Source organism: Lycium ferocissimum, chromosome 7 (assembly GCF_029784015.1).
Source record: "Lycium ferocissimum isolate CSIRO_LF1 chromosome 7, AGI_CSIRO_Lferr_CH_V1, whole genome shotgun sequence".
NCBI classification, from domain to species: Eukaryota; Viridiplantae; Streptophyta; class Magnoliopsida; order Solanales; family Solanaceae; genus Lycium; species Lycium ferocissimum.
The window spans coordinates 3,586,249-3,687,478 of record NC_081348.1 but is presented as its reverse complement, the minus strand read 5'-3'; the positions used below and the strand labels follow the sequence as shown (position 1 = coordinate 3,687,478).

At 34.4% G+C, this 101,230-nt stretch overlaps 4 protein-coding genes across 7 annotated transcripts; 2 read left to right on the top strand and 2 right to left on the bottom strand.

The window, feature by feature from the left end:
* Nucleotides 1–12,198: 12,198 nt before the first annotated feature.
* On the top strand, nt 12,199–13,221 carry LOC132063127 (zinc finger A20 and AN1 domain-containing stress-associated protein 5). Its single transcript, XM_059455564.1, has one exon. It carries the CDS (start codon nt 12,359–12,361, stop codon nt 12,866–12,868), a length of 510 nt encoding a protein of 169 aa, XP_059311547.1. The 5' UTR covers nt 12,199–12,358; the 3' UTR covers nt 12,869–13,221.
* Nucleotides 13,222–27,831: 14,610 nt separating this feature from the next.
* Nucleotides 27,832–68,835, bottom strand: LOC132063126 (uncharacterized protein At5g08430). 3 transcript variants are annotated; one of them, XM_059455562.1, is made up of 11 exons: nt 68,670–68,835; nt 58,995–59,136; nt 56,839–57,464; nt 49,998–50,110; nt 44,101–44,160; nt 42,713–42,763; nt 36,453–36,523; nt 34,007–34,218; nt 32,186–32,251; nt 31,590–31,655; nt 27,832–28,498 (listed from the first exon to the last, which is right to left on the bottom strand). In XM_059455562.1, the coding sequence occupies exons 3-11, from the start codon at nt 57,461–57,463 to the stop codon at nt 28,092–28,094; spliced, it is 1,671 nt and encodes a 556-aa protein (XP_059311545.1). In that variant the 5' UTR covers nt 57,464; nt 58,995–59,136; nt 68,670–68,835; the 3' UTR covers nt 27,832–28,091. The 3 variants fall into 3 exon arrangements, with proteins under 3 accessions (XP_059311545.1, XP_059311543.1, XP_059311546.1); XM_059455560.1 differs by having other exon boundaries at nt 56,839–57,498; nt 68,670–68,834; XM_059455563.1 differs by lacking the exon at nt 44,101–44,160 and having other exon boundaries at nt 56,839–57,498.
* Nucleotides 68,836–81,161: 12,326 nt separating this feature from the next.
* On the top strand, nt 81,162–85,473 carry LOC132063125 (protein gamma response 1). Of its 2 annotated transcripts, XM_059455559.1 has the most exons (4): nt 81,162–81,310; nt 82,590–82,653; nt 82,784–83,996; nt 84,309–85,473. In XM_059455559.1, the coding sequence occupies exons 3-4, from the start codon at nt 82,856–82,858 to the stop codon at nt 85,010–85,012; spliced, it is 1,845 nt and encodes a 614-aa protein (XP_059311542.1). In that variant the 5' UTR covers nt 81,162–81,310; nt 82,590–82,653; nt 82,784–82,855; the 3' UTR covers nt 85,013–85,473. The 2 variants fall into 2 exon arrangements, with proteins under 2 accessions (XP_059311542.1, XP_059311541.1); XM_059455558.1 differs by having other exon boundaries at nt 82,590–83,996.
* A 9,314-nt stretch (nt 85,474–94,787) lies between these two features.
* Nucleotides 94,788–96,180, bottom strand: LOC132063124 (DNA damage-repair/toleration protein DRT100-like). The gene has a single exon (XM_059455557.1). The coding sequence runs from the start codon at nt 96,169–96,171 to the stop codon at nt 95,014–95,016; it is 1,158 nt and encodes a 385-aa protein (XP_059311540.1). The 5' UTR covers nt 96,172–96,180; the 3' UTR covers nt 94,788–95,013.
* Between the last annotated feature and the right edge of the window lie 5,050 nt (nt 96,181–101,230).

The following is a 101,230-nucleotide window of genomic DNA, read 5'->3' as shown; positions in this document are numbered from 1 at the left end:
ATTAAGATTAAAACGTCAGAATCCGAATGCAAATCTAATATTAAGATATGCATTAAGAATTATATGTCTAAATCTAAATACGCATATGAATATTAAGATGTAGTATTAAGGTTTGAATACTACATTATTAAGAGTTAAGACTGTTTGCTTTCCGACATCTGAATGTGTAAAATATTCTTTATTTTAAAAAGATTAGTATGAAATTTAATACAATACAAAATTAATCTAATATGTTAACGAAAAAATATATTATATGAAGGTTGGTGGTGGCATGACTAGCAGTGGTGTTGTTGGTGTCAATTAAAGATGGTGTCGACTAATGGTGGTATTGTGGGTAGTAGCTAGTGGTAATTAATACTGGTAGTAGAAGTTGATGGTAGTGATGGGTAGTGGCGATTGATAGTGATAGCTAATAGTGTTATTAAATGATGACGGTAATTAACGATATATAGTGGTGAATGATGATGGTGATTGACGATATATAGTGGTGACTGATGGTGGTGATTGCAAGTAGTCATAAACGATGGTTGTTGTAGAAATGGTGGTTGGTGTTTATGATTATAAATAGTGACCAGTGGCAATGTACGTTGAATGTAGTAATTGACAATGGCGGTGGTTGTGAGTAGTGATAGTTAATAATGGTGGGCAGTGACAATAATTGATAATGACGGGGAATGCCGTAGCGGTAGCAATGATTAAATGGAGGAAGGGGTGAGCTGCCATCTTTATAGAAATTTTTTAATCGACATGTTAACGATACTAAGACTTTGTTACAAATCTTTAAAAAATCATTCAGACTCATTAAGTGGTTGTAACATAATAGGATATCACAAATACAATTCCACTTACTGTAATTATTGACGTATAGGCTAATCAATCAATAATATCTCTTAAAGATACCACTAATGCACTGCTACTTAATGTAATTATCAATTTATAAGCTAATCAATCAGTAATATTACTTAAGAAGACCACTAATATACTTCTACTTACTGTAATTATTATGTATAGACTTATCAATAACTAACATTACTTAACAATACCTCTAATACAACACATGACTTTAACCATTGTCAATTTATAAGCTAATTAATCAACTTTTATTAAGGATGCCACTAAAAACACTTCTATTTATACTATCACTTTTTAAACATTTCTTGACCCGAGCAGGGGCGGAGCCAGCCCTTCGGGTGTGGGTTCGGCCGAACCCATTAGCTTTTGTCCGAACCATGTATTTGTATTAAATTTTTGTCAAATATGTACAGATTATTAATTAAGAACCCAGTAACTTTAAAGAATTAGAACCCCGAACCCACAAGCTTCGAATCCTGGCTCCGCCTCTGGAGCCGAGGGTCTATCGGAAACAGCCTCTCTATATCCTAAGGTAAAGATGCGTCTGCGTACACTCTATCCTCCCCAGACCCCACTTGTGAAAATGTAATGGGTATGTTGTTGTTATATCACTTTTTAAACTTATCACTTATAACATTCTTTAGAGTGCTATCACAAATACACTTTTACTTAAGAATTTTTCACTTTTTTCCGGAAAACGTTTTCACTTTATTTGGGAATCAACGTTTGGCCATGAAAATTCCAAATACAACTTGAAGTTGTATTTGGAATTTGAAAAACACCTAAAAACTAGTTTTCATTTTTTTCACTTTCAATACATTCAAACAACCAAATATTCTTTGCAAAAACTATAACCAAACACAACTCCAACTTCAAAATTCCAAATAAAGTGAATATTTGGTTTTCATGACCAAACGCCTACTTAGTACAATAAATAAGTGGTACTACTTAATTTTCTTACGATAAGTCAAAAAAGGTAATGTTACTGAAAAAAGGAAAAAAATAACCTTTAAACAATTACTGACGGACTTACCAATTGACACCATTGCTATTATTTGTTTAAAAAATATAAAATAATTATTTATTAAATACTCAATTTTACATATTTACTGAGAGATGTCCCTCGGTACTTTAAAAAAGAAAACTCAAAATGATTATATCTACTTTATTGAGAGACTCCCTCGGTACATTTTATTTAATTTTCATTTACTTTTTATTAATATCTTGATGGTGTCCCCAAAGACAGAAAAAAGAAATTCAGAATGTTTATATTTATATTACCGAGGGTCTCTCTCAAAAATTTTAAATTGTTTTTTATTATGGACCGAGAGAGTCCCTCGGTATAGTCAAATAAATGTTGACTGTAAAAAATTCGCATAATTTACCGAGGGTAGTCCCTCTGTATCTTTAAAAAATAATTAAAAATTAAAATATTTGACTTTTCCGAGGTACGCCGTGGCAAAGTCCCTCGGAATAGCTACATGAAATTTGTCCCTCAGTAAGCCCACATAGGTAAATAGCTGATTTTTAGTAGTGGCGCGACCTTGTTATTTTATTTTAAATCTAATTAATATAGACTAATTGTTTTAATATTCTTTAACTATTACATTATACTAACTTACAATAACGGCTAACTGTTTTATAACAATTTTAATTTAGTAATTGGTAATCTAAAAGAGTGCAACAAAAAATATGATACAACTGGATAAATTACACACTACTGGAAAAAAATGTTTTTCCCACCGACATTCAGTGGAAAATTTGTGCTATAAAATATGATTTTTCACCTCATTCCCACCGAACCAGCTCATTGGGAGAATGCATGGTGGGAAACAGGTTCCCACTGAAACGCTGGAAATTCCAACTTTTTCCGTGTGAAAACACTACTATTTAAGTTTTTTCCACCGACATTCAGTGGGAAATAGCCACTAAACATTTTTCAGTGGGAAAAGTAGATATTTTTTAGTAGTGACATTAATATTGTAATTTTCTTACATTCAATGTGTATAATAAATTAAATCGTTTATTTTATTTTATTTTGTTGTCAAAGAGTACGAATATATCTATAGTTTCACAAGAAATTGATGTAATCTGATATACACTTGTAAGTAGAATTCAACATTATTTTATTGAGGAATATATATAATTTGAGGTAAACAATTCAACAAAGTGGTGCAATATGAAATATTCAAGCCGTTGATTAATTAATTTTTTATTTTGATCCAATTGTTGTTGGTATATTGGGCTAACACCTCAGGTCGCCATATGGAGTCAAGCTCCTTAGATCTCTAGCATCAAGCTCTTCATAAATGATTCATAGTGGCGTACCATACATTGCATAAGTAGTGTCTCTGTATTGTTATAATTTGACTTGTGCATTTGAATTTAGGATTGTATTACTTTGAGGCTTTACTTTCAGTTTGACATTTATATTTACTACTACATATATTTTCAAATTTCAAGTATTGGCATATTATGACAAATTGAACTTCTATTGTACATTTTCTAAAGTTGTATAAGTTACATGTATATACATCAAGTAACATATAGCTACTATTATCATGCAAAAACAAAGTCCGCACGTGAGAAAGGTAGAGTAAAAAATATCATGGTTACATGCAAGTATACTTGAGATTCTATAAGACCAAATTCCACTACAGCTAATGATAAATGAGTAGATACATCATTTTTGAAAAATAACACCGACAATACTTTGCAGTTATAACTACAGGAAGAAGTATACATGCACGCAAAGTAAAACTGTTAAAAAGGAAGTGAAGAAAGGGAAAAGTGAAAACACAGGGTATAACACATAAAGGGGTCGTTTGGTTGCTAATAGAGTTATACAATATTAGTAATACAAACATTATATAGGAATTAGTTATGTAAGTTATAATTATGAAGGATTTAATTATTCATGTATTGTATTAGTTATTTCATCTCTTACCCTGCATTAAATGATATATAAATTGACTCATAAAACTTATACAGATTTTAGTTATATGAGATTGTAAAATGATATCTAAACACGGTACTTGATAAGCTGAAAAAAGAGTACAAAACAACTAAAAATCTACCAAACATAATACTATTAACTATGTTGTTTTAATATGTGGATAGTTATCTTTCTAACCAGCAAACCATACGACTCCTAATAACTTTTTGAAAACAAAAAGTTTTCGTGTTCATTTTTCTTCAGCTGTCTGTTTATGGACTTTACAGATTTGACCATTAGAAAAATCAGAAAAGTCTATGCTGATAAGCTTAGTGAAATAAACCCAGACATTTAAACGTGCAATTTGAGTTCTTATGTTCTTATACTTTTTTTCCTATGCCAATGTAAGGAAGTGAATGAAAAAGGAAAACAGAGGAGAAAGAGATAAAATGAGAAAGCAAGTTCGTGTCAGAAAATAAGTGAAAGAAAGGGAATGTACACAAATGATAATACTGGATTACTGGTCAATGGAGAATAATTTTGCGGGCTCAATAGAAAAGCAGTACTATCCCTCTTTTCTCTCCTCATTAGTCATTTCTAAGCAAAGTAATGAAATTATTTCCGAGTTGTCTTTATATCGCTTCAGCAAGAAATTGAAATCAAGAATTAAGGTGTCGTTTGGTCATAAATACCAATAACTTTTTCACTTTTTTTGGAATTTTTGAAGTTGGAGTTGGAGTTGGAGTTTTGTTTGGCCATAGTTTTAAAATTGTAGTTTTTGGTGAAATGTAGTGTAAAAAAGTGAAAAATTTTTGAAAAACAAGTTTTTTTGTTTTTGATATTAGAATACAACTCCTAAAAAAGTGAATAATTTTTACCACAAACGCTAAAAAAAAAAAAAAAAAAAAAATTTCTGGAAAAAAGTAAATAAATTTTCTGGAAAAAAGTAAATAAATTTTATGGCCAAACGCCCACTTAAAAAATAATTTGTCTCATTCAATTTCCATCTAATTATATTTATGCACCCAAAACAAAATAACTTTGCAGTTTTCCTTTCCTGCGCTCTCTTTTATAAAACAAAACAAAAACAAAAGAGAAGAATCCGATAAAACTTCATTTCCTTGGTTCTTGTCAAAAGGTATTGTGGTGGGTTCCATAATGTGGCCGTAGAATCTTTCAAGGAAGCGCATATATATATGGGACGCGGAGGCTGTGGAGGCAAATTGGACCACGCCTCAAAGAATACACGTCGCAGGGTTCAATGTGCCACGTGGATGTCATAATATATTCATTCGCGTTACATCAACAAAAATAAATAGATACTGTGTATTTTCCATTATTTTATCAGTAAATTAACACATTTTAATACAAATATCAGCATAAATTTTCTATTCACAAGAGCGACACCAAGGGAAAAAAAGAGGATGGTCAGAGTGGGCGGCTGCAAAGCTGGAGCTGAGACATTTGCCTTTTCTGCTTTCCTTTTTCCCTTATCTAGGGGTGGGCGTTCGGTTTTTCGGTTCGGTTTTTTCAAAGTTCGGTTCAGTTTCTCGGTTTCGGTTTTTTGAAAGTGGACATCGAACACCGCACCGAATTATTCGGGTCGGTTCAGTTTTTTGAAGTTCGGTTCGGTTCGATTTCGTTTTTTTAGCAATTACACATCTCTTCATTTATTTCCATTTTTCCTTCTTGATTGCTTCGAGTTATGGAGGTTTTACGCTAAATGTTTGAAGGTTTGATATATATATATATATATATAGTGATCATCCACACATACAAGATAATATCTTCTATATACAAAATATAATGTATTATATAACGTATAATAAAATCATACGACGTATATAAAATTTTATATAGTGTATAATCAAATTATGTGAGTTATATCTAATTTATTATAATAGGTGAAATAAATTATATGAATATTATTCTATGTATAACATTTTTATTATACTATATATAATAAAAATCAACACTAAAATTATTAGTATACTTGTATTCAATATCTGTAGTGTTAAATGAAAACCGAGATTTTATTTTTTATGGAACAATGAAAGAAGTTGAGAATAAGGAGGAAGTAGAAAAGGTAAGAAAAAAACGCTGGAAAAAAATCTTTGAGAATAAGGAGGAAGTATTAAATTGTATAGGTTATACTACGAACAACAAATAGTATTGGAGTTATTCACGTCTGAAGGGTTTTTATACATAGCAATTTGATTTACTATAAAACATTTAACTTGTCATGTAATGTTTAATAACATTTAGTCGCTAAGAGTATGTAAATATTATAATATTATCGTCTACTTATGTTTTTTCCCAAAAAAAAATTGTATTAATGTAGTAAATTTTCAAAAAAAAAAAAAAAAAAAAAAATTAAATTAAATTCGGTTTAACCGAAAAACCGGTGAACCGGAACCGAACACCAAACCGAACACCGAAATTTTTATTAAAAAAAACCGAAAACCGAACCGAAATACCGAAAAACCGAATTAATTGTCGGTTTTCGGTTTTCGCCCACCCCTACCCTTATCAACTCAAAGCCGCTCAACTTGTGGGGTACGAGGTTTGCGTGAAATTCCAAATTTAACCTCTGGTTGCATGTACGACCTCTAGGACAAAAGATAAGTTTTTTTTTTTTTTTTCAATTAAACAAACTTGCCGTCTTTAGGCAAATCAAGTCAAGTGGTGGGGAAACAAAGAGGAAACCAAGTTGTATCGCAATTTGTTATGGAAGTTTGAGATTTTTTTTTAATTTAGTACTATTATTTCACATGCTTATATGACCAAACTAATCAATTTGGTAAGTCGAGAGGAAAGACCCATTTGCAATGTAATAAATGTGAAGCTAAACGTTTGACATTTTATTACTAGAAAAATTGGCCAGTGGATCAACTTGTGTCTTTACTGTTACTACCTTGTTCATTTTTTTGTGTTTTGATATTTGCTTAGTGGTTCTTTGAGCCAGTGCTTTAAACGGTAGGGGGCGCGAGGCTAAATGATTTATGCAATTTGTATAAAATTTCAATTTCAACTTTATATCACGATTTCAAAATTTTTAAAATGTAAAATCGACCCATAAGTTTTTATTTTGTAAAAAAAAAAGCTCATGCTCGATGTGAAATAATTGTCCATACCACGTGGAAGGATTATTATAAAGAATGGCTAGTTACTACTATTGATATTTTTTGGACCAATGAATCTTTGTCGAACTACGTGTATTTGAAAGTTTGTAATAATATGTAATTGCAATATTTATTTCTAAAAGGAAGACGAAGATATGCGATTAATTAATGTGGTGCCTTCGGATATTTCAATACGTTGTTTATGAACTATGATTTGCTCATACAGTAAGATTGTATAAGAGTTGAAGAAGTATTGATAGTTTTCACAAATTCTGGGATTTTCATGTTTATGAGAAAAAATACAGCAAAAGAAATCAAAATTGCATGTCTAAATAAAATTTCAACTTCAAATCACTAATTCAAATCATATCCAAACGGGCCTTATGCATCACAAGAAGTCACTAAACTATTCTTGTAACAAAAGAGTCATTCCACTTTGTCTAAGTATGATTGAAGAGTCCATTACTCACATGGTCACTCAAATCATGTTTTGTAATAGAATAGTCACTTAACTGTGCATATATCACTCAGAAGGTCATACCACCGATCAAATACCTATTTTGCCCTCTAAATTATCAACCGTTTTGCTTTTACTTTTTTTAAATTGTAATATTTTTTCCTTTTTAGTCTATATTATAAATTTCCTTATAGAGCAACTAAATTTTATTTAAGACTTGGGTAGAGAGGCTGTTGACAATTATAATTTAGATAAAATAGCTATTGACAGGCTGAGTGACTTTTTAAGTGCTATAGCCTATAGGCATAGTTAAATGATTTTTGATTTTTCTATTAAAAACAAAAAGAAACATGAGTTATAGTTGATTGACCATTTAGGTAATGAACTTCAAAAGACTTTATTTTTTTAAGAAAAGCCCAAATTTATCAAAAATACTCTATTTTTCTTAAATAAAAAACCTAAAATTTTAAGAAATTCATTTGTTCAATTAAGTATACGACCCGAGATATTTATTTTTTTAAACTCTCCTTAGGAGCTTCATCTTTTTTTTTTTTTGTTGGTGATTCGAATCCACAATCTTAAGGTTAGAGGTGGAGGGTGCTTACCACCTGAACAAACCCCACTTGTTCCCTAGATATTTGTTCAGGATATGAAACTAGGCTTTCTTTATTAGTTTAATTTTCAGCGTTTTCATCAAGGGGCAATACATAGAAACAAAATGAAGATTAAGGGGATAATGGAAACACCTAATTAATCTTCTAAGTATGCAAGTTACAAAGGCTATCAAATTTGGGGTGATTAAACTCTAAAGAAAATGTTAGGTGACTTAAATTGACACGTGTATGACACACAAAATACACATTAATTCAATTCCGAAGAGTGGCTTGTGGATTGGATAGGGTGAACATATATAAGAAATTACTATTGGTCTTGGAAGTTTGATTTTTTGTTTCTTTTAATTGAGTCTGATAAGAGCTAATTACGTCATTTCTGACGGAAAAAAACACGTGGAATGGTTTCATGAGGAGAGGGGTGCTATAAAGAAGATAATAATGTGGATAAATTTCTCTAACGTGGATATGATGTGTTATCCAGGTCAGAGCAAGTCATGAATATCGCAACAACATCGAATATATTTTGACCTAAATGAAGTATCTAGATGAAATTTTATGGTGCATGCTAGAGAGGTCATGAATGCATTTCCGTATAAGTACATGGATCTATTTGGCTATATGCTCTTTTAAAAATGACATTCTCACACGAGAACTTAGATCTAAAGTTGTGAAACATAGTATATAAATCAAACTCTTTTAATACATTCTACGTATCTGAAATTTACTTTGCATTGTTGGTTTATGGGGCCATGTTGACATGTTTCTACTTAACTAATCTGCAACATTGGAAATCAAGTATTTAAGGAAGTTGACGCTTGAGATACGGAACATCGAGCTCGAGCTACCCAGATCGGGGAAGAAAAAACTTGCAAAATATCACAAGGATAAAACATGATGTTGACACCTTTTTTCAAATGAACCTCGCTCGACAAGGATTTTATTTCCTCCCTTATGCCATAATAAAGTATCATTAAAGAAAGCTAGAAAGAAAAACAACTTAGAGCCCGTTTGGATTGGCTTATAAGTTGAGTGTTTTACCGAAATAATTTTTAAAGTCATATTTTTCACTTAAAATAAGGTCAAAAAATAATTAAGCCCATTTCGCTACTTTATAGGGTTTATTCATTTTTTTGCGCGGATTGCCCTTCTTTTGGGGTGGTCTTTAAATTTTGCCTCTTATATTTGTGGTCTTTAAATTATACCCCTCATATTGCTGGTCTTTAATTTTTGCCCTTCGCGTTGCCACCTGAGCGTTCACGCAAAAATCATGTGATTCTGGGTTCGAACCCCCGCTCAAGCATAAATTAAAAAAAAAATTGCAAGGCAAGGTTTGGGTCGCGTGTATGCCGGACCCGACATACACTTGTTAAGGAATTACCAAAGTTATGCCGGACCCAGCATACTCATGCCTTTTGGGCAGACTTGGCCTAAGTATGTCAGGTCCGACATAACTTTGGTAATTCCTTAACAAGTTTATAAGTATGCCGGGTCCGGCATAACTTTAGTAATTCCTTAACAAGTTTATGCCGGGTCCGGCATACTTATGGGCAACTTTTAATGGGCAAACTTTTAGTTAAACCCTCACTAAAAGTCTTTTCCTAATTATCTTGCCTTATGCGTACTACTTAGTTAACGCACAACTAAAAGTATGCCTAAGGCTGAACTTTTCTTTAAGGCATTATTAAAATTTGCCTTATAAGACAAAGTCTATGTCTTAAGGAATAGTTTATGTTTTTATGTATACTTTTTAGTTATCTTAACAAAACCATTTACATAGCATAACTAGGAAAAGACTTTTAGTTAGGCTTAACTAAAAGTTTTTACAAGATATCTTGGGCAAGATAAACTTGTGAATAATTCACAAAGTTATGCTGCCTAGCATACTTATGCCGCATTTACAAGGCATAAGTATGCCGGGGTCCGCATAACTTTGGTAATTTTTAACAAGTGTATGCTAGTGGAGGCATAGCAAAATTTAAGCTCTGCCTTGCGATTTTTTTTTAAAATTTTATGAGTGGGGGGTTCGAACTCGAACCTACGAGTTTTAGGGAAGGCAAAATTTAAAGATTTCAACTATGAGGGGCAAAATTTAAAGACCACCCCAAAAGAAGGGCAATTTTTTTTTAGCTTATAAGCAGTTTTCAACTTATAAGCTGTTTTTTTTTAAGCTCATCCAAACAGGCTCTTAGTTGGCATGTTAGAATTACTGTGTCACAAGAAATGCTTCTCTATATAAGTTTTGAAAAAGATTTGTAAACAAATTTTTGATAGGCGAACGATTTAAATAACCACGGGAAAATCGTTGCACCTTAATACACTCATCATCCTTTCAACGATACTCCCTCTGATCCATTTTAAGTGTTTTTTCGTCTTTTAAATTGATCCATAATAAGTGTCATTTTAACAAATTAAGAAAATATATATTTTTTCCAAATAAATCTGTATTCTAATAAACGACCAGACAAATTTCTAAAAAAAAATCATACTTGTGGAGAGATAAAGAATAATTTAGTCAAATAACACAGTCAAATAACCCCTTATAATTAATGCTACTAATAATTTTTTTCGATGAGCGCATCAAAAACTTAAAAGACACTTAAAATGGATCGAAAGGAATAGTTACGATTAACTCATGCTTTCATGGAAATAATGAACTCAAAAACTATTATCTGATATTTTATTTCTTAGGTGCGAAGTAGAAAAGAAATGTTCCATTAAAATGATCAATTAATCTCATTTACTAAACCATTAACTTTTTTCAACTAAAAAAAGTTGAAGATTCCAATAACAAAATCACTTAAAATAATAACTATGTATAAAATAGAGAGATAAGGGTCAAAAAAACACTCTAACTATCACTTTTTATTGAGTTTCATACCTAAACTATCATAAGGTTGAAAAAACTACATAAACTATTACTATCTAGTTTGCAAAACACACCCGAACTAAATGTGTGAACCCACTCTCCAAAAGGCAAGTGAAGCTGAAATTTTCTCGAAAAAAACTGTCCACATGGCATAAGTAATGCTATGATGACACTTACATGGAAATTAAAAAATAATCTTTTTTTTTATTAAAAAAATTGCATTATTTTTTTTAAAAAAAAATCAGCATTTTAAAAATAAAAAAAAATCTGGATTTTTTTGAAAAATGTGAAAAAAATATTTTTTGTAAAAAAATATCAAAAAATTTAGAAAATCAGAAAAAAATGATTTATAAAATGGAAAAGTTGATTTTTTTTAAAAATGTGAAAACTAAATAATCCGTTTTCTTATTCTTTTTAAAAAAATAACTTTTCCATTTTTTAAAATATTTTTTTGTTTATTTTCTATAATTTTTCAGTTTTTTTTTTTTTAAATTTCCATGTAGGAGCCATTGTGACATTATTTATCCACGTGAATAACACTTGGCAACATTTTTATATAAAATGGAGAGTGTAGATCACATGTCATTCAAGAATAGTTTGAGGTGTGTTTTGCAAACTAGATAGTGATAGTTTAGGTAGTTTTCTCAACCTTCTGATAGTTTAGATATGAAACTAAAAAAAAAAGATAGCTTGAATGTGTTTTTGACCCTTATCTCTAAAATAAATTGTTTACATGTTGCATCTGCTTAAATCGTTCGAGATGGAAGCAGTGGCGGATTCAGAATTTTCACTCAGGGTATTCGGAAAAATAATTGAACCTAAATATACACTATAATATATATTCAGGGTGTTCAAAAGTTAATATATATACATAAACACATAAAATTTATCCTAAATATACACTGTAATATTTTATCCAGGATATTCGGGTGAACACCCTGAGCTCTTGGTACATCCGCCCCTGGATGGAAGGGATGGGCAGCCAGGAGTCGAAGCTTGAAAATTGCGTGACAAAAACATAAATAAACATGTATAAGCTGTCCTCTAAGAAAAAGTCTCATTTTCCATACCTCATCCAGCCTGTTTAAAATATCCCCTATTTTTTAAGAGGTCACCGAAACACAAAAAGAAAATAAAAAAAGAAACTATTGTTAGGATACTTCATTTTAAAAAAATCCTCAAAGGTGACGATGGAGTAAATAACACGTCAGACCTAATCTAGAACCACCAAATTTCCCCATAATTACCCAAAAAAATTCATAGGGGTATTATCGTCAATCTAATCAGCCCACCCCACAATTTGCCTGATACGCGTATCCAATGAGGCCATTATTCCATCTGCCATTACCGACCTCTCTCCTCCTTAAAACCTCCATTTCCCCTCACCCTTCTCTCCCAATTTTTCTTCCTAACCAAACCACAAACAACAAATCACTCTCTCTCTCTACAAATTTCATATTTTCTCTTTCTATATTGAAATAGGCAATCGATTTAATTTTTGCACCAAAAAAAATGGCTCAGAGAACGGAGAAAGAAGAGACGGAGTTCAAGGCGGTACCTGAAACCATAACGCTTTGCATCAACAATTGTGGAGTCACAGGAAATCCCCTCACAAACAATATGTGTCAAAAATGCTTCAACTCCACCACCTCTGCTACCTCAACTTCCACCAGCAGCTCGCCGATTACTCACAAACTGGCTAGATCTGAAAAATTGGCTAGATCTGAAAAATCGGCTAGATTCAGCTTGTTGAGGTCATCACCTGACAGGAAATCCGATGACAGGACGGTGAATGAGGTGAAGGAAAGCTTACCGGCGGCTAAAAGAGAGGTGAATCGTTGCTCCGGTTGCCGGAGGAAGGTAGGATTGACCGGATTCCGGTGCCGGTGCGGCGATTTGTTCTGCGGTGAACACCGTTACTCCGATCGTCATGATTGTAGCTACGACTACAAAACTGCTGGTCGAGAAGCGATCGCGAGAGAGAATCCGGTCGTTAAAGCAGCCAAAATCATCAAAGTTTGAAACAAACGCATCGTTTTTATTTTAATCGCTCAAATTTCAAATGATGAAAAATTGGAGAGAGATCGAATTCCGATCTCTATAACTGCTGTTGTTATGGAGGGTGGAGAGACGCACAACGAACGCAAAAAGAAAAAATCAAAGTTGAAGGAAATTCGAAAATATATATTTTTATTATATTTATATAATTCGAAGTGAATTTGTTTGTGTGGAAAATTTATCTATCTCCCTGATCTCCGAATTGTTATTTGAAGAATTAAATCCTTTTTAATTTTTTTTTTTTTAAATATATCAGTGTTCGTTTTCTGATTCATTATTTAAAAGATAGTAGCAAGAGAAAGATTGTGGCATTGCAATTTGTTTGTTCTTCGTTTAGTCCTTGTTTGGTTATTGAGTAAAAATGGAAAATGGAATGGAACTTTTGATAACCTTCGGAGAACGGCAAAGTAATCATTTTATCTGAAAAGCAAACGCGGTGGATATGATTTCTGTTATGGTGAGTTGGCAATTGGCATACCGTCGTAAATTGATGAAAAGTGTGGGGGTAATATGTTGTTAGTATTTCTTAAAGTAAAAGATAAGAGATTAAATAGTATTGACGCATAGAAAAGGTGAGGCCCACTAGGCGGCTAAGTTGTTGCTGGTATCGTGATAAAGTGGGAATGAATCAAGGAAACGTGAAAATGAGGAAACAGGGAACTGTTTGGTTTTAGTTTTGAGTTGTGGCTATATTTTTGTCGAGGTTTTAATAGTTTCTTCATCCCCCTTGGGAGAGAAAAAGTCCTTAAAATCTTCAATATTTTGTGAGATAATATTGGGTGATCTGCAAATTGTTGGATTAACGTACCCAACAACAACAAAATCCCAGTTAGAGAGGCTGTTTCCGATATTTATCCCTACCTTTTGACAGGTAAACAGGTTCTTTCTGATATACCCCCAATTATATTAACGTACCCGAGAGATGATAAAGAAACGCCAGCAAGCAAAATCAAAATTGATAAACTGTATCATGACAAATCAGTAAAATTTTGTGTATATTTGATTTTAGATGTTATGTCGAATTTTACTTATATATATCATGTTAGATTATCATGAAGCTTCAAGCAAAGAAGATGGAAAAAAAATGTTAAAAAAATGTTTTTAAAGAAAAAGATATGCAAAGTCATGACATATCAATTTTTGTGCTATATTGAAACAATTATCCAAAAATCGTGTTGGATCTTTCCTGATTCCAATTATAAGCAACGAAGGCAAAAGATTATACTAAAAATCATGCAAAACAAGTCATGCAAGACGATATGACGTCATACTATATTTGATCTTTTTGTCATATTTGATTACTCTCAAATAATGACGGATTATCATGATTTTAAAATTATAAACAAAAAAGGATTATCATGATTTTAAAATTATAAACAAAAAAGGAGGAAGAAAAATTACACTACAAAATAGTGGCATGAAAGTTATGATGTCTCACTACAATTTCATGTTACATTCAGCCTCGTTGTCCAGTTGAATTACTCACAACCTATATTTATCGTTATAATTTCATAAATACAAACAAAGAAGAGGAAAGTTTAAGAGGTGTGACATGCAACATACAAATTGATGTGATTTTCATGCTATACTCAACCTAGTCGTCATATTATATTACTCACAAATCACGCCAGATTATCATGATTTTAAAATTACAAACAAGAAAAAAAAACATTTTAGAAATGTAACATGCAAGTCATAACAAATGTGTGTGAATTCATATTATATTCAACCTGGTAGATTTGTTGGATTATACACACTGAATCATCCTAATCTCAAGTTATTCTATTTTATTTGATTTCTTTAAGTTCTAATCGAACAAATAAATAAAAATCAAGGAGAAGAAAATAATGAAAGTTCTTTTAATCAAAACATTATTCTCAAACATAGTTTCAGGTAAATAATAAGCTAAGAACGATTATCCTCTTCCATTTTCATTTGTAGATTAACATTTTGTTATCATCTTTTTTCAATGTCTCGTTTGATGATTGCAATTATTTGAGACAATACCCATTATTCAAATAACTTATAAGAATTGTGGCATCTATTACATCAATTAAATTCATCTTAAAAATTCTTATAGGATAAGTTAGGTTAAGAGAAACAAAATATTAATGCTAGTTCTAAGCATTTACACGAAAAAAATAAGAGGTGGTGAAATAGATGAGCTAGAGAAGAAGCAACAAAGTGAAAAGATAACAAGTTATGCCATTTGGATGGAAAGAAATCAAAGAGTCGTTGCACACAAGAGCAGAAACACTGAAGTTATTGCCAGAAATATAACTTATTTACTGTGCAAGCCCCTCCAAGAACACAACTGCTGGTGTACTCTTGGCACATGTGATTTTGAGCTTGTAGTGACTTAACAGTAGAATACTTGGTCTTGTGGTGGTGTGAGACTGACAGCTACCCTCTTTAGGAGGTGTGCTAATCAGATTCACTAAGGTTAAGTGTCTTCTTTGTTTCTGGTTTGGGAGTACCTCACTGTGTTAGTGTAGCTACAACTTTGTAATGTTCCAATTGGTAATTAATAAAATTGTTAGTTATCAAAAAAAAAAAAAAGTTATTTTTCTTGCCTATAAAAAAAGAAAACTTATTTTTTGTAAAATATTATAAAATGGGGACAAATATTAAACACTGATTCAGCACATGAATACTTCTTAAAAATATGTAGCTTTGTTACTTTTTGGTGTTTAGTAAGTAAGCAAAGCAATATTATCTCAATATCGCATTTACATAGAAAAATGTATGGCTGTGAGGTGTGGGGTGAGGAGGAGACAATGAGCTTGAAATGTGACTTATGAAATTTATTTTTCCTACAATCGATAAGGAAGTTATTTTCTTGAGTTTTAAGAAATTTATTTTTTAAAGAAATTATATTTCAAAATATTTTGATCAATCAAACATAGAAAAATTGAAAATCATTTTCTAGAAAGTATTTTCCTCCATACCAAACCCATTCTTTGTTTTCCTCTATTCCTTCATGTCAAACCAAACAAAATTCTTCTGCCGTAAGGACTCGCATCTGATATATAAAAAAGTACAAATATATATTATTATATAATTAATCATAGTCAAATAGTAAAAATATATATACATCTATTAATTAAATATAAACACCGAATACGAGTGAATTTTTTATTTATCCTTCTACATATAAGATGTTTGCCAACTTAACACTGAAGACAGTGGAACGAATCCTTTTGGCATGAAAGAAATTCCATTAGTAAGAAACATGTTCTGGTATCTAGCCTAACCATTTCTAATTTGGAATCTACAATATTTTTCTACTAATCTCTGTTTAAAATCATTGGTTGGAGTTCTTATATGATTAAGTAAAGTAGTAAATATAATATATTTATTGAATTCAAAATAATTGATCAATGTCATTACGACAGAACAAATCATCGGTGGAATTAAGGACAGTGTCTAAAGTGTCAGGGACCATCTACTTTTTTTTTTTTTTTTTTAAATTTTTATTTTTTAGCATTAACAATGCAGAGCGGCTTAACAAACAATGGAATCTAACGTGCTCTCTTGTTTTTTTTTTCTTTTTCTTTTTGTGATTGGGTAAAATATCTTCTTATTTGGGTATCAAAACGCTGATATTTTTTAGGAAGTTACACGCTTGGCCATTCAGTCAAAAGTATTTATATGTGTTAGCCAATTGTTTATAATATATTATTTCCTTTGTTTCGATTTATGCGTACCTATTTACTTATTAATCTGTGCAAAAAAAAAATGATCTCTTTTATATTTGGAATAATTTACCTTTATTTAATGATTTATAATTACACAAAATATATGTAACTCACTTAACACCATAAGTTTAAGAAATTTCTCTTTTTTCTTAAACTCAGTGCCCAATTAAATAAGTTCATATAAATTGAAATTGAGAGAATATATATTTACCGTATATCTTTTTTTTTTATTTTTTATTTTTACATAGGTAGCTGTTTATGTTAATTTCTCATATTTTGTCCTAAGTGAAGGCCCTCCCTTTTAATTAAAACAAGAAGAAATTAATCATTCCAGATACAAAATTCACAGAGCCCGACTAATTCATATGCGGGTTAGATTCACTATGGGGAGTAAAGGGTTTTCTTCAAGAAGTTCTCGATTCTCAAAGCTCAAACTCGAAACCTCTTGCTACACAACACTAATGTATATTACAACCACTGAGAACACAAATTACAACTAACAAAGGGAAATGATAAGCAATTAACAAGTAACAGTCGTAAATGGAAAACTGAGAAGAGAAAACTAGAAGGGGATAAGGAAGTCAACCGAAATGGATCAAGCTTCAAACCCAGAACCGATTAAACGGAAAGCGTAACCGTGATTTTTTACCGGTTCGGTTTTCAATTTTTGGGACCGGTAAACAGGAACCGGCCGGTTAACCGATCAATTTTTTTTATTTTTTTTTTAAATATGGCCGTTGGCTGACTGGGCTAGACCGTTGGGCAACAATCCATTTTGCGAAAATAGCCGTTACCAACGGCTCCAAACGCCGCTTTTGGCCCCCCAACCCCCCCAAACTTCTTTTTTTTTACACTTACTCATCCCCCACCCTTATATAAACCCCTCTCCATTTTCAATTTTAATCCACACCAATTCACTCTTCTCTTTCTCTCAATTTCTCTCAATTATAACTACTTTGCAACAATTAGCCACTTTAAATTTCTCTCAATTAAATATTATAAAGTTTTATTCTGGTTTCCATTATTAATTTTGCAATTATAAAAAAACTATTGGTGGAGTTGGTGATTTTGAAATAATCCGAAGTAGCTCCAAAACTTTGGTGGATTTGCAATTCTAGCCGCCTTCACTTTGGTGGAAATTAGTCCGGCAATTTGGTACATTCGTTCCAACTCTATCTTTATTTTCCGCTATTTAATTTACGCAATTTAATTTGTTGCAATTTATTTTCTTGTGATTTATTTGGGTGTGGTTTAAATTAATTCTATTTAATAATGTCGAAGAGATTCAGACGTGGTGCCGGTAGTAGTGGTAATGTTAGGGGTGGATTTAATGAGGAAACATTTGTGAACGAAACACCTAATTTAGGTATTGATATTTGTGGAAATAATCCACTTTTAGATCAAGAGGTAATGCAATAACACTATACCGACACTTTTAATGAAATTGATGATGAAACACAAGCCCCGAAAATCCCATAGGAGATACGGTCCTGCACAATCACATACACAAGATAAACCGCCAAGAATTCGTAAGTCAACCGCTAAAATTTGGAAATTTATGACTAAGGATAAGAAAAAACAGACAACTACATGTAATTTATGTAGACAAGAATTTGTTTTTAGGCTACAAACTAGTAAGGATGGCGGAATGGGTTCACTAACGGGTCATATGAGCGGTAAACATAAGGAAATTTTGGGGAGAGAAAACGGGTTCAAATGTAGGGGGTATTCAAATGACAATAGATTCACGAACCGGTAAATATTTTAGCTATGACAAGAAAAAAGAGCGTGTAGAAATAGCTAAAATGGTTGCTTTTGATGCTCTACCATTTTCGTTTCCTTCGGGTTTGGGGTTTGTTACTTATATTCAACGTTGTTATAATTCATTATTTGAGGGTATTCCTAGAAGTATTTGTAGAGCGGATATTATAGATTTGTATAAAAAATATAGATTTTATTTGCGCCATGTATTTAATTCTTTAAATTGTAGTGTTTCTCTTACCGCCGATTTGGGTCTTAGTCTTAACAAGTTAGATTTTTTCGCTATTACATGTCATTGGGTGATGCAAAAAAGAATTATAACTTTTTTATATGATGAAGGGAAATGTCGTCATGATGGAAATTTTTTAGCGGATTCAATGTCAACTATTATGAAATTTTTTAACATTTATAGAAAAACACTTTGTATTACTTTAAATAATGCTTCTAATAATAAAAAGGCGGTTGGTCTTTTAAAAAGGGAATTAAACCCTCCGCTAAAAAATATTTTTCATGTGAGATTTAGTTGTCACATTTTAAACTTGATTGTTAGAGATGGTCTTGACTATTTTGAAGATTCTATTCAAAAAGTTAGAAATGCGGTTGCTTTTCTTTTTTTGTAATGCTAATAGGCAAAAAATGAGAGATTTTAAGAATTCTTGTGTGGTAAATGGCCTTAGACCTATGAAAATTCAAGTAGAAGTTGACACTAGGTTGAAATACACTTACATTATGTTACAACAAGCATATGATTATAGGATTCCCATACAATAAGTGCACAACCATTTTAATACGGATAGTGATGATTGGTTAAATATTACCGATTGGGAAGATGTTAAGGAGTGTATTGAGCTTTTACAAAAATTTTATAATGCAACTCTTGCTTTTTCTAGACAATTTTATCCCACTGTAGCTGAAATTTTAGCCTATTTAGCGGAAACAGCTAGAGTTTTACATGAGTATAAAGATAAATCCGGTTATCAAGCCGCTATTTTTAAGATGACAATAAAATTTAAGAAGTATTTTTTTCCTATCCCAACTTTATTTATATTGAGTTCTCTTTTAAATCCTTGTTTTAAAATGTCTTATACTAGAGCATTGGTTGCTCAAATTTATAACTATTTAGAAATTGACGAGGAAGTTGAACCATCTTTAAATGAAGCCGAGCTCGTGATTGATGCCGAGTTTAGAAAAGTTTTTGGTCATTATTCTAATTTGGACGTACATTAGGGCGATCAAGGACATGTATGATGGGGCCAAGACCAGGGTAAGGATTATGGGAGGAGACTCAGAGCACTTTCCAGTTATGATGGAGTTGCACCAAGGATCAGCTCTTAGCCCATTTTTATTTTCCTTGGTGATGGATGGATTGACGCGGTAAATTCAAGGTGAGGTGCCATGGTGTATGTTATTCGCGGATGACATAGTCCTGATTGACGAGACTCGCAGCGGAGTTAATGCTAAGTTGGAGGTTTGGAGACAAACTCTAGAGTCTAAAGGGTTCAAGTTGAGTAGGATTTTATAAGACAGTACTTAGAGTGCAAGTTCAGCGATATAGTGCATGAGGCTGATGTGGAAATGAAGCTTGGCACCCAGGTCATACAGAAGATAGATAGTTTCAAGTATCTTGGGTCTATTATACAAGGAAATGGGGAGATTGATGATGACGTCACACGCTGTATTGGTGCAGGGTGGATGAAATGAAGGCTTGCCTTCGGAGTGTTATGCGACAAGAAGGTGCCACCAAAACTCAAAGGCAAGTTCTACAAAGTAGTGGTTAGGCCGACTATGTTGTATGGGGCGGAGTGTTGGCCAGTCAAGAAGTCTCACGTTCAAAAGATGAAAGTGGCGGAAATGAGAATGCTGTGATGGATGTGTGGGAACACTAGGAGCGATAGGATTAGGAATGAATTTATCCGAGACAAGGTAGGAGTAGCCTCGGTGGAGGACAAGATGCAGGAAGCGAGATTGAGATGGTTTGGGCATGTGATGCCGAGAGACACAAATGCCCCAGTGCGGAGGTGCGAGAGGTTGGCTATGGACGGTTTTAGAAGAGGTGGAGGTAGGCCGAAGAAGTATTGGGGAGAAGTGATTAGACAAGACATGGCGCATCTTCAGCTTACCGAGGACATGACCTTAGATAGGAGGGTATAGAGGACTCAGATCAGGGTAGAAGGCTAGTAGGTAGTCGCGTTTACCCTTTCTTGCAAGTAGTTGCATTGATCTTTAGTTTCTTGTCCCTTGATTTTGCGATGTTGTTTGCACGAATGGTTTATCATGGCTTATTCACTTTCGTTGTTTTCATTTTCATAATTGTTTTGAATTGTTTACCCGTATCTAACCTTTCCTATGATTTTTCTTCGAGCCGAGGGTCTTCTCGGAAATGTCCCTCCCTACCTAAGGTAGGGGTAAGGTCTCGCGTACAATCTACCCTCTCCGGACCCACTGTTGTGGGACTCACTGGGTATGTTGTTGTATTCTAATCTGGAAGAAAGTCCTACACCTCTTGCTCCACGCCCTAATACTTCTCAAAATAGCAAAAAGGGCTTGTCGGGTTTGTCGAATTTAAAAGTTTTACATTCACATCCAACTCCTACTCATAATGCAAACTTTGATGAATATCACCTTTATTTGATGCAGCCAAATGTGGATATCAACCAACTAGCTGATTTGGACGTCTTAGGATGGTGGAGGAGATACAAGGCGAGTCATCCGGTACTTTCAAGAATGACTCGAGATAACCTTACGGTTCAAATATCAACCGTGGCTTCGGAGAGTGCATTTAGCCAAGGAAGACAATAAATTGGAGACCATAGACACTCATTATTCGGATTTAACTTGCAAGTACTAGTTTGCATTCGCGATTGGATTAGATCGGAGCGACGCAACCAAAACTTAGAAGCGGTGAAAGGCAAAGAGGAAGAGATTGAAGATTTGATAGCAAGTGGAATAGACCAAATGGAAGACTGTGAAGATATCTCAATGACCGAATATAATATGGCGGATATTAGCCAAATGATTGATACTTTTTATTTTATTTTTCTACTACTTTTTTGCAACTCATGTATTATTTGCAAGTTAAAAAAAAATTACAACTTGCAAATAAATGTTATCCATGAATGAATAAAATATATGGCTGATTGAGCTTTTTTCTATTTACTTGTGTTCATAATTTTACTTATATTAAGTTAGGAATATACCTAAAATATACTAAGAATATACTTATAATATACATCTACTTAAATTAAAAAATGGAAATTTATATACTTGAAAAATAACTAAAATATACTAAGAATATACTTATAATATAAATATACTTAAGTTATAAAATAGAAATTTATAAACTTAGAAAAAACTTAAGTTATAATACATATAACTTAAACATATATAAGTATATCTAGTATACATGTAACTTAAACATATATATATAAGAACTAAAATATACTTATAATATACATCTACTTAAATTAAAAAATAGAAATTTACATACTTGAAAAATAACTAAAATATACTAAGAATATACTTATAATATAAATATGCTTAAGTTATAAAATAGGAATTTATAAACTTAGAAAAAACTTAAGTTATAATACATATAACTTAAACATATATAAGTATATATAGTATACATATAACTTAAACATATATATTTATTTAAGTTATAATACATATAAGTTAAGTTTTTTCTGTTAGTTAAGTTATTTATAAGTTAAGTTTTTTCTAAGTTTGTAAATTTCTATTTTATAACTTAAGTATATTGATATTATAAGTATATTCTTAGTATATTTTAGGTATATGTAGTATAACTTAAGCATATAACTTTATATATATATATATATACATATATGTTGTTAGTTAGTAAATATATAAAGTTTACTTATAAACTTATATAACATATACTCCCTCCGTTTCAATTTATGTGAACCCATTTGACTAGGCACGGAGTTTAAGAAAGAAGAGAAGACTTTTAAACTTATGGTCCTAAATGAGTCACATATATTTTGTGTGGCTATAAATCATTGCATAAAGGTAAAGTGCTTCCAAATATAGAAAGAGATCATTCTTTTTGGCACGGACTAATAAAGAAATAGGTTCACCTAAATTGAAACAGAGAGAGTATAAATATACCTACACTATACTAAGAAATATTATAATATACATATACTATACAAAAAACAAAAACAAAAAAGGTTTTTTTGCAGTTTGAACCGGCCGGTTTTGGTTTCCAAGATTGGAACCGGTTAACCGGCAACGGTGGCCGATTCCGATTTTTTGACCAGAAACCGACCGGTTTTATAACCGGTTGTCGGTTCGGGCCGTTCCCAACAGGTTAACAGGCTTAGAAGGGGATGAGAAACTTAGAGAAAGGAGACAGACGGTTTTCTTCAGAATACGCATACTCCCTTGTTTGTAGCACCTAGTCCTTTTTAACCAATTGCTAATTGGGCCTGGATTCCAAATCAACCTCTGTAAAGGCCTTCTGGTCCTATTGCTTCTTCTCGGCCCAATAGGCTAATTAGCACCTCTTATTAAGGATAGAAGTTTCTCAACCATCCCATCACATATCCTTTACCATGGTAATACATTTTTTTGTGCGGATTGCCCTTCAAAAGCACTGGTCTTTAATTTTTGCCCCTCAAATTGGTGGTCTTTAATTTTTGCCCTTCGCCTAATACCTCGAGGTTCTGGGTTCGAATCCCAGCTCAGTTAAAAAAAAAAAAAAAAAAGAATTTTCGCAAGGCAGAAGTTTGGATTTGCAAGGCAGAATTTTGAAGGCCCAAAACTCTGCCTTAAGGTAGAGTTTCGTAGAGTTTGAAACTCTACCTTAAAGTAGGGTTTTGGGCAAAAGTACACCTTTAATATCACCATTTGCACAGTATGCACCAATAAGTATATGTAAACTTATCAGGTTGCAGACCTACTCTCAACATCTCTTGGAAAAGTTCACAAGCTTCAGTCAGCTTTTGTTGCTCACAAAGAACTTGAATTAGCGATGAATAAGTAATAACATCAGGTAAAACCCCTTTTTCAACCATCTGCTTCTTAACACAGAATGCTCTTTCTAACTTACGGTTTCTACAAAATCCAGCTATTATTGTACTACAAGTTACAACATCTGGGATCACCTTTAAAATTCTGCCTTAAGGCTGAGTTTTGCCCAAAACTCTACTTTAAGGTAGAGTTTGAAACTCTGCCTGAAGCAGGCAAAATTCTGCTTGCAGGCCTAACTTTGGCCCGAATATGCCTAACTTTGCTAAAAAACTCTGCCTTGCGATATATATATATATATATATATATATATATATATATATATATATATATATATATTTTTACTGAGTCAGGATTCGAACCCCAAACCTCATGGTTTTAGGCGAAGGGCAAAAATTAAAGACCACTAATTTGAGGGGTAAAAATTAAGACCACCCCAAAATAAGGGCATTCCTGCTAATTGCCCATGGTAATACCTTAACTATCCCACTACGAATTCTACCTAAATTAAACTAAAGTTTCACTTACAAAATGGTTTTAAAAGGGTAAAGTTCGATTTCATCAATGCTTTTCCTTTTCTTTCTCTTAATTGGACTTGCATATCCACAAACAAAACCTCATGAAGTTTGAAAGGTATAGGACAACGGAAAAGAGAAGGCAAGGCCATGCTAATATAAGTTCTTAATCAACCGTTAAGTCTTTAAGAGTAACGTTAGGACCCTTTTTTTTAGTTAAACCTTGTGTATCTTTTTTTACCTTCTTTCGATTTTATTTACAAGATTCTTTATTTAGTGCAAAATCGGATACTGTAAAACGAGATACGTAAACTAGAGCTATTGGCATTCTTATAATTAATAGGATAAAAAGCTAAACTAGTGTTTTGGAACCGATGGATCCATTTTTTCAAGTAAAATTTACTTGGCATAGCTTACATTATTACCTATTTATACAACATAACTAAACTTTACAATAATTATATTTAGTAGCTAAAATATAATATATTTACTTCCTATAGCTACCACTTTTTTACCACTCATCTGATAACTTCCCACACCCCTAAATTTAAGCAAAAAAAAAGGTCCTTCTCTCCTATCCCCCTAAATACACGCCATTATGCCAAATATCCCTTAATTTCCTCCAATTTCAAATCAGTTTTACAATAGTTCAACTTCCTCGTTTATCTCTAACTAACTACTCATTAATTTCACTCATAATTCAAATCTCATTTCCAAAAAAAGGTAAGATTCTATACTGATTTTTACATTTCACCGTGTATTTAACTTATATTTATATTTTCGTTTTTTTTTTTTCGTTTGAATCAGCAATGCAACTCTAAATAATTAGTTATCACTGTTTGTTCTTGGTTGTTTTTTGTTAGATTCAAGTGAAATGGCTAAGAAAGCTTCTAATCCGATGAGGACTAGAAGTATAGAACCCAAATTTTCAATTCCCAATGTTTTGGATTGATATTTTAATAGTTGTTTTTCATATATATTTTGGCTATATTTTTAATTGTATTTGATTATTATGCTCAATATTACTTATTCTGGTTTCTGTTGACTATATTTCAGATATATTTTGACTATATTTAGAAAAAATTCAAAAAAAAAAAAAGGAAAAAAGTTGCAGTCAAAACATTGTTACCTCAATTATGAACTCAATTATGACTATATTTTGGCTATATTTTAATTGTATTTTTGATTATTATGTTCAATATTACTTATTCGATTTCGTGACTATATTTCAGATATATTTTTCATATATTTTTCAAAATTTCAGAAAAATCAAAAAATAAAAAAGTTGCAGTGAAAACGTTGTTACCTCAATTATGAACTCAACTTGAATTCGATATTTCAACAGATGAATTCAAATATATATTCGTCGTTTAAAACGAGCTGCGTTTCCTTTGGTTTGATATTGTTATTTTTCAAAGTTTTTTGATGAACTAGTTTTTGAACTTTTTTTTTTTTGTTAAAAATATGAATGTACTTTTTGAATTCAAATTTTTTTGAATTTGTTAGTTGTTTGAATGAGATATGAGATCAGATATGGAATGGGAGGATATTTGGGTGAATCGGGGAACATTAAAAAGCGATTTTAATTTAAATTGGAATAGATTTAGTTTCCATAAATATAGCACTTTCAGTTTTCTCAGCGTGTGTATTTCCGTTATATTTATCCTATATTTAAGTCGACGCATCTACTAGCTAAATATAGGTCCTCTAGCTACGAATTGTAAATGTAGAACATGTAGTTATAGGTTGTTAGAAGGAGCTAAAAGGTAGCTGTTTGTGAAAAATTTACTTTTTTCAAACCTTATATAATAATATCTAAAGGGACAATAACATCTTAATATGATCCACACATATGTCATTCCTTTCTTAGATACTCAAGCAGAAAACATTCATTATTTAGGTTTTATTGGTTCAATTTTAAAAAATTTAGAATTGAATTTATTATATTATTAAAATAATGGGATCATATTTACTAATTACAGTATTGTAATTTAATCAATTTTTACACGTAAATTTATATTTTTGTGTCAAAAGTATGTGAGTAGATTTTGTCCTTCAATTTCCCCCATGAGTAAATTTTGTCCTTCAACTTCCCCCCACACCTTAGAAAATTAGACATACAAAATGTCACATGAAACCCACTAAGTAATATTGGTTCTTTATTATTGTCACAAAGCAAAACAGAAAAAACAAAAAAAATGGATATTTTATTTCATTATTGTCGATTAAAATTTTTAAGTTTGTTGAGTGTCATAATTTGAGCGTGACATAGATAGGATTGAAAGTGATTTGTTATCTAAAATACCCAATTCCATGAAACCAAGAAAGATTCTTTTTGAGAAGACTCTTGTTGGCTCCTTTTCAAGCACTTATTTAATTAAGATAAATAAAAACAACCCCACTTATATAATAAAATGTATTAAGTCCCACAAAAGACTTTTTAAGCATTCCGAAAAGATGCAACTTTTTTGCTTAGTCAATCATTTTGCCCTGTCTTATTTCATTAAGATGCTCAATGTTCTAGACAGTGGGATTATGTGGAAGGTTTAATGTCAATGACTTTTTAGAGTGGCCAATGAAATGCAAAAATTAGCTACCCCTCACAAAAGTATATTTTAATTAAGATTTAAACCTATTTATATTTTAATTAAGATTTACACCTATTTCAAGTTATAAGGTGGAGACCCTGATGAAAGGCATTAAATTCTGTTCGCACTATAAAGGGTTAAGTCTTTAGCAACATGCTGCTCTACTTTATTTTTCTTAATTACAATTGTACTCCCTTTGTCCCAATTTACATGACACCTTTTCTTCTAAGTATATTCAGAAAAAAAGTCACATTTATATATTTAAAAATAGTTTTTAAATTTATAAAATAATTTACAGCCACACAAGTATGTAATACTTATTTTGAACTACAAATTTAAAAAAAAATCCTTTCTTAAACTGAATGCCTAGTCAAGTAGTGCCACATAAATTGGGACGCAGGATTAGTAGGTATGTTCTAATAAAATATTATTGATTTCCACCCACACTTCTTGATGTTTAAGTTTGTTTTTCATCTTTTAAAAGATATTCATAACCTACTCACATGTTTTTCTTTTCAAACTATTTAGGTTCTGGAAAACATCGCTCGTCTTCTAAAAGCATATAGTATTCACTAATTTTTACTGCTAAAAAGAAAAGGAGCACCAGAAGTTACTTGATAAATAAATTACTACCTTAGCAAGCAAGTTCTTTTTCATTTATGCAGCACTTTAAAAAGATTGCTAACACTTTTGGTCCAAACAGTAAAATGAAAAAAAATGCAAACACGCAAACCTTTGCATTTGGACGAGAATAGAGTGATATTTCAAAAAAAAAAAAAAAAAAAAAAAAAAGTTTTAAGTTAAAAAAAAATATTTGAAACTGAAAGTTGAAATTATGTTTGGACATACATTTCACTTGGAAAATTGATGAAGTTTTGTAGGAATATTTTTTCACTTGAAAAAACTTTTCTCAAGTTTGGAGTGAAAAAATCAAACAAAATATAACCAAACAGGTTACAACTACTTTTTTTTTTTTTTAATGTAAAATACAAATCCCCTCAATGAAAAACTTTCAACGACTTTTTGAGAGTGAAGTTTTAGAATAAATTTATAAGAGAATAACAAATTTCTAAATCCCAGTTATATCCTAAAATGAGTTCCAAAAAGAGTTCAGGATTTTCAGTCAAGCAGTAGAAAAAAACAATTTCCACCCAAAACTAGTTATTGATTAATGAAATGCAGCATCGCTGCAACACTTGGCAACAAAAGTTAATTAGAACTAAAAATGATTGGTAACGAAATTTATAATACTTCTGAAAGAGCATTTTGTGTGATAACTGCTAAAAAAGCCACATTATTGACTGGCAACAGAGTTCTTTTTGTTCATCACTTCACCTTACACAGCATCTTGTTGTGCTAACTCTAAAGGGCCACCTCAATGAGAAGTAAAAATGACTAGTAATAATACTACAACAAACATGAAATGCAGCAATGGCTGCAAGGATTGATGCCATTTTCACGAGAAAGATGTATCTTAGTGTACGATGGATCAGTGATCATAAATACAGACATTTAAGAAGCAAAAGAACCTTTTTTTTTTGTTTTGTTTTAACTCAGCAACCAATATTGACAACTTTGAAACAGCTTTTTACGGAAGTTCAGAGGTTGCCAACCTAGTACTGATGTTAGAACACAACCTTCATTTGATGTGGAAAAATTGGTGAAGCACATCGATCAACAAGATAGCTTCTTCTGGGCTTTGCCAATTCTTCCACACTCTAAAGTTTGGCCCGAAGTAGCCATTATCAACCCAGAATTTCATAATTGTCAAAGAAAAAGGACCCTGTATGTTTCCTTGAGGATCCCGATAGCACCACATTTCGATTTCAGGGTTCATATCAGAAGACTGTTTTCCATATTTTTGGTCCTCAACATCTGAATCATCATCACTCAATTCAATTACCTCGGGTTGAACAGCCACCTGGACCTGAACTTGTTGAGTGACGCCGTCTTCTCCAGAGGGAACAACTGGCTTTGCTCCACTTCTTTCAGCTGTTACAGAGATGGTGGTATCTTTTTTTTCTTGAGTCATATCTGTATGTTGATCTGCATTGAATCAGACAGAATATTTCAAAAACCAATAAGAAGACTGTGTAACACTACTTGTTTATTAAGTTGCTAGTCTCAGGGCAGGGGCAAATACCAGATCAATTTAGTACACAATTTAACCATTCACATAGATATTATTAAATAATATGTTTTGAGTTATAAGATAAAACTAAAGGAGAAAATGATGAATGCTGATCTTGTAAAGAAATGGATCTTAGGCCTAACTCAAACCCAAAAGCTAGCTCGCAGGGTGAGGAATGTCCAAGTCCATATAAGGAGACTAATTACCCATTCCATATCCAATGGGGGACTCTTAACACTCCCCCGCACGCCCAAACCTAGTTAACTGGAGCGTGGACAATATAATATGGGGGCCAAACATCAGTGAACAAAGAAATCTTCGGCCTAACTCAACTCCAAAAGCTAGCTCAGCATTGTCCAAGTCCATATAAGGAGACCAATTACCCATCCCATATCTGATGTGGGACTCTTAACAGATCTTATTTGAGTTGAATATGTTTTAATTCCTGCTATATGATTGTTTTCTTAATTTATTTGCGCCTTTCAATTTTTCTATTCACACAAACATGACGCCTTTCAAGTTGTCTCCCGCATAGTCCCTTTGCTAGATGCTCCTTCTGAAGCCCACCGTCAGTGCACGTCGCCTGCGCGGCTGACACTCACTTGGCCTGCTCGAGGCACGCAGGGTTATGGGCACCAAGGCACAATGAAGGCAGCCCATAACATTTGTCACAGGCTGACTCCTCCTAAGTGGCAGCGGCACACAAATAAGACGTCTGAATCTGAATGCGCATATGAATGTGCACGAGTTATCTATATTTAAATATAATAATTATAGAATTCAAATAAAAAAATTGATCAAATTTCATATCAATTAAACAATTGTTGTAAACATATGTAATTATAAAAAAACTCAACATAAATTAAACCTTTAATTAAAATTATCCAATCTGCATTTTCTATACAAAATTTGCTTAATGACAAGAATTCAAGCGTATTAATTTAGTGCAGCTATTGAATCTGCCATCTACTACAACTGTCCGAAAACATACTTAGGAATAGTCCCATCAGAAATATTTTTCAGAAGGTAAAAGTACAAATTTCGTTACATTACTTTGACGTGTAAAGATTTCACCACTTCTCATCAGTTGAAAAAACTTAATTGTCCTGATAAGAGAGGTGATAAAACAAGAAAAGGGAATGAGTCAAGGCTAAAATTTCTCGATTTTGTTTTTCTTAATGATATTGAAGGATGTGCAGCACCTTGTTCATTGTTCCACTAAAATTTATCCGTCCCATCCAAACCCGCCATTTTTATCGATGCATCCTTCTAGCCACTAAAGGGCAGCCCGGTGCACTAGGCTCCCGCTATGCTCGGGGTTCGGGGAAGGGCCGGACCACAAGGGTCTATTGTACGCAGCCTTACCTTGCATTTCTGCAAGAGGCTGGTTAAATTATATTTGAAATGGGTCTTTTTAAACCCTTAATTTCAAAACTAAAAGTTACCATTGAAAAAGTGGAATCACGATATATAATTCAAAATGGAAATTTTGGAATCTTACCAAGTAAATATGGTTGACTGGTGGATAGTTGGAGAAAGATATGCAGGAAGTGGCGAAATTGCTTTTGCCGTAAGAGACTAGGTGATACAAAGAGAAAAAAAGACGAGTCTCTTTTTTAGGTCTAAATGGTGCTGAGACTTGGTTACAGATCTGAATCAATAAGACCCATTAAGATGTTTTTAAAAAAAAAAAAAAAAAAAAAAAAAAAAAAAACCAAACGCACTTAATGGGCTGAGATCTGAATGGTTCAGATTCTGACGCCCAATAAGTGCAAACAACTAAGTAGGATAATCAGTAATAGAGTCACGATAAAATAAGACAATGCGGAATATAGTGATTTTTGTTATTTTATCATTATTTATTTAGTTTCCATCTAAGAATGGTATAGAGAACTCTACTTCTTAAGGTTTCATTGTTGTTACAGAAGTCTATCTGATTATTAAGGAAACAAAACAAAAATAGCATTATTTCATACAAAAGAAAATAAAAGAGAGTATTTCTTAATGAAAACTTGCATAAATTCAATATACAGTTTGATGAATACTCACATAAAGTAACAAAGAAGAAAATAAACCTAATTATCTATTAAAACTGTAACTTTAGTGCTATTCTTCTACTGCTTTTTCAGGGAAATCCTTATATATCATTTACCGTTAATTTCTTTACTGACTTCGAATCTCAAATGTGAGAAAAGGTGAATCTAGAAGGAAGTGAGCTTTTGTACTGGTAATTCTTATAGCTAGTGTTGATGTAAATTCACTAATATAGGCTGATTATTGATCGCAATCTAATTAGCTAACTAATGGGCTTCTGCAATAGATGAAAATAATTGTTATGTTTTCATTCTTTGGAATGTAAAAAGATATGCAGACTTCATGAAGTGATAATGAATTTAATGGTCTAATCATTACATTTATTTGATATGATGACAAGTCTGACTTAGTAATAAGTTCTTCTACTCTTGAGCTTTTACACACCTTTGTGAGAAAACCAAAAGCCACATTTTCTTTCTTCTGGCTTACCTTTTTTTTGGGGGGGGGGGGGGGGGGGGTTATTTTTATTAAACTTTTTTCTTTTGTTATCCTTATTGAAGGGTAAAACAGTCTTCCAACTTTTTAAGGTTATTTTGGCCTTCAACTTTTCACTTTGAGGCTTCCTACTTATATAATAGAATGATGATGATGATGATGAATTGATGATATGGTATGATGATTAGTATTAGATTATTGGGCTCCATAATTGGTCTTCACGGTACTGAAGGTTTTTTTTTTTTGTGGACGTGCTCCATTGACAAGCAAATAAGAGTTTCCAGATATACTTCCTTTTCATACCCTTGAAGATGTATCACACCATAATATTTATCACCTTTTGATCGTTATATATAAATGTGACGAACCTCGGCACGCTTAAGGCTTTCAAACCCAAATTACTCCAGTCTCAATCAACAAAATTTGAAACAAAACTAAAGGCAGTTAATTTCAAAAACTAGGGGAAGAAGGAATTACCATTACCATCAGCAATGGATGCATCTCCACCTGCGAAAATCCTATTGGATGGTATCACAGTATCTCCTGAAAATAAATTACAGTCACCCTTGGGGAAAGTATAAGAAATCAATATTGACTGAGCAAATCATATCTCCTACTATTCCATGCTCTACCCCTCTCGGCATTGCTTTCGTTCCTATCTCATTTGAAGCGGCTCCTGGCAAGGAGTCTTCTCCAAGCTGTCCAAGTAAAGCAGTGCTAGATACAGACGAAATAGTTTTTTCTCTTTTTTTAGAGAGGCCGACTCCTTATTCAATCCTCCTCCGAGGGGTTTCATAAGCAAACATTATTGTGGAAATCAAGGGAAAACGGCGTTTTAGAGAAGCAATAGTTTCCGATTCCCCCGAGGGTCAATTGCAGGGGATAACCGGTTGATCAACTGATCAAAGACCCTTATGAATCGGCCGTTCGGGTCAGTCAACTTAAGACTTCGTGAAAAAGTCTACAGGATGTTAAGCTCGGTGAGGTGAGTTCGAAAGATCGAGAGTTGATGAGGAGGCTTTTCTAAGAAAAAGGCACTTGATTTTAAAAAAAAATGGGGAAGAAAAAATTACCATTTCCGACAGCAAGGAATGCATCTCCATTTACAAAAATCCTATTAGATGGGATCACGGTATCTCCTGAAAATAAAATACAGTCACACTAGGGGGAAGGATAACAAATCATATGTCAGATATTGACTGAGCAAAGTATTGTGATCCTTAATCGAATTACAGGCAACAATAAAACTAAAGAATAATAGAATGTAGAATAGCTACTTACAATTACAAAAAAGATTTAACACTACCCTCACATTAAGCAAAACATAGTATACAAGTGAAAAAGGACTAACAAATTTGATGTAACAAAAGATGTCTAAAATAAGCATAACATCCAGCTTGCAAACCTTTCATACTTAAACTAAATACTAAACTTACCCATCAAGATCAGGGTTCAATGATTTGAACTGACTTGCACAAAAAACAAATTGATGCAGGAAGAAAATTAAATTCAAGAAACTATTGAATTGTGTGACCACCTCATCTAAAGAGAGCACACTTTTAATTTAATTAATGTCTTCATGTTCAGCCTCACTCTTTTTCTTGGGCCAAGCACATGCATATTCTTTTTAATAACGATAGAGGGTGATTACTTGAACCCACGAACTTCATCTAAAACTTAAAACTATTTCAACAAAAGCCAACATTAGTGAAGAATAAAGGCATCACCAAGCGCTAGGGAAGGCAGATAATTCCCCCAACACAAACTGGCATGGCCTTGCTTGTCTAAGTCCCCCATTGAGGGAGGGAAAAAAAGAACCAGCAGAGGTCTTCTGGCGATGGGTTGGGGACCTGGACTGGCTTTAAAGAAGTAATCGAATATTAGAGTAAGAAGAGTCTTTGGGAAACCTACTGGTCATCATCTTTTACATAAAGCAACAAAAGGGAAATTCATCCCAGCAATTTGGGCAGGTTCATCACTAATTGACGACAGGGACCGAATAACTACGTAGCAGTTTGGTACTTTGGTATATAACCAAAAGAAACAGTGAATTTGTCTGCTGTGATTTTTTCTCATATATGTACTGCAAAGATATACAATACATTGCAGCATAAAATCTAATTAATTCTGCTGGCAACTGACAGCTCCAATATTTGTTCTCATTGACGCTGCTCACTCAGTAGAAATCATTGATCTGATATGCCAGCCTTTCTTATCATATGCACAAAATGAAATTAGAGGTGGGAAAGATAATAGACGAGGAACACAAAAGGAAGAAGAACATAAAGAATCGTTCTCGCCTCCACAATTTTCCCTAACACAGTACAGCCACCTTTACTTTCTCTAACTTGTCTCGCCAAATCTAAAATATCCGGAAGGCAACCGAAAATACTTTAGATGATAGAGGTATCTGCTCACATTAAACTGGTGCCTCAAAGAAAATTAGACATCTTCATAGGTGTCTTGTATATCTACCGCAACTAAAGATCATTTATTTTCCAATTACAATAGTCAAAAAGACAATCTGTCTCAACCATCAGGACAGTTGGAACTTTTTGAACTCCAGGGGAAAAGGTTGTAGTATAGCATTTCAAGATTCCAAACAATAACTGATTCCTGAGGGGAGAGAGAAGTCACCACTAACTTCATCCCATATGAAAATTGTCTGCCAGCTCGACAGTCAATTAATTTGGCTTTTCCATTTTCTACTCAAGCCATTTTAACTCTTATTCCCTTCCCTTCCCCTAAAACGATATCCATTTACCGCCCCCAGCCCCAACCATGGTCAAAACAAGTGAAAACAGCTCTCTGGAACTCTGTTCAGATTAAAAACTCTTGTTTCAGGTATCAAAAATAACTTATTTGAGTTCTATTGGAGAAATGTTAGAACTCACCTGCACCAGAATTGTCAGTAGCTCCATTAGGAGTTGACTTTGGTGAACAGCCATTTTCACTTTCATGTTCCACTTCACTTTCTTTTTGGGCATCAACAGTTTTAACTTCAGGCTCTAATTCCTCAGCTACAACTTTTGGCATCATGGAAAAGAGTCTATCCTGTTCTTTTTTTGTTTGTAGCAGCTGCTTCTTCTCCATACACTTAAACACTGTAACTCTAAAGTAGGTCAAGGAGACGGTTAGGTTCATCAGCAGGATCAGCAAGTATAACAGGCTTTTAGCATTTACGCTGAAGCCCCAACAAGAGAGCCATAATTTTGTAAGATTTACCTGAAACTAGCATGCAGAAGCAAATTGAAGCAATTCGGCACAAATAGGAACCAAAGGAAACTTGTATAACCTTCTCAATGAATGCATACTAATAGGGATTTTCCATTAAACATGACGATATTGTCATTAATACTCTATACATGCAATAATAACTATATCCAGAGTTTTAGAAACACGCAAACACATGATCTTGAAAGAAATTCCCCATGTGAAGAATAATTGAAGGAGTTACTGTAAAGTAAGAACCAGAAACAGACGTGTCGAGCAAATTGACTCAATCACTTCAAGCGTAATAGGACTCAAATTGTTAAGACCCCACGGCGGTTGAGTGTATATATAATCTCCTCATATAGTTTTGGACAATCTTCATAACTTGAACTAGCTTTTGTGGTTGAGTTAGGCCCAACATCCATTTTCTCAACATGGTATCAAAGTTAGACGGATCCTTGATGTTGAACTACCCAATGTTGGGCCACCTATATTATACTATTCCATGCTCTAGATATTCAGTCTTGTGTGCACAGGGAAGGGAAGTTAGAATCCACATGGGGCTAAGTATATGGGTTGTATCCTCCTTGAAAGGTCTTGGACAATTCTCATTACTTGAGCTAAATTTTGAAGTGAGCTAGACCCAGTGTCAGGTTTCTCAACTAATTTATTCCAAAACATTTAACCTACTACGTCTTCGGTCTAGAAATATTTTGACTTATTTCGCTACATGAATTTTTTTACCTCCAACTACAAAAACTAAAAACTAATCCAGAATAATTAAAAGTATTATAAACTAATACCGACTATATAAACTAATTTTTCAAAACAATCTATAAATTAATACTTTTTTAATAACCGAGAAATCCCCGAGGGCCAGTGGTGCACGGTTCAGAAATCAGTGAATAATGGGCCCCCCTCTACCCTTCTTCACTTAAATACCATGCTTTTGTCTATAGCAAGGTTGAACCAGCGACGTGCACCTATCCCACACATCATGTGATGCGCTCTTACCACTAGACCAAAGCTCTGGGGCTAAATTTAATATAGTACTAATTTATACTATTTCAAACTTGACATAACACTGTTTCATCTAACTACTTCACCTTTTCACATTTTAAACTATTGCTTTCTCCGTTCAGATTACATTAGAACTAATTTACCCGAGGTTATTAAAAGTAATAAAATATGAAGAAGTATAATGTTGGGTTGGTTGAAAAGTGTAAGACAATAGCTTGAAATGTGAAAAAGCGGAACGGGCAGCTAGTACGATGTCAAAGAAAGCTTGAAAGAATATAACATGCAATTAGTTTATAGGAAATTGAATTGTTGTATACAAAAATTTTTTGCAGCTAAGAATAATTCGAGCCTTTTGTGATGACAAAAAGGGTCAAGTTTTATAGGAATGGAAGAGGATTTAACTCTTTCTACCAAAGTCAACATAACAAAAAACTTGACGTTTTACTCATAAAATGCCACAAAGGGAGGAGATAAATTTTGGGATGGACAGAGTACCCATTAACAAAATAAAAAGCCATATTAAGCTTAGTTTTGGTGTTTGAAGACTTATTTCTTGACAAGGTAAATTGGAAAAGCACAAGAATGCTATTGATCAAGAAAGCATTAGAGTTTCATAAAAACTCAGGATACGCATCATTTCAGGCTTTGTTAGTGAGGAGATAAGTTTCAGCCAGGAACCATAAAATTGCTGTCAGGTAGGAAGTATGCCACAGTTGATTTGAATAACCAAACTTTTTCTGGACCAAAAACAAATCTACACATTTTCTCAATAGCACGATTTTGACTTGATACCATGCTCAAAGAAACAGGAATTCAGTCCAGAAACATGAAAGGTGCAAATAGATCAGAAGACTCTCAAACAATGATTTTCGTGTTTCTCTAGTTGCTAGTTATTAGAGTATAGTCCCTCTGACTAAACTTGCGCATATGAACAATTTGAGCTTCCGAGAATGATTACCAACATATAATATGCAGACAACAATTACTAACTCTGCTTCTCTTATGCAGGCATGGAAATTGCTGCATTAAAGAACAGTTTTTGCCTTGCAACCATCAGAAGATGAAAAATGTTTTAATAGCAGAGCCTTCAGACATATGAAAGGATATTGTTCGCGCCATCCCTTTTCATTGGCATGCTCAATGCGCTTTTGTAACAAGGGAATTTCTCTCTCAATCCTCTGTAGCCAAATCAAAACATGAGATAGAGTCAAAAACAGATAGACATGACAAAAAATGATGATGAACAACATAGTAGCAAATTTTTATACAGTAACAAGCAACTACATGAGTAACAAATCATGCAACATCCTTCAGAAGAGTGACAAGTGCAATCCCGCGTGCTTCTGCGGAAAAGTTCAAATACCACCACGGCACATTTTAAGCATGGTTGCATATGGACAAGAAGGGGTTGCTCAGATGCTAAGCAACCTCCACCTCCAACCCGAAGGTTGTGGGTTCGAGTCACCAAGGGAGCAAAAGGGGGAAGCTCCTGGGGGAGGGGTTAAAAAAAAATGCCCAGTAGCAACAGATCTTTGGAATTTCTTCTTCTCTATTTTTGGACTGAGTTGGGTGTAGCCTCAGTCGATTAAAGATGCCTATGAAAGCTGGAGTTTTTGCAGAGTTGATAAAGCCATCAAGAAGATCTGAAGGATGATCTCAGCTACTATCTTTTGGTGCTTATGGAATGAAAGATATGGCAGATGTTTTGATGGAATTTCAACTCCAACATACACTTCGAGAAATGGATATTTTATTTCATTATTGTCAGAGAAAAAGATAATCTATGGAGACATTGTCACAGAGTTTGTAAAGTCGAATCAACTTGCACATATATTCAGTCTCTTGTCGATATCCGAATTAGTTACATATGTAGCAAGCTCGGCACACACGATATGCACCAGTTTGAGGGGAAGATTTAAGAATATCTGAGGGGAATTTTTAAGGATATTATGACATTAATGTAAATGTATTGTAGAATCAATAGGAATTAATTAGGGTAACCTTGATTTTCTTCCTCTATAACAGGTGATGTACCTCATAGAAACAACCAAAGCTTGAGGGAATAATCAATATAAGTATTCTCTCAATTATTTTTCAGTATTCCTTGTCTCACACAGTTTCCAAAAGGGTTGTTGTGGACTACTCTATCCATAAACTTAAGGTTTTCGGCTGGATGCAACTGCCACAGCAACTGCACAATTTACTTACTATCTCCCACTCCAATATTTCATCGGTAATCTCTACGTATTCATGGTCGACAGTCCCTTGTCCCATTAACATAATTTTACTGTATCAGACCAACAACATACCCAGTGAAATCCCACAAAGTGGGGACTGTATCAGACCAAAAACGAAAAGTCTGCGAGCCAAGTAATTTTTCATAGTAATTGCAAAGGTCATCAGAGGTTTGGGGAACTACAGAAGCGGAGATGGGTGTCAAAGTAGTCTCCCCAGGAGGGTTTTTGACAGCTAGAGAGTGGATTGGACCACGACAGGTTATGTGGAATAAAGAAAAATCTCCATCTGTCAACATGTTGGACTATTTTAGAATGGTTGAAAGAGGAAATATATGATGTGAATACGTGTAGAACAGAACAAACATTGATCTACTGAGAAATTCAGACAATGCTGAAAAAACTTGAGTTCTTTCCCCCATCACTTTTGATACTAGGCAGAGTATAAACTATGAGAGACGAGTAGAAAGTTTAAGAATGCATTGGTGCAACTTCTCAGCTCTTATGTATTCATACATGCAATGTGATATTATTACAATAATCCTAGTCCAATTGATTCCTAATCATAAATAATCTACTATTTCCCCTGGGCTTGGTTCAAGTGACAAAAGTTGAGGGGTTTGCGACTTGGGTCACACCGTCACAGGTTTGAGCCCTGCATCATGATGTGAACTAGCCTGTATTTAAGTGGAGAAGGGTAGAGGGGCCGGCCCATTACCCTAAGTTCTGAAGATTGTGGTTGGTCCTAAAGTTGGTCCCGGACGAACTTCTAAGTCATAACAAAACAAATGATAACAATAATAAAACAATAATAATAATTTACTGAAGCTGGCCGAGGGTCTACGGAAACAGCCTCTCTACCCCACAAAGGTAGGGGTAAGGTCTACATACACCCCACCCTCTCCAAATCCCACTTATGGGATCACACTGGGTATGTTGTTGTTGTTTGGTTTTGTTAGAATATGAATAGGAATAGAATTTGTATATAGCATCCTACGTGGAAAAATATTATAATGAACTGTCTATAAATAGGACTCAATGTAATAAAGTAGATACACAATTCAATAATATTTTCTCCCATAATTTCTCACATGGTATCAGAGCTTTCGTGAGAAACCTCCGGGACAGAAAAAAATGTCAGTCCGCGCATCTTTCCGGTGACTTTCAGATCTGCCCTGCACCATCTCTCTCGCCACCAGTATTTTGCATTAAGTAAAACCACCACAAGGTGCAGCCTGCTATCAAACCCCAAGAAGCTGCTCCGGCAGAACCTCAGTGACGCACCCTCACACGCTTCTCAAAGTTCCGACACCGGCGGCTGGCCTGCGGGCCGGCGCGTAAGAGAGTTTCCGGCAACTGTTTTGATTAATTCATTTTCCTGTTGAGATCAACCAGGGATTCCAAGCCAAGCCATACCAATTTCTTCAATTTCTGATCACTTCTAATTTTTCCGGCAAGCCCAACAACTTCCAACCACAGATCCGGCGAGTCCAGCAGATTCCAACGACAGATCTGGTTCCTTGGAGCTGTTTCGAGCCAGATTTGCCAGCTTTTGTCAACTTCTGGCACATTAAGATTCAATTTTCCAGCGAAATCTGTTTCATCTTTTCCCTTTTGGTAAGATTTTCTTAAAGTTTTGAGTCATGTCTCTCAGATTTGATGTTTTTAATTCCAGAAATAAGGGAACTGGAAGTTCAAGCCCTATGATCACTTCAGAATAGTTAATGGGAAGTTCAAACTATTTAGCTTGGGCTTCCTCGATTGATTTGTAGTGCAAGGCCAAGGTGTCGCGAAAGGCTAGTGTGGTTGATGAAAAGGCAAGGCTAGTGAGGTAGATGAAAAGGCCAAAGCACAGTGGGAGAAGGCTGACGCTCAATTATGTAGTCTCATGTGGCGATCTATTGATGCTAAGTTGATGCCTTGTTTCGGTGCTTCCAGACATGATAGTCAGTTTGGGAAAAGGCTCGCGCTTTATACGCTAATGACATATATCGGATGACCAACTTAAAGAAACAAAAATCATATATGTTTACTTACTTGGGACAGGTACAGGCAGTCAGGGAGGAATTTGAGAGGTTGATGCTAGTCACTACGAAAGTTGGAAAATAACAGCAAAGACATATGTTGTTTCTAGTTTCTTACACTTACTGGACGTCCTACTAACCTTGATTTGGTGCATGATAAGATTTTGGCTAGTCCAACAGCTCCTACAATTGATGAACTTTCTCTCGATTGCTATGCCTCCTAATCACACAGTGGTCTCATCACCAACCGTTGACTCCTCTATTCTCACATCTCAAACCACAGAGAATCGAACATCTCAATCTATGGAGAATCGACGAAAAGGTCATTTTGAAATATCTCGATCTAAGTGTAGTTATTGTCATAGGCTTGGACATACTCGTAACATGTGCTATTCTATACATGGTTAACCACCCCAGAATGCACATGTTGCTCAGACTGACACTGCAGGAAATCAGAGTTTTTCTTTATTTGACGAGGAATATAATGAGTTATGCAGTATCGAGCAAGTAAGCACAGATCTCCACAAAAAGCCCCGGGTTCTCAACCTAATACTTTTGTTGCTGGTAATTCTTTTGCTTGTGTTTCACAATCTAGTACCCTTGGACCGTGGATCGTGGCCTCAGGCGCTTCTGATCATATTTCTAGTAACAAATCACTTTTGTCAAATACTGTTTATTCACAGTCTCTTCCTCTTGTTACTTTAGCCAATATGGTCCAAACAAAACCAAAAGGAGTTGGACAAGCTAATCCCCTATCCTCTATCACTCCAAACTCTGTTGTTTATGTTCTTGTTTGTCCTTTCAATCTCGCATACGCCAGTCGTTTGACGTGTGCCCTAAATTGTGCCATAATGTTTCTTAATGATTCTCTTGTTATGCAGGACCGTAGTACCGGAAAAATAATTGGTGCAAGGCACGAATCACAAGGCCTCTACTATCTTACTTCTTCTAATTCCTCCACAGCATGCCTCGTTACAGATCCTCTAGGCCTAATTCACAGACATTTGGGACATCCGAGTTTATTCAAGCTACAGAGGATGGTGTCTAATTTGTCTAGTCTATCCACGTTAGACTGTGAGTCGTGTCAACTGGGGAAACGCCCGCACTACCTTTCCACAAAGTGCTGAGAGTCGTGCAGAGTCTGTTTTTTCATTAGTTCATTCTAATATTTTGGGTCCTAGTAGAGTCTGTTTTTTCATTAGTTCATTCTAATTTTTGGGTCCTAGTAGAGTCAGTTCAGCCTTAGGATTTCATTATTTTGTTAATTTCATTCATGATGTACCTGAATTTTCTTGATGAATGATCGCCCGGAGTTATTTTCTATATTCAAGGGCTTTTATGCTGAAATACAAAATTAATTTGGTGTTTCTATTCGTACTTTTCGTAGTGATAATGCCTTAAAATACTTATCCTCCCAGTTTTTGCAGTTTATGACTCACCAAAGAACTATTCATTAGACATCTTGTTCATACACCCCTCAGAAAAATGGGATAGCAGAAAGGAAGAATAGGCGCTCGCACTCTTCTCATTGAATCTCACGTTCCGCTGCGTTTTTTGGGCGATCAGTCCTCACGTCTTGCTATTTAATTAATCAAGCGCCCCCAGAATCAGATTCCTTATTCTGTATTGTTTCCTCAGTCAGCTCTATACTCTCTACCCCTCGTGCCTTTGGGAGCACATATTTTGTTGATAATGTAGCTTCGGTGACAGATAAATTAGCCACTCGTGCTCTTAAATGTGTCTTTCTTGTCTTCCTCCGTTGTCAAAATCACCTCTCTAGTAGCTAATCACGTGAAAAAGCATACCTTCCTCAGCACCTTAGGCTAAGTTGCGCGGACTCTCCATTTTTGGTGCCGATCCCGTCTCGACCCGGGTCTGGAGCAGGAGCTGAAGCGGATACGTCCGGGATACGCTCAACCAAGTTTGGACACTTTGACCAGAGTCCATGGACAAATTTGGGGGAAAACTGAGATTTTGATTTGCCAAAACTAAAGATAAAACAGATTTAAGATAAGGGAAATGACATACCTTCAATACTATAGTACTTTTGTCTTGTTTTTGCTACTTTGTGTTTCAGAGAAACCAAGAATTTTACTTCTTATATACATGTAGGAAATGTCACAATTTCCCAACGAACTAAGTGAATCTTTTTTTGGCCCATCCGCCGCATCCCAAAGAAAATTTCTTTGCAACCTTGGCCACTTACCTACACAGAAGTAGGTGTGCTGAACAGGGACATGCAATATTGTCAAAGGCGCGGTTAGGCCCTGAAGCGAAGCGCAAAACATGTTGCGCGCTTCGCCTCGCTTGATGAGTGATTCTGTGTCGTCATCAAAGCTCTAAGGCATACTTTTACTTGCCAATGAGTGCAATCCTGGAGACGAGACACTAAGCAATTGATACTTCACTGTATCATTTTATTTCAATTTCTTTGTCCATTTATTTGTTATTCATGCTTATGATTATTAATCTTGGACTACACATACATGTTTATATTTTTTTCCATTAGCGCCTTTTTTCATTAAAGCTCACGCTTTATTTGCGCTTAGCGCTTAAAGCCTCAGAGGACCTTAGAGCTCTTTTTGCGCTTTTCGCTTTTGATATCACTGATATGTAGGGATACTCGACAAAGTGTTCTTAATAAGCATTTCCTTGCCTCCTTTGGACAAGTAACTTTTCTGCTAACCGCTTCTCTACCCTCTGAATAACTGGTTTCCAAACAACGAGATCCTTGTTCGATGCGCCTACAGGTAACCAAGGTAGGTAGTAGGAGCATACCTACCCTGCATTGCAAACCTTGGGCAAGCATGTCAATGTTATCCACGGCGCCAACGGGTATGAACTCGCATTTTCTGATGTTGGTTTTAAGTCCTGACACCACCTGGAGTAGGGTCTTAACACATACACAGAATTATTGACATGAATTTACATTAAGGGAAAACACCTAAGCTGGCAATAAGGGTTCAAGAGCTGCATATAATAAGCATAGTGTAGATAGATTTTCACAAACCATTTCTTCAAGAAAATAAGTTCCAGGCTTCCAGCTCAAAAAAAATGCAGTTAACAAGGACAACCAGACAAAAAGACTCAGTGCAGAATCCAAACTTACATGCTTGGTGATATCCTTGTGCAGAACTTGCGCTTTTGACTCAAGCTCCAACTGCCAAGAAGTGGGTAAATGAATTACCAACTTGAAAACAAAATTATGACATTAAAGAAAAACAGGGCATTGTGTTACCAATCTGAAGAACAAAGTTATAATGTAATACACATAACTCAAAATGAAAGTAAATCTTAACCTGTTGTACTAACAAGTCAAGAATACTTAACATTTTATCTTTCCCACATAAGAATAAAAGAATAGGACCAGATTACTAAGTATTATCATAGTTCAACACAGAGGCCATGCAAAAATCCAAGCTGAATATTCAAACCAAAGTTACTAGAATAACAAATCATTGAAAGAGCGTCAACATCCAGTCTAGAAGAATACAGTAGCTGACAACTTATGAAGTTCCAATTGTGGAATACATTATTGAATATTCCTCTGAGCCTAAGAAGCGCCAGAAGTAACAACCAGAATAAATTCAGTTTCGTTTTTGCCACATATACTGCCATATAATTACAACAGCAGTGGTGTGAAGCAGAAATGACACAGTAGATAGAGGTTAGAAGCTAACTATTAGTTTCTTAAAGAAAAGAAGAAAGCTAGTCAAGATGAAGAGATACGCCTACTCAAGACAATATTATACACAATTATCTCCATGTCTTTTCAATTATATATAGGCTGTCCAAGTTATCATCCCCCGAAAAGTCTATAATATCATAGCACAGAAAACCTGGAGTTTTCATGGAGAAAAAAAGATTCTTCAGCCTTTAACAAATCGTGGATTTCATCCTCTCCTTAGGAATCAATAATATCTTTTTTATTTGGTTAACAATATCTACCTCAGAGGGAGGAAGCTGAATCTTTTCACAAGTCGGACTTAGATTCTCTACCAAATACAGGATCGAGAAAAAAATATCCATAATCAATTCGGCTACAGCTTAAGGAACCTTGTAGAGATGCCTTTGTTATTAAGTCAAGCAAATTGCACCAAGAAAAAAATAGAGATATGCAGACATGACTTAAGATAATCAGCTTTGTCTGTATTCAATAATTCTTGATTCCAGGTATATCTAAGTGATAATCAGATTTCGAGCATAACAGAAGTGAAGAAAGAAAAGTTTAGAAATAGAGAACGATGGTAGGCTATGAAACAGTAATATATCAACTTTGAGAAGAAAGGGACGTCACAAGCAAATGAAAATAGGAGATGCAAACAAAGGAAGAAGAAAATATAAAAAGGGCAGGAGGGTTTGATTTAAGTGGAGAAGGGTAGAGGGTGGGCCCATTTTCCACCGAGTTTCGAACCATGCGCCATTGCCCTCGGGGATGTCTCGGTTATCAAGATAAATTGTAGAATCAAAAACTTGCTGGTGCTTAAGATGTCTTACAACAGTGGGCCTCTTGAGCACACCAGCTTTTATTCTTTCACGCAAATCCTCACATTCTTCCTGCCAAGAAAACAAGAAATTCTTACTAAAGAGGAAAACAAATACAATTTTGGACCAATGAACCAGACTAATGATTGTATACAGCAAGTGTTCATACAGAAGAAAAGCTTTTTAATTTTTGCACATAAAGATTTTAGACCTATATTTTATTTTATTTTGTGTATGTGTATGTACATATATGTGAGTCAGGATAAAGAAGAAGGGTTGCGGTGGATTGACACCCACTATATGAGGATGGTTTGATTATGTAAATATACACAAGGATACACCCACGCTAAGTATACATATACATTCTATACACTCCTTCCTGCTAGTTACATTGTTCTCTTACCAGAGCCAGTCTATACCAACTTTTACATTAAGACTGTACACAGATTAATTTCCTTTTCAACAATAACATTTAAAACTTCAGAAACTATATAACTTACAAAAATATCTACAGTAAAATCTTGGTCAAATATTATGTTGAATTCTCAAGGGCCACTGGTATATTTTATTTTATTTTTTAAACTGGTAACTGTTGGGACAGTGGTATATTTAGGTATAACCGTACAAGTAATGTGGATAGGTTTCTTTTGAAGTAGAACAGAAAAATCTAATCATAATCAAAGGCAAACTAGATTTCTGCAGTCGTAAGAAGTTATTTATATAAGACTACTCTATATCTCAGAGCCTCTGTTCTGAAGAAATTGACAAATACACTCTATCCAAATACACCAAGCAGTTGTACAAATATGAAATATGTACATGCGAAATATAGAGTAGTTATAGTAGTAGCATATTTAGTATATCCAAAATGTATTGTAATTCATCTATACTACTTTTGTTATTCAGCTGCTGAGAGACAAAACTCAAGAATATAAAGAGATAACTAAATGAGTAACGAATACCAAACAAACCTATCAAGATCAATCCAAATTAAGATCGTGGTTTTGTTAAAGATTGGAGAACAAAAAAAACATGAGGTGATGAAAGAGTTTCTCACACCAAACCATCTAGGTTGTCCAAACAATCAGAAGAAACTTTATTAATAAAATGCAAGTTACTGCACTCAAGGGTATGACCTAATGGTCAATGAAGTGAGACAATATCACAGGAGACCGTGGTTCAATTCCAGAGAAGGCAAGACACTGCTAGGTGATTTCTTTTCATTTGCTTAAGCCTTGGTTGGCCGAGTTGCTCGGTACCTATATGGCTGGGAGGTGGCACTTACCGGGTGGCATAGCGCCATAGTCAAGTTCACATAAAGTGGCTTGGACACCACCATTATTGAAAAATATTAAAAAAAAAAAAAATGATAAGTATAACAACAACAACAATTTCATTTTTTCAAAAAAAAAAAAATAATAATAACAACAACAACAAATATATTATTAAAATAATAATCTATATTATATTAAAAGCACGGAGGGCCTTAGAAATGTTGTTTGAACTTATTGCCCTTCATTAAAAGACTCTACAATAGAAAAAATTGTCATTTACCATTTTCCTAAGAAAGAGAAAATACAATTAACAGAAGGAATATGGATCCCAAACTTAGTGGGATACATCTTCAGTGCAGTGTTGTCAAAGGCGCGCTTAAGCCTTGAAGCGAGGCTCAAAAAATGTTGAGGGCTTCGCTTCGCTTTATGTGCGCTTCAGTGTCATCATAAAAGCTCTAAGACATACTTTTCCTTGTCAATGAGCCTCTCTTGATGAGGTGACACTAGATAATTGATATTTCACTTTATCATAATGTTTTTACAATTTCTTTGTCCATATATTTGTTATATTCATGCTTATTGTTTGTGCTTTGCGCGTAAAGCCCCAGGTGACCTTAGAGCTTTTTTGCGCTTTTCGCTTTTGATAACATTGCTTCAGTGTAAAAAAGGAAAAAAAAATTAAAGTAAATTGAGTCCTTTCTTAGTTAGTAGTTAAAAGGATCAGACAATTTAGACAAAATATGGAAAGAAGTAACATTACTAATTATATGTTGCATAAAATCTCCATATAATAGTATTCTTCCTTTATTTTTATTTTATAATGGTAACTCGTATATTGAAAAAAGGCACTAGGTTTGTGCCAGAACCATAGATACAGAGAAATAGGACAGCAGATCCAACTATGAAATCCTAACAGTTACAAAGCACCTATCAGATCTATTAAGGATACTGCCTCCACAAAACATTCTTTACACCAAAATTCTTCTTTTATTAATTGCAAGAAAAAGGTCAGTTGATTTCTTCTCAAATTTGGAGACTTAAAGACGCAGCCGTCTATATAAGCGTTCTGGGGAAATCTATTCTTGGCTATTTTGTTTTGTTTCATAGTTTGTTTTGGTTTGATTTAGGTTTAACTTTTTATTTTTTTCTTTGTTCTTTGTAGTATATTTCCATGAATTAATATCCAACAATACCTTGAGCTTTCAATTTCAGAACTCTGCAGAAAACCTTTGCTAAATTTCTTGCTTATGCTCGCCTTGCTTTTATTGGCAATCTAAAGGGTCAGCTGGTCAGGTATGCCTTTATGATCATTTAGAGTTCTAAGAATTTTTTGCTTATGATGTGGTTTCTCATTTATAATAATATGGAGTGCAATTTGCTTTGTAAACATGTTGAAATTATCTTTTTCCGTAAACTTGTTAAAATTGTCTAAACCCGTTGCTTCTTTCATTATTTGTAATATATGTCTCTCTATGTCTATTTATGTGTGTGTGTTCCTCAATATATTTTTGAGATAGCAACTAAAAATAAATTAGAGAAATAATGACCAGTGGAGATGTTAAAGATCTACTAGTTAAGAGAAAAGGACGTTAATAGCATGTCCTTGAATAAATTCAATGACAAGTAAGCAAGTTAAATTGAAGAATATTCTTATCCTTAGCGAAATATCATTTGCCTTTTTTACCTTTTAAAAACAGATTTTACATTGGACAAAAGGATAATTTAAATTACTTTCCTAATATTTTAGGACTTTAAAATCAACTAAACTTTTGTATATTAAATCTTTCGTTATAAAATTAGGTAAGAGTCCTAACATTTAAACATTTTAAAATTGATTAAAATGTTACATATATATATATATATATATATATATATATATATATATTATTTCTTGATTTAAACTATATAACATATGGAAATTCATATATAATGGAATAAAGAGGTAGCTTTACCACTGTTTAAAAAAAAAGAAAAAAAAAAGTTAGCTTTACCAGTGACGAGGATCCAAATTAATATGAAAACGCATACTTTAATTGTTGTTTAATTTGTTTTCATAAAAATTTTCCTATTCTTTTGGACCATAATCTCCCAATATAAACTTATAATGACAATTAAATATTTGAAATGAACTAATATAAAGAATCTGAACAAAGAAGAAGAAGATTATTTCCTTTAATATTGAGAAAACAAAACTAAGTCTTTGAATTAATTAATTAGCAAAAGAATCCAATTCAATTATTTTTAGGATTCATCATATAAGTACAATAATTATGTTTTAGGTTGAGTAAACTCTGAAGATGCATAAATTTATTTTCATAAAAGTGAATTGGCGATAAAAGAAATCAACAAATAGGGCATAACCGGTTATCATATTGTATTAAGAGTCAAATTGATAATAACACAAATTTTTGAAGCAATAAAGATGAAACAATAGAAGTCCAAATATGTTCTAAATGGATTGTTATTGATTAGAGTTCTTTCTTTTTCATTGTTTTCCAACAAGTGCCAGCTCCTAATTTTTTTATGTGTTAATTTGCTCGTTGTAAGACATTAACTTTATATTACTCAGTTTTTAGACTTTATATAGTACTTATTAATTATTTGAGGAGATATAGAGCCAACCTCTTCTTTACCAAATATTTAAAAGATCAAAAGATTCAACTTTTTAATTTGTGTTATTACGATTTTTGATGAATCGTGATTAAAGTTTTTTTTGTGCATTATATTAAAAGATTATTGTTTTAAATATTAATTTAACCATAATCGCTAGGCTACACGTGTTATTTACTAATTTTCTCATAAACACTAATAATAAATATTTCCTTTCATAATAGTCATTTACTTATTTTCCTAATATTTAGGACTTTGAAATTAACTAAAATGTTGTTTATTAAATTGTTCTTTGTTTGATATCCAAATATTTAGGAGTTTGAGATAAATTAAAACTTTACCTTATATAAATTCTTTTCTTATTTGAACTATGTAACATAATTAGAATTCTTTCATGTTACTAATTTAGAACATATTTAATATAATTCACAAAGCACGTACAAATATGTCATGATTTATATTTGTATTCAACTATACATGCGAGTTTTATCATTTTATATGTTTAAAATTAAACTACACATGGTTGCACTAACATGAAAAATGAATACATGTTAGAAAACGAAATGGAGAAAAACATATATAATATGTTTACTAGAAAACAATTTGTAAATAATATAGCTGTAAGTTAATAGAGGAGAACTTAAATGGGCAAGAACGCCAAAACGATAGAAAATAGCAAATATGGGAGTAGAAAGAGGTAAACTGGAATACTGGAAAAGATATAATTTAAAAAATTTAATATTAGTTCTCCCACTTCAAATTAAAAAAAAAAAAAAAAAAAATTTAACAAAACTAAGTAATTCGTCAATATGTATCAATAAAATTTCAAATGTCTAAAGTAGACAAAACTTACCACGAGTTGATGATCACTAAAAAGGAGCAATGAGAAAGAACATAAAAAAAGAGAGTCTAACTATATATAGTGACATTCAAGAACGTATAGAATTCTTATAGAACATGGAGAAAAAACACGAAGCCCCAAAATAAAATGTTGAGAGGTAGAAAAAAATGCAAAAAGATTCAAAAAATGATAAAATCAAAAGAGTCAACTAAAAATGTTCGTATAGAATTTGTATGGAATAACTCATAATTACAGTTAAATATTTAAATTTTGGGATCAACTAATATCATGAATTTGAACTAATAAAAACTAAATTATTTCTTTTGATGTGGTGAACAAACATTAAAATTTTGAACTAACTAATTAACAAAAGATTTCAATTTTATTCTTTTTTCAAATTCCTCACATTAGTAAATCTATTTTCAATTTGACAAAATTCTCAAGTATATAAATTTGTTAAATAATAAAAATATTAGTCGTGAAATAAATTAGAAATAAAGCAAAATCGATTGTAGTATAATGTTAAATCATAAATGTCAAATTGGTAAAATGCAAATTTAAAATAACGAGGATGAAATAGTAGAAAATAAATATATTCTAAATGAATTGTCATTATCTTTTTCTTACACTTATTCTAACAAATGAAAACTATCAATATTCTTTTATATACTAACTTATTTCACTACTAAATAAACATGAACTATCGAGGAAAAGTTAAACAGCAAAATTTCGCTAATTCTATTTAGCGAAGGATTAGTAACGAATTATCAAAAAAATTCTAGCTACGAGCAATTTAGCGACGGATTAACGACGAAGTTCGTAACTAAGTCAAATTTTTTTCATTGTACTGTTTGTCATCAAATGAGGTACACGCTTTCGTCACGCGCAAAGCACGTACACTGAAACTAGTAATAATAATAAAGATAAAGTGCAAGCAAGTAATTTCCTAGTTTTGATCAATAACTAAGCATCTTCTGGTGCATGCCTTGACCTTTGATTAGAATACAGTTCTAGAAATCATCATTTTTCTTTTTTGTGAAAATTAAAAACCACTCAGATATTTTGCTAAAGGAAGTCTCAGAATTACCATAATCCATCCCAAGAGGGGGCAGAGAAAGGAGTAATTTCCGATCAGAGCCATCAAACACTATAATTGACCATGTATACAGTTAACAGTTGCTTACCTCAGAAAAATCATCATTGGATAAGGAAGATATTGGAATGTCTTTCATCAAATTTGAAAGTTGAAGGTGAATTTCAAAAGCAGCATTGCTGGTTGCCGAAACCTTTTTCACACCTGCGAAGCATTCAGCTTTATAATGAAAGAAACAAGCAGGCCAGACAATATGACTTAATGGAAAAGACAACATTCATTCACCCCTTTTACGGCCTTCTTCAACTATGCACACTCTAAGAAACGCAAACATAATAAGACATAATTCAATATTGCCTTGATCATCAAAGTTTCTGGTAAACCACATATTTTAGGATTCGTAATTAGGCAAACAGCATTTGCTGGGAGTAGCTAATTGCTTCTGTTGCCCTTGGATATTCTTGGGAATTCCACAAAGGAACAATGATGTTGAAAAGGGGAAGAGAGAGAATGGCATTAAGAGGAGATAGCCTCTTTTAGAAGTATATCCTGAGACAATTTAAAGAACCATAAACAGAAGCAAGCATTTAGATTATACAAAGTTTTCCCTCTTGGTAGGCAAGCAATTTTTTATTTTTATTTTTTTTGATAAGGTAAATTTTATTAAAAGGTACCAAGGTGGTACAGAATTACAACAAGAACAGCCCCTGCCATACCAAGGAAACTACAAACCCCCTATCTCCTCTAGGAGATTTGTATATTGCTCCATATTTTCCATAACTTGTCTTTTACACCAAAAATACAAATTTAATAAGCATCTATTCTTAGTCCTAGACACGTGCTGCCTTTTCCCTTCAAAGCAAGCCTGTTCCTTTCCAGCCATATTGTCCAGAACACACAGAGAAATTGTTCTCCAAACTAGTTTTTGAGCTTTACCCATCCCTTAGTGTTGCCATGAATCCAACAGGCTCTTCACACTAGAAGGCATTGCCCACTTGACACCATGTAAATTTAGAACAAGCTCCCAGCAGTCTTGCTACTTCGCAATGAATGAATAGATGATTGAGTGTTTCTGCCTCTTCTTCACACATGTAGCACCTATTACAAAGTGTGATTCCTTTCTTCTGCAAGTTTTCCTGAGTTGAACACGCTTCCCTTGCTGCAATCCAGCCAAAACAAGCTATTTTAATAGGTGCTGTTGATTTCCATATCGCTTTCCGTGGCCAATCTGGTTGATCGCCCCCTTGTTGATTTTGTAGCAGCTTGTAACAACTATTAACTGTAAAGATACCGTCATTGTTTGCTGTCCAGATTAAAGAGTCTCTCTTGTTATCTTCCAGACTAACAGTGTCCACCAATTGCATCAGTTGAGCAAAATCATCAACTTCCCAATCATTGAGACCCCTCCTTAAAAATCAACTGCCAACCAGTGCTTGAGTAGAATTCTGATACACTTCTACTATTGTTTGTGGAGCAGTTATACATAGAAGGAAATTTTGATCGAAAACTCACTTCCCAGCCATATATCTGACCAAAATTTAATATGATTACCATTCCCCAATTTCAGTTTCACGAATTGACTGTATTCACTCCATAACTTACTAATTGTGGCTCCCCCCCCCCCCCCCTTGAAGAAGACTGAACCACGCGAGGAGCCCATATGTCCTTCTTACCATACTATGCATCAATCAACTGTTTCCACAATCTATTGCTGTTATCATTGTATCTCCAGAGCCATTTAAATAGTAGGCTTTTGTTATGCAACTTCAGATTCCTCACTCCTAGTCCCCCTCCTTTCTTTCCTTTGATTACCTCCTGCCATCTGACCAAATGGAATTTTTTTGTTATCCGCATTGCCTTCCACAGGAATTTGTTTCTCTTAGTATTCAACTTTTTCTCTATTGTTGTTGGCATTTTAAAGAGTCACATCAAATAAGTTGGAATACCATCCAACATACTATTGATCAATGTAAGTCTACCCCCAAAAGATAAATATTGTCGCTTCCATGGTACCAATTTTCTACTACACCTATCCAGGACCCCCTGCCACAACCTTGAATCATTCTTATTTGCTCCAAGTGGTAGTCCTAAATAAGTGGTTGGTAACTGCTCTACCTTAACATCCTATAACACCTGCCAGCTCATCAATACAATGTTCAGTACTAATACTAAACACGCTACTCTTTGCCAAGTTTGCTTTCAAACCCGACACAGCCTCAAAAGCTAGTAGTGCTCCTCTGAGATGTAGCAGTTGATCTTTTTCAGCTTCACAAAGTATCAAGGTATCATCCGCATAGAGAATATGAGAGACATTCAGTTCTTCCCTTTCATTTCTTCTAGCCTTCAGTCCTCTGATCCATCCGAAGTGTTCTGCCTTCTTAAGCATGCTACTTAAGATTTCCACCATCAACAACAATAGGTAGGGAGATAGGGGATCCCCTTGTCTGAGCCTCCTATGTGATTTGAAGTATCCCTGCGGACTCCCATTATTTTATTTTTTTTTATTTTTTTTTTTTATTGATATCAAGTAAAAGTATCTTCATTCATAAACATTGCCACAACGGCAGTATACAAAGGGTATACCAAAAGATCAAGAATCTACAAATTATGATTCTCTACAAACTCCACCCACTCCTCTATACAACTAGGAACTTTCTGTTTACACCAAAAGTAAATAAGAGAGCGAAGACTACTCCTCAACTGAGAAAAACTCAACTCTGCTCCTTCAAAAGCTCTCCTATTTCTCCCATTCCATATGACCCACATTAACGCAAGCGGTATCACGTTCCAAGCCCTTCATCTTCTCCTCCTCTGGCTCTTCCAATTGAACATCAAATCTTTCACAGTTCTTGGCATTACCCAAAATGCATGAAACCACCTAAACAAATCCCACCATAACCTCATGGTAAACCCGCAATGTAGAAGAAGGTGATCAACGTCCTCGCCCATCTCCTCGCACATGTAACACCAGCTGACGCAAACAACCTTCGGCCTTCTAAGATTTTCCACTGTCAAAATCACCCCTCTAGAGGCTAGCCAAGCGAAAAAACACACTTTTCTCGGCACACTTGAAATCCATTAATTTAAACTGAGAAGCTAACTGTGGATATGCAAAATTTTATCCACCCAGTCCATTTCTCTCCAAAATTCATTTGTTTCATCACATTTAACAAACATGACCAATTCACATGATCATACGCCTTTTCCAGATCAAGTTTGCAAGCAACCCCTTTAATCATCCTCTTAAATAAGTATTCCAGACATTCATTACCAACCATAGCAGCATCAGCAATTTGCCTGCCTTTCACAAAGGCATTCTGATTATCTGATATCAGTTTTCCAATCACCTTCTTTAGTCTTTCAGCCAACAATTTTGCACTTATTTTATAGACACTTCCGAACAAGCTAATAGGTCTAAAGTCTTTCACTTCCACTGCCCCCTTCTTTTTAGGAATAAGAGCAATAAAAGTTGAATTAGTGCTCTTGGAAAAGGTACTCTCCTGATAGAATCACTCCACTGCTTTCCAGACATCCTCCTTGACAATGTTCCAACATTTTAAAAAAAAGAACATATTGAAGCCATCCGGCCCAGGTGCTTTATCCGCTTAGAATAGCTTGACTACTCTTTCCACCTCCTCAATAGAAAAAGGCCTTTGAATCCATTCTTTCTCGTCCTCCGTTAGTTTTTCCAACTCCGCTTCCTCCCACAATGGTCTCCAACTTTCAGATTCAACAAACAGCTTCTCATAGAAATTCAGTACATGATCTTTGATAAGTTTCTCATTTTCCACCAACTCCCCTTCTATCAACATTTTGTCGATACTATTGAATCTCTTGTGTGCATTTGCCTGTCTATGAAAGAACTTGGTTTTTTCGTCACCTTGTTCAATCCACAAACACCTCGACTTTTGTCTCCAACTAATCTCCTCTTCAATGGCAATTTCATCCAGTTCTTTAATGATAGAGATTCTATCAGATTCCTCTTGTTCATTGTTTTGGTCGTATGTGCTTTCCTGATCCATTCTCTCCAACCTGGACATAGCCCTAGCTTTCATTTCCTCCAAGTTCCCAAAAACTTCTTTATTCCGCTTTTTCAGGTCATTTTTTAGCAGCTTCAATTTTCTTGCTAAAATCATATCAGGGCTTCCTTGAATTGAATATGAATTCCACCAGTTTTCCACTAGCTTAATAAAATCCTTGTGCTCACACCACGTGTTTTCAAACTTAAAATAGCCGCCTTTCCCTTTACTACAATCTCCACACTCCAAAATAATGGGACAATGATCTACACGTACAGAAGTCTCAGAACATATATCCCAATCACAAGTGTCGGTCATTTTACAAAGTTACCTTTACACTAACAATTTTGGTTTCCTTGGCCAATCAATATAAATAGATGGAAACACAACATATCTGATGAAAAAACAAAGCAGTCTCTACAGAATGGAAGAATAGAATGGAAGAATAGTGATGATAATTGTGAAATTAACTCCTCCCACCGACAGTTAGTGGGGAAGTAGTTCAACAACTATGCAGCAAATAGATAGAAATCTAGCTAGTCCATTCACTATTTTACCACCCTATGGTTTTTGCAGCAAACCATATCCATACTCAAGACGTTGCAGAGTTGAGAGTGTCAAACTGAATATAAAAAAAGTAACGAAACAAAACGCAAAAGGTCTTTCCCAACAAATGCCCTAAAGATGTGATCACTAGACTACTTAATCAGCAAAGTACATAAAATCGTCTCCACCGGCAATATGATATATATCATAGGTGGCGATAAGGGCAATAATAATGGCACCTTATCAAAGAAACAAACCAACGGCAACTTCAAATGGCAGTTTCCATAATTAATTCCTTCCCAGGATGAAAATACCTCCGTAGTTTCCTTTTTAGCATGCCAAGAGAAAAAGGAAAAAACAGAACCACTTACATTAGGGTTTAAGAACAATGCAAAAAGAGAAAATTTACCCAAAGGACGGAAATCAGAAGGGAAATTTTTATAAAACTACATAAAGACAGATTCTTCTTTGATTAAGTAATAAATTTTTGTTGAAAGTTTGGGCCAAAAAACACTTTTTTACAAGAATTATACCAAAAGGTAGAAAACCTACAAAAAGAAAAGGTTTTCTACAAACAACACCCAATCCTCTATTCAAAAAAAAATCTCATGGGTGCACCAAAAAGAAACAAGGGATAAGAGGTTATTCCTCAACTGTCCAAAATCACCCCTACACCTTCAAAAGCCCTCCTATTTCTTCTCTCAAAACGACCCACATAAGCGCAAGTGGAGCAACCTTCCACATCCTACCTATCCATCTTCCACAAATTATATACAGTCAGACCTATCTATAATAGCCACGTTCGTTCTGACAATCATTTAACATTTATAGCAATTGGTTGTTATACACCTATAACATCATTTGATGTTTAAATATTATTTGGTTATTACAAGCAAAAATTATCCAAAAGATCATTTATTTTATTACTTAATGTTATAAAAAGATTAAAGAAAATTAAATTTAAAATTTCAAAAGATGAATATTTCACTAATTAAAATTCGAAAAAAGCTAAATTATAATATATGTTAGCACTTTGTCACCACTTTATACAAGATTATCAAGGGAATGAAATATTTTAATGATGGAAGTGTGTGTTCACAAACTATTTTTTAAAATAAGTGGTGTATAAAACATTCAAAGTATTTGGTCAAAATTCCTAGACTTATTATTGGTAATCTTAGAGATTTTATTTCTATAAAGATGATTGTTATATTACCAATATTACCAAAAAAAGAAGATAGTTGTTATAGAGGGGTAATTTGGCAAAGAGTGCATTGTTATAAAAATGGATGTTGTTGTTAAACGTAAAAAGTTGTTATAGAGGGGTAAAATATGATACAAAAAATTGGTTCCGGTAAAAACTTGGCTCTTTTCTTTTGTTATATAAGGTGGTTGTTATAGAGAGATCTGACCATATACACATACAAAGAGGAGCAAAAATTCTGAAAACAATCTCTCTTTAAAAAAAATATAAAGATGGATTTTTTTTTTTTTGTTTATCTCTGTTAAATAAAGCTCTTAAAGATAAAAAAAAATGTTTCTTTTTTAACACCAAAAACAAGGAAAAACAACTAACACTTATGTAAATAAAGAAGTCAGATATTATAATATATTTTAATCATGAAACAGATATCTCGATGTCAAAAGTTTTTAGTTATTTGGTAATTTTCTTTTCTTTTTCCTTTTTTCTTACCAGTTTAAGTGCAGAAAAGAACTTTCTGACTACTTACGACTTCCATATTTCATCTTGGTAAACAATCAGCAATCACCCCTTTCTAATTTTAACTAGAAAAGCTTCGCAAAGGACTATGACTAGGGATTTGTTTACACAGAAAAATATGGAGAGAATCATCATTTAAAGGCTGGATTGTTGCTTCCCTTACTTTTTGCCCAAGTCTCTTTTGTAGAGAGGGAAATCTTTTGTTTCAGGAAATATCAATGCAACAACAACATGCCCAGTGTAATCCCACAAGTGGGGTCTGGAGGGGGTAGAGTGTACGCAGAACTTACCCCTACCTTGGTAGGTAGAGAGGTTGTTTCCAATAGACCCTTGGCTCAAGTACAGCAGAATTACGTCAATACGAAAACATAAGCAGCAACATCGTCAGGATAGTAAGAAAACTAAAGTAGAAGCATCAACAAGTAGTAATAGCAAACTAAGAATAAAAATACGAGAATACTAAAATAAAAATGATGGAAATAATACTGATCCTACAGGAAAGAAAAATAATACTAATCCTACTACTAGCCTTCTACCCTAATCCTCGATCTCCACACCCTCCTATCTAGGGAAATATCAATGCAACATCGATCTTATTTACTCACTATACGATTATCAGAAAATAAAAGTGCACAACGAAAATATACCTTCAACTTGCTGAAGCTGGTGGGAGTTTTTCTGAAAGTAGTCGTTTGGGTCAGATTTTACCCTCACAAAGCTACCCACAATTTTATCTTCGAAACTTTCAGGTGTCTTTAGAAGATCCTGAACTAAGCTCCTCTTCAAGTACACAAGCTTAATGTTTTCAGCAATTACGGCGGCAAAACAGCTTTTAGGAACAACGGGAACCTTTTTCTTTGCACTCCCTGTACTTTTTCTTCCCTTAGATGCTATTAAAATATCCTCCTCTTCCGAACTGTTAGAAGGTTCATCCTCTGATTCATCATTGTTCTCACTGAAGTGCACTTCCAACAAATGGGAGATTCTCTTCCGCAGTATAGATTTCTTTCCAAAAAGGGAATGAAGTCGCGCATCACACGTAACCCAGTTTTTCTTTTGTGGATCACGAAGATTATTCGAATTTACATATTCATTGACAACTGCAGTCACCTCTTGTTGAGAGTATGTGCTGCTTGTATCTTTACCAATTGACTGAAGGAATTCAACCAATGGCCTGGATCCCCATCCGACAAACTCTAGTTTCTTGGTTCTGACATTTCTCTTTCTTTTCAAAGGAAAGGACTGATCCTTGACTTCTTCCACCCAATCCATGCTGTCAGGATAATATGCCAACACAAGCTTTTACACTTCAGAAAACAAACTCATATCATTTAATAATCTGGACAAGCGCAGAACTGTTTCATTACAAATTAAAGCTAAAACAAATCCCGAAAATGGTATTTGAAGGCAGACGTAATGCTCAGTTTGCTTGGAAGATCATAGAAAAGAGTGGTATAACGAAACCAAATTCAAACTAAATTTACGCTACATCTGATTTTGGTTAAGTCGACTTTGGAGCATCTTTTTACTCAATCTAAACACAACTTTACCTACACATATATCAAATTTGACCAGTACATTGATTAGGCAAGTCTTATATGTATTCAGGATCTGAACCTCAGCCTAGGGGACTGAAACCAGAGATTTTCTCATCTAGTCCAGGCCAAATTAATGATTTTATTTCTGCACGAGCTTGATTCTTATTTCCCATTATTATGATGAAAAGTAGATTATCAAGTATCTAATAAGAGCATCATGAAAGTAGCCATCAGACTTTTCCTTCTTTTTTGTTTACAAGTAAGGTCAAAAGTAGCTATGAGGCTTAATGAGGAAACCCTAAAAGGAGGTAGATTATACTTTTTTTCTACCTCTTATCTCAAAAGTGTCTTGAGCGCTGGACTCTTTCCCATTATTGATTAACAATATCACCACCAAATATATGTATTTGTCTTCTTAGCATTTATACGGATTTCTATTCAAGTATCTTTCAAAAGATAGAAATTTGTTTCTATCCAACACATTTGCATTTTATACGAGGCCTTTACCTAAGACAGAATAACTTGTATTTGGTATTTCTCTTACTGCAATTTGTCCGTTCAAATGTCTTCTGATTTTTTGACACTGTTGCATATTATTTCTTCAGTTTACTGGGATAGTCTTGTTTACTCAGATTTGTCGGGGCATTGTCGGATAAGTTCTAAAAGGAGATCTCCTAAAAGTAAATGACAAGGAAAAATATGTTGCATTTTTATCTGTAGGTGGTCTTTTCCTGTTATACATTCCCAAGGAACTTCATGATTCAAGATTATTACAACTCGATGGTATACAAAAATAATATGTTTGACCACTATGACCCTAGTAAAATAAACGCCTTCCAAACATAGGCAGAGATAGAGGAGTTACTTGCAGCTAAGACAAATGACAAACTATCATGAACAAAAACCATAAATGTAATTTGTACAAAATATGCAAGCTGCAAGGACTAATTGCAATTAACCCAAAATATCTAGGTGCATCACAGTGGCTCCTGCAAAAAGTCACACAATCGAAGACCAGAACAAGCTGTCACTCGACTCTGATTTCAGAATATGTGAGAGTGTAACAAGCATACAAGATTTACAAAGGTAAGATCAACCATAATTCTACACCTTAACCTTAGATAAAACAAGAAAAAAGAATCTGAAAGCTGTTTCAAATATTAATCTACAAAAGCAACAAGATCTTCCAGATTAGTAGATAAATAAAGATTTTCATATCTCTACCTCACAAAAAGAAACACAAGAGAATAATGTGATTGGTTCACCTTCAGGCAAATATTACTTCCCTGAGTGAAATCTTAACCACATCAGGGTCAAGGACTAATGCATGGTTGCTTTAGATTGTGGAGTAGACGCTCTTCATCTTTCTCTCGCTCTCTTTGTCAAAGACTAAAACCACACAGCCACCTGTTTAAGATCGATGTCATTGAATAAAATTTGCAAATATAGGTGGATATGTGATGTTTTCTCTAGAACTATTTAATAACTCGATGTTAACGCCAAAATAAAAATGAAAAAAGCATTTATAGATTCCACACAAGCTTAATTACAAAAGGCTAGTCATTTCACCAAATTTCATATAGGATAGACATGTCACTTATAAATTCACCTCTTCTTATAGCTAAATCTTAAGATCATTTAAGAGGTCTATAATGAATTAATAAATGGATCGTCAAACATTTTTCATTAGTGATTGGAGGAGAATAGGGAAGAGAAATATCAGCAATTGACTTAAGTGCACATAATTCATTGATAAAGTAGCAGCAAGTGAAATCAGTTGACTAGATCAGAAATGAATCCATAATAAGTCTTGTGCTAACAGTAGAAGCCAGCATGGAAAGTCTTCTACTTTTTTTCGTTTTGATAAGTAAAAGTTTTATTAATCTGGTACCAAGATGGTACAGGACCAAGTACAAGACAAAGCTATCACATCTCCACAATCATACTACATTTCACCTTCCCCCCCCCCCCCCCACCCCAACTAAAAGATCCAAAAAGTCCAAATATTGGTCCATCCTATCTAGATTACTGCTATAACACCAAAAAAACAAGTTTTTGATACATTTGTTTTTTACTCTATCAATCTGCAATCTTTTCCCCTCAAAGCATGCCTTGGTCCTTTCCAGCCAAACAGTCCATAATATGCAAATGGGAATAGTCCTCCATATCTTTTTTTTTTTTTTTTTTTTTGATATCGGTAACTACTTGTATTCACAGTAAAATTCAGCTTCAACTGAAGCTGAATTGTAATCTTTACAGCAAAAGTATAAGGAGCACCCAACAAAAGCTTACACCTGTCCTATTAAATCTACCAGGTCTCCTATCTCCCCCCACAAATTTTGTTTACACCAAAAATAGAATAGATTTAGACAATTCATCCTAATTTTCTGGATAGAGCTACTAGTGCCCTCAAAAATTCTAGCGTTCCTTTCCTTCCATATTGTCCACCAAACACAAGCTGGATGATCTGCCACCAATCTTCTTCTCCACCTCTCTTCCCTACACTCTTCCAGCATCTGAGAAGCTCAACAGTAGTATTAGGCATAGTCCAATTGATACCAAGGATACAAAAGAACATGTTCCACAGATTTGTAGTTGTCTTGCAGTGTAAGAAAAGGTGCTTATTGGTTTCACCATCTTGGCCACATAAGAAACATCTTGAACAAATCTGAAAACCTCTTCTTTGTAGTTTCTCGTGGGTCAGGCATGCCCTCCTCGCAACCAACCAAACAAAACAAGAGACCTTGAAAGGGATTTTTACTTTCCAAATGAGCTTCCAGGGCCAAATCTCCATCAGGGTGGTACTATGGTTGAGGTTCCAGTAAACAGACTTAACAGAGAAAGTTCCTTTGTTGTTCAATTTCCATCTTAGTCTGTCAGGATAAGCTGAAGTTCCTCCAAAAGAGGCTAGGAGCTGGAGCATATTGATTAAGCTTTCAATTTCCCAATCATTGAGAGCTCTTCTGAAAATAAGATCCCATCCTTGAGGGCTCCAAACTTGACTGATTTGTGCTTGAGCTTGGAGGCTTATAGAGTATAAGTCAGGGAAAGTCGATTGAAGGTTGTTATGGCCAATCCACTGATCTGCCCAAAAAGTAGTTTTTCTGCCATCGCCAACTATGATATTTACATTAGCCCAAAATTCATTCCAGTGGAACCTAATAGATTTCCACACACTAGTACCATAAGGGCCATTAACTTCTTTAGTAATCCATAAATCTAGCATCCCATATTTCTGGGAAATGAATCTTTTCCATAAAGCATTGTCCTCTGAATTGAATCTCCATAGCCATTTCTGCAACAAACTTTTGTTGTGCAACCCCAAGTTCTTAATGCCCAGCCCACTCTCCCCCATATCTTTTTCACGCTTCTTTTTACTCTTTAAGCTTGCAAAATTTCCAACAGATTGTTGATCTTCTGTGGTATAACCAGAGACACACCCATAATGTTCAGAAACAATTCCCAGCATTGTCTTGAGAAATTGCAATGCAGGAACAAATGCTCAACTGTCTCCTGCTCCCTGTTCCAAAAAAAGCATCTGCTGCACATGGAACTGCCTCTCCGTTGCAGGTTATTTTGGGTTAAACAAGCATCCCTGGCTGCTTTCGTAGGTGCCTTGGTTTTCCAGATCATTTTCCAGGGCCAGTTAGGAATCCCCTGATTATTCTGCTGTAAAAACAGTTCATAGCAACTTTTGACTGAAAATAATTTATCCATGCTATTGATCCAAACTAGCCTGTCTGCTTTGTCTCGATCAATTATGCATGTGTTCAGTTGTTGCATCAGTTGACAGAAACTCTCCACTTCCCAGTCATTCAAGTTCCTCCTGAAAGTAATATGCCAACCTGAGTTTGGATAGAAATCTATAATGTGACCCTCTTTATTCAAAGCACATATAAACAAATCTGGAAATCTGCTCTTAAGATTTTCATCTCCACTCCAAGTATCTATCCAGAATTTAATTCTAGCACCATTGCCAACCTCCACTCTTGTATGTTGTAAGAACTCATCCCATTCTTCACTTATTTTCCTCTAGATTCCCCCACAATTTTTCAATTGTGAAGGATTTTGCTTCCACTTTTGAAACGGATTCCGCCCCAATCTCCTCCCTTCGCCGCCACAATTGTCATCCCAAAGGATAAACAAAACATTATAAACTAGGAAATAAGATAATATTGAAATTATTATTCAATACAAACAGTTCAATAAGCATCAAATAAAATGGGCAAAGGCATTCCACTTCTTGTCACAACAAGGATGTCCATAATTCATGGAAAGTAATAACATTGACTCGCTGACTACAACCTAATGACTGTTTATTGAGGAACACTTCTGTTAAATGAATTAAAGTTTTAATCGGTCCACTTAGAAGAAATAAATTTTAGAACCCAGCCAAGGTCAGAAGGAAGAACCTTTTTTGCTTTGATCAAGAGGTCGTAAGGAAGAAGACTTTTCTTTTAGGAAGAGAACAAAGTTTCAAGGACATGCTTATTTAAACAAATCATTTATGAATCTTGAAATTTTCTAATTAAATTATAGCGAACAATCATCATACATGTAATAACCTATTTAGTTTTGATAAAATGGATCTTGGGAACCCCAAAAGCTAGGCTCATGAGGGGAAGATCCGATGTGGGACTCTTAACAAGTTGAACGTGACAAAAATGACAAAAGATATTTCTTGAGAAAAAAATTGAATACATGAACGTAATTTCTTGTATCCATTTAATTTTTTTGGAAACTGTATCCATTTATTTGAATGGAAAACGGGAATAAACTCTAAAGTAAGTGGTATCAGGGGCGGATCCACGTGGAGAGGTATGGGCTCACGTGAACCCATGCACTCTCCCTAAATCATGTATAGCACTGGTATTTTCCTGGCAAATGTACTTATACTTCTATATGGACACCCATCCACAGGAGAACATTTTGGTTCAGCGGTGGCTGTGTGTACCTTTGCCTCCTATGTCTCGGGTTCGAATCTCTGCCGCATTTTTGAATTAAAAACCTTGTTTCTTTTTTTTATGTTTCTTTTTTACGCCTTTCATTCTTTCTTATTTGGTTCAATTTTTGACAAAAATCTAAACTGCTCGTCTTCTGTTTTTTTTTTTTTTTTTTGACAATAGCAACTTTTATATTGAGAAAAGGCACTAGGTTAGTGCCAGAACCATAGATGCAGAGAAATAGGACAGCAGATCCAACTATGAAATTCTATCAGTTACAAAGCACCTATCAGATCTAATAAGGATACTGCCTCCTCCACAAAACATTCTTTACTCCAAAAATGAAGAAGAAGAAAGCACTTCATCTTAAAATTCTGCATAGAGCTACTTTTTCCTTCAATAATTCTTAAATTTCTTTCTTTCCAAACTGTCCACCATATACAAGCAGGAACCAGTCTCCACCATTTCTTCTGTCTGACTACACCCCCTTTGCAGTTCCAGTTCCTTAGCAAGTCACTAGTGTTGGAAGGGATACACCATTTGAGGCCCACAATGTTAAGAAAAAGTTGCCACAGAAGATCAGTGTCAGGACAATGAAGAAATAGATGGCTATTGGATTCTGTTTCTAAACCACAAAAAGGACATCTAGAGCATAAGTGAAATCCCCTTCTCTTTAAATTCTCTTGAGTCAGGCAAGGCTCTCTTGCCACTAGCCAGGTGAAACACAACTTTTGTAGGAGCCTTAACTTTCGAAATATATCTCCATGGCCACAGTGCAACTTGTTCATCCAAATTACACAGAGTATGATAAGCAGACTTCACTGAAGCAGCATCATCTTTGCCAGGTTTCCGATAGAGCTTATCACAAGACTCTGTTAGTCCTTTGAATTCTTCCAGAGTCTTAAAAAATTCCACAACTCCTTTCTATTTCCAAGTCATTTAGGGCCCTTTTGAAAATAATATTCCACCCTTGAGGATCCCATGTTGTATCTAAACTTGCTTCAGGGAGGGAGGCAATGTTGTAAAGGTCAGGGGATAAATCTTTTCGAGTACCGTGACCTAACCAGTTATCAGTCCAGAACAAAGTTTTTCTACCGTTTCCCACTTTGATGTAGGAGTTGTCTGCAATATAACCCCAGTGTGACCTGAGAGACTTCCATACTCCAATCCCATAGGGAATATTGACACTCTTTGAGCACCACCTCTCATCTTGCTCATATTTGGCTCTGATTACCCTTCTCCATAAAGCATTTTCCTCCAGATTGTATCTCCATAACCACTTTGGCAATAAACTGATGTTTTGAGCACGCAAATTTTTAATGCCCAATCCCCCTTTCTCCTTGCTAGTAATTAAGGATTTCCATTTTACTAAGTGGATAGCTTGATTCTCTTTGTTGCCTTGCCAAATGAAGTTCTAAGCGCATCAATTTTTTCTTACCTTTCTAGGTAGAGGGAACAAGGACATCACATAAGTAGGTAAAGCGTCAAGAACACTGTTGACCAAAACAACTCTACCACGTAGTGATAGGTATTGACTTTTCCAGCTTACCAGTCTCTGCTCACACCTTTCTACCACCCCATTCCATAATTCCAGAGCATTATTTTTAGAACCCAAATACACAGTAGGTAGAGAGCCTACCACACATCCCAAAATGGCTGCCAAGGACTGAATATCTTCCACTTCTTTAACGGGATAAATCATACTTTTCCTCCAATTTACATGAAGCCCGGAGACTGCCTCAAACAAGACTAGAATCAGTCGAAGATATCTTAACTGTTCTGCCTTTGCCTCGCAAAAAAACAATGAGTCATCAGCATAAAGAAGATGTGTGATCTCCACATTTTCCCCTTCCCTGTTAGAAGCATTGAAACCTTTTAGCCAGCCATTGCAGCTTGCACACTTTAGCATTTGATTCAAACCTTCCATGGCAAAGAGGAACAAGAAAGGTGATAGAGGGTCACCTTGTCTCAAGCCTCTCTGAGAAGAGAAAAAGCCTTCAGGGGAGTCATTCACCAAAATAGAGAATCTGACTAACTTGATACAAAAAGCTATCCAGTTGATCCACTTCCTGCCAAAACCCATATCCTCAAGCATCTTCTTTTTTTTTTTCTTTTTTTTTTTTTTGATGACATGGGAACCTGCAGCCGCTACCCTTTGGGTGCACACAGGGGGAAGCTCCAGTTAACATGATCGTAGGCCTTCTCAATATCAATTTTGTGAAGAATACCAGGTTCTTGCCCTTTTAATCTAGCATCCACACATTCATTGGCAATCAAAGAAGCATCCATGATCTGCCTTTAGAGCCTGTTTGGATGGGCTTAAAAAAAGCAGCTTATAAGTTGTTTTCAGCTTATAAGCTGCTTTAGATAAGCTAAGCCAAACGGGCCCAATTATTTTTTTGGGCTTATTTTAAGCACAAAATGGCTTATAAGCTGGCCAGCCAAACACTCAAAAAAGCTGAAAACAGCTTATAAGCTGTTTTCAGTAACTTATAAGCTAAGCCAAACGGGCTCTTAATTAAATGCTCGTCTTCTGTTTCTTTTTCTTCTTTTCTGTTTTTCCCCTTTTATTTTTGGTTTACTTTAGCTCCTTAAGCTATCTTTAATTAAATTTCTGTCTTTCTTTTGTGTTCTCTTTCTTTTTTGTGTTTCTTTTTTGCCTATTGTTTTCTTTTTGGGTTCATCCTTGGAGTTTCAGAAACCCTAAAGAATCTAAGTTCTAAATCAGTTTTACTATTCTTCACTTGAATAGTAATTGTTTAGTTTTGCTATATCTTTAATTAAATTTCTGTTTTTCTTTTGTGTTCTCTTTCTTTTTTGTGTTTCTTTTTTGCCTATTGTTTTCTCTTTGGGTTCATCCTTGGAGTTTCAGAAACCCTAAAGAATCTAAATTCTAAATCAGTTTTACTATTCTTCACTTGAATAGTAACTGTTTAGTTTTTCTATATAGAACTAAAGTATTTATGAGTTTTAACTATAAATTGTAACTATTATTGATCATTTTCAAGTGGAAAACTATTGAAGAATAGTTGTAAACGGAATAATGTTTATTTGTGACAATAGTATTGATTGTAGTTTTTTTTTTTTTTTTTTGATTAAGCACCGGGTGTCCGAGTCTCTTTGAGCCCCGACTAATCCCGGTGCTGTGTGCCCCTCGGCAAGGAGTTTCCCGCAAGTGCACCACGGGTAATTCAGGGTTTCCCCAGTCCGATGACCCTCAGAAATTGTTTGCACCCAGCGCGTTTCGAACTTGAGACCTTGAAAGGGAGCACCCCAAGGCTCAAGTCAATTGCCACCAGGCCAATTAGTATTGATTGTAGTTATTCCTCAAGTAATTGTCATGGCATTAGAATCAGATTAAATGCAGACCCGAATTAGTCAGGCCTCAAAGTAGATATCGAACACCAAACACCAGATAAAAAACTAAAAAAGAAAAATCATAACAGTAGTAGTGTGCACCCATCCTCCTGAAATTTAGGATATGCCTCTAGGTGGTATTACTATGGAAACTTATACAGCTCAACAGTATGGTGCTTACAACATTCATACTATAAATGCATCAAAAAGTAAGAGGGATATTCAGTGCTCAAGAACAACTAAAACATTTCTTCAAAAAAAAATTCACAATCTTCCGGTGTCCTTTTCATTTTCTTCTCCAGTCCAGCTGTGCAGGAAAATCAATTTTGGCGAGGTAAAACTTTCCCCACCATTATACTCTTCTTTTAATTGATGTGTTGAATCAGTAACAGAAACCAACGAGTCATTTATAAGCAAATAAGCATTTAACATAGTGTTTGTGGGTTGAGAGGTTCTCTAAGGAGGGATGAGGAGAAGGCCAAGAAAGTGAGTAGGTTGCTCGCAGTTGATGGAGTTCGTTTGAGTTTCTGGCGGCTGACCCAAACGAAGAACTTAGGTGCTAAGGGTGCAGAACCAATGTTAGGACAGCCAAGGATATAGAATCTTATAACCTTGGTACCAATTAAATCAAATGCTGGATCTCATTAAACACACTATCTTTGCAGAATTTAATTCAATTCGTGAATCACGCAAAATTCCTAAGTGGATTACTTTCTCAAATTTGGAGCAATCAACTGAAGAAGTTCCTATAGAATGAAGCAAGTAAGAGAAACCTATTTCCTGAAAGAGCGGAAATAGAAAAGAAGATCTGTCTCTCGCACTGAAAACTACTTTATTTCCTTCACTTTCTTTTCCGTTCCTGATCAATCTAGTGTCCCCTGAAAGATAATCGCTAGAACTTCCGTTCATATCATAACCTAATAACAAATTTAACCTTTTTCCATAGCAAGAATCCAATGTTATTAAAAGCCATCATTTTGTAGCTTAAAGTGATGAAGCCATCTGAAACTAGGGATTAGCTTTGTGGACGAAGCCATGCGCTCCAGAGAAGTGTTTGCTTCCGACAATGAAGCACAAAGTGACGCCAACAAGAAGCGGTCAACTTTTTTGAATCTTAACTTAAGTGAGTTGCATTGATATTGACATAATTGTATAAGGGCATTTCACCCTATTCGAAATGGTAGCAAAGCGTGCTAAGTTCCTAGGTTTAAGAGTCACTGTCATCCACCAACAAAAATCAATTACGTTCTTAGTCCCAGAAAAATGAATCAGGCCTAGGCCTACCTGTGACAGGACATGTTCCAGACCAAAATTAAAGAATAAAATGTTATGAGACAATTCACACGATTCAACATACAATGCTCCATCTGAAGGAAGTAAATTGATAGGCTTCTCTGCTTTTTATCCCCACCCCCCCTTCGCGGAGTCAAACTAAAAATAATGTTATCAAAGGCGAAAGGCGCAACAAAGCTCTAAGGTCAGTTGGGACTTTAAGCGCAAATAAATCATGGGCTTTAATGATGAAAGGCGCAAATGGATGAAAAATGCAAATATGTATGGGTGATCTAAGACTAATAATTATAATCAGTTGGTTGAGCATGGGGCTTTCATAATGGAGGTCTCAGGTTCGAAACTCCCTGCCTACCTGGGTCGAGCTCGTCGCACGGGGCTTGCCTAGTGCAGGTTATCTCTCCTGTGTGGTTTGCGAGCTATTGAACAGGAGCTGGGTTTACCCGAAGGCGCACCCCGAAGGGTAGCTGCGGGTTCCCATGTCATTAAAAAAAAAAAAAAAAAAAAAAACATCAATAACAAATATATGGACAAGGAAACTGGAAAAAATTTGCGATAAATTGAAATACCAATTGTTTAGTGTCACTTCTTCAGGATTACGCTCATTGGCAAGAAAAAAGTATGTCTTAGCGCCTAGATAACGACATTGAAGTGCCCCCTAAGCGAGGTGAAATGCTCAACATGATTTGCGCCTCGCTTCAGGGCTTAAGCGCGCCTTTGACAACACTGCTAAATAATCAACGAACTCAGCCTGACTATACAATCTTGTTTATGCATATAAACATAACCTACATTAATGGTTCCAATAGAAACCTATGTTGCTAAATTGTCCCAAATTTCCAAACTCATTAGGTGATTCCTCTCGCACTCCGCAACAACAACTACTATTGCATACATAATCTGATAGTTTCACTTGCAAGGAATAAAATGTACAAAACCCATTAAACTACACATTCAACAAAGTCTTAGGATACATCCTAACTCATTCAGTAAAAATTACATGACATTCCAGGAAAAGCGCATACAAAGAAAAAGAGAAAACTTTAACAATAAAAGGGAAAGAAATTAATAAAAATTACACACGCAAAAAAGAACAAAGCCTAGTTAACCAAGTGATACCTGTGAAGCAGTGGCAGCAGCAAAAAGATTCTCTGATGAACCAAATTCAGCAACAGGAAGAACTAAAAGAGTAAAATGTAGATAGAATTAAACTGCATGTCTCAATGGGTATGGAAAATATAACAGTATTTTCAAGGAAACAGAAGGTAAAATTTATGTCAAGAAAATAAATTGAAATTAAAAATTATGAAAGGAAAAGTTCAAAAGGAAACTGGGTTAATGGGGTTTAACCTGAAGAGAGAAATTCAGCGGCAAGTTGAAGTAAAAGAGTGAGAATGTCACCGGAGAAGAAAAGGAATATGCTCTTGTTTTTTTCGCTCTGGGTTTTTGGTGAGCGTTATAATTTCTGTTGCTTTGTGTCAAGATTGCTGAACGGCCTTTTTGTGTTCGCTTGTTTGACTCGTTTTTCTCGTGACAAGTGTCGTTAGGCTGAAATTATATACATTAAGCTTATTTTTTATTTATTTATACTCTCTTTATTTATCTTTTGGTTTATAAGTGTAAAGATTATTATAGGTTATTAGTTTATAGTTTATACAGCCAATCCTGAAGAAATTGCCCGGTTTTCCCTTCAAATGGGTTAGTCTTTAATTTTTGTCTTTCAATATCGAACTTATGTCTATCGAGGTAAAGACTCGCGGCAGAGTTAACACGACAAATAATTTAACCCGTCTCATTTAACACGACAAATAATTTAACCCGTCTTATTTTGCCTTGGTGATGGATGTATTGACGCGATAATAGTTCTGATTGACGAGACTCTCGGCAGAGTTAACACTGAGCTGATGCTTTAGAGGCTAAAGGATTGAGCATGAACAAAACAGGATACTTGGAGTGTAAGTTTAGTAACGAAACACATGAAACTAGAATGGAAGTGAGGCTTGATACCCGGGCCATCCAAAAGAGAGGAAGTTTCAACTTTCTTGGGCCTATTATCCAAGGGAGTGGGCAGATTGACGTTATGTTCGTCGTAAGTTAATCGACGTAAGCTCAGAGAGTGAGATTATGTTTGAGACTATAAGAGGTTAATCATGTTAGTTCAAAGGTTACTAGAACTTGTAACCATGTTTAATAAGTATTAGAAGGTTTAGAGGTTAATCGAGTCGAAAAGATTATGTTTCGTTGAAATTCGTCAGGTTAGGGTGATGTACGGTCCAAAAGTATGGACCGTACTTGGGATTGACGGGCCATATTTTGGTGGAGATGCCATAGTATTTTAGCCTGAACTTTCTATATTTCGCCACCCTAATTACGTTGGAAAATACGATTGTATTTAGGAAATACGGTTCGTACATGTGGCCGTATTTCTAGGCGGTGCAATTTTTGGAATTTGTATTAATTCGATCCTCTCTCATTGTTATGCCATTTATCACCTGTTACAGATCCTAACCCTCATAATTCCTCTCCAAAGGTTCCCATAGCATCCGAGAGCAAAAACTAAGACAAATAACGTGAGAAATCATGTGGTGCTAGTAAGCTTCTAGTTATCTCGTTGTTGAGGTTGTTCCAATTAATATGGGAGGTTGTTCTAAGTGGTTTGAGGTAAGATTTTACTCCTTCTTCATGTATTTGAGCTTATAGAAGTGGTAACTACGTTGCTAGATAAGAATATATGAGAGATATACCGGAAATCGTATTTGTTGTTGTTGATGTCGAGTGGACTGTTTTGATGGTGGTTTTTAAGTTTATGTGTGGCCAAGAAATCATGAAGGGTGGTATGGATATGTTGTTATTGTTGTTATCCTTGTTGTTGAGCTTTGGGGTGGGAAAGAAATAGAGAAGATGATGCCTGAATCATAATAGAAACGCTTATCGCTCGATATACATTGTATACTAATACCCCCTGAGTATAACGAGCATTTTGTCGTTCTCATAGGTTGTAGTGTTATACGGGCCGAGTAAGTTGATGTGGACGAGCGTTTGACGAGAGGTATGTAATGGCTATTCCTTTCTTTCATTGTCATGACCATATAATCAGAACGAGTCGAATGAATGTATAAGAAAAGAGTATATCGTAAGAGATCTCATGTTCTATTGTCACCATCCTTCTCGTGTTTTAGTTATCCTTTGTCGGGAATCCATGTTCGGTTCAAATTGTTCTATCTTAATAGAAAGAGTAGAGAGTATACATATATACATATACAGTTATACAGTATTATTATTATGTATCGATAGGCCTGGCCTTACAGCTGTTGATATGCCCAGCTCATTAACTGGTGAGGTATGCCTGGCTTATAATGGCTGGTGAGATATACTTGGCCTGTGGCTGGTGAGAGATACATCGAACCATATATGTGGTCGGCTAGTTATATTACGTAAAAGATGAGTCAGAGCAAATAAGTATACCTTCAGAGTATCCTTGATTCTCAGTTGAATTAATATACAGTATCAGTTTCAGTTTCAGTTATTCAGTTGCCTTACATACTCGGTATATTATTTCGTACTGACGTACCTTTGCCGGGGGCGCTGCATTTCATGTCTGCAGGTCCTGACAAACAAACAAAGAGACCTTCCCAGTAGTCAGTGCCGAGTATCAGCGTGATTGGTAAGCTCCATCTCATTCAGAGTTACCAGGTCCAGATTTTGAAGTCATTTATGTATATACAGACATCATAGGTAGGCCGGGGCCCTATCCCGATCATAGTACAGTTTTGTTCTTTTAGAGGCTTGTAGATGTGTCTTATATTTTCAGTATATCAGCATGGTGGCCTTGTCGGCCCTTGTATATATATCTTGTTTTGGGTTTTCTGTTTGTAGACGTACATGGTGACCTTGTCGGCCTGTTTAGATATATCTATATATGTTGGGGTGATCCCATTTCAAGGAGATGATTGTCATTTACAGATTATTCAAAGTTCGGCCTTCTCGGCATGATATGTTATGATTAGTTTACAAATTTGTTACACCTCGAAAATTCGGGTTGTCGTACTGTGAGTAGACTAATGTAAGCAGACTAATGTAAGCATAAGGTGAACATGGAGCTCTTATGACCATAAGAAGGATATTTGGTAGCTTTAAAGTGTATGCGATAAGAATTTGGAGTTATATGAATTGGTGAGACTAAGTTCGTCAAAGGAAAGTGAAGTATAAGTTGTGTTTGGGAAAGGTTTTGTAATTATAGAGCTAACGATTATTTAGTAAGGTCTTGAGGATGAGTTATAAGGTTCCTTGGATTGTTAATGAAGTGTTAAACAAGTGTTAAGAAGGTTCCATAAGGATCGGAGATCAAACGAATCGATGAGAACAACTTCGAAAAAAATGGAGTTATACGATCACTTATACGGTCCGTATAACTTTATACGGTCCGTATAAGGGTCCGTATAACCTGTCCAGAGAAAGTCAGTTTCTGGTAGTATTATACGGTCACTTATACTGACCGTATAAAGTTATACGGACCGTATAAGTGTCCGTATAACACAATCGGGCCAGATTTTGCTCCACCTATAAATATGTGATCCAAGTTCTAATTTCTCATTTCCCTCATTCTCCACGCCATTCAAGAAATCTAGAATATTCCACACATCTTATTAACACAAATTCAAGAGAGATTAACGATCAAACACCAATAATCAAGGGAAATCAAGTGTGTGGGTGCTCATTACGGTTAATGGAAGCTAGAAATTCCTTTGGAATTGAAGTTGAGCTTTTCTCCAAGTGTATTATTTTCATCTAAAGACCATTCCTATGTGATCAAAGGTGAGTTTCACATTTAATTCATGTTACTAAGAATATTGAGTAGTTGAAAGACTTGAATTCTGGAAGAAAGTAGAGTATGAAGTTCAAATATGAAAATAGTGGCATTCTCGAACATTAACTTGACTTGAATTATAGTTCTTGACATGTTATGAGTACAATCTTGTGGTGAATAATACAAATGATGTTAAAGGAGCATTATATGAGAATGAATATGGTATTATATCATGGTTATGGTTATGGGTGACATTGGAAGGGCATTGTAAGAATTGAATAATGTTTAACTTGAAGAAGTTTATTGATTATGATGTCTTGGGTGTTGTTAATGATATTTGGGAGTTGTTGATTATATGGAGAAAGTTGTAGAAACAAAGGAAATCTTTGCCCAATTTCCGTTAGCTCTTAGTCGTTCTAGTTTAGACTTAAGTATGTATTCAATTACCTAATCCTAATACGAATCCTCTTGAAGGTAGAATCGTAAGCTTGGAAGGAGGGCGTTAATTGTAAAGAGATGTAAAGGTATGTAAGGCTAGCCCTTCTTTTCTAAGGCATGATTCCTATAACACGATTTCCTCTATCTTTCCATGGCTTCGTTACATTTCAAAAAAATTACAAGTCCATGATTACTAAGAGCTTCTCATGAGATAGAGCTAAGAGATGTGTTATGAATATGATAATGATCGATGAATCTATGTCCGAGAGATTTTAAAGCTCATGATACGATGCTATTATGATGTTCATGATTTTTACATGATTCCTTGATGTTATTCATTGTTGGTAGTCTCTCCTTATAATGCTAGTTCCTTCAAGGTAAGACATGACGATTATGATTATTCCATAATATAATCGGAGGTTACCGACCTTACGTCACTCCGATAGAGTTACAGCTTTTACTTGAGCTCTTATGCATGCTTCAGGTTAAGTATATGATGATGATTACACCGTGCCTAGATGGCCGGGCAGCACCGCTAAGGCGGGCGGCTTATAGATAATGATGATTACACCGTGCCTAGATGGTCAGGCAGCACTGCTATGGTGGGCGGCTTATGATAACACCATGTCTATATGGCACGAGGATCACCACTAGTGGGCGGCGTGAGATGATTACCCCGGACGCAGGAGGCAACGCGGGCTAATGATGTTATTGATTCAGACTGTTTATGTATGTATGTGTGATATGTTTTAAAGGTAAAAGTGAGCATGCATGATTCCGCCTCAAGAGGCAAGCAGTTACAGTTATCCTTTCTTCTTATGCTTTCTATACTTCCTTATTATGTTATCATATATGCCTTACATACTCAGTACATTGTTCGTACTGACGTCCTTTCTTTTATGGACGCTGTGTTCATGCCCACAGGTAGACAGGGAGACGGCCCGGACACCTAGGAGCCTTACCAGCAGTTGTACAGGAGCACTTCACTACTCCGGAGTTGTCGCTCATTGGCATATTCTTTTATGTACACATTTGGGGCATGGCGGGGTCCTGTCCCGTCCTTATGATCTCAGTATTCTAGTAGAGGCTCGTAGATACATATGTGTGGGTAGTAGGTGTTATGTGATCTTATCAGTGTATATTTTGTATATCATTTTTGTAGCCTTGTGGGCCTATTCGTATTTATATGTATAATTTGGGAGATGTTGGTGATCATTTCATAGTAAGTTTACTTTGAGAGATTAGTTTGTTTGAGATGAGTATGAAGGTTAGAATGATATGTGGTGCTCGGTAGTTGACTCCGGGTACCCGTCATGGCACCCTAGTCGGGTCGTGACAAAATTGGCCTTGTCGGCCCAGATGGTTAGTATGTATGTCCAGCGTTAATGAGGTACAGATGGTACGCTCGGGGTCAAGTAAGGCACCGGGTGCCAGTCACGCACTCCCATGTTTGGGGCTTGACAGGATGAAATGGAGGCTCGCATCTGGAGTCTTTGTGTGATAAGAAGGTGCAACCAAACTTAACGGCAAATTCTACAGAGTGTTCGTTGATAAGTTGGCTTTTTACCAACTTATATCTTTTTTAAGCTTAGATTTTTGTTATGTTTGATTGAGAAAATAGTGCATTTAGGTCGTTTACTTCTATTTTACAGGTTTTATGTGATTTAAAAGTGACCGGGAAGAAATCAAGTGAAAAAGAGGCAAAAAGGGGCCAAATTGAAGAAAATGAAAAAAGTGGCTAAAAATGCAAAAACTGGACAGAATTGAAAATCTAAAGTCGGGGACATATTTTGTCATTTTTGGACTTGGAAAAATTGGGCAACTATAAAATCAAGACTTGGTGAAATTATTTTTCATCTCTGGCCATTTTTACAAGACTTTTGAGAGCTAGGGTTCTTACACCACACTTGGGGATTGAAGATTTGAATACCTTGATGAGAATTTCTTTATCCTTTGCTCATTTCTTCAATCCTTTGCTTTGTATTGAATATTTAAGTGTGTAGTATTTCATTCCTTTACTTGAATCTTGTATACATGAAAAAGGTTTGGATTGAAACTCTTGTTATGCTTATGCATTTAATGATTTTTATTTCCAATGAAGTGGGTCTTTGTTTCTTTAATTAATCTTGTTCTTTAATGTTTCTTAAGGGATTAGCTAACCCTAGGACTCTCCCATTCACTTCGATTTGAGCTCGGAAGAGGAAAATTGAGATTCAGAAAGATTAATTAACAAGAATTTGGGGCTTTAAATCTCATCTAATAACTTGAGTTAGGAATAGGATAGTTAACTTGAGATTCAATTGGTTGTGCTTAATATCACACTCTAAGACTTGGAAAAGCTTAGAGTGAAATTCATTGATTTGGTTAGTAGACCTTCAATGAGATTTTAGAAATCATTATCTATTAATATAAACTCATTCATTGTTGTAAAATCATAAAATACATTGTATCGTTACTTGAGAGTAATTTCCCCTGTCTCCATGCTTGTGGCCATTGATCATTTTACTTGCTTTCTAGTTAGTTTTATCTTTGTTAGTCTTTAAATCAAAAAATCAAATATTTAAAATGTGTTTGACTTAGCTTAGTTGGTGATAAATTCTTAACTTTCTTAATCGCCTTTATATTGTTCTCTGTGGGATCGACCCTGACTCATAGTTGAGTAAATTATATTGCGATGATCGTGTACACTTTATCTTTGAGGAGTGGATTTGGACATTCACGACGACCGTGTACACTTTATTTTTGAGGAGTGAATTTGGACGTTATCAGTGGTTAAACCTACGAAGTTGTATGGGCGGAGTGTTGACCATTCAAAAACGCTCACATGCAGAAGATGAAAGTTGCGGAAACAAGGATGTTGAGATGGATGTGTGTGATTACTATGATTGATAGGATTACAAATGAAGATATCTGGGACAAGATATGAGTGACCTCGGTGGAGGACAAGATGCGGGAAGCGAGGCTGAGATGGTTCGGGCATGTGAAGAGGAGATGCATGAATGCCCTAGTGCAGAGGTGTCTATGCATGGTTTCAGGAGAGGTAGAGGTAGACGGGAAAAGTGTTGGGAGAGGTGATTAGACAGGAGATGGCGCAGCTTCAACTTATCAAGGACATGACCTCAGATATGATGTTATGGAGGACACGAATTAGGGCGGAAGGCTTGTAGGTAGTTGAGCATGGCTTCACTTATCCTTACATACTAGAAATCGTAGTATTATTCTTGTAGTTTCTTGTTCGATTTTGGTTACTATCTGTTGTATCTTGTATCTCGATTATAATATTATTTTGTTGTAGTTACTGTTTATTTTAGAATGCTTTGTCATGCTATCTTTAGTATTTTTTCGTGGCTTTTTCACTTCCGTTATTTTTTTCCATACTGCTATAAATGCTTCTTTTCATCCTATCCCATCCTTCTTTTCTTATTTGAAAGTCTTGTTCGGTAACAGAAATTTCAAGGTACTAGGTCTTATGCGATCAGCATATGTGATATGTGTTTCTTTTCATTGGCTCTATTTATTATTATGGAAAATCATATATCAAAATGTAAATATGAGATCTTATTTCGGTTTGATACGTCCACCTACGAGACACACCTTTGACTTTTTATCAAGGAAAGAGAGCGTGAATCAAGTATCTTATTGGATGCTCCAAACCACCATTTGTACTTCCAGCATTTGCTTCAAACAGGAACGAGAAACGCGATGATATAGGAACCACGGGGCGCCTACTAGTAAAGGAAAAATGAAAGTGCGACTTAGTATTTTTTTTAGAATAAGAAATTTATTTGGAACATTGAGAAAAAACACTAAGATGTATTATAAATTTCGTAAATTTTTATTTATTTTGAACTAAATTAAAAGGGTTTTTAAAGAAAAATATACATTGCAACACTACATTTTGCACTAACGTAGCTGCATTTTTCTATTCACACCCGTATATTAAAAAAAAAAAATTGAAATATTCTTTATACAGCCTTATACATTATTATATAATATTTATACATTTATATAAAAAATGTATTTACCTCGTATAAAAGAGTATAATATTATATACAAGTGTAAAACAATGGATAAAAGTGTTTACCACATCACTCGTTACAAAGACAAGCTTCTATGCGTTTTCAATTGTAATTTTTGTTCAAAATAGTCCAGATCTCCTGCCAAATGACTTCAAATTTTATAGTCAACCTTCTTAATTAGACTATTTTCAACAGTATAAACAACATTCACTCCAAGTTTCTCACATAATCAAATTTGAAATAAACTCACTTTTTAAGCTTGTTCAATAACGTTGGGTTACCTTACTAATATGATTTTTACCACCAAAATCTTACCAAATAGTATTCTAACCACGATTTAAGCTTCAAACGCAACAATAAATCAAGTGGACGAGGTACATGAGTGAAATGAAATACATGAATAAAGTATTTTGGGTGATGAAATGGATGAAGTGCCATGAGTGAAATGAAATGAATGACTTAATCAAAGTTCAGATAAGAATCTGAATTTTCAAAACATCAAGCCAATTTCCGAAGTTTGAGATTGTCAGTCAAATTTCAGATAGAAATATTTGAAGTTTGCGTGCAAAAGCAACATGCTTTTTTTGTTTAAATTTTACCTTTGACAAGCCTAATTCATACCCCTATATGTCTAAAGTTTGTAATTTCAAGCGCAAATTTTTTTCAACTTCAATCCCGTAAGTCTGAAATAGATTTTAAAGCGGCTAACTTACAAATTTTCTTATATCTTGCCTATAACTTAAATAGTGGTCCTTAAATCAACTATATATGTGCACTTGACTCTAGACAAAATACTAGGGCCCAATATTACTAATATATATAAGCAAGAATGAGGATTTTTTTGTAATCCTCACAGGTCGTTTTTGTAATTTCTTAGAGTTTCTTTTAGAAGTGACATGTGTTCATCTTTATGTTTTTGTCTCATTCCTCTTTTATGTGCCCCTAATTTAGTTTAATATTACTTTAATTGTCATCACATAGTTTGATAAATAAGAAATACTTTTGAGGTATCTTGTAAGACCCTAATTCAATCCCCCCCCCCCCCCCCCCATCCCCAGTCTTTTGTGCTGAATGCACTGATGTTTAGTCACTAATTTTCTGCAATGTAAATAAATATGTGTTACTTGCATTCACTTTATTATAAACTTTTGTCAACCAAAAATAACCTTAAAAAATATAATGATTCACGTAGCAGTACAACTATTCAAGAATAAAATAACTAATAATTCATATATTATTTGTGTAGTTTTTAAGTATATAAATTTTATTTTAATCATTCAAAAGTAATATAAGTCCACATAGTTAGTAATTCAAAATATTTAAGAAAAAAATTAGAATAATATACTAATACCTTCACATAAAATGAGAGGGAAGAAACACTTTTTTTCCTTAACAAAAAAAATGAGATCAAAAAACATTTCACACTATGCCATAATAAATCTACCGAGACATGGTAGACATTGTGCATATTCATTTCTGAATGATTCCAACTTCTGAGATGGATATCACTAACACACAAATTTACAAGTCTATTTATAGATCTTCTTCTTCAATCTTAAGCTAAAAAACTATATATAAATTCCACTTACAATATTGTTTGTGGCACTCCTCTAGAGATAGACATTAACATTATTACCAATAATTTGTTGAGTTCTTATATGATGAGATGACCTTGCTATTAAGCAATGACTTTAGGATAGCTAATAAATCAATGAATATAGTTTTGTGATGTTTATTATTTGAGCAATGACCGTCATATATGTTTTTTCTTCTTGGAATGTTTTCCAGAAAAAATGCACCGGCCTGTTTGATATTGAATTTCAACAATAAATATTGAAATATCCAGTGCGATAAAGCAAAATAAAAAGAAAAACATTTGCAAACAAATGATTAGCTTCGTCAACACACTGTTGCTTTGTAATGCATAATTTCATTTCCCATTAATTATAACATCACTTATTCACTATTGATAAATCATAGTTTCTTTATTCATTTGAGGCTGAAAATCGTGCCAGCATGTCTTGAACACTCAAATATCTTTTTTGTAATAGTTGGTTAGTGAACATTGATTTAATTAAAAAAAATGAGAGTGAAATTAATACAGCATATGATAAAGTTCAATCTATATTATTAGACAATATATTCTCAAAACCATTCAATTAATAAAAAAAGAGCTCTTATATCTTGAATTTATTTGAAAATAAAAAGAAATTCTTCTTTAACTTTCAAATACTTTTATATTATAATTTAGTTTTTAGGAGTTCTCCGAAAATGTCGACCTACTACTTCAATTACTTAATATCACAAAGAGTGGGAAAACATAAAATAATTATAAATTTAATTTTACTATTAGTGCTGAGTCTGAGCTTAGCACGAGCCAAGTGACACTAAAATTTTCACTTTTTTTTGCCCGGATTGCCCTTAATTTGGGGCGATCTTTAATTTTTGCCCTTCAAATGGGTGGTCTTTAAGTTTTGCCCTTTGCCTAACACCGCGAGGTTGTGGGTTCGAACCCCAGCTCAGTAAAAAAAAAAAAAAATCACAAGCCAAAATTTCGCAAGGCAGAATTTTTGCCTGAAGGACAAAATTTAAAGACCACCATTTTGAGGGGTAAAAATTAAAGACCACCCCCAGTGCACGACAATCCTGCAAATTGCCCAAGTTTTCATATCCACTATAACCCAATCCTCTGTAACGGGTGGAGGGGGTCATTTGCACTTTTGTCCCTATTTTGTGTTAGGTCTTTAATTTTCGTCATTTAAATGGACTGGTCTTTAATTGTTTCTCTTCAAAAATAAATTTATATCTAGAGGAATATAAATTACGCATCATCATATTCGTAAGTTATGACAGCGTCATTAAAAGAACTTATGCCCTGCTAGACATAAGTTCGATTTTGAAGGACAAAATTAAAGAGATAATGGTCAAAAGCACACCTAAAATATCTCGTTTTTATGAGTTTCCTACATGAACTATCAAGTGTTTGCATTTCCTACCTGAACTATCACCAACTATTTATCAAAACACACCTGAACTATCAAGTAATTGGGTTTCCTACTTGAACTATTACCAACTATTTATCAAAATACACCTCGACTAGTGCTGAAAACTCACAAAAAATTGATATTTAGACCATTATCTCTCATTTTTCTTAAATATTTCTAATTAATTCCTTTAGTTATCCGCATGGAGTGCCATTTGGCACAATTTTAAACAAACAAAAAAGAATGTACAGATACTAGTCAATGTTTGTTTTGATAAATAATTGGTGATAGTTTTGGTAGAAAACGCAAACACCGGATAATTCAAATAGAAAACTCATAAAAAGTGATATTTGAGGTGTGTTTTTGACCATTATCTCAAAATTAAGGGAAAAGGGTAAAAAATACCCCCTACTTTGGAAAAATGGTTAAAAATATTCTCCATTACAAATTTGGGTCAAAATTACCCCTCCCATCATTAAAGTTTTCAAATATACCCCTATTTTAACGAAAATCCCCAACATAACTCGATTTCATTTTTAAACTCGCTCCATTTAAACCCGACCCAATTAAATAAATATCCATATGGGTTACCCGCTCCCGTGCCTAGTGGCTCAGATGTAGTACTCGGGAACAAGTTAGTCGCATATGGATTTTTTTATGTAGTTGGGTCACGTTTAAATGGAGCGGGTTTAAAAATAAAATCGGGTTATGTTGGGGATTTCCGTTAAGATAGGGATATATTTGAAAACTTTAATGACAGAAAGGGTATTTTTGACCCAAATTTGTAATGAAAGATATTTTTAGCCCTTTTCCCAAAGTAGAGGGCATTTTTGACCCTTTTCCCCAAAATTAAACTCATTTGAAGATAAAAAAAATTAACGGAAAAGGTTCAAATATGTCATCGAACTATCGGAAATGGCTCATTTATGCCACTCGCCAATAGTTTAACTCATTTATGCCATCGAACTATCGGAAATGACTCATTTATGCCACTTATCAATAGTTTGGCTCATTTATGCCATCGGCCACTATTAAAATGACTCATTCATGTAATTTTTCACTGATGCTGGTTTTATAATACCATATATAAAACGTGACCTCCAATTAGAGGTCGGCCGAGCCCACAAGATTTTGTTCAAACCTTATATTTGCTTTATGAAATTTGTGTAAAATGTATAAATTAGTAATTTAGAACCCAGTACGTTAAATATTTGAATTCAGAACCCATAAACCTCAAATTCTAACTCCGCCTATGATTAGAGATCTACGTCATTTAATTAAACAAGCCCAATTTTAAATCTCAAATTAATAAAAAATACTACCCATACACCCGACCCATCCACAACCATAATCTAGTTGGAGGTCACGTTTCATATCTGGTATTATAAAACCGGCGTCAATGAAAAATGACATGGATGAGTCATTTTGTAACGGATGATGGCATAAATGAGCCAAACTATTGATGAGTGACATAAATGAACCATTTCCGATAGTTCGATGATATAAATAAGCCAAACTATTGACGAGCAGTATAAATGAGCTATTTCTGATAAATCGATGACATATTTGAGCCTTTTCCAAAAAATGAAATGAGCGGTCCATTTGAAGGGAAACCGTGCAACAAACAAATAGGCTCCAAAAATCAATTCCCGCTTGAATTTCAAAAGTTGACTCAAAAGAGTTCATTCTCCAGCAAGCTAACGCCACTTGTCGGCGATCTCTTTTTTCCGGCGAATACTAGTTGTAAGTTCTCCTCTTTATCTATTGATAGTCTCTTCTTCTTTACATTTCCAAGAGAAGCCCTAATTTATTTTTTAGCTGAGGTGAGATGGTAAAATGCAATCGGTGTGTATTCTTCTACTGCTAAAGCGATCCTCAAACTTTGTTGTGATAGTATTTTTGAGTAACGGTCATCAATTTTCTGTTGGAGAAAGGTTAGGTAGAGTAATGTCGTGACAATGGAGTTTTTTTTTTAAATTGCTGATAATATTTATCGTTATTGTGTAATTTCTGAAACTGGAAGGGAGGGGAATAAGTTAAGAGTCGCCTGAATATTTGTTAGGGCAGTTTCTAGTTCCTCATCGAAATTTAGCCAAAATGTATATTATTTGTTGTCTTACAAGAATTCTATGACTAGCTACTCCATTTGAGCCTTGAAAATCACAAGATTTTGTTTAGGAAGCCTATATACAATACAATTATAATAATTATTTGTGCACTTTGGGTTTTTGATCCCTTCATTTTAACTATGCATGTAAATCAGATGCTAGCATGGTAGATATATCTTGTTGCAATAAAATTTAACCTTGCACTTTTGGATACATCAAATAAAGGATGTTCTTTGATGAAGCAAGGAATTACTCATAAGGGGTGTTTTTGGCCTGAAAGAGGAAAACAGTTTCCCCAAAAAATATGTGGCTTTCTCACTCGTTTTTAGTGTTCTATTGGTGATTATAACAGGACTTTTTCGGAAAAAAATTACTAGAGATTGATAATATTATCAGCAAATTGGACAGCGTTTTGATGAAACTTTATGAGTATTAAGATTATAATAATGTCTAAATGTTGTTTGGAGCAAGCGATATGGAGTAAGAGTAACGATATTTGTACATGGAAATGATTTCCATGCATAGGTACTGGAAGCCATTTCCCCCTTTTGATGGAAAATGTTCCCTTGGAAAATATATTTCAATAACGAAAACACCAGAAAATGACTTCCTCATGGAAAATATTTTTCAGAAACTGTTCTCCAATCATAGCAAACACACAACATCTTTGCTGTGCTCTCCGTATAATATAGATCTATATCGGGAAATATATGTTTAGAGGAAGTCTTGAAATTATTTTCTTACAGATTGTCTTGCAGATAACTTTTGAAATTTACATATTGTTTGATTAGAAAATAAAGTATTTTGCTGCACCAATAAAGCTCTGCAAGGAAAGTTCTTCTATAAAGTAATATCTTTCGCTGTTGAATTACCCTAGCAAATGTCAGATCTTCATTTTGTGTATTTATTTTCAGATATGGCAGACGACCCACAACAGTCTCCGCAGACAGCATGTCCTGCTAATATTGCTGATGCAAAGTATGTCTCTGGACTTAGCACCATTCTTGTTGCCACTATCCAGGAAGCAAAAGATAGGATTTCTCAGATAGAGTATATATTCTGCAGTCAACTCTTCCCAAACATCCAGTCTAATTCTAATAGTTTGCAGCTAATACATTCTGAGGCAAGAAAAGCTGCTGAAATTTCATGGAAAGAAAAGGAAAAAGATCTGTTGCTCCAGATGGAAAACATGCAATTTGAAAAGCAGAAAGTTGTTGAAGAAAACCAGTCTCTGAAAATGGATAATGCAAAGCTGTTCGATTCTGAATTGTCCTTAGCTAATCATGTTAAGGAGCTTCAGAATGAGTTGAAACAGAGAACTACTGAAATAAATGATTTGAGGGAAGCAATCCAGAGATCATGTATGCTTCTTGAAACAAGAGCCCCACTTGTATGCAAATATGAGAGCTCACACAGAGAACTTGAAGATAGAGTTCTCCTGCTTATGAAAAAACAACAGAGTTCAGAGCTTGAGGTTGGCAGGTTGCAGTTAGAACTCAAGAATAAGTCGATGGAAGTTGACGGTGGACTAGAGTTGCACAATAAGCTTGTCCAATTGGCTCAGTCAAAGACTTCTTCAGCAGCACATAAAGACAAGCAACTAAAAGAATATGAACAGAAGACGGACAAACATCTTGCTGAGCTTGAAACTACACGAAGCACAGTAGATAAACTCAATGTGGAACTTAAAGAGAAGACAGCTGCAGTAGAAAAAGGACTGAAGATGCAAGAAAATCTACTAAGCAAAGTTCAGTTGCTGGATGCAGAAATCATGAAGAATGAGGATATGTTGAATCAATACAAGAATGAGAAACAGCTACTTATGACCAAAGTAAAGAATCTGGAAACTGGTATGTATCATCTGCAGAAAGAACTCATGAATAAAAAGTCTGAAGTGGAGGAGGGAAGGAAGTTGCATGATCAGTTACGTCAACAAATAGATTTGTATTCTTTAGAAAGGTCAAAGACGGGGCAGGAGTTAGAAGAGCTCGAGAAGGAGAACAAAAAAGTACTAGCCAAACTGAGAGACTCGGAGGAAAAGATTGATAAGCTTCAAGCAAATCTGAGAGAGAGAAGCAAGGATTCCTCTGAGGGGATGGAGTTACATGGGAAATTACTCCTTCTGATTCAAGCAAAAGAATCTGAGGTGTTGGCTGAGAAGAAGAAAAGAAACGATATGATGGCTTCTTATAAAAGTCTGAAATCACAGTACAAATTTCTATGTGCAAGTTATGGTCTTACTTCAGAGAACATGCACGCACAAAGCAAATTATTAGAACAAAGCGCATTACAGAATGACCAGAGCCCTCTAACTTCACGTGGTAAGGTTTAATCCTCTCAAAATGCTTGTGACTTATAGCTATTTCTACACTCTATTCAACATGATGCATACATCTTCTGATGTCATACCTTGTCTACAGGACTTCTATTTGGTTCCTCCCCCAAAAGAAACATGTTAATCAATCGCCTCATAATTGCTCACTTTGTTTTCCTTCTTTCTGGTTATCTACATTGGAATTTATGCCTCTGCACAAGGAAGCTCTCCGTTTTAGCAAATTCTAGGTTTAATTTAATTACCAAATGAATAGGAAAAGGAATCGGACTGGACTAACAACTTATTCTGTCTTTATTAGAGGTTGAAAATAAAGTTCCCGAGGCTTCTGGTTTTGCCTACCAAGTTATTAAAGAAGAAGACAAACAGGAGGTGTTGGACGATGACCAAGGAGCTAGCCTGATCCCAAGATCCAACTCCATCTCACCTCCAACTTCAAGTGCTTTTGTTGCACCTAAAAATCCAGCCAATGTCAAATCCTGCCCACCAGCTGGAACAAAGCGTCCTGTTTCTTATTGGAGGGATACCAGATCGCATCAAAGCCGAGTTGGACCTGATCCTCATGATGATTTTCTTGATACCCCCCTGGAAAATATCAGAGGAAACTTAGGAAAGGTGATGAAGGATGAAGTTCAGAATCATGCAAAACCAAATTCAAAAGACAAAAAAATTGAAAACTCGGATGACGAAACTCAGGACATGAATGTTGATAATGACCCTAAAAGGCAGGAAATGCTGCCTTCGATCAGGTCTGGTGTGACAGGCTTCAAATACATTGAACCTGTGAGAAAGAAAGCTGAACGAGAAAATTTAAAAGGGATAGAATGTCTGCAATGTAAAAAGTTTTATGATGCTGTTCGTCCTGGTGAAGATAAAGAGTCCAATGGTAATAGGCAAAACCTACGGTGTGAGCATCATGATGGAGTTTCACGGCATCGATACAGGTATGCACCTCCTTTAACCCCTGAGGGATTTTGGAATATTGGGTTTGAATCTGAAATGTGAGCTCCTTGGTGTTACCAATCTCAAAAAAAAAAAAAAAGGAAGAAGAAGAAAAAAGAAAAAAGTGAGCTCCTTGGAGAATTGTTTTCAGGCCTTCTACAGTAGAAATTTTGAACTAGTGAAACTCTTTCTGCAATTCTGTTGTAACAGTAAAGAGACTGATGAAGGCTAGCGCAAAACCTACATTGGTTTCTATTCTGAATAATGCTCTTGTTGATATGATCTAATCGTTTTTAGGCCCTTTAAAGCTTAAGTAGAAATTTTCGAAATAGTGCAACTCAGGTTGCATTATATTTTAAGGTTAAAGAAACTCATGTAAATCCAGTGCAAAAGTTGCATTGTTTTCTAGTGCAAACAATGCTCTCTTTCCAGTTGTAATTTGTTTCTATGATCCGACCAATCAATGTATAAACAAGAAAGTATTGAAGAAACTTAATGTGCAAACTGCAAAGCATCGACTAGTAGCTTTATGATTTGTAGGCCTTGGTATGGTTTGATTTGATGGTTTTGATATGTCAAAATTTGTCGAGACAGTCTAATTCTTGCGTTCTTTTTCGTTGTTTGAGCCTAGGGTTTATCGGAAACAACCTCTCTACCTCCACAAGGTAGGGATAAGAATTGCATACACAGTACACACCACCCTCCCTAAATCCCTTGTGGGATTATACTGGGTATGTGTTGTTGTATATTGTCTAATTCCTTGTGGCTATTAATATATTTTGTTGACCAAGTTGCTTCACATGCATAAGAAACAATATTTTGCCTCATTTCAAAGTACTTATGTGACAATAAAACCACACATGTTGTTTGTAAACTTGTTACACTTGCGAACTGTTGGAAAATAAGAACATGAAGGAATGTGCTTAGAACTAATTAATTATCTTTATTTTGGTGGGAGCTAACTAGCAAAGGTGCTTAGCTGTAAGTTGTGACTTATTCGAGTAATTAAGATAGCAAGAAGTTACCTTTCTTGTTAATGCTACACTTGTTATACCTTCAGAGGTTTTTGTTATGTAATTTCTTTCTTTCTTAACTTTCCTGAAAGAATTTTGTTTCTTTTAGAACTTCATATTGAAAGCACAATGTAAAATATGTTCTCTTCCTGAGGTGATAGAAGATTTTACCCATTTAAAACCATTAGCTTGTATAAATGCATTTGTATCAGACAAATGGTTTGAGAAGTGTACACTGTTAGGTATTCCAGTTGAGAACAACAGCTAGTTTAGTAATTGGAACACTGGAGACAAGTTTACGAAAGCAGTAATGTAGAGATTACAAAAGTATTGCTGTCCAAATAGATACAACACTTATATATATATATATACCTAGATAATTTTGCAACTCACTTCAACTGTATCTATGACTAGAGTGTGTCACATTCTGGTTGAATCTGATGCAGTGCACAATTTGTATACACTACTCTTTCGAAATGGCGAATTGGATTTTAACTTATACTTCCCTCGACAGTGTAGGATTCACGAAATTTAACCTATTCTAGAAAGTTACTTAGCCTTCAATAACTTATAATTACTTTTTAATTGACATAAAAACGTAAACTACTTTTACATTGTAGCGTATAGAAGTTAAACTTTGACATAGTTACCTAGTTATAGGTAGTTGATACTTTAGTTTACTTACTTTATGTGTGACTTAACACGTCGAAGTCTGATTTAATCTAAGGCGGTGAGGAATTGTTGCCCCCACCACTTTTTCAAAGTCTGAAAGTATCTACTCTACTTGTACATGCACAATCGCACCTACATTATGACACAAATGAAGCTCTGAATGAGTGAGGAGACCCACCATCTCAGCTTTTACCTTTTTCGACGATAGAATATCATGTAAAAAAATAAAAAGTTCCACTTTCAAGTGCCACAAAAGAAATTGCTCTGTTTGTATACCAGCGACCAAATGGCCCCTAAGATTTGGACAAATAGGAAGAAATTACCCAATTCTTTGTCTCAATTTATGTAACATTCTATCCTTTTTAGTTAGGTCTAAAAATATAATATCTTTCCATATTTAGTAGTAACAGTTTACTTCAAACTTTTCATTTTAACTGATTTATATCCATAAATTTTTATGACTTATTTTAGACCACAGGTTTTAAAAGGCTTTTTTTTTTTTTCTCTCTTAGGTTGTGCTATGTATGGAGGAAATCATTTTGGAATTTTTTTTTAATTTTCTTGTATTCAGTTGGTCAAGATTCTTGGAAAATATTCTCTACGAAAACAAATTCCTTAAAAATGAGGAAAATGACTTTTCTAATGAAAGTAGAAAAAACAAGTTCCACAAATGTCATTCCACATTTATTGTGTCTTCCCCACCCTCTAACACACTTAATCTTCACCACCACCCTCGTAGCCCCCATCCCCACCACCCACCCCTGTAGCCTTCATCCCTACCCCAACCCCCAACCCCCTCCTCCTAACCACACCCCTACCCCCACCTCCATCTTCCATAGTATTTGTTTAGATCATATATAAATGCTTTTAGAATAATATTTTTTGGTTTCATACAGAACACAAAAAAATAAGTAAGAAACTCACTTATTTTTCTAGATTTTTTTTTCTCATGAAAAACAGTTTTCTTCGTACCGAACACTCTTAAATCCTATGTCTAATCAAACACATTCACATAAATTGGGACAGAGGGAGTAGTATTTTAGCTTTCGCTGAAATTTCAGTCAGAAACACTTCATGACTCTCAATCCGTTTCACTGCAGGTAAGCCACACCTTTGAGTCTTGTTTATACATATTATCCTTTTCTCATTTTCAAATTTTCTTTTTCGGTTTGTATAACTAATGTTGCTGGTACAAAATTCGCGACCAGAGAATTTATTATCCTAGTGTGTCTTAAATGTTCCATAACTATGACCGATCTTTTCAGTCCTTGCAGTTGCATTTATGTATTGCCTTGCAGTAGAAAGTAGGTGCAACCAAGAAACTTCTTATTATGCACTGAGGCAGCTGATTCATTTTAGAGCCCGTTTGGATTGGCTTATAAGTTACTTATGTTCGTTTTTAATTTTTTTTGAGTGTTTGGTAGCCAAATTTGTTATTTTTGTCTTAAAATATGCTCCCAAAAAATTAATTGTGCCATTTTTTGAACTTATAAGCAAAAAAAAAAAAGGAATTTTTACGCGTTATAGCTACTTCTAATACATAATTAGTGGTAATAACTACCTTTTATTTTAATTACTAATAATAACTAAATACTTTTCTAATTTAACTATTATAGCTACACAGTAACTTTAAATTACCATTTCACAAATACACCTAAAAATTAGCACCCCAATTTCATATCCCCTTTTAATGGTAACAATATTAATCACTTAATATACATTACCATTCTCTCTCCTTTTTCATAAATTCTTACCTTTTTAAAAAGGAAAGAATCTGTGAATGCCCCAGTGAAATAGTCGTCTTCTTCCTCTCTTTCCCCTTCTGCAAAAATTTCAATTCCATTCTCCCCAATCAACAAGTTTTTTTAGGTATTTGAGAAGACGAAAAATATATGTATTTGTGTATGTTCTATGATATAACTACCAATTGTTGTGGTTGGTGGCATATTTTTGTAAGTTTTCCGTATATTTGTGTATTTTGTTCAAATTAATTCCATGCTCATCTAGTTTCAAATACACAGGACGCAAATACATGGTAAGTTTTCTATATATTTATGTATTTTGTTCAAATTAATCCCATCAAATACATGGTGATGCAAATTGTTACTCACACAAATACATGAGATTTAATATAAAATACATGGGGTTTGATTGGAAACTTCAAATACATTAGTTATGCTATCAAATACATCGGTAAATAAAAAACGAAATCAATATTGAAAACTTCAAATACATTACCACTAAATAAATGGGTGATGCAAATTGTTACTTACACAAATACATGATATTTAATATAAAATACATGGAGTTTGATTGGAAACTTTAAATACATTAGTTATGCTATCAAATACATGGGTAAATAAAAAACGAAATCAATATTGAAAACTTCAAATACATTGGCTGTTGAATGCTTTCAAATATTAAATTTTTGATTTTTCACGTTTGAATGTTGAAGATTTGATGAAGGAATAGAAAACGGTTATGGAAAAGAAATCTAAAATCTGATTTTGTGGAAGAGTATGGTAAAAAATACCAATTAATAACTAATTAAATGATCCCACCGTTATGGCCTAAAATCAAGGGATATGTTTTCTTTTTACCGTGTTTCTATGAATTTACACGCATCAAATACATCCGAAAAAATACCTAATTTAAAACCTACAAATGGTAATATTTAAAAGGGAAATTTATAAATGATATGAAACTATATAAAGTCATTTGAGTAATTTTACCAAAAAAAAAATAAGTTGGGCTACCCCAACTTTTTTTTTGGCTTATAAGCTGTTGCTTTTTTTAAGCCATCCAAACAGGCTCTAAGTTTGCTTATTAACAAAATATTCTGTTTAGATAAATGGTGTATTTTTGTGAGTAGATAGCTTTGTATTGGCTATTGTGAACCATATATTATAAACTATTTTGGGGTATTCATAGTGACTGGACCCTTAAAATTGTGGGATAGTTTGATATTCTAGGCAAGTCACATGGGGTTGCGGACATGCATCTGCTCAGCAACTACTTGACCTCTGTTCCTTTTACCCTCTGGTTTTCTTCTCCCAAATTTATTGTACAGATCTGTCAGATTTTAATTGCTTGGCACATTGGTCCTCTCTTGCATGTGATGTACCTAATTCTTCACTGTCAATGTTTTTTATTTTTAATAGGCTGAGACGGTCTTATATTAGCAATATCAACGATGATGATGATTTTATATAGCCGACTTTACCCACGTAGGATTGATATATAATTGTTGCTTATTTTACTAAAATTCAGTAACAAAAGTGTGCAGAAGATGCTTTTCTATGCAGGTTCTCACTCTTTATGGCTCCATTTTAGTGTACGAAATTACCTTGAGTATTATCATGTTAACTAAGAAAAAAAAAACCACTTATGACAATCACCAATGATTATGGCCAACGCTCCACATGTGTTCTGTTACTATCATATGTCACCAACAGCGCGATCCAATATCGAAAGTGTTGTCAATAGTAATTTTCGTTGTTATGCTATTTTCATCCAAACAAAAAGAGCTTAAGTGAAAAAAAAAATTGGTTTACTTAAGATCGCCGTTAACTTTACTTCTCAACGTTCAAAATTTATGAAGACATTAGAGGATTTAGTAATCATTAGAGTACTATATTCAAATTTATAATCCATCCGTTATGATGCACAATGCACATATTGGTAAAATTAAAAGGGAAAGTCCATGGTTATCCTAAAATGATGAATGTACACTATTGAATTGAAGTTCTTGAAATCAATTCTTAATTTGATGGGATTTGATTTATATTAAACGGTAGTAATTTTATTCTATACTTGCTCTGTTATATTTATGTGTCTTGGTTTGACTAGACATGAAATTTAAGAAAAATATAAAAGATTTTAATCTAATGGCCATAAACTAAAGATGTGACTAATGTACCAAGTAACTTAAAATCTTCTGTCTTTAATAGAGATAATAGTCAAAATACCCCCCAACGTTTGACCAAAATGCCAACTACACACCGAACCTTTGCGGGGGTCCTATTACCCCCTGGACAAATTTTTTCAGTAGCAAAATGGCCCTTTTTTGCTGATGTGGCAGTCCAATCTGCCAACCCCAAATATTAAATGGCGGTTGTCCACACGCGCCTGGCCCACGTGCCACGTGTTTAATTTTGCCCCATTTTTTATTAATTTCCCCCTTCCTCCATCCATCTACTCTTCTTCAAAAAAAAAAAAAAAAACTCTCAATTTTCCATACTCCATTTTTATTAAGGATCTGAAAACCCATACCCAATTCTCCTTCATCTTCATCAACATTATCATCATCATCATCATCATCTTCACTAGGAGTTGAAAAAAAAATCACACCAACTTGCTTCAAATCTAATCCAAACAAACCCAAATGTTAAAAGCTTAAGCTTCCTAACACCAAATAACAAAGTTCATCCATTAATTTGATTAAACAATGGGCAATTCACTGCCCTTCTTTGGGGTGGTCTTTAAATTTGCCCCTCATATTTGCGGTCTTTAAATTTTGCCCTTCATATTTGTGGTCTTTAAGTTTTGCCCTTAGCTTAGATACCCGAGGTTTTGGGTTCGAACCCCCGCTCAAGCATAAAATAAAGAAATAATTTCGCAAAGCGGGGGGCCGGAGGGAGGCCCATCCTCCGCATAACTTCCATAAGGAAAAACTAAAGTTATGCCGGTTTTAGGCATAACTTTTCCTCAAGACATAGTTTAGTTATGCCTTACAGTAGCAAAACTTTTCCTGCTTAACTATGCTGATAAGGGCAGGCTTTTAACGAAGGCATAACCAAAAAAAAAAAGATGCCTTAACTAAAAGTGTGACTTGAAAAGTTTAAAAAAAAAAAAAAAAAGTCTCAAGGCAAAAGTACGCCCTCCCAAGATAACTTCCTTAAGGAAAACTAAAGTTATGTCTATGGGAGGGCATAATTTAGTTTTGCCTTATGTGGCAAAACTTTTCCTTAAGGAATTATGCCTTAAATGGCAGATATTTTTAATTAACGCATAACCAAAAGTATGCCTTAACTAAAAGTTAAAAAAAAAAAAAAAAAAATGTCTCAAGGTAAAACGCACTCCTCCGCATAACTTCCTTAATGAAAAACTAAAGTTATGCCGAGGGGGCATAACTTTTCCTCAAGGTATAATTTAGTTTTGCCTTATGGGGTAAAATTTTTCTTAAGGAACTATGCCTTATAGGCATACTTTTAATTAAGGCATAACCAAAAGTATGCCTTAACTAAAAAGTGTGCCTTTAAAGTTAAAAAAAAAAAAAAAAAAATTCTCAAGGCAAAGTCTGCCCCCTCCGCATAACTTCCTTAAGGAAAAACTAAAGTTATGCCGGAGGGCATAACTTTTCCTCAAGGCATAATTTAGTTTTGCCTTATGGGGTAAAATTTTTCTTAAGGAACTATGCCTTATGGGGCATTCTTTTAATAAGGCATAACCAAAAGTATGCCTTAACTAAAAGTGTGCCTTTAAAAGTTAAAAAAAAAAAAAAAAAAAATTCTCAAGGCAAAGTCCGCCCTCCGCATAACTTCCTTAGGAAAACTAAAGTTATGGGAGGGGCATAACTTTTCCTCAAGGCATAATTTAGGTTTGCCTTATGGGGCAAAATTTTTCTTAAGGAACTATGTTTTATGTGGGCATACTTTTAATTAAGGCATAACCAAAAGTATGCCTTAACTAAAAGTGTGCCTTTAAAAGTTAAAAAAAAAAAAAAAAAAAAAAAAAAATTCTCAAGGCAAAGTCTGCCCCTCCAAGATAACTTCCTTAAGGAAAAACTAAAATTATGCCTGAGGGGGCATAACTTTTCCTCAAGGCATAATTTAGTTTTGCCTTTGGGGTAAAATTTTTTCTTAAGGAACTATGCCTTAAAAGGCATATTTTTAATTAAGGCATAACCAAAAGTATGCCTTAACTAAAAGTGTGCCTTTAAAAGTTAAAAAAAAAAAAAAAAAAAAAAATTCTCAAGGCAAAGTCGCCCCTCCCAAGATAACTTCCTTAAGTAAAACTAAAGTTATATATGAGGGAGGCATAACTTTCCTCAAGGCATAATTTAGTTTTTTTTATGGGCAAAAATTTTTCCTAAGGAACTATGCGCTTATGGGGTATCTTTTAATTAAGGCATAACCAAAAATATGCCTTAACTAAAAGTGTGCCTTGAAAAGTTAAAAAAAAAAAAAAAAAAAAATGTCTCAAGGCAAAGTACGCTTCCTCCGCATAACTTGGTTTTTCATAAGGATTGTATCGGATCCGGCATACACTCTCCACCTCCCTATCTTGCTAAATTATTTTTTATTTTATGCTCGAACGGGGTTCGAACCTAGAACCTCGTATCCAATGAAGCGGCAAAACTTAAAGAACACAAATATGAGGGGGCAAAATTTAAAGACCACCCCAAAAGAAGGGCAATCCGTGCAAAAAATTGTTAACAATCAAGAATTTAGAGAAACCCATTTAGTGTTCTTCATAGCTTTCTCCAAATTCTTAGAATGGAGTTTAATTTTCTCCCAAATCAACTCAAAGAATTAGTGCTTAAATAACTCCAACCAAGCAACAAGTGAAGCAACTCCAAACAAGAATCTTCCAATCTCCATTTTCTTTAACAAGATTAGATTTTTCATCCTTATTTTTTCCATTTTTCCTTTTTCTTTCTTCAGATTTTTCATTTTTTTTCTTCTGATTTTCGTTTATGGTGGAAAGTTGTTCTTTAACAAGTTGTTCGGAATCATATGTGGATTTTCTTCGGTTGAGATTTTCGTTTATAATGGATATTATTTTGACAACAAAAATGGGGATGGATATTAAAATAGGGTGAAGATGAAGATGAAGTAGCCTAAAAATGGAGGGAGTTCAAATTTTATCTACTTGGCATCATATGTGGCATAATGTTTTAGTAAGGCCCAAAACGAAGTCGATGCGATTTTTAAAGGCCGTCCCATTACCACTGGGCGGTGTATTCACGTCTACTACATCACAAAAAAGGGCCATTTTACACGAAAAAATTTGTCCAGGGGGGTAATCCCGCATGAGTTCGTATACAGTAGTTGGCAGATTTTGGTCAAACGTGGTGCAGATTTTGACTATTATCTCGTCTTTAATATACACGAAATATTAGAGTTAAAGAGTAGTGAAGTGTAGAAAGACACATTCTTTTGACAAACTAAAAAATAATTTTAAACACTTATTTGAGATTAAAATATAAATGAAAATATTTTAATCAAATTAATCTTTTAAGAGGCGTGTAAAAGAAAAACATGAATCGGTGAAGTACCATTTAGGCGCAATAGTAGCTCCCCTTCACAGCCCATTTTTTTTTTTCATTTTAAATTAATAGTATCAGATTATGTGAACGCAAAAGACAAAATTGATTTATGAATACAGTGGGTTGATGAGGGCTAACTACCAAACCTTGCCAACGCCAGCTCATACTAAGGAATTGAGCAAGCACTTCATGCATTTTTCCTACTAAGCAATAATATCATACATCATTAAATTCATATGACCAAAACACACACATTTCCTTTCAAGTTTATTGACTTTAACTTTTTGTTATTTTGTTTTTGCTTTTGCTTTTCGTGTCCATCACTGAATTTCTTGATAAGCCATCAAATCAATACGCTCACGGACCAACAGTGCATACCCAAGTACCTGTGCATTCTACTAGCTAGTTTAATTCTTCCAAAAAAAAAAAAAAAAAAAAAAAAAAAAAAAAAAAAAGATGAAATGAACCAGAAAAAAACCTTAACTTTTTTGAGTTTAATTATCTAAATATGAAGGTTATCCATAGATCACATGACGTCGGGGTAGTTGCACAAATAACCTTTTCGAGGTCTTTGTTTAAATTTTACATCGTTTAGTAAAGTGGATTAAATTTGTAAATCAAAAAGAAAACATCTCCCAACTGCTTTGAAAAGCAAAATTAATTCATTTAACTGATGGAGACATAAAAGGTGTAGCTCAATAGGCCATACTCAGCAATCAATCCCATCACGTTACTTGGAACTAATTAAAGTTTCGTTGTGCACAAAATATTTGGCTAAATGAGAAAAAAAAAAAAAAAGAAGAAGAGAGAAATAATAAAATGCTCGGTGCTCACTTTTAGACTATTTATAAAAAAATAAAAAAACCACGCAGGGTACGTACAATTTAAGAAAAAGAGAACAAATTATTAAGTAAACAAAAGTTCGTGGGATTTACAATTTACAAATAATAATAGCATACAATTTCTCCAATAAATTTTTCTTGGTAATTTCACGCATTTTCACGTGCATTGCATGATACAACGGCATGAACATTACTTAGCAATAATTAACCATTACGACATAATACACCGTTACCAACCGATACTTTCGATTAATTACAAACTTCAAACTAACAAGTACGTAAGGGTGATCCACACAAACAATCGTTGTTAGCGAAAGATGAAGCTTCTAGATGATCAAACGGTGACCCGTTTGGAATGGGGCCACAAAGGTGATTATGGCTTAAATCCAAATGACCAATGTACTTAGCTGAAGCTAATGATTTAGGAACTGAACCTCTAAGGTTATTATACGATAAATCCAGATGTGTAAAATACGTTTTTGAACAAAACACATCTGGTAACACTCCTTCTAATGAGTTCCTGCTCAAATTAAGGATATTTAAGCCGGAGCTACTCAGGAGATTAGTAGGAATTGAACCGGAGATCTGGTTACTATCTAGGTTTAAGGTTGAAAGAACCGGCATCGAACCTAGCTGAACCGGAAGTGAACCGGTGATTTGGTTCATTGATAAATCCAAATCAGCTAACCGGCTAAGCTGGCAAATTGAGCTAGGAATTGAACCGGTGAGTTTATTCTTGTTAAGTAATGCTCGGCTGATCATCTTGAGTTTTCCCATATCGACCGGGATTGAACCGGACAGTTGATTGTTGCTTAACTCAAGGTGCATTAATTTACCGAGATTGACAATTGAACCGGGGATTGAACCGGAGATCTGATTATCAGCTAGGTTAAGAACAGTAAGTTTACTTAACTGACCGATATTCGCCGGAATTGAACCGGTGATTTTGTTACCGATGAGTTCAAGAATACGTAGATTCGGTAACGAAGTAAGACAAACCGGAATTGAACCGGAAATGTCTTTCCAATCAGCAACAATGAGTGTAGTGAGCCGGTCGAGTTTGCAAAGAGAAGTGGAGAGTGAACCGGTCATGTAACCAGACCGGCCGGTTTTTTCGTAAATCGGGTCTTCGGATTCGCCACGTAGGACAATGTCAGCGACCCGTTGAGTAGTCGGGTCACAGCTAACACCATGCCAACCTTGGCAACAGTTGCTGCCCGTCCATGTGTTGAAAATGCCTAAGTATGGTTCTTTAAGAGCTGCTTTGAAGTCCATTAATGCTGCTAGGTCTGACGGCGGGCAGGCGTTTGACGGAATAGTGACGGCGGTCAGCACTATGAGACTGACCAACAATGTTACTCCGGTGAGACCCATTACTCTATTCTTTTTCTCCTCTCTTAAAAATATATATTTGTATGTGTGCATGTACAAATGAAGTGGGAGAATATATAGGGAGTCTAAGATTTGTTTTTGATTCCAAATTTGAAAAATCTTTTTTTTTTTTTTTTTTTTAAATTTTATGTACAGTCAGACATGTCACATAAACTGGGACGGGAGAATTATAAGTTAGATTAATAGAGGCGGATTTAAACTTTAACTTGTTGAGTTCAATTTTTACGACTTCACTACTATACTTAGTGTACTTTAAATATTACGTGTTAAAAAAAAAAATATTTTTTAAACTTTTGACAATTTTTACATGCATATTTAAGCTTCGTATTAAAAATATTAGATTTAGCCGAACTTGTTTGTTAGCTACATTCTCCACTTGATTAAAAACCTTTCATTACTGATAATACGTGACTCTGTCAGTCTTGTGAGGCCATAATTCTTTTTTAAATAAAAATAAGTATTGCTGTCCAAAATCCATATACGTCGTAAGAAGAGGGCACGTGAAAGGTCAGTATTTTATAGCAGACATGAGTTAGAAGCAAATTTGTCATGTATTGTTGGCTTTATAAAGTTTGGATGCTATCGAATTCGCGACTTAAGTAATACAAAAAAAGAAAAGTTGAACCAAAAAAGATTTAAAAAAAAAAAAAAGACATAAATAATTCAAGATTTAATTTATGGAAAGCGATTCTAAATCAGAAATAATACTTGCTTTTCACGCACTAAATTAGCGCGTAACGAAGAAACTAAAAAGTCCCTTTTCACCTTTTCGCCCAATGACATTTGTTGTCATTAGCTGCCCACTTGTCTTCTCTTCTTCTTAAGTTCTCATCAGACCGCATCGCATTGAGTCCGAATCAAAATACCCCAAAAAAATCACTTTGAATCAAAATATCCCAATAAAAAAAAAGTTACAAAACTACCTTTAGAGCAGTAAAATATTGCGTTGTAGAAACAATACCAAAAAGCAAAAAAAATTAGCCAAACTTTATTTTTTACAACACTTAGTGTTTTTTTCCATACTTTGACCAACGATTAGTCGTGTGTCAAGACTCCGAAACGTCAATATTTTATATAGAACCTGATATTTTTTTCTGCGAACAATAATGTAGGCCCAATATATCAAGGATACGTAGACGTTCGATAGTCATTTTAGGGGTTGAAACTTAGCATAAAAAAAGCAAAAAAAAATTGTAGCCGTTAACTGCTTTAGCGCAGTATTTTCTTTGCGTTATAGAAGCAAAAAAAATTTCTCCGTAAGTTATGACCATCTAAAGTTTGACGACTTTACAACTAGTTTTTCTTCCTATATTTTTTAGAATTATATTTATATTCAAAATAAAGTTATGTCTTGATTAAAAAATAACACGCTTAAATCAAAATCTTAAAAAATAATACACCCTAAAGTTTTCAAACAAAACTTACTTCGGTACCTTTTCAACCCCTAAAATGACTATCCGAACGTCTACGTATCCTTGATGACGCTTACATTATTGTTCGCGTAAAAAATATCGTGTTCTATATAAAATATTGACGTTTCTGGAAGTCTCGACATGACTAATCGTTAGTCAAAGTATGGAAAAAACACTAAGCCGTTGTAAAAAATAAAGTTTGGCCAATTTTTTTTTTGCTTTTTGGTAATCGCTTTTTAAAACGCAATATTTTCGCAAAAGGTAGTTTTGTAACTTTTTTTTTATTGGGATATTTTGGTTCAAAGTGATTTTTTTGGGGGTATTTTGATTCTCGACTCCATGCGATAGCAAGGCAATGAGAACTTAAGAAGAAGAGAAGAAAATGGGCAGCTAATGACAACAAATGTCATTGGCCTGAAAAGGTGAAAAGGGGTGACTTTGTTATTCACGCACTAATTTAGCGCGTGAAAGCGCCAAATTATTATTTTTTTCAGCTGTTTTCTTACGCATCGAAATTGCGTGAATCCTATTTATGTGTTTTTTTTTTCTTTTCTGTGAATCCTATTTATGTGCTTTTTTTTTTCTGTACTACTTTGGTTCAACTTTTCATTTTTTGTACTACTTAAGTCGCGGATTCGATGCTATCAGTCACCTTTTGTTCTTTTTCTTTTTTCTTTTCTTTCAAGGAGCTAGTTTATTTTTTCTGACAAAAAATAGGCTGTAGAGGAAACTAATTTGGTTTTCAATTCTTGTTCTATGTATACTAATTGTGTCAAAATTCAATATTAAAACAATAACACTAAAGGATGTCCTGTGCACGTGTGTTTTCGTACTAATTACAGTATCCTAAAATGGGCCTAAACCTATCATTTTGTTCTCATTTTGGCACCTCAACTAAGTGTTGTTCCTATTGAACTCCTGAGCTGGTCCTCAAGTGTGTCTATTAAACTCCCTAAATCTGATTTTTTTTAGAAGCAAAAATATATTGGGCAAATGAAGGTGGAGTAATATTTTAGACATGCGGTAAGTTTTTCTTAAGTCATGGATGTGTCAGTTTCTGCTGGTTCTGCTCTTCCACTGCCAGCTTAATTAAGAGCTACTCTTTCTTTCCCTCTCGCCTGCACGCTAATCTCGCCTAAAAGATGGCATAATTAAATTAGAATATATATTAGCATGTTGCTACATTGAAGATGGAATACTATGTAAGTCGGATTGTGTCTGACAGACATAGATGAGGACGAGTTCAGGAGATCAATAGGAACAATACTTAATTGAGGTGCTAAAATAAAAATAAAAAAGAATAAATTTAGGGAGCCGCATATGCATTAAGCCCCTAAAATAATTATCAATTTATCATCATCGTCATCTCTCCTTAATGATGCAAAAATATCTTTTAATTAAAGTAAAAGCAAAGGAGAGCCAAACCAATGTAGAACTTTGATCTTCTCGCTATGCTTCATCTCATCACTTTGTTGTTTATTATCCTTTTTTTTTTCTTCATTTAAGATTAAAGACTGCTTTTAGGTAGAAAGAAGCGAAATACAGTTAGGTTTTGACTTTTGATCTGTCCGTTCTGTTATTAGATGCATGCATGGTGGAGCTAGGAAAAACAAGTGGTTTATTTGAACTTACGCAGTTGTAAAATTACGTACATATAGTATATACTGAATTTCATTGCTTTTTTTGAGTGTTTATCTTTTTATATATGTTAATGTCTTCAACGAAAATTCTGACTTCGCCATTAATTAGAGTTATTATTTTTTGACACATTTTGGTCTATCAAAAAAAAAAAAAAAAAAAAACAATGGTCTATAAGATATTATGGCACATTGGCTCACGTGCAATTGAATTAAACCATTGCATTATCTTCAATTATTCTACTTTTTGTTTATCCTAAAAAGGGAACAATTGAATTTGTTTGTGGTTTAAAGGACACGTGAATTGATTTGTTAGAAATAATGAACAAATAGCTGATAACAAGTAGGAAATCAAGCCAATAAGTCAATATAAAGTAGAAATGAAATAATTGAGCATGGGTTGTATGATTCTCAAAGAGAATTCTTTGATAAGTTTTCCTCCGGTGGAGCACTTGCACGCCTTAGCCTTTGATAAATAGGTGTTGATTCGGGGGCAAAAGAATAGTAAAAATATGCAAATTATAAGGACTGAGATGTATAAATTAGTGTAAGAATGTGTATTTTGATGCTCTTTACTGTCACGCCCCGAACCACTCGGTGCCTGTCTGCATGTGACCGAGCGAAGCACAAGGCTTGCTGAATCAATATGGGGCCTGAACTGAATGCGGAATATAACTTTAAAACATGGATAGTCCGAATAAAATGAGTTATCATAATACTAATGAAAATACTGTTTAAACATGATGCGGAAATAATCTAAAAATATAATAAATGCTGAGCCAATACTGGCTATACGACTCTGAACATCTGACATGACATAACTGACTAGTCTACGAAACCTCTGATATGAGTCTGACTGCTAAACTATTTACCGGGACAAGGTCCCCCGGCATACCTTAACTACAAAACTAACATGAAATATAAATAATGTTTAAACCCCGAATGAGATGGGGCTCACCAAAAAGCTGATACGAGCAGTGTCCTAACGAGCTGATCCTTCGTCCTGTAAATCTGCATCATGAAATTCAGGCTCCCAGGCAAATAAAAGGGGACGTCAGTACATTCAAATTGTACTGGTAAGTAAATCAACTGAATGAAATAAGTATGGCACATGGAAATAATAGAACTGAAACTGAAACTATATCTATAAGCTGAACATGAACATGAACATGAGCATATATATATATATATATATATATATATGAGTAAAAGCATTTTTAGTTGGGAGAGCATTAATATAACCGACTACATGAATCATCACGTGGGTACGTGGAGTCTGGTACCTGGTCCGACTAGCAGAGCAATCTCATACCTTGCTTGGGGTATGAGACGTAAACATGACATGAAAGGATCCAATCAATAAAACATGAAAGAATCGTCCTAACGGGCGGAGCGATCTTATCCTACGATGGCAAGCGTAGTTTCAGGCTATCTGAGCCTTCTCGGTAATCTGTGTAACTCCCAAAAATATGAACATGAAAATAGGTGGCATCTGAGCCGATGGTTTTCTTTAACACGATTTATAGACATGAATTGTAAGTATAATATAACACGAATATATAATTACATAATATACTGGTATGAAAACATGGAGACATGTAAGATTTTCATTAAAATAAGAGTAATGGTTCATATCTTGCATTTAAGAACCCATGGAATGCAAAGTATGGGTTTTCATGGATTGTGGACAGATTCTCAATAGCCAAAATGGAATATCAAGAACACAATAATGAATTATTAATACAAACATGGTATATCATGGTACATGTACTTAAGGTTATCATGAACATGTCTAGAACCCTAGTTCTTTTTTTTTTTGAGCTTTCGTATAATCATGGAAGGACATGGCGTGGGGAAGAAAAATGATGTTCCCACACGTAGATAGAAACCTTACATACCTGTAATTGCTCCAATCCCACAAACTAAACTGCTTCTTTGAGGAAGAGCACCAAAACTCTAGCTTTGAAACGCTTGAGAAGGATTTAGCTTGGAAATCCTATGTTTTGATTGAAGAATCATGTTACTAATCATGAATTAATGTTA

Bases quoted from the DNA above. Each gene is read 5' to 3' on its own strand.
- LOC132063127 (XM_059455564.1), top strand. From the start codon at position 12,359: ATGGCTCAGAGAACGGAGAAAGAAGAGACGGAGTTCAAGGCGGTACCT.
- LOC132063126 (XM_059455562.1), bottom strand. From the start codon at position 57,463: ATGGATTGGGTGGAAGAAGTCAAGGATCAGTCCTTTCCTTTGAAAAGA. The intron at 36,524-42,712 runs GTAAGTTTGGAT...ATTTGGCTACAG, and splicing joins ACAAGGATATCACCAAGCAT to AGGATTGAGAGAGAAATTCC. The intron at 34,219-36,452 runs ATATCCTTTCAT...CTTTAGAGTTAC, and splicing joins GAAAAGGGATGGCGCGAACA to AGTGTTTAAGTGTATGGAGA.
- LOC132063125 (XM_059455558.1), top strand. From the start codon at position 82,592: ATGGCAGACGACCCACAACAGTCTCCGCAGACAGCATGTCCTGCTAAT. The intron at 83,997-84,308 runs GTAAGGTTTAAT...TGTCTTTATTAG, and splicing joins GAGCCCTCTAACTTCACGTG to AGGTTGAAAATAAAGTTCCC.
- LOC132063124 (XM_059455557.1), bottom strand. From the start codon at position 96,171: ATGCACACATACAAATATATATTTTTAAGAGAGGAGAAAAAGAATAGA.